At 37.2% G+C, this 123,271-nt stretch overlaps 6 protein-coding genes and 2 pseudogenes across 7 annotated transcripts; 7 read left to right on the top strand and 1 right to left on the bottom strand.

The window, feature by feature from the left end:
• Positions 1–4,046: 4,046 nt before the first annotated feature.
• Positions 4,047–8,005, bottom strand: LOC142640000 (uncharacterized). The gene is made up of 3 exons (XM_075814115.1): positions 6,800–8,005; positions 6,341–6,439; positions 4,047–5,501 (listed from the first exon to the last, which is right to left on the bottom strand). The coding sequence occupies exons 1-3, from the start codon at positions 8,003–8,005 to the stop codon at positions 4,047–4,049; spliced, it is 2,760 nt and encodes a 919-aa protein (XP_075670230.1).
• A 3,807-nt stretch (positions 8,006–11,812) lies between these two features.
• Positions 11,813–16,778, top strand: LOC142641207 (uncharacterized). The gene is made up of 5 exons (XM_075815610.1): positions 11,813–12,540; positions 13,074–13,191; positions 14,192–14,306; positions 14,726–15,775; positions 16,182–16,778. Exons 1-5 carry the CDS (start codon positions 12,342–12,344, stop codon positions 16,437–16,439), a joined length of 1,740 nt encoding a protein of 579 aa, XP_075671725.1. The 5' UTR covers positions 11,813–12,341; the 3' UTR covers positions 16,440–16,778.
• Positions 16,779–22,251: 5,473 nt separating this feature from the next.
• LOC142639298 (clathrin light chain 2-like) lies at positions 22,252–26,273 on the top strand. The gene is made up of 3 exons (XM_075813500.1): positions 22,252–22,740; positions 23,082–23,235; positions 25,686–26,273. Exons 1-3 carry the CDS (start codon positions 22,340–22,342, stop codon positions 26,049–26,051), a joined length of 921 nt encoding a protein of 306 aa, XP_075669615.1. The 5' UTR covers positions 22,252–22,339; the 3' UTR covers positions 26,052–26,273.
• A 6,777-nt stretch (positions 26,274–33,050) lies between these two features.
• LOC142639998 (uncharacterized) lies at positions 33,051–36,297 on the top strand. Its single transcript, XM_075814114.1, has 5 exons — positions 33,051–33,712; positions 33,833–34,019; positions 34,096–34,718; positions 35,043–35,408; positions 35,658–36,297. The coding sequence occupies exons 1-5, from the start codon at positions 33,051–33,053 to the stop codon at positions 36,295–36,297; spliced, it is 2,478 nt and encodes an 825-aa protein (XP_075670229.1).
• Positions 36,298–59,090: 22,793 nt separating this feature from the next.
• Positions 59,091–67,739, top strand: LOC142637865 (uncharacterized; annotated as a pseudogene).
• Positions 67,740–70,280: 2,541 nt separating this feature from the next.
• LOC142639117 (uncharacterized) lies at positions 70,281–87,980 on the top strand. 2 transcript variants are annotated; one of them, XM_075813219.1, is made up of 3 exons: positions 70,281–72,975; positions 75,908–76,384; positions 87,873–87,980. In XM_075813219.1, the coding sequence occupies exons 1-2, from the start codon at positions 70,281–70,283 to the stop codon at positions 76,381–76,383; spliced, it is 3,171 nt and encodes a 1,056-aa protein (XP_075669334.1). In that variant the 3' UTR covers position 76,384; positions 87,873–87,980. The 2 variants fall into 2 exon arrangements, with proteins under 2 accessions (XP_075669334.1, XP_075669335.1); XM_075813220.1 differs by lacking the exon at positions 87,873–87,980 and having other exon boundaries at positions 75,908–76,519.
• Positions 83,297–98,793, top strand: LOC142639997 (putative LRR receptor-like serine/threonine-protein kinase At3g47570; annotated as a pseudogene).
• A 906-nt stretch (positions 98,794–99,699) lies between these two features.
• On the top strand, positions 99,700–102,829 carry LOC142639996 (uncharacterized). The gene is made up of 3 exons (XM_075814113.1): positions 99,700–100,716; positions 101,850–102,197; positions 102,293–102,829. Exons 1-3 carry the CDS (start codon positions 99,700–99,702, stop codon positions 102,827–102,829), a joined length of 1,902 nt encoding a protein of 633 aa, XP_075670228.1.
• Positions 102,830–123,271: the final 20,442 nt, after the last annotated feature.

Below are 123,271 nucleotides of genomic sequence, written 5' to 3'. Positions count from 1 at the left end.
TGCCAAGACAAGAGTAGTGGCATATCTTAAACTTTTAGTGCAATTTACAGGGCATGTCCGCATGTGCTTTTCTTGTTGTGCAATATTTTCAGTCATGGACGTGTCATTGACTCGTTATATTGTGAGAGTCACATGAAATGGTCATAAACGGGTCCTATTGATAAGAAGAAATGATGGGGTCATCCACTCAAGTTAGTTAGAATGAATCAATTAGCTGTATCATTTTTTTAGAATAGGTTATTTGACGGTTTAACTAAACCATGTGCTATGGTTGGAATTTTTAGTCAAAATCTTTTATCAATTTTAATGTAAACCTATCACTAAATTTTTTTTTTTGTCTACTAATATCAACCTATAATAACTCGTCACTTAGTATTTATTCTAAAAATGTTGTGGTCATAGCATTTTTTTTATGTGAATTCAAGTCATTCAAGAATGGTGGAATAATAATTTTGAATTTTTATGCATTCACAATAAAAACTTTGATGTGTGAGATGAATTTTAAAGTTTTCCTTAAATAAACCTAAAAAGAATACTCATTTACCCTAAGATTAGTTGATTACTCATGTCATCCTAATTTGAAGCAAGTTCAAAAGATCAATCATAATAAAAGTTTTCATTAGTGTTCGTATGTATCAGTGTATCACCATAAAGTGACCAGTTTAACATAAATAGGCAGATGGTTAGAAATGCCCGTCATCAAATATTACAATAATGTCAATGTATCTTTTTTGCCCACATCTAAGAGGTAAAGCTATAATTTCAAGATTGAGGGAGACAAAGTAATAACAAGTATTTCCTCCAAAAAAAAAAAAAAAAAGTAATAACAAGTACAACAAATTAACCAATTTATGGAGGACACATAAGAAATAATAAAAGTTTGAGGGACCATCCATATATTTATTACAAATTTTAACCAAACATAAACGTAAACATTGAGTTCTTTATAAGCTAAGAGCTAATGGGGCCACGCCTGACGCCCCCTAGCCTCAATGTTAGGAATGTCAATTTAAATATATGATTCATGAATACCTCTAAGTTAAACTCGGCCTAGATATATTCAAAAACTAATATATATATATAACTTAGATATAACTTTTTAATGTTGTATATTAGGTTTCTTAGTTATTTATTTATTTATTTTTTATTATTTTTTAAGGGGGAGGTTTCTTAGTTAAATGCAAACATATTATTGACTTGACCAATAAAATACAAACAATATTATATGCTCAGAACACAATTTAAATCAATATAGCTATGCATTTGAATTTAATTGAGGGACTAATGGTCTGCATTTAAGTAAACGTATTTACCACCGCTCACTTTGGGTGCGGTGGTCACCCCACAAGTATAAATGCTTGTGGGGTGTGGAAAAAATGGTCGGGATTCAAGTCTCCAGAAGTGAGCTTCACACACATATATACTTAGATTAGGCTAGAGTATAAATTATATCTTGTATACGTATTTAATATATATATATATATATATACACACACATAAGCAATGTTACACCACCCAATAACTTGTTATTAAATTAATATTTTAAAAATCCAACTGTTGAATTACATGTTCTATATGTTCTTAACATGCATGACAATTTTCATTTCAATCAGATGTTACTTACAATTTGATCCATAAACTTATCTTTTATGTATTATTTTAAATTACAAAAACTTGAATTTTAATAATTGATTGATGATATGACTATTAATCTTTAATCACCTTGAAATTTGGCAAGTATGGGGAATATACGAAGATAATATAATCTAATAGTGGATTTGTCAATATTCGCATCAAATTAAAAAATATTGAGTGGTATAACTTGAAACCAACCCATATATATATATCTAGAGAGAGAGAGAGAGAGAGAGGAATGCTTATGATTATTAATTGTTGCATACGTGAATTTAATTTTTTTAGATTAAAGCAGAACAATTTTTTACAAATTATGCAAAATGTAGCTTGCTCAATATAAATGAGTAGCTAAGGCTCTTGTAGCTAAATTGATATATCTCCATGCACAGAGTATTTGAGGGGTTTAGGGAGAAAATGATTTGAGTTGTTGGATTTAGCAGTATGTTGTAATCATCTCTCAATATATATATATATATATATATAGAGAGAGAGAGAGAGAGAGAGAGAGAGAGAGAGAGAGAGAGAGAGAGATGAGTATATGAGTATATTCAATGTAGCTTACTAAACTACATGGAATGTAGATGAGTATTCTTCGGATGGTAATTGAGCACAGGCTCCGAATTTTCTTATAGTTCAAAAAGAAATCTAGTAGTTTGGGTTGCTAATCTTGTAAGCAGGGTCTTTGTGATTTGGTCTGAGTGCATGGCTGAGTCCGAGTGCAAGTAGCAATTTGTCTTTACACAAATTGTTGACTGGATGTAGAAGATAAAAAGATCAATCAAACTAAATATTTGGTACAATATATATGGTAAAGGCAGTGGAAAAGATTACTTTTAGAATTAGATTGTCTGGAATCACTGAATTTAGCCAAGTCGAATTTAAAATTCTGCTAGCAATTTTTTAGACGGGTTAAACATTTAACTGTACTTTTTTTTGGGGGGGGGGGGGGGGGGGGGGGGGCATTAAAGGTCAAGTATCTCGAAATGTCTTCATGTTTTCGACTTTTCGTCATGTTCAGGTTCGGGTTCAACTGTGTCATCAAAAGGCATGGTACTTCTACCAATCAACATCATTTCTAAAAAAAAACATCATTTCCATACGTGCCCATCAATAGGCATAAAAATACCATCCAACTTCGTATTCTTTACACTTCAACCACTGCTGATCCAAAACCTGCAAAAGCAACTTTTGTGGCTCACCAGTCGCCACCATCCATGCTTCTCGTTCTTTGGTGAATAGTTGATAACGTTGCATCCTCTTTTCTGGATGGGAAATATAAAACTGGAAAAGCTAAATAAAATTGAGAGAATTTCATTGATTGAAATCTTATACAAGAGAATGAATTGAATGAATTAAATACAACACTAGCTACTCTGTTTATATACACAGTGAACAGTAATTAACTCTACAATTGGCACCAAAAACGGTTATTCAAATATTCTAGAATATGTACACGTGGCAGCCTTGTGTAACTGATCCCTGGATTTATAGAATTGACTCCCTCAATATTCCTGGATGAAAAACTCGTGATGTGGTATTACCTCAAGTAATTCCAAGATTGCTGTGTCAATCATGTCCCTTGATGCTAGCGCTGTGGTCTGTGTAGTGCTCACCACATCAACAAATGCTGCCTCACCAACGCACCTTGCATCAGCAACTGCTGCACTGACTGCTGCTCTTGTGGCTTAGCTAGTGCATCCCTTATCAGCTACTGCTGCACCATCAGCAACCTGTGTGACTTGAGGCAAGCAGCATTGCCTATCAGTTTTAACACTCCCCCTCAAGAGCATAGCTCTTGCTTCTTGTTCTGCTGAATCTACATAGGGATACTCTATTTGAGAAGAAAAAATATTTATAACACCTAGCCTCTTGATCAACCTGGAAAAACTGTCCACTCCTAAGGCTTTGGTGAACACATCTGCCAATTGATTTTTAGTTGAAACATAGAAGGTTTTAAGTGCTCCTTCAAAAATCTTATTCCTCACAATATGACAGTCAGCTTCTATGTGCTTGGACCTCTCATGAAACACCGGATTGGCTGCTATATGAAGTGCTGCCTGGTTATCACAGTACATTAACACAGGCTTATCATGTTTAACATGTAAATCTTGTAACAAATGCAAAATCCAAGTCAGCTCACAGGTGGTTGTAGCCATTGCTCTATACTCTACCTCAGCACTGGATCTAGACACAATACTTTGCTTCTTAGACCTCCATGACACTAAGGCATCACCAAGAAATACACAATAACCTGTTAAGGACTTTCTTGTATCAGGACACCCTGCCCAATCCGCATCACAATATGCCTTAAGGTGCAGGTCAGATTTAGTAGGGAAGAAAACACCTTGTCCAGGTGTCCCTTTTAGGTATTGTAGTATTCTAGTGGCTGCTTTCATGTGTGGTGCTCTTGGCTAAGCCAAGAATTGGGTAAGTCTATGGACTGCATATGTGATGTCTAGCCTGCTCAAGGTCAAGTACATGAGCTTTCCAATGAGTCTTCTATATTGGCTCGAATTGGAAAGTAAAACTCCACTGCCTTTAGACAACTTCAGCTTCTGTTCCATTGGTGTGTGAATTGGTTTGCATCCTGTCATACCAGCTTCCTCAAGAACCTCTAAGACATACTTCCTTTGGGATAAGCTAATCTCAGTCTTATTTCTTGCAATTTCTAAACCCAAAAAATATTTGAGTGATCCCAAATCCTTGATCCCAAACTTCTGATCTAAGACAGATTTTAGTGAGACAACACAAGCATGATCATTGCCAGTGATTACCATATCATCAACATAGACAAGTAAAGCAGTGAATGAAGACCCTTTGCTGTGCACAAATAAAGAGTGATCAGCCTGAGATTGGACAAAACCAAGCTCCTTTATAGTGGCTGACAACTTTGTGTACCATTGTCTGGAGGCTTGTCTCAAACCATAGAGAGACTTAATTAATTTACACACCTTAGGAGCAGCTGAAGGAGCAACTAAAGAGGCAGAAATACTCTCCCCCTTACTGTGAAAACCAGGTGGTAAAGTCATATAGACTTCTTCATCTAAGTCTCCATGCAAGAATGCATTGTCGATGTCCAATTGGTGTAGTGGCCACTGCCTAGCAGCAGCAAGAGCAAGTAAGACTCTCACTGAAACAATTTTAGCAACAGGGGAAAAAGTTTCCAAGAAATCAAGCCCTTCTCTTTGAGTATACCCCTTAGCAACTAGCCTGGCCTTAAATCTCTCCACACTACCATCTGGATTGAGTTTAACTCTGTAAACCCACTTGCAGCCAATGAGAGACTTACCAGGAGGCAAGGTAGTCACATCCCAAGTGTGGTTTTGCTCAAGGGCTTGAATTTCTTTGTCCATAGCAGCCCTCCAAAGTGGATCTTGGACTGCTTGAGAAAAACTAATAGGTTCTTTGGGACTAGAACTCACTGCTAGCAAATAGGAATGATAGCAAGGTTCCAAATGAGAATAAGTGAGACATTGAGCAAGATCATAAGGGGCACCAGCTGCAATAGTAGTACGAGCATAGTCCTGCAGATAAGCAGGAGACCTGACATCCCTGGTGGACTTCCTAAGAGGCACTGGAGGCACTGAAACAACTGGTGGAGATGAAATAGGTACCTGTTCAGAAGGAGAGATCTGGATAGGACTAAAAGAAGTAGGAAGATGAGAAGGAACATCAATAGGAGCAAGCTGAACAGAAACAGGATTATCATCAAAACACAAGGGGGTAGAATCAGAAATGCAAATAGGTGAAACAAAATTATCATTACCAGTAGAGCAAGAAGCTTCCACAATAGAAGGAAGAAAAGGATCTGTAAGGTTAGGTGAAACATAAACAAAAGGGAAAGAATTTTCATGAAAATCACATCCCTAGAGATGAAGACCTTGTTAGAAGACAAATCAAGAACCTTATACCCTTTTACCCCAAAAGGATATCCCAAGAAAGCACACTTGACAGCCCTAGGTGCAAATTTAGACCTGTGATTTGAAAGGGTGGAAGCAAAGCATAGACATCCAAACACTTTTAAGTGGGCATAGCTAGGTGGATGACCAAATAATACTTCAAAAGGTATTTGATTTGAAATAGTAGTGGAGGGGATTCTGTTGATTAAATAAACTGCTGCAAGAATGGCATGACCCCACAAATGCAAAGGTAGATGTGACTGAAACATGAGAGCCCTTGCTACATTAAAGATGTGTTGGTGTTTCCTCTCAATTACTGCATTTTGTTGAGGGGTTTCAACACAGCTCAAATGATGCAAGATACCTTTCTTAGCAAAGAACTCTCTCATGAGAAACTCAGTCCCATTATCTGACCTTAAAATTTTTATTTTCTTAGAAAATTGAGTTTCCACCATAGTGCAAAATTGTTCCAAAACTGATTGTGTTTGAGATTTATGCTTTAACAAATAAACCCAAGTGCACCTAGAGTAGTCATCAACAATAGTTAAGAAATGTTTGCAATGGTCAATAGTAGGAATTGAGAAGGGTCCCCACAAATCACAATGAATCAACTCAAAGCAAGATTGAGACAAATGAGAACTTTTATTGAAAGGTAAGCGTTTTTGTTTAGCAAGTGGACAAATGGCACAATTAAAGTTCTCAACAGAAATGAAACTAGGTACATCATGTTGTTTTATTGAAGCTAGTTTGGCATTGGACAGATGACCCAATCTGGAGTGCCAGATTTGAGCTTGAGAGTTGTGTACGGAAGCTGTAATGATAGGTGTAGAAATAATGGTTTTGTCCAGCAAGTAGAGCCCATTGAATTCTTTACCCATACCAAGTGTGCTCCAATGAGCAAGGTCCTGGATAAAACATAAGGATCCAAAGAAAATAAGGCAACAAGCAGTGGTCTTGACAAGTTGACTGACAGAAATAAGATTGAAACTAAATGATGGGACATAGAGGACATTATGAAGGGTAAGATTTTCTGAGATTTTGACAATGCCAATATGAGTAACAGTAGCTACTTCACCATTGGGCAAATTGACATATGTGTTTAAGGTAGCAGTGACAGTGGTGAAACATGTAATGGAATGGACCATATGGTCGCGGGCCCCGTGTCCGTGACCCAATCGCGGGCACTTAGGACCTCTTTGTTAACTATTTTAGCAGAAAAATGGAATGCTTCAAGGAAGGAGTGAAATTAAGCAATGAATCGATACCCGACATGGTATCAACAAGGCCGGAATTTGCATTTTCGAAGATATAAGGGATGTGGAAGGTACACCAGTTGCAGTAGGCACACCAGGAGCTCCAGAAAGAATGCTAGAGACAGCAGCACTTGTACTGACATTTGCAACATGGTGGGAAGTACCTTGATCAGCCCCTGAATTGAAGAGAGCAAGTAATTGCTCGCACTGTGCCTTAGAAATAGGACACTGAGCAGCTGTATTAGAAGAAACTTCAACAGCTTGGCCTTGGGAATAAGACACTTGATTAGCATTGAAATTAGGCTTGCCTTTGTGCTTGTAACTTGGTGGATAGCCATGAAGCTTATAGCACTTGTCCACGGTGTGACCAAGCATGTTACAATGAGTGCACAAGGGCCTTTCCTTCTTAAAACCACCTCTATTACCTGCATTCCCTTTGGTGTTGACATACATTGCCATTGAATCAGGTTTAGGTGTGAAGGCAGCACCATGACCAATGCCTTTGTGAGATTCCTCTTGCAGAACTAGAGCATACACTTTGCTCATTGAGGGAAATGGCTCAAGCATTAGAATATGACTCCTCACAGTCTCAAAACTCTCATTGAGCCCCATTAAGAACCTCATAACGTAAGATTTCTCATGTGCAATGCTCAGAATCTTCATTGCTCCACAAGTACAGGTTGGCAGTGGTTCATAATGAATCAATTGATCCCAAAGCTTCTTGAATTTAGAGTAATACTCAGTTACTGATAATTGTCCCTGAGTTATCTGTGAGATTTCTTGTTGAAGATTATAAACCTTTGGTCCATTTCCTTGAGAGAACACACGCTGCAATTTAAGCCACATCTCCCTCGCAGTCTCACAGTACATGATGCTGCTTGAAACATCAACATGCATAGAGTTGATCAACCAAGAAAGCACCATTGTATTACAACTTTCCCAATCTTCGTACAAAGGTGAATCAATTTCAAGTTTACCAATCTTGCCATTCACAAATCCTATCTTTTTCTTGGCTGTTAGTGCTAGAACCATAGCTCTAGACCAAGATTGATAGTTCTTCATTCCCAATAAAGGCTGAGTGACCAAGATATTACCTGGATTCTCACTTGCACTAAGGAAGAATTGATTTGGAGAGTTAATCTCTGTGTTAGGTTGAGGAACATGTTGTGTGGATTGATTGTGCATATGAATAGAGTCATTTCCTTCAACAGAAGCCATTGAAGCTACACACGAGTTTGAATGAAAACTCTACTGAAATTTGAAAGAAACACAAGAATTCTTCGAAAAATAGTATGAATAAGAACAAATCAAGACACTGAGGATCGAAGAAATTCTCAAGGTAATTTCTGTTTGATAAGCAAGAAAATTTCGAACAAAATGACACAACTAGCAGATGCTAGTGGCTCTGATACCATATAAAACTGGAAAAGCTAAATAAAATTGAGAGAATTTCATTGATTGAAATCTTATACAAGAGAATGAATTGAATGAATTAAATACAACACTAGCTACTCTGTTTATATACACAGTGAACAGTAACTAACTCTACAATTGGCACCAAAAACGGTTATTCAAATATTCTAGAATATGTACACGTGGCAGCCTTGTGTAACTGATCCCTGGATTTATGGAATTGACTCCCTCAATATTCCTGGATGAAAAACTCGTGATGTGGTATTGCCTCAAGTAATTCCGTGATTGCCGTGTCAATCATGTCCCTCGATGCTAGCCCCGTGGTCCGTGTAGTGCTCACCACATCAAGAATGCCGCCTCACCAACGCACCTTGCATCAAAGAATCGCCGCACCGACCGCCGCTTGTGGCTTGGCTAGTGCATCCCTTATCAGCTACTGCTGCACCATTAGCTACCTGTGTGACTTGAGGCAAGCAGCATTGCCTATCAGTTTTAACAGGAAAAAATAAATTATGGGGTCAGTTTTTATTATTCTAATGAGATCAAAGATGATTGGAGGCAGTGGCGAAGCTAGGATTTTAGTCTAGAGGGGGCAAAATCAAAAGACGATATTAAAAGTGAAATTTATCTAAAAAACATTAATCAACAATAATAAAAAAATAAATAAGTAATTGTAAGCAAATATGAATATATTTCATATTATTAAAATAAATAAACAAAAACAACCAGTTTATAGCTACTAAACAATTTACAAACTGATGGAGTAAAAATATGATTAGTGTTATTTAAAAAATATAATGAATAAATGTTTGAAATTATTTTTTGTGATTGGTGACATGCCAATTTGTAAGACATAAGTAGTAAAATTTGTAATATTCCTAGCATCATTCAAAGATAAAATGCTGTGGAAAATATCATAAATAATAAAAATGGTGTAAATAATGATATAAAATAAAAAATAAAAAATAAAAAAATAGTGAAATAGGGTGGTTTGGTCACTTTCAAGTTTCAACAAGTAGAAGTCTTTTTTTTTTCCCCCTCCATGTGACTATTAATACAAAAAAAAATTAGGAGTCGGGGGTGCAGGTGCCCCCCCTCGCCCCCCTCTGGCTCCGCCAGTGATTGGAGGTATTTTATTTTCCTAGTAAGATGATTTCGAGTTGGACATTAATGAAGTAATTAAATGTGAAAAAGAAATGGGAAGAATGGTTTTGTTTTTTTTTGGCAGATATTGAGAGAGGGCAAACCATAAACTCGAGGGCAAACTTATGGTATTTTTATAGAACATTGAAGATTAAAATCTCCTCTCACCAATTATCAAATTGTCCTAAAAGAAAAAAAAAGTGTTTGAGGACTTTAATATAATATATGTAATAATGTATGATTATCAATAAATAAATAAATAAATATATATATAATTAAATTACAAATAAGAAATAAGTTTTGTTAATTGGTGTCCTTGTGAACCTTACCTGCTACAATAAAAATCTATAATCTGATTTGTGCATTTCTTATGGGGAGTCAAGGCACAATTAAAGTCTGTATTTTATTAGTTATTATATTATTATTTTCCAATACAAACCCTTCTGAGTCTCCTTATAAACGAAGGTAAAACCAAAAAAAGATTTTGTAAGAGCCAATAAGTAAAATTTTATGTATCTTATATTTAATAAAAATTGTAAGATGGAGGAGAGATTTTTTAAAAACCAGACTGCCATGGCCCTCCCTTCATCGCCGTGCTCCACCCCGGTGAGCTCATGTGATTCCAATGTGCACAAAGGCTAGACATGGATCGGTTAGTGTTAACAAGTGCACAAGAGCATATGCATCCTTTAGTACAAAGCCATTAGTGTTAAAGACTGCACAAAAGCATTCTTTAGCGGGAAAGCAGTATAGTTAAGGAAAGCAAACCAGTAAACACTTAGGAGCTTCACTCCTTAATCAAACCGGCTGTGTAATTTCTTATAAATAATTGTAAGATATAATAAACTCGATCGGTAAAATCTCTTTTTCCTAATTCCAATAATCTTTGTAGATGATGAACATTGGTATCATTTTGCATGTTTTACGCGTCAATAAATCGTGCAACAAGAAACAAACTCATTGACTCAATCGTTGGAACCGATGCTCAATAGGAATGGATTGGATGAGTTTTACCATTTGGCTTGTTTGAGGTGATAATAAACTGGCTGAGGACACAATGTATTGAAGTTCCCTCCACTCTTGCACATTAAAATGCAAGTTCCCATTGTATAAACCGCGCCTAAAATACAAAACAAAGGTTCGAATTTAGGAATCTAAATAAAATATTTAATTTTTTGTAACCACCTCTCACATGCATTTCTTGTTTTTTTTAATAACTATTTTTTTCAGATTGATTTAAATATCCTTTTAATATAGTGCTTTACACGTGAAGAATTTAAATGTTATACAACTAATAAAAAAAATTGTTGATTTCTAATACCACTCATGCTTAACTAAGAAATGTATCATTATCTACCTTAATCACCTTATATGATACAACCTATTAAGGAGATGACCTATTATAAAGAATCCAAATTTTAGAAGCGTTTTACATTGCATCGACAAGATTGATATTTCAAAAACAAGAACCGTTGTTGCACTGAAAAGGTTGCAACAAAAGAGGTAGGAAAGTTGAAGTCAGCAATGACAGCTTTTTTGTCAACATGGCCGATGGTTGTTGTTGATAAGAAATATGAAAAAGGAAAGATGAATTATTTGAGTTATTCAAGATGAGTTCTTATTTAGGTTGTTAGTGATGAGATTTAACCATCTCTACTTTAGTAGTCAGTCTAAAATTTGGATAGTCAGCCTAAAATTTGAGTGGCTGATCTATATAGATTTAAGAGGATTTATAATAGGCGTGACTTGTAACAATGGTAGGCTTATGTGATTGATTTTAGATCAAAGGAAAGGGGTTGAAAGGGAAATATCAATACGGTTTGGTAGGCCTTTATAAATCTCTTGCTTACTACTACACCACCAAGGTTAGTTTTGTATGCCACCGAGGGGGGGGGGGGGGGGGGGGTGTTTTGGAACCACCATTGTCGTTGCCATTGGAGGCTGATGGTTGGTTTGATGCGATCATGGTTGATGTGATCCATGATGAATAGCCCTACCTATTAAGACATCACTTAATTTAATGGTTTAAGCTTAAATATATTAATCTATCAATTTAATTTAGTTATTTTTCTTAAAGCCTTCCTCTCACACCTACAAGGGCCACAACCCTTGTAACACATCATTCAAATATTTAAGAGCTTATTTGGTTAGAGATTTTTAATATTATTATTTAAGTGTTGTAAAAATACATATAGGTTAAAAAGTGTTATTAAAAAACATGCTTCAGTATTTAAACGTTGAGAGCTGTTATTTAAACATGGAAGGGTATAAATTAGAGTTATAGAAGAAACCAAGGGCAAAACTGCAATGTCTCCGTTTCAAAATTCAAAAAAAGTTTTAAGAAATAATAATAGTTCAGGGCGTTATTGTAATTACACCCCCACCTAATAGCCCAACCTGAAAACGTAGGCTTTAAGTGATGGAAACCACGAGAGCTGTAAGGTCCACCTCCCCATTTCGGACCCCAATACTCACATATTTACCATTTAATGCCACTCCATTTCTCTCTCTCTACTGTGAAGTCTCCGATCTCTCTCTCTCTCTAGCTCTTCCTCTTCAGCTCTGTTCAACTTTTGGCAGTTCCTTCAAGCTCAATCTCTCTACTTCTCCTCTAAAGCTTCAACTTCGCTCTGCAACAATGGCGGTTTTCTTGAGCTGAAGCCAGTATACTATATACTCCACTCTTTTTGTCTCTCTCTTGAGCTTCTACAAGTCTGTGGCTTTATATGAGGTCAAAGTTCTAGTTTGGAGAAATCCGAGCTGAATGCACTAATTTACGCTTCGATTTCAGATCTAATTCGTGCTGGTTTTTGTTTGGAGGAAGTTCATGATGACTCAAAACGGTGCGTTTGGTGAAGAAATCGTTGGCAGTGGTTGGAGAAGTGAGTGAGAAGCTAAGCTATGGTTTTTTTTTTAGGTTAGTGGCTTAGGGCTTCTGTTTACTACTATTTTTGATCTGTGATTATTGGAGAGTCGTGGAGCTAGGGTTTTTTTGGCGATGAATCGGAGTTTTAGGGCACACGAGTCGCAAATGCAAGCGGCGATGAGACAGAGGCAACAGCAATTGGGAGGTCTTAGGGTTTCGGTGATGAAGGAGAAGGAAGAAGAGCTCGCATTGTTCCTTGAGATGAAGAAGCGCGAGAAGGAACGGAATGATCTTCTTCTAAATGGCTCGGAGGAGTTCGATGCGCCATTAGGTAATGATTTCTTCGAAATTTGTTCCATTTTTCCCTTTTGATGTAGTGCAATGTAGTGTTGGTGTTCTCACTTCAATGTTATTTGCTTTTGTTATGTCTGATAGAATATAGAAATTGCAAGAAGGTTGATTTTGCTTGTGAATATAATTTTTATTTATTCGAATAATAGAATTTCAAACAAGATTAGTGTTTAATTTTTATAAGTTCATAAACAAAAAGTCATTAATTTTGTAGTCTTGGTTGGTAAAGAATAAGTTAATCAAGAATCTAGTGAATAAGCTCGAGCTTGTTTGACTAGAAAATGAACTAAGCTTGAACGTGTAATCTAGCTCGGCAATGAGCTCGAGTTTGGCTTGCGTAATTGTGTTTGAAATAAAATTTAATGGACCAATCTTGAACTTGTAATACTTGGCTCATTTTATAAGCCCTAATGGCTCTCCACTAAATTGTATGGAAATTTTCTGATTTTAGATTATGCAATTGGTCTAGATGATTGCTATTGCGTATCTAATTTGGTGTTCTTTGTATTGTAGGATCAAAACCCGGAACTTCTCCTATATTTAATATTTCATCATCGACACCGGCACCAACACGCAAGACGGGTGCTGATGATTTCCTCAATTCTGAAAATGATAAAAATGACTATGACTGGTAATGTGGTTGTGTTCTTTTAGATTCATATAGTAAGCATTACTAATTTTACTAGGGTTTATTTTTTCCATTGTGGGCTATAGCTGCCATTAGCTGAGATGGAATTCTAGAGAATTAGGGAGATACTATAACTTTTGCGCTTGCAAATTAGACATAAATTCATTTATGACTAGTTTGCATCCTCCATGACTATGACTGGTAATGTGTTTGTGTTCTTTTAGATTCGTATAGTAAGCATTACTAATTTTACTAGGGTTTCTGTTTTCTCTTGTGGCTTATAGCTGTCATTAGCCAGGATAGAATTATAGAGAATTAGGGAGATATTAAACTCTTGCGCTTGCAAATTAGACATAGATTTCTCTATGAGTAGGTTGCATCCTCCCATTTGTTATCTCAGGCTTCTAAGCAATTTCCCTTGGTCTTTCTTTTAGTTTTGAGTTTTGGGAGAATATAACATCTATTATGGGATGCAGTTCCAAATAGTGGAAAACAATGAAGAAAGAAATTTTTTTAAAATTAGTTATTAATACATGTGTAGTCAATGGAAGTGGGCAGGCTGTAGATGTGACAAAAAGACATTTTCAGGTGTTTCTAAATTCTATTATCACAATAAAGGCATTCTTTTCATCCTTAAAAGAATCAGTGTCTTTTTCCCTTTTCTTGTTATAAACTTTAGCAATGTTGTATGATGATCTTTCTAAGAACTTGAGAGGGATTTTCCTTCCTAACTTTAAATCTGCATCCATATATTATCATTGGATTTCCTATTGAGCGAAAGGTTTCAGTTTTTGTTGCAACACTTTCAAATTCTTAGATTCATTAGTAATTAAATGGAAAGTGCTTTTCATGGTTACAGATAATGGAGCAGTGTGACTGTGTTTGTCTCTGCTCCTTCTATGTGTGTGGTTTTATTTGATTTAGGTTTGTTTATACAGATTTGTAACGAGTTGCATATGGAGTTGTTTAAGTTGGAATTTATTGATTTTTCTTCTGTTTTCAGGCTTCTAACGCCTCCTGGTACCCCTCTATTTCCTTCTTTGGAGATGGAATCACAAAAGACTGTAATGAGTCAGCTTGGTACCCCAAAGGCTCGCCCCACTGCCCTGAAATCTAGGGTGAGCAGTCATAAATTTTCTAAAGTTTCTGTTACTCTTTTATACTCAGTAAATGAAGGCTACTTGTGGATCAGAATGTCACATGTACATTCTACCAAATATTCAAATTATTCGAACCCGTTAATACTTTCATGTCTCACAGGGTGGTCTCAGGAATGCTTAAATTGAAACTTAACATTGTACTAACACATCTAAGGTTTACGACTATTAACCGATCTTAAGACCTTGTCTGCTATTGAAGTTGAAAAATTGTTGTAGTTTCACTTAGATATGATGATGCTTCTTCTATATTTATGTCAGTGATTTGAATTTCATGGCCGCGAGGCAACATACTGTTTAGGATTTTCCGTTTTCGAGATAACATTATGCTTGAATTCATGAAGTCAATTTGCCAAGTCATTCCTTCATTGTCTATGTAGTTGGCAAACCCACAGCTAGAGCCTACTACAAGGAGCAACTTAGTATCTAAACAAGCAACCTCCTCCCCTGGTTTGAACACTTCAAGTGCTGGGATTCGCAGGCCTTCATCATCAGGGGGTCCAGGATCAAGACCTGCAACACCAACTGGGCGGCCCACATTGACCACGACGTCTAAACCTTCAAGATCCTCCACACCTACGTCCAGGGCTTCATTACCTTCAACTAGGCCCTCAGTTTCAGCAACAAAGCCCACAGTCTCAGCAGCAAGGCCCACAGTTACGGCAACTAAGCCCACAATTTCTGCAACTAAGCCTACAGTTCCTGCAGCTAAGCCCACAGTACCTGCGAGATCCTCTACACCATCGCGGTCTACAGCAAGATCTTCAACTCCAACTGCAAGACCCACTTTACCTTCATCCAAGCCAGCATCAAGAGCAGCAACACCAACTCGTAGACCGTCTACACCATCAAGTGCACCGACAGTATCCGCTCTTCCAATTAAGTCATCTTCTTCAATTTCAAAGTCCATTCCAACGACATCAAGAAATCCTGCACCATCACGTGGAACTTCCCCAACGGTGAAGTCCAGACCATGGAAACCGTCAGAGATGCCTGGTTTCTCACTTGATGCTCCACCGAACTTAAGGACATCAGTACCTGAAAGGCCACTGTCAGCCACTAGGGGTAGGCCTGGGGCACCTAGCTCTCGATCGTCCTCCATTGAGCCTAGTTCTAATGGAAGACCAAGACGGCAATCATGCTCTCCTTCAAGAGGAAGGGCTTTGAATGGCATTCTTCATGCCAGTGGGAGTTCTGTTCCAGCAGTGAATCGTGGGCATTCTAAAGTTAATGACAATGTGAGCCCTGTCTTAATTGGAACGAAAATGGTTGAAAGGGTAATAAACATGCGTAAACTGGCACCACCAAGGCAAGATGACAAACATTCTCCTCATGGTAATCTCTCAGGGAAGTCATCCTCATCCCCAGACAGCTCGGGCTTTGGAAGAACACTCTCAAAGAAGTCTCTAGATATGGCTATAAGGCATATGGTATGTATGTCTTTCCGTATTATAGGAAGTTGCATTTGTACCATATCAGATTGGATTCTTTGGTGCTATATTGCAAAAATGTCCATCTTATACCTTTGTTTATTAGATAATCTATTAATGTTGCTAAGGCATATGGTATGTTTGTCTTTCCGTATTATAGGAAGTTGCATTTGTTCCAGATCAGATTGGATTCTTTGGTGCTATATTACAAAAATTTGCATCTTACACCTTTGTTTATTAGATAATCTATTAATGTTACTATGGCATAGCATGCTCATCCCCCTTTTTTGTGTACATTCATGCTAACTGGTGCTATATTTAGTATTTACTCTACTTTGTATCCTCAGAATTTTTTTCCTTTTCATTTTCAAAGTCATTTTTCTGATATGAGTTTCCCCTTGAGCAGGATATCAGACGAAGCATTCCAAATAATTTACGGCCATTAATGACAAATATTCCAGCATCCTCTATGTACAGTGTGAGGTCTGGGCCTGGACGAAGCAGAGCTATTAGTGTTTCAGACTCTCCTCTTGCCACGAGCAGCAATGCTAGTTCTGAAGTTAGTGTGAACAATAATGGCCTATGTTTAGAAGGGAGTGAAGTAGAAGATGATATCAGCAGTGAGAGAGGTGGTCGATCACCTGCTAGTATGCGTGGCAGGTGATAGTTCTGAGTGCACTCTCCTGAGATATAAACTGCATTCTCATCTCCTTATATTCCCATTTTGAATTTGAATCATCCTGACTGCTAAAGAGGAACCGAATTCCCTGAAAGAACTGACAGAGTCATGCTTCTATGATTAATGTAAAGTTATTCAAATTGTTGGGATTTAAGCCTATGTAATTCATGATTGTTGTTAAATTAGGGTAAGTAGTTTTGTACTGGACAGCCTCTCTTGCCCATTTTTCTACACGGTTATGGGTTGTGGTACTTCCTTTGGAAAGTTGGACCCTTGTCACTGAAAACTAGAAATCAAATTACCTCTCCCCCATTCTTGCTTCTATACTTTGCTGAGAAAACATTCAAGGTAAACGAAGCAGCACGCTCATATGTGGGGTGTGTCTGTGTATTTTTGGGCCAGTGGTAAGAGGATTCTAATCCATCAAATTGCGCACCTATTTTTGGGAGTGTAGCCCATGATCTGATAAAAAAATTTCATTGCACTTGTATGTGTTTCAATTTTTTAAAAAAACTAGTTTGCATTATTAACCAATAATAATGAAAAGAACAGAATAATAATGAAAAAAAGACTTCTGATACTTTCATGGTTTGCGTTGTTATTAGCCAATGATAATAAGAAGAATTCCTAGTTTGCATGGAATTTTAAAGCTCAAAGTCTCTGATTGACGAATAAGAAATTTGAAACTCAATTCTCGCTTATATTAAAAATCGATTGGTATCTTGGTTTAATGATAAAAATTATCATTAAAAATGGATGTTATTGGTTAAAACTCTCTTTCTCAAAAAAAAAAAGAAAAAAAAAGTCCTTTCAGACTGGTATAAGTTATAAAACTACTGAAGACAGCATTCTAGTATGACACCAAAGCGCATGCGGATGGCAAAAGAAGCTGGGCTATCATAATCCATGACCATACCTAATGCTTTGGGTTTGCACTGAATTTGTAAACTACTTTCAATTTTGGTAATCTGTGTTCACTTATATACTCCCCCTCTTGAAGCTCCATGAAGATCTTCAATATCGTTCTCATCACATAAGGCACATGCAGTACTACTTCAAATTAGTTTGCATAAATCAATAGAAAATTTACTAGTGTTGAACTCTTTGAAAATCGGGGCAAGATTTTTTAATTATTTGTTATGAATGAGTATTCTTATTCAAACACAAGTAAGCCTAAATAGTGTGCGTTTTTATTTAAACTACTTTCAAATTTGGTAATTTGTGTTCACTTATATACTCCCCCTCTTGAAGCTCCATGAAGATCTTCAATATCGTTCCCATCACATGAGGCACATGTAGTACTACTTCAAATTAGTTTGCATCTTTTCTTTGCAGATGATTTGGTTCTCTTTGCTAAAACTGATATGAAAAATTGCATGAGTATGCTGGATGCCCTTGAGGGGTTTTGTGGTATTTCTGGCCAAAGGATCAGCAAAGGGAAATCTAGAGTTTATTTTTCCCCTAATGTGGATGGCAACAAGAGGGATGAACTTAGTGAGGTGCTGGGTATTCGATCAACACCCAAGTTGGGTAAATACCTTGGTTTTCCTCTGAAACAACCCGGATCCAGCAGTAGGGATTTTGATTTTGTTGTGGAAAGAGTGCAATCTAAACTAGCAGGTTGGAAGGGGCACCTCTTGTCCTTTGCGGGTAAGGTTGTTCTTGCCCACTCTGTTCTTTCCACAGTTCTGGCATATGTGATGCAAAGTACTCTTTTGCCTAACCGGACCTTGGAAGCTCTTGATAGAGTGACCAAGAACTTCATTTGGGGGTCCACTCCAGACAAAAGTAAAGTCCACATGGTTAGTTGTGAGAAGGTAACCAAGCCTAAGGAAGAGGGAGGACTTGGACTTCAAGCTGCCAAGCAAAAAAACTTATCTTTGTTGGCTAAGTTGAATTGGAGGTTTAATATGGAAAAGGAGAAGGATTGGGTGAAGGTGCTGTGCTTAAAGTACAGCAACCTGAGGAAGAGTGGGTCAAATGTTTGGGCTGAATTGAAGCGTGGCAATAATATCTTTAGGCAAGGTGTTAAATGGAAGCTGGGTGCGAATAGCTCTCTCAATTTCTGGCATGACAAGTGGTTGACAGGGGGGAGTGTTAGAAGTTTGATTGAAGGCCTTCTTAGAAGAAGTGAAGAGTTGTTAGCGGTGAATGACATGAGAGATGGAGGGAGGTGGGATTTTACTCGATGCTCCTTTGATCTACCTGACAAGCTGATTCGCAGCATAAAGGCTGTCCCTATTCCTTAAACCATCAGGGAGAGGATCGGATGGTATGGGCTTCGTCTTCATCAGGTGAGTTTGAGCAAAAGAATGCCTATGGCATTGCTAGAGGTGACTGTGAGCATGCTACGGCCTTCGAGGGGAAATGGATTTGGAAAATGGACTCGATGCCAAAAATCAAAATGTTTTTTTTGAAGTGTTTTTTACTTAGTATCCCTGTGGCAGAGGTGCTTCAGGAAAGGGGCATTATTTAGGATGCCCAGTGCCGGGTTTGTAAGAATGAGAAGGAATCCATCCTTCATGTGTTAAGGGACTGCACCTTTGCTAAACTTACTTGGGAAAAGCTTGGAATTTCTAATTCTGATCAAGGATTTTTCAGCGGCAATGTGGGGGATTGGTTAGAGAGAAACATGAGTATTAATACATTCAAGTTTGCTTCTATCCCTTGGCATATTTTATTTCCTTTTGCAGTATGGAGATTGTGGCTGCATAGGAATGATTTGGCATTTAAAGAGAAGCAGCCCAACCTGAAGCTGTACAGTAGCGTGATTCATGCAGCACAGGAGTATATGTATCGCATGAGCAAGGCAGACAGAAGGGTCACTAAAAGGCTGATTCGGGTTAGGTGGTCTAGGCCATGTGAAGGCTGGTATAAACTGAATACAGATGGGCCAGTTTTAGGGAATCCTAGAAGGGTGAGCGGTGGTGGGCTGATCCGTGATTCTAAGGGAGGATGGATTAAAGGTTTTACTCGCAACATTGGTATCTCTTCCAGTGTTGAAGCAGAGCTATGGGCCCTAAGGGATGGTCTATCTCTATGCATTTCTCTCAATCTTATGGCTATAGAGCTAGAAGTTGATGCTGAAGTTGTTTTGGGATGGATGGCGAATGAGGTTAGCTTTAATCTTAATCACTCCCCCCTTATTATGGATTGCAAGTCTCTCATTCGCCAAGTTCCTCAAGTAAGGATTATGCACTGCTTCCGTGAAACGAATAGGTGTGCCGATGCGCTAGCCCGAAAAGGTCTAATTATTCAGCAAGATTTTGTTGTTTATGATAGTACGACTATGGGCATTGCTATGCTTTTGTATTATGACCAAATTGACATGTATTATGAGAGGATTCGTCCTCAAACAGTTGATTTTTTTGGCTAGTGCTTAATATTATTCCCTTATTTACCAAAAAAAAACTCTTTGAAAACCTGGGCAAGATTTTTTAATTATTTTTTATGAATGCGTAATCTTATTCAAACACAAATAAGCCTAAATAGTGTGCGTTTTTATTTAACTTTTTTTTTTTTTTATAACTTTTCTTTTTCTCCCTTGATGTACATTTATATTTCTATCCACTTTCAACATCCAAACACTGAATACGAAGATATAAGAAATAGCTACAGCTGCAAGCAAAGCCTACGTTAGCAAATGCATCATGTGTATTTTTTTAATATAAAAAAAATGCATGTATATTTGGATGAGTTTATCTTTATTGTCTTATTTTACTCAAAACAAGTTGGGCAAAAATAACTAATAAGCTATATATATATATATTAACAAGGTTGGCTTAACAATATGGGCAAATGAGCCAGTCGGCTAAGGCCCCCGATTGGAAGAAGACCCCCTTTATTAAGGGCTTTTCACTTAGCAAAAAAATAGTAGAACTGTCCAAAAAATTTTAAACAACAAAAATAATTATATATATATTTAAAAAAAAAAGAATAATACTAGTTACACAACAAAAATTACACCTCTTTAGAACTTATTGACTTATTGTTATCCGCTCAATGCTTATCCTAATCTATATAGCTTTTAACTCTTTTTACACCTTATAGTTATATGTACAGAAGCAAAAAAAAAAAAAAAAAATCTTTATGAGTTAGTTTTGGCTTCCCCAGCATGTATTGTACCAAAGTAAAATCAATTTTTTTATTTATTTAATTAGGTAGTTTTTTTAAGTTTCTAGTTTTTACACGTTATGTTACCTGTGTACTAATCCTTATAGCAAAATCAGATATGCTTCTAGGTTGGATGAGATTACTGTAAAATGTAAAAGATCTCTTTGCATTTATCACATAATCTTAATTATTAAATTTACATCTAAATTTTAATAATAATAATAATAATAATAATAATTGTGAGGATAAATAGGCTGAGCAGGAGTATTGGGCTGTGGGTTGTGCTCGAGGACATGTAGGAGCCCGAGGATGGTCGAAAGGAAAGGTTTGATAAGCTGCGTGATCGATAAGTTGAGGATAAGAGAAGAAAATAACAGCCATGCAATAGTTTTCGAGGAGCCGAGCCTCCTCGGAATGTATTTTGAAAGGATGGAGCCCAACTATCCCGAAAATTCTATACAAAAGGGAACTGTTCTTCTGAGGATAAACATCAAGGAAAGTAGCCAACAACAAATGAGGAAATATCTTGGGAGAAGGCTACTACTGCTACATTAAATGTTCTACACCAAACCATCTAGCTGCATTTATGTGGAGATGACACATGAACGGTGATATCTTAGTTTACAGCTATTTACAAAGCTTCTAGGAGGTTTTTGATAGGACAAGCATTCAAGAGATCACTTATATGATCAATAAGTGAAAGGCTGGGATGAAGGATGGAATGACTATATAAGGGAAAGGCCCCCATGAAAAATGGGGCAGGTAATCTGAGAAGGAAGAAAAAAAAGAAAGAACATCTTGTACTTAGATAAACTTGAGTGAAGATAAGAACATTTCATCCTTAGACCTGACCGAGAAGTGTTATTTCTATTAAATTGTGTTTTCTTGTCTTCTTGGCACGAATCCAGTCATTTAAGGCCCATACTTAATTTGCTTAGACGTTTTTTTGTAAAATCTATTCTCTAACAAATATATTGTTTTGGGCTTGTTGGGCCATCATCTATTATTGGTGGGTTGAGGGTCTAATTCTAGTTCTTGCAGCAGCAGCAACAACAATAATAATAAAATATTATTTAATTAAAATTTAAATATTTTCTCATTTTTTAAAAAATATAAAAAAGGCCCCTATAGTTGTCACCTTAGTCCCTGAAATATTTATATAAAAAATAAAAAATAAGTTTCAACAACTCTGTTTCTCCCCTTATTAGGGTTGAGTAATAAAATATTTATTCAAAAAAAAAAAAAAAAAAAAAAACTTCACCCACAAACCACAAATACCTTATTACGCGAGGTGTTATCTTATTATTCTTAGGTAACAAGTTTATATATGATCTACGTGTATAAAATCTCATAAATAAAAGTGTTGCGTATTGTTATATAGGCTTGTCAATCTATGTTAAGGACAAAATATAGGCACAGTAACTTAAGTACTGTTCCTTATGTGCTTTTCTTAAAATTTAGTTATATGGATATTTAACTAAAAAATACACTTTCACTTAATGAGAAAAAAATTCATATAACAGAATTTTAAAACAGTAACCTAAAGAACACTAAGTACTATATTTAAGTCTTACTCATGCTCTTGTATTTAGATACTGGGCTAGTTGAAAAGTAACCTAGTTGGGCCTAGCCACACAACGAATCATGCCTACTAAATAGTCCTTGTATTTAGGCCCACCAAGACACAGACGCATACAATTCTCTTCTCTCTCTCTCTATCTTAAGAGCATTTCACACAGTTTACGTGTCCGTACACAACCAGCCAGCCAGCCATGTCATCGTTTCCCGACTCGTTTACTCAACCCGGCGACGACTCGGTCCCCTCAACCGGGTCGACTCGACCGTTCGACGACGATGGTTACCAAGGTTACGACCCTCGTCTCCCCTCCCAGCGATTCGACTCGTTCGCCGCAACTCATTTCGCCGACTCTGACTCACTCAAGGATTCGGCCACCGATTCACCGATCTTCCACAACAACAATAACAACAACAACGACAACTCTTTCTCCGCCGGCGATGACGCGTTCGCGTCGCAGCCAGTCTCGGAGATCTACGCCGATGAAGCGATCGGTGAGGACTTCGATGGAGGGTTTCCTGGATCGGACGGTCCGATTTTGCCCCCTCCGACGGAGATGGAGCCTGAGGAAGGCTTCGCTCTCAGGGAATGGAGGAGGTACGCTTTCGAATTTCACTTAAATTTGCGATCTATTTGGTTGCCGAGAAAATTAGGAAAAATTGTCCTATTTTTCGTTTCCATCCTATAATGACTGACTCACTTTACCAAAACAATTGGCTTTGTTAGGTTAAATTCGAATTGCGATTGAAAATTTAAGATTTCAGGTTTTTGTTAAGCCAAATTTGTGGAAATTGTATCATTTATGGATTAAGCGCTTTTAATTATTTATATATTGTCTTCGATGTAATGTTTGGTTTGCTTATTGAATTTGATAGAGTTGTATGTTGTGAAGTAGTTGAGTGGGATTTAATGTTTTGCATTGAATTTGTGGCGAGCAGAGAGAATGCGATCCTGCTAGAGGAGAAGGAGAAGAGGGAGAAGGAGTTGTTGAGCCAGATAATTGACGAAGCCGATGAATACAAAGTTGATTTCTACAGGAGGAGGAAGATTACTTGTGAACACAACATAGTCACTAATATGGAGAAGGAGAAGGTAAAGAGTGTGCATATATATATATATACATATATATATTTGGTTGTTGTGGTTAATAATTAGATTCTATGTTGTTCTGTATTTAATCTGTTACCTTGTTCTAGAATCACAAGATTACATCACTGTATCGTTACTTTGATCTTGAAGGTTAAGTAGTTGTTGATTGGGTATTGGAAGAGTGTTGAATATGTTTTACTTTTTAAAGTATTTTGAGGAAAATAGAATTGTAGTGTAGTTAGTGGAATTAGAATATGATGGTTTCAGGGATTATTTGGATGATTTATTCAGTTTTGGAGGATGTAATGAGGGTTTTTTTTAGGAATACATTTGCCGGTTACTTCTGCCAGATTGACGCGAGCTAGATATGAGAGCTTACAGAATCTCAATGGAGATAAATTGCTGACTCTGCATTGATTTGTAAAATAAGAGTATTTTTATTAGATTAAATGATGCACCTTTAAAAGGTTTTAACAAAATATAGATTTTTTGATTAGCTGCAGAATACCAGATAAAAATGTACTTACTGGTATTTAGTATGAACAAATATATTAAGTAGTATGTTGTGGAATTTTTTTATTATGCTGCCTCCTCTATGGAGGTATTTTCGTGGTCTTAAAATGTGGTTGTGGCTTTTATCATGCTGCTTTGAAATTCCAATTTAGTTTGAAATATAATCCATTGCCATGAAATACAGCTGATCATGGTTTTAGAGAGCATGTGTCGGATCTCTGTTACCCTTGCTTTAACTTTGTTATATATATATATATGCGTGTGTGTGTGTTCAGGCCTGCAAAAAAATTACACTTCTAGCACCAGATTTATGTCATTATTTGAATTTTTTCTGCTGGCAAAGCTTCTGGCACATGGTTGAAATGCTCCTATTACACAAAATTTTCCCTTTTTTTTTTTCTCTTCTTTTTTATTTATTTATTATTTCATATTATATATATGATAAGAATTTCCTTCCAAAGTCAGGAATGGCGAGATGGGAAACTAAAGACAACAATCTTCCTTTTTTATTTTTATTAGTCTCGTACATGCTAGTCTGCCTCAAAGGGCTGTCAGCAATAGAAGGAGTCTTTCATATAAGTCCTTGAGGCAAGACACATTGGTCATTTAGTCACTCACTCCCACTTGAAAGGGTATCTCATGTCAGTTATTCTGGAAGTAGATCAGAAGTGGCTTTTCTAGATTTAACTGCACTCATGAACTTAGAAGGGAAGCAAATTATATGATTAATTATGGTAATTAAAATCAGGATCTTACTTTTGATCGGAATTGAATCATAAGATCGGATCAAGGATTGTAAAATTTTATGGAATATAAAAATTAGTTTTGAGTAGTAGACATATTTTAAGAAATCATATCCAAAGCTTAGGAAATACATTTTTACCACAAACTATTGCCATCAAATAAATAGGGTTGTAGGCTTATAGTTCAAAAGGTAGAGCCTTCATCTATACCTAGAAATCGACATAACTATTAAAAAAATAATATTATTGCTTGAGATGGTTTGGTCATGTGTAGAGGAGAGAGCTTAATGCACTAGTAAGAAAGTGTGAATTAATTCAAGTTAAGGGAGCAAAAAAAAAAAAAAAAAAAAAAAGGTAGGGGAAAATAAAAACTAACATTATTAGTAGTTAAAATGGACATGTCAATTAAGTAATAGAGGTTATGAGTTTGGATGGAATAGGATGGAGGAATAGAATACATGTGGCTGTTAAGGCTTAAGGCTTTTTTGTAGCCAACCCCAAAAAAATTGGCAAGGCTTTTGTTGTTGTTGTTGTATTATTAATTTCAACCAAGTTCAGATGTCAAATTCTCATTCTACTAAAATTTATGAATAATAATAAGCTTGTTGCGAATTCCAATCCTATCACATTTTTACTTGAAAACCAAAGAGATAGATAGCAATATAATATTATTATCCCGATGTTTAATTGACATTGTCTCCTGATTTTATGATTCAGATCATGATCTCAATCTGATCCTATAACTTTATGATTTTTAAACAACATGAATTGTATAAGGGATTTCAGACCGTGTATCCTGGTTTTTACAACCTTGTGATTAATGTGAAAGGAAGCAAACTACTTTTGAAAGACAGACTGAAGCATCTACATTTGAGATTGTTCCTCCAGTGGATGTCTCTAGGGTAGTAGTAGTCCTTTTTCTGGAATCTTTACCCTTGTAATTTTTTCATTATGGGTCACCTATTATGTGGCCTGTGAACCTGCAATATCCTTGTTATATTTGTCAGTATTTCTTTTAAAAAAGGTTCTGTAGAATTTTTTAAATGGTAATTGAGCTAGTTTTGTTTGGCTAATTATTAAGGGCAAGATTTGTACGTTTCAGAAAAATCTGATCTTAATATCTTAAATTTTAAACTTAATATCCTGCTTTTTCCTGAATTGCATCTTTTTGGACTCAGTTATTTTCTTTTCTGTCAGATATTTCTGGCCAACCAAGAGAAGTTCCATGCTGAGGCTGATAAGAATTACTGGAAGGCCATTGCAGAGTTAGTACCTAATGAAGTTCCTGCTATAGAAAAGAAAAGAGGGAAGAAAGATCAGGAGAAGAAGCCTTCTGTTGCCATTGTCCAAGGTCCAAAGCCTGGAAAGCCAACTGACCTTTCAAGGATGCGGCACATAATCTTGAAACTAAAGCACAACACACCTCCTCACCTGAAGGCTTCACCAGAATCACCACCCGCACCAGCCCCCGCAAAAGATGCTAAAACCAGCTGTACGGCTGTTGCAACTGAGGCTAAGGCTGCAGCTGTTGTGGCTTCTCCCGAGGCTGTTGCTGCAGCTTGATATTTTTCTGTTGTGTCGGTCTTCAATAGTCAGGATATTTCACTGCAAGAGAAAGATAATACTTTGTTAATTGTTAGATTATGTTAAGTTTAGACCTTCGAACATCATTCACGGGCTCTATTTGAGTTTGTGAGGATATTGTCGTGTTTTTCCATGTATGAACTCAAATCAATTGGACGGGCTTGTGAGCCCGAGATTATCACATTTTACTTTTTGTTTCAAGCCCACTACTGTGATTTTCAGGTTTGGTGCATGTGCAAAAGCTTGTATGACTCGGTTTTCTTTGTATGAACTCAAATCAATTGGATGGGGCTTGTGAGCCGAAATTATAACGTTTTTCTTTTGGTTTCAAGTCCACTACTGTATTTAACCAGTTCCACCAAGAACACCTTTAAGCTAATCCAATTCACAACCAAAAAAAGTTTGCCTTTTTTTTTTTTTTTCCCCTCTCCGTACTACTATGGTACCGTCTCCCCTTTTCCCTCTAACCTGAGCTAGTCTCTCCTTTTCCCCTACCCTGTCCTCTACCCCACCGTCTCCTACCCCATTTCACTACTCACTTTCCAGTCTTTTCTTTTCTTTTACCCACTCACCAACCCAGGAAAATACACAAACAAAATTTTGCAGGCCTACCCAAACATCTCTACCTTCAATGGAGGTGTCCGAACTCATTACTCGTACGGGAAAAGTGTTCATGCCAAGATATTAGAGTAGAGCTCCCCCCAAACCAAGACCTTACCAACCACACAAACCTCATTCTAGCAGCAAAACTCATCATAGATAAACCCATCAGTCTGAACTTCGTCAAAGATGTTACCAACAAGGTATGGAAGCCAGTCTTCCCAATGGAGGTCAAAACACTGGGCAAAAATGTGTTCATGTTCATGTTTCAGCATGAAGTTGATCTTCATAAGGTCTTTGTCAAGAAGCCATGGTCCATTAGAGGTGGACACCTAGCACTAAAGAAATGGAGTCCAGAGCTAACATGGCAGGAGGTGGACTCACGACAACATCAATTTGGATACAAAATCCATGGGCTACCACCTCTCTGGAAAATGGAAGAGAATCTAAGGAAAATAGGCTTAAAAATTGGTGCGGTCATTGAAGTGGATCTTATCGGTGACAGCGGCGACACGTAAAGAAGAGTCATCAGAGTTAGAGTTGAGGTGGACATTGAGTCTCCTTTGATACCAGTTGTATTCCTCCCCAGGCCGAGTAAAAGGGATTTGTGGATTGGAGTTAAGTATGAAAAAGTGGTAGACATTTGCTATTGTTAGAAATTATTGTATTGCTCAACTAAAGAATATACATGTGTGCCTTTATATATGAGGCGAGGCATAGGAGTGCAGTACAAGTAAAAGTGTAGTACAAGAATGTGTGCTATACAAGTAATCTAGTTGGGCCTAAAGACCACAACACTATACATGTTAACTGCCTCCCTCAAACTCAAGGTGGATGTGAGACTAACTTAAGGTTGTCAACCAAAGTACGAAGGCGTCCCTTAGGATGTGACTTGGTGAAGATATCTGCAAGTTGATCTGTAGAGGAGACTGAGATTAGCTTGAGAGCACCATAGACAAGATGATAACAGATAAAATGACAATTGATCTCGATATGTTTAGTCCGTTCATGGAAGACATCATTGTGAGCAATATGAATGACACTTTTATTGTCACAATAAAGAGGAGTAGTAGAGGGTGTAGACACACCTAAGTCTTTGAGAAGCCATTGTAGCCAAAGGACCTCAGATGTGGTATCAGCAAGGGCACGATATTCTGCTTCAGTACTGGAACGGGCCACATGAGTTTGTTTTTTACTTCGCCAAGAAATCAAAGAAGAACCAAGAAGAAAGCAATAACCAGTGGTGGACCTGCGATCAGTGGGATCTCTTGCCCAATTAGCATCAGAAAATGCACGGAGAATAAGAGAAGACTGAGCAGAGTAGAAAAGACCATGGAAGAGAGTGCCCTTTAGGTACCAAAGAATGCGCAGAACAACAGCATAGTGAGTCGATCGTGGAGTAGACAGATACTGGCTCACCTGGTGAACAGTATAAGAAATGTTTAGATGAGTAATAGTGAGATAAACTAGGTTGCCAACTAAGCGTCTGTAAAGAGAGGGATTGGACAATGGTTTCCCCCCTGAGGGAGTCAGATGCGCATTAAACTCAACTGGAGTGTCAACAATCTTGCTATCAGTGAGTCCAACTCGAGACAAGAGTTCAAAGGTATACTTGGCTTGAGTAATGTAAAGTCCATCTGTAGAATGAGTGATTTCAAGACCCAAGAAGTAGCTGAGACATCCAAGATCTTTCATCTCAAACTGCTGACTGAGAAAATTCTTGAATTCTTGAATGCCACTGAGGTCATCACCAGTTATGATCATATCATCCACATACAGGAGAAGTAAAATAGTGCATTTGTCAGTGCGACGAAGAAATAAGGCAGAATCATGATGACTGGCCATGTAACCCAAGCGAGGGCTGGTAGAACTGAATTTGACAAACCAAGCTCATGGAGCTTGTTTAAGGCCATAAAGGGCCCGTCGAAGGTGACGAACCTTGTTTGATTCAACAGAGAGACCAGGAGGAGGTTGCATGTAAACTTTTTCACCTAAATCCCCATTAAGGAATGCATTTTTGACATCCATCTGGAAAAGGTCCCATTTACTGGCAACAGCAACAGCTAAGAGGGCACGAACAGATGAGATACAAGCAACCGGAGCAAATGTCTCTTCATAATCAATCCCATATTCTTGTGTAAAACCTTTGGCAACAAGATAAGCTTTGTAGCGCTCAATGGACCCATCAGAGTGAGTCTTAATCTTGTAGACCCACTTATAACCAACCACAGATTTTCTAGAGGGGAGAGTGACCAAGTCCCAAGTATGGTTTTAAGATAATGCATCAAGTTTCTCTTTCATTGCAATCTGCCATAAAAGGCCAGTGGAAGCCTCACGATAGGTGTGAGGCTCGTGTAGTGTAGCAAGGGCAGTGTAACAACGATAGTCAAGTAAATGTGTAGGAATGGATCTTACCCGAGTTGAGTGACAAGGTGGAATGTCTTGTGCAAGATCTTCAGGCAGAGTAGGAGCAGGGGACCCAAGCTCAAGGTTGGGTAGCTCGTCTTCGACTTGTTTATCTTCCATCTGTTCATTAAAGGGGGAACTAGGAAAAGGATCAAGGATATTTGGTAGTTGGACAGAGAAGTCTACAGGAGAGTCAGGAGCAGCTACAGAAGGAATATGTGCCTCATCTGAAAATAGATCTAAGACAGAAGAGGAAGATAGAGAAGCACGGAAATGAGAGAGCTCGACAAAGAGGCGATGTTCCCAAAAGACAACATTGCGGGAGATACGAAGACAATGAGAAACAAGATCATAACACCGATACCCCTTTTAAGTTTCGCCAAAGCCAAGAAAACAACAAAGCCTTGACCTAGGCTCAAGTTTGTTATGCTTATGCAGCTGAAGAAGAACGAAACAAGTAGAACCGAAGGAGCGAATGTGGTGATAGTCTAGAGGTGACCTAAAAAGGCGCTCATATGGAGTTTAATTTTGAATGACACGATTGGGAATGTGATTAATAGCATGAATAGCATGAAGAGTAGTTTCGCCCCAAAAAGGAGCAGGAACTTTGGCAGAGAGAAGGAGAGCACAAACAGTGTCAAGAATATGACGAAGTTTTCCTTCATCTCTACCATTTTGCTGAAAGGTACCTGGACAAGTTAGTTGATGAATAGTGTCATAGGAATGCAAAACAGCTTAGAAAGCATATTGAGTGTACTTAAGAGCATTATCAGATCGAAATTTTTTGATACGTTTGGAAAATTGAGTTTCAACTATTTTTGCAAAATTAGAATATACTTGTAATAATTTAGAACGATGTTTCATATTAAAAATCCAGCTATAACGAGAGTATTCATTAACAAAGACAACAAAATATCGAGATCCATCAATACTAGAGACAGAGGAATGTCCCCAAACATCAGAATGAATAAGGTCAAAGATATCAATGGATATTGATTCACTAGTATTGAAAGGCAAAACTGGTTGTTTTCCTAACTAACATGAAACACAATCAAAATTTTCTGTAAACACTGAATCTAACAGACTTCTAGAATCCAATTGTTGTACCCAAGAAGAAGATGCGTGACCAAGTCGAGTATGCCAAAGTGCAAGGGAAGGAATAGAAGATACTACAGCAGCTGCGGCAACAGAAACAGGAGCAACAAGTGGAAGATGAAGGTTGTCCACTGGAAACATACACCTAACTCTGGGACCGGTCCCAAGCTCCTGTCCCATCCTTGGACCCTGCACAATACACCCAGAATAATCAAATATAATGCGATAACCAAACTCAGCTAATTGGCCCACAGAAAACAAATTGTAAGAAAGGCCAGGAACATTAAAGACCCCATGAATTGAGAGGTTGGAGGTCGAAACAGAACCTATATTATGACCAAACATTGTGGAACCATTTGCTGTGCGAATATTAAGAGGGTGTGGTGCAGGTTTAAGTTCAGAAAATAAGGACGAGTGAGGTGTTATGTGATTGCAACAAGCAGAATCCATAAGCCAAGAGGAAGGAGACATACCAGATAAAGCTGAGAGAGAAGAGGAATAAGATGCATTACCAACCATACAAATGACATTGACGATGATGTTTTTAAGGTCAGCTGTGGATATGGTGAAAGTGCATCTTGAAGACTTAGACTGTGCAGAGACGGTAGCCATTGGTTGGACACTCTCAGTGTTAGTAACAGTAGCAGCAGAAATTGAAACAGCTGATTTGTTGCGATGATAGCAAGTCTCAATATTGTGGTCAAAACGTTTGCAAAAATGCTTTATGGATTGTCGGTGACGATTATTGCAACAAGAAGAAGACATGTCCTTATTCTTCATTTAGAAGCAAAATATGCAAAAATGGATTGCAAAAATGAAATCTATGTGAAAAACTGGGTAAGAAGCACCTAGACTGCAAAAAGTCAACTCTAGTCAAAGTTAATGGTCAACTCTGATCAAAGTCAACCTTGAAAGTCAACGGTCAACACTGTCAGGTCAACCGTCAATAGCGATGGTCAACGGATGACGTCAGAAGGCTGATTGGGAGATGACGTTAACAGATGACAAGACGCTGACGTCAGCTAGGGCTGACGTGGCAGAGATGTTTGGCGTGTGTGGTGTGTGACGCGCATGGAGCGCGTGAGGCAGCAAACTGGCGTGTGAGGCGTGTGAACTCGGTGCAATCTATACGGGTGGCGCGTGGGGGTGCGTGAGATATCTGATGAAGCCGATTCTTTTCTGAAAATGTAGATCAGAGAAAAATGATTCCGATGGTGGTGGCAGCAACTAGATCAGAGCAACCTTGGTGGCGCGTGAAGTGTGTGGAAGATTTCACCGAAAATTTGACTGGGCGTGGCGGCGCGTGGATGGTCAGATGATGATGTTTCCGGCGGCGTTGTGTAGAGTGATTGAAAAGCTACACGATGATATGTCTTATGTCTTAATCGGAGGTCCTATGTGGAAGATCTGACGGAGGCAGTGATCTTGGTGGCGATGATCAAGCTTCTGGCGGTGAGGATTCAACCTTGGGCACCTTTGACGGCGATGGAGCAGTCAGGAGAGGGCACGGAGAAGGTTTATTGACCGAAGAAGTCGAGGCAGCGGAAAATACCAACAAAGACAAGACTGTAAGACATAAGAAAGTTAGAGCAATGGCTCTGATACCATGTTAGAAATACTGAATAATTGTATTGTATTTCTCAACTAAAGAATATACATGTGTGCCTTTATATATGAGGCATTGGAGTGCATTACAAGTAAAAGTGTAGTACAAGAATGTGTGCTATACAAGTAATCTAGTTGGGCCTAAAGTCCATAACACTATACATGTTAACAGCTATCAATGTGGTATAATCGGGCATGAGCAAAAAAACTGCAAATCGGAGCTCTATCAACTTAGTAATCCAACTGGTAATCGTTTAAAGGCGACTAGACTGTGGTTAAGGGCAGCTAATGATGCTCAGCCAGAGGGAATATTCGAGGTTGTGAACGAAAGTACTGTCGATTCTAGTGGCAATAGCAAGCCATGGCAAGAACCTCCGATGAAGCAATACTGTGGTCCCTATGTAACGGACAACGCATGTCCAACTAGAAAAAATCCAGTAACCAAACGATGCCACGACATTCCTAAATTTACGGGAAAGGACGAGATAAGGAATATCGTCAATACAGATGAGTGGGAAGGCACGTAGGTGGTGCCAGATAAATGCCAGTTGTCCTCTTCAAAGCCAGACCACAATGCCAGCACATTCTTTCGTGAGCTTATCCTATTAACACCGGTTGAGATTGGATTGGACCCAAGCCTTCCTAATGCTGAGATTAGTGCGGGTCAGTCAAGTTGTCACACTAGCACATTAGTATCGAGCCCACCATATTGTTGCATGGGCCGAAACCAAATAATTCAAAAGCCCACATTTCATTGTCACCAACCAAGCCTAAACTCGTAAAATTACACAAAAAACCCAACCTTCCCCATTCCTAATGACCTATATTTACAATCCACCGTAATCCCAGCTTCCACCTCGGCGACTCATACCCAACTCCCTCAATCTCAAATTTCCTCTATAGCTCAAATCAACACTCTGAAAAGGAAGATTAACCAGCTAGAACTTGATCACTTCTCTAAGAGACTAAGGAATGCAGCACTTGGCCTTGAACCAGTGTATATTGATCCAGCCACGGTCACTCTCATCCCACGGTCAGCCACGGTCACTCTCATCCCACTCATGTCCATATCTCTGATTAGTCTGATTATGTTGTTTCTTCTTCAAACTCTATGGCCGAGGAGGCGGGCCTTATCATGCCCCTAACTTCTCTGATTCCATACTAGACTGGCTCCTAGTTGGGTTCTATGGTCCACCATACTACACTAAGAAGAAAAAGGTGTGGGGAAATTTGTTTGCACTTTTAGAAGCTCACCAAGGCCCTTGGGTATGTATGGGAGACTTCAACTGCATTCTGAATGAAGATGAACAAATTGGGGGTTCTAAAGGTAGCTCCTCTACCTCAAATTGCCTCAAAGAGCTAATGTTCAATCTCAATTCTGTTGAACTTGGATATTCCGAGAATAAGTTCACTTGGGCCAAAGGTAAATGGTGTAATGCAGAAATTAAAAGAAGGCTTGATAGAGGAGTGGCCAGCATTTCCTGGAGGCTGGCTGACCCAAAAGCAACAGTTTCACACCTTAGTGCGATCAATTCAGACCATGCTCCAATTTTGTTGAATACTTGCCCAACTGATAGTTTTGCTCACAAACCATTCCGGTTTGAGGCGGTATGGCTTAGAGAAGAAGGATGTAAATCAGTGATTGAAAGTGCATGGAACAAAGGAGCTCACGGGTTAGATTTTGTTAAGTTGTATAAAAAACAAGCTGCTACTAGGGATGCACTCTGCAAATGGAACAAAGAGGTTATTGGCCGCTGTCAGGACATAATTAATAATCTGCTCCAAAAAATCAAAGAAATACAAATTAGACACCCAAGCCCGGTGAATGAACTAGCAGAACAATCCTCGCAAGCAGAGCTATTCGAGTGGTTGATTAGAAGTGAAATCCTTTGGCGTCAAAAATCAAGGGAATTATGGCTCAAGCTTGGAGATAAGTATTCCAAGTTCTTCCATCTATCCACGGTCATTTGAAGAAGGAACAACAATGTTGATGCCATAAAAAAAGAAGATGGAACTTGGATTCATGATTCTAACCAAATAAAAAGGTTATTCAGGAACAATTTTGTTGACCTGTTCAAAGAAGAAGATATTGACTTCCTTGAGCACCTTGAACACCTCATCCTCCCTTGCATCACTGAAGAAGAGAATGAAATGCTAGAAAGACTTCCATCCCCAGAGGAGATTAAAGACACCCTATTCCAGATGCAGGATTTAAAGGCCATAGGGCCTGATGGTTTTCCAGTACTGTTTTATAAACAACTCTGGCCTACTGTGGGTAATGATATAATCAAGGCAGTCACATCCTTCATCTATATAGGTTCCATGCCAACTAGAAGCTTGGACATGCAAGGTAGTCTATAAAATCATCTCCAAGCTTCTAGTTGCAAAGTTGCAGCCTCTGCTGGAAAAAACGATCTCACCTACTCAATCGGCATTCATCCAAGATAGATGGATTGCTAAGAATCAAATTATTGTTCAAGAGATAATGCACAACTTTAAAACAAGAAAAATAAAGCTTGGTTTGATGGCAATCAAACTTGACCTCCAAAAGGCATATGATAGGGTTAACTGGAAGTTCATTCAAGCTGTATTGCTACATTTTGGCTTCAATGAAGTTTTCACCAAATGGACTATAGCTTGCATCTCCTCTGTTTCTTTTGAGGTGTTGGTGAATGGGGGTAAATCTGAATCCTTTAAGCCGAGTAGAGGGTTGAGGCAAGTAGACCCACTGTCCCCTTACTTGTTCATCTTGGGCCAAGAAATTCTATCAAGGCTGTTAGATCATGAATTAAACTTGAAAAATGTTAGCGGCATCAAAACAAGTATCAGGGGACCAACTATCACTCACGTCATGTATGTCGAAGACATTGTTTTGTTCTCAAAGGCTGCTAGGAGAGATGCAGCCACTCTAATGAAAACTCTGGATAAATATTGCAAATGGTTAGGTCAAGCTATCAACATGGGCAAGTCTGGGGTCTATTTTTCCAAGCACACACAAGGCTAGACCTGAAGAACAGTAAAGAGCATTCTCCAAATGAAAAACCTAAAAAAAGATGCAGTATACTTGGGAGCACCATTATTCTTATCCAGCTCCCCATGTAAGGATTTTACTTTCCTCATAAATAAGCTTGAGTCTAAACTTTTGGGATGGAGAAGCAAGTGTTTATCATGAGCAGGGAGGAGAACCCTCATCAACTTAGTGGCATAGACATTACCCAATTATGCTATGTCAACCTTTAGTATCCTTAACAAGGTTTGTGATAGGTTGGATTCTTTAACCAGAAGGATTTGGTGGAAACCAAGTCAGAGGGAGGGCAGATTTATAGCGTGGAGTGCCTGGGATAAACTCTGTTATTCAAGAAGTCATGATGGACTAGGATTCAAAAAAGCCAAGGAGATGAATGATGCACTGTTGGCCAAATTGGCCTGGATGATAGCGTTTAAAAGGGATAGTACTTGTATGAGGATTCTTAGACTAAAGTACAAGGTAAGTGAGGACTGGTTGCGGGCAGAAGCACCAAAGAATGCATCTCCTATCTGGAAAGCAGTTGAGAAAGCAAAGTCTATTGTATCAAAAGGTGCATGCTACCTTGTTGGAAATGGAAAATATGTTGGTATATGGATTGATCTGTGGGTGCCATGGATTTAGGGGTTCACACCAGCCCTAAAAACTGCATCCACACCATGAGTAGCGACCAAGGTATCCCAATTAATCGACCTTGACTTGCGAAAGTGGAAATCACCTTTAATCCTTGAATTATTTGATTTGAGTTCTGCCAAAGCTATCCTCTCCATCCATTTATAGACAAGACCCCACCCTGATAGGCTCATATGGATACTGAACCCCAAAGGATGCTTCACTATAAATTCTGCTTACAGAAAAATATCCCAACTACCATCCCAAGCAACTAATCTAGAGGTGGATTGGAAAAAGCTATGGAAGATGAAAAGACTAGAAAGGATTAAAATGTTTCTTTGGAGAGTTACTGTCAATGCGTTGCCCATAAAGGAAAATTTAAGTAGCCGTTTGGAGGTGGAAGATCCTTGTTGTGTACTATGTAATCAGGAGGCAGAAGCATTTGTTCATCTCTTCTTCCATTGTCCAGTGGCAAGGGCATTATGGTTTTCCATATGCTGGGGTTTCAAGGATGATGAAGCACAACTGACAACGACAGTGGACATTATCAATCTGATTCTCAACTCTCCTGAACCACTTTGGCAAGTGCATGATAAATGGTTAGTATCCTTGTATTTCACTTACACTATGGAAGAAATCTGGTATACTAGAAACATGGTATGTAACCATATAGGGAAGGCAGACCTTCAGTCCTCAATTCTCAGAGTACATGCCAAAATCCAAGAATGCGCTGTCATTTTCCCCAAACCAGTACCTCACTCAGCCCCGGTGTTTCATCCTCAAACTTGGTCTAAACCTCTATTGGGCACAATCAAGATCAACTTTGATGCGGCTATCTCCAATTCAAAAGTTGCCTTAGCTGTCATGGCTAGAGATTATTGAGGTGTTGTTATAAAGGTCTGGGCTAAAGTTACATCCAAACGGTCTCCTATCCAAGTTAAAGCTGAAGCATTACTTTGGGCAGTTTAGCTGGCTAGCCGAGAAAGATGGTTTTCTGTCACTTTTGAAGGTGACTGTAAGGTACGCTTAGATGGGGTCCTGAAACATAAGGGCAGTCTAGATTGGGTTATTGAGAGTTTGATTTCTGATATTATTTTCATTGTTGAGTCATTTCCTACTTGTTCTTTTGCTTGGGTCAACAAGTCTTGTAACAATGCCGCCCATGTAGCTACAAAGTTTGCAATTGAGTCTAATATGTCTTGTTTTTTCATTTCGGGCAATCTTCCTCCTAGTATAATAGATGCATGTAAGAAAGATGCCCCTTTTTGTTTCTCAGTTTCTTAGTTATTATATATCAAAGTTTATCAAAAAAAAAAAAAGTCCACTACTGTATTTTTTAGGTTTGGTGCATGTGCAAAGCTTGTATGTTTGAGTTGACAAGTAAATTGGAGATCTTATGACGTTTTTATGAGGTCTCTCGCTCACACTAGGGGTCTGTTTGGTATTCACTTATTTTGCTGAAACTGAAAACTTTTTATTGAAAGTAGTATAGATAAGGTAAAAGTTAGTTGAAATAGTATGGTGGGACCCATGAATAGTTTCAAAAAGTGCACAGGGGTCCAAAAATAGTAGCAAAAATAAGCTGAATAGTAAAATAAACTGATCTTTTAAAGTTTAAACTAGAGCCAAACGCACACTAGGTATGGGTTTTATGTGTGTGAATTTCACATGTTGTGAGAGGGTGGTCTCATGGGATTCTCGCATCCACTATGGACGTGCGCTTGTGATCATTTGCTGGCTTTGTTTTATGTAGTCTCCTCCTTACATTTTAAATCATCAACTGCCCAAAGGCCATTGGTTTTGCTTTATGTAGTCTCTGCCTTACATTCTAAGTTTTCAACTTACCAAAGTCCGAGTCATTTTTCTTTGGAACTGATTGCAACTTTTGCTTTATGTAGTCTTTTCCTTACATTTTAAGTTTTCAACTGCCCGAAGTCTGGGTCAGTTTTAGTGATGGAAATAAAAGTCCGACCCGTGAATACCCGGTCTGGCCTAACCCTAATGGGTCGGATTTTACCCATCACAATAAATAATAGGGTCGGGTTCGGGTTTTTGTCATACCCAACCCGGACCTGACCCGTTTAAGTGTAAATTACCCAAAACTCCTTATATATATATAAACTAAAAAGAAAAACCCTACCTGACTACTTCCTCTCATATTCCACACTCAGCCTTCACAGCCTCACTTTCCTTTCCCTCTCTCCCTTTCTCACTCACGGGCTCACCCTCTTCTCCCTCTCTCACTCACGGACTCAACCTCAAGCTCTGACCTCTATCACTGCCGCCATCACACGATCTCACTGCCAGCCTTAAGCTCTGTCATCATTAGTCTCAAGCTCTGTCACTGCTAGTCTCAAGATCGTCACAGGTCTGTTTCTCTCTTTCTTTGTCTTCTCTGAGCTCCAATCTGTCTTCTCCAAGTATAGCTTAGCCAAGATCTGCCACCTCTGCTAAGATCTTTTTTTTTTTTTTTTAGGTTCGTTACTTGTGCTTGAAAGGGGTATTATTGTGTATATTCATTTGTGAGATTTATTTTGTAGATTTTTGAATTTGATGTAATGGTCTTGGATTTGGATTTGGGGGATTTATTTTGTATATATTTGAACTTGTGGCAAATCTTGTTGTAAGCAAGGATTTTATTTATTTATTTATATTTATTTTTATGTATTTGGGTTATGTATATAGGATTTATGTATGGGTTTGTGATTTTTATGTATTATATCTTGTAATTTCTGTATATGAGTTTGTGATTTCTGTATTTGGGTTTGTGATTTTGAAAGGAAAAATGAGAAATCTAAAAGTAAATTATTGTAGATTTATGTGAAATTAGAAATATAAAATTATTTTAGAAATCTAAAATAATTATTGTAAATTAAATTAGTGTAGAGATCTGAGATTTATTAAATTAATTATGGAATTTTTATTAAAAAAAAAATAGAGCCATGGTTTAGGCCCTGAGGACTTAGGATTGGGCCCTAAAGTGGACGGGGCCCGCAGGGCCCATGGGGCCTGACGGGGCGGGTTTGGATCTGCGAAAAAAAATCCGTTTATTAACCGGGTCGAGTCCGGGTAATGGATACAGGCCTATGGGTCGGGTTCGGGTATAAAACAACCCGGCCCGAACCCGATCCGTTGCCAATCCTAGTCATTTTTCTTTTGAATTGATTGCAACTTACTGACTATTGTGAACTCTATTTTGGTGATGTCAGTTTCATTAATTTAAAGTTTTCTTATGAGGATAATATGAGTGGTCTAGTTACTCAATTTTGTTATCCGGAAAACATGTTTATATCAAATCATATCATACCTATTTCTTACTTATTACGAGTGAAAATGAAATCAAAACCACATTGGGCTTTTCTGTCAACTCTTGACAAGTCCAAAGTTACCATTAATTATATTTAATACCACTATATAAATATAATTACTCTCTAGGCCTTATTAATAAATTATATCCCAAGACTTTAATGATATCATTTAACCACTCCATGAAATATCCATAATGAACAAAGTCATGATGAACTGTCACTTTGTAAACAACTATTTTATACTTGAGTACCCGGTTTAATCTTTTAGTTATTCACATTTATTGAAATCCAATTTCAATAAATATAAACTTTAGTAACTCCTTACTAAAGTGGGCGCTCTGAATAACCAATTCTCATTAAATTTATCTCAAGGGGATATTTCGTGTCTTTATAAAAAAAGATTATGTATTCCATCTTGAGAATATGTGTTCTTTCAACACTATGTGTGGTTACCCAACATACTGAGATTTTGACTTTCAATATTAGATTTCACTATTGATATATCAAAGTAACTTACATTTCATGATCGGGTACACTATCCTCTCAGAATTGAGAGTCTATGAAATTAGAAGTCGTGAGCTTAATCATTTAGATGACAATTGTTGATTGAATAATTAATCTCACAGTGGTCCAGTTCAATATGTCTTAACACTTAAGACACATCAATACATCAACTAGAAGTCTTCACTTCCATGATCAAGACAAACCATCTTAATTGATGTGTTATAGTCTTTGTAGATGAAACACCCAATTTCATTACCGATTACGAACTACGTTTTAAGTTTACAAGGAACTTGTGATTTATATCTTCTGTGACTAAATTACATAAATTACATACAATGCATCTCATGGACTATGATAATGTTTCATTAGTTCATTTGCAAATAGTCTCATATAATTAACAATTTAATTATTTATGGCATGTTTATAAATTGAATTTTAGGGCATAAACCTTAACATCTTTAAGGAGAGAGTTCTTAATTAATGATCTCAATAGTTCCACACTCTAATTTGGATGCTTGGACCGTTTTAGCAACTCCACATTGGATGCCTGGACCAAATAATTTCCACCATGTTTGTAGATATGGAAAACGGGTTGGGATGGGTCAAAAATAGGTTAGAAACATATTGAGTCAATTGGGTTACAAGTTGAGTCGGGTCGACCCATATTTTATATATATATATATATATATATATATATAAACATGTACTTGGTAAGTCTTGCAGCAAATTATTTAGTGTGAAATGAATTACTATGGATTTCTTAAGTTAAGAGAGAGCTTATAGATCTTGGGCATGTATCCGAAAGAGGCCAACATTGCTATAACAATTTTGTTTCTGTTTTTTAAATCAATGTAGTCATAAATAGGGGTGTCAATATTCGACCCAACCTGCGAACACGACAAGAACTCGACACGGGTTTTTTCGGGTTAGGGTTGGGCCTTAATGGATTTGGGTCATAAATGAGTTGACCTGAAAGCGACACGATAAGAAATGTGTCATAAGTGGATCAACCCGCGTAATCCGCAATAGACACGTTTGACAAGCCAATTTATTTGTGTTAATCCAAAATGACCTACTTAACACAACCCATTTAACTTGTATAACAAATAAATATTTATTTTATTTTAGATTTGTCAAATACCTTTTGTATCCAACATATATTTTAAATTTAAAAAGAAAAGTGAGTAATTACAAAAATTTACAAGACATATAATTGGAAATTGAAACTTTACAAACCCTAGAACTACTAATACTTTTTTTTTTTTTTTTGGCATAGAACTTGCACAAATGAAATTGGATGAGCTTGTGGAAGATGTTATAAATTTGGACATCAACAAAGAATCTATGGATGATAATCATGGTCATAGTCAGGATTAGTCTACTGTTTGCTCAAATTCTTTCAATATTGATACTTAGCATTTGGCGAGTTCCAATGATATTATATTTTTGTTGAATTATGTTATTTTATTTTTGTTAAACTTTGTTATTTTGAATTTGGGTTGAAGTGTATACACTTTTTTTGGAGTGTAAAGAACTTTTTTCTAAATGAATGTTATATTTTTGTTGAACTATATTATTTTGAATGTGGATTGAAGACTTGAAGTGTATGCACTGCTTTTTGGGATGAAAAAAAAAAATTTCTAGATGGATGTTATATTTAATATTATGCAGGTTGAAATGGATTATGTTATATTCGTGTCAATCCAACATGACTCGTTTATTAAGCATGTGAAATGGGTTTAGTCAGGTCAACCCATCTTATTAACAGATTGGGTTAGGGTTGAAGGATCATGACACGATTATTAAATGAGTCGGATTAAGGTTAAGTCATTTAGTCGAATACCCCTATCTCGACACGACACGAACCCGACATGCTAACTTGAATTGACACCTCGTAAACCACAAAAATAAAATCCAATAAAAGAACAAAAATATATATCTTTATAAGAAGATCAATAAACTGCAAATTCCTGCAATTTTAAAAAATACAAATAATTTCTGCAACTCCCAATAAAAAAAGACTGCAATATGATTTTTTATATTAAAAAATTGACTTAGTAAACAAATTAGTTTAATTATAGAAAAATAATTAGTGGACAGAACAAAAGAAGGTGAAAACCAAATAAATATTTTGCAAAGTTTTAATAATAAAATAAACTGCACTGTGTTGCTGAAAAGCAAACAAAAAAAAATCTTATTATTTTTTTAAAGAAAATGTTTTAAAAACAGGGCCACAGGTTAGCTGAATTGAGTCAGATCAACTTGAGAAAAACGGTTCGGGTCATAAATTAAGTTGTTTTTTTATTGGGGTTAAAATTTTGGCTTCGGGTCTGACTTCTAAGTCCAATTTTGTCACGTCTTCGTGTTTGACACTTCACAAGGTATTGAATTTTCCTGTCCAGCCGCGTTACCTTTTCCCAGTGATTGAACTTTGGGCCATGATAAACCCCCTCATGTTTAAATTAGAAATAAATTTAGAAACACCAATAGAAATATGTAAATAAATTTCATGAGCCATTAACAAAAACACAGCTATACAATAACACCAAAATTACGTGAAATCTCTTTCAATGTAAAGGAAAAAATCATGGGACAACTTGGGCAAATCATCTATATGAAATAGAAATTACAACAACGAAGTTAATATTCAAATTTAAGTTCACAATAAATTAAAAGATATAATAAATTAAAATATATAACAATAATCTCAAAAGAGTAAATATAACTTCACTCTAATGCAAAATCTTCATTTTGAATACTTCAGCTCACGCAGCACTTATTAAATTCTCCAAGAAAAAACCTTAATATTTTCACTCACAGCTTTCTCTTCAGCTTATGATTTTTCTCTCCTTCAGTGCGTGTCCCTACACGCACAAAGTCATGAAGGATGACTTTATCTTAAAAAAAAAAAAAAAGATAAAGTAAAGGATGACTTTGGAGGCTTTGATTTTTAGGATGAAGAAAAGCTCATCAAATTGGAAATTTGTTAAGTAGTAGTTTTCTCTCCTTCAGCGTGTCCCTACACACACGGAGTCAATGCCGACTCTATACGTAAAGCAACTATGCTGCCGCCTAAAAAGTAAAATATTAGTCGATAAATAAAATAATATTTTTTTATCACATAAAAAATAAGAAATTTTTTTTTTTACATTCACAATCTTTTTTACAATATTTTCAAAATAAATCTTAAGAGATAGGTTGTTACAGAGTATTATTGATTATAAAAAATTAATTTCAGTGATAAGTTCAAATTAAAACTAGTAACAAATTAACACTTAAGATTTGTTATGAAAATATTATGAATGTAGCACTTTTAAAAAAAGAGTAATAAAAAAAATTCATAACATTTTTCACAAGTTAAGTCGAAAAACTTTTACTAGTTTTTATCTAAGTCTATCGCTAATATCACTTTTTACTTACCGCTATCAAATTATCGATTCATCACATCAACAGGTGTGAAAAATTTTATCAAATTTTTTATCTTTAGACTTTCAAAAAGAAAAGTCATCACTAATTAATAATAATTTTACATCTAAAATAAAATAATTAATTTAAGCAATATTTAAAATTTTAAAAATTATATTTAAATATATAAAATGCCTCTTTATGTTTCAAATACATTAAGCCGCCCTGCATGATGACTTTACCCCAAAAAAGAAAAAGAAAAAAAGAGAGTAAAGGATGACTTTGGAGACTTTGATTTTTAGGATGAAGACAAGCTCATTAAATTGGAAATACCTACACGCACAGAGTCATGAAGGATGACTTTATTAAAAAAACAAAAAGATAGAGTAAAGGATGACTTTGGAGACTTCGATTTTTAGGATGAAGACAAGCTCATTAAATTGGAAATTATTGAGTAGTAGTTTTTCTCTCCTTCAGTGTGTCCCTCTACACGCACAAAGTCATGCCCAATAAAGTAAAGGATGACTTTATCTAAAAAAAGAGAAGATAAAGGGTGACTTTGGAGACTTTTATTTTTAGGATAAAGACAAGTTCATCAAATTGGAAAGAATAAGTCTTGCCCACAGGCCCACATGTAGCCCTATAAATCTCGCCTGTGACGAGTTGTGTTCGGTAAAAAGTGGTAGTAAATTTAGGTGAGAACATCCTTTCATTAATTTGTGGTATTTATTGTATCATTTTATATGACATTAGAGTGATTTAACTGTGACAAGTTATGATTGATGAAAAAATAGTGATGAGTCCATATGAAGACACTATTTCATCAACTATAACTCACCGTATGAACAAGTTGTTGTATTTACTGTGCCATGGGCACTAGAAGTACTCAATTGGAAATTTATCGAATAGTACGGAAGCATTGCTCCCGGACTATACTCCTCAGTCTACTCCATTAAATGAGCATGTCCTATGCGGAAATACTTAGCTGGTACTCTCACAATTAAAAGAAGTGGCCCCACGCATGGGTCTCACTCACCATGGATATATGCTGTACTGGGTCACCTACGCCTAAGAAATTTTCCACGTGTTTGACACTGGTTGTCGGTTGTTGGATTTTTAATGCACCATGCAATTACCCATGTGTGAAAGAGAAGTAAAAAAAGTGAAGAAATAAAAAAATAACAGTGAAAAGGTAAAAAGAAAACAAATTAAATTTTTTATCCAATTGTTGGAATTAAAGGTAAAATTATTAACTTTCAATTTAAGTCATTTAATAATTACCCATGTGTGAAAGAGAAGTAAAAAAAGTAACAGTGAAAAGGCAAAAAGAAAACAAATTAAATTTTTTATCCAATTGTTGGAATTAAAAGTAAAATTTTTAACTTTCAATTTAAGTCATTTAATAATTATTAACCGTTAACTAGTGTGGTGTATGGTAAAATTTTTCTTAAAGTTAATATATATTTATATACAATATAATTATAATTTATCTATTATTAAGTTAAAAAGCAAAACGGTTGCTCAAAAGATACTTCTTGTAAGTGCACAATTGCACCTGGACCCAAGAACAGATATGGGCTCAGGCCCAATGAGCCTTAAACAATAAAAATTTGTAGAGAGTGGGCTTGAAACCCAGGTTAGAAGTGAGTGAAGATTAAATGACAAACTAAAGATTGGCGGTATTTGGAAACAGCAAGGAGTAACGTAAATAGGTCTCCTCGGACGTAAGCTGAGAGCTGTTCTTATATTATCTCTCTCTCTTTGTCTTTTTTTCTTGTTAGGTTACAAAAAGTCCTCCTTCTTTCTGTTCTAGGTCCTCCCTTAAATACTCTTTTTTTTTTTTTTAATACTTTCTACACGTGCTGCCCCAACTCCTCCCTTAGCCTAGATATTTCTTTTCTTAGTGCCTTTGAACAGTAACTAGAAGTTTCCCTTTCACTGTTCAAGTGTCACCTCCCCATTAATGCGGCCAGGGTGGTAGGTGCAGGGTCTTTAATGTGGAGGTAGCAGCCTTTATCTTTGACATTTCTTCAACACCGGTGCTTCTGGGGTATTCTAGGGTTTCCCCCTTTTAACCATTGGCCTTAACTGTGCCATCCCCTAACCTTTACTATGAAATCCCGAGTTCTTCGGTGCTCACCCGAGGGTAAGCTCACCCTCGGCTGGGTCCTCGGATCCTCGGCGCATGGGCCGACCCATAGTATTAACAACTTCTAAACCCAGGGTCAGGTCGGCCCTCCTTAACACGGCCCAAAAGGCCCATGTTCCCATCAGGATCTTTTTACCCCCCCACAATAGCCCCTCAAAACTCTAATTTTCAACGTCCGAGGAGAAAAATAGGGTTTTGATCTGACGAGAACCTGCTCTACACACTTTATAAGTGATGGCACGTGTGGAAATCGTTTCGCGTCCCAGAAGATGACACTTGGCGGTTTTATTTTCGAAAACGCGCGCATTTATTACTGTAAGTTACTCTTTGTCTCCCACGTTCAACGGTGAGATGGGCATCCAACGGTTCTCATTACTCCACAAAATTTTAGGCGGGACAGACATAATTTCGAGGCCGCCTTTTCGCACGTCGTGACGCTTCGGGAACCCGCGCCTTCATTTAATTCCTCAGGGGGTAATCCCATCAAGACATCAGTCATCATACCTTACCTTGCAGAAAACCGTGGAGATTTGCACACCTTCAACCTTGTAAGTTCTTGCTCCTATTCTTAACCTCTTCTCCTCGATATTTGTCCTCGGCTACCAATACAAACACTCTCCCTTTTAAAGTTTAGTCTATCGTCTTTCTGTAATGGGAAAATTTAAGTGTCTAGTTGATACCGCCGCTGGGATGGAAGGCTTTAGAGCTAAATACCATATTCCCAGTGACGTAGGGCTAGAATACTGCCCGGCAACAGCCGTGGCCGGTTCTAGGAAAGAGGGAGAGGTTATCATCCCTATGATAGCCTTCATAGAGGGTGGGATGACCCTTCCAATGAAACCCGTAATGAGGGAGTACCTTCGCAACCACCGGTTGTGCCCCGACCAATGCCTTCCAAACGTTTTTAGAGTTCTAGGTAGTGTAGATGCTCTAAACGAGCAGATGGGTTTAAACCTCACATGGCACGATGTCGTGTTCCTATATGAGTCCCACAAACTCTCTAAGGTAGGTTATTACATGAAATCTCGGTCCAGCACCGTTAGGCTAATCTCCTGTCTGCCCAAATCAAACAAAGGCATGAAGGACGACTACTTGATCGTGTACGAGGCGGCACGATGGCTTCCACTGCCCAGTTCAGTGGGGGGATCCAGGTGCGACGCCGTTAGGATTAATCTCCCCACAACACAACCTCTCCTAACACACACACAAAAACGCGTATTTGTATTTACTTAAACTTGTTAAATATTTGTGTGAATCTAATCAGGTTTGTTTGTTTTGACGTCTTTTTTGCGAGATAAGCGGCACGTGCGTCCTCGTCCGAGTCACCGTAACGTTGCCGATCTAAACCGAGTACTTCGCTCCGAGGTGTTCGTCGGCGAAGACTTACAACTCCGGGCTGCTCACCTCATTCTCGGATACACTCCCCTTTCCAAAGACTTCCAAGAGATAGAGGACGCCATTATTGCAGGCGACCGAAGACGGAAGAGGATCAACGTAGCTCGGCGCCATTTTTTAGACGACCGTGACCTCCCGGACACTCCTAACACTATTTTGTACAACCGGCCGATAGCAGCAGTCCCCCTCGCCGTGCACTCACAAACAACTGTCATTCCAGAAGAGCAGGTGTCTTCTTCACACACACTTGACGACGAGATAGATCAATTCCATCTCGAAGACACCGAGAGACCTCGCGGGAACCAGTTTGTGGTACTTTCCAACGAGGAAGAAGAAGCCACCGAAGCCTCTGGAATTGCTGGGTTTGTGGCTGCCCTTCCCGAGGACGACGTAGAAGAAGACATGGGACGAATGGAGGGTCTCCTCACCAACAGGGCTGCCAAAGTTGCAGCGAAAAAGAAAACGAGGACGTCTCAAGTTCCCCCAGCTTTACCTCCTCCTCCTCCTCCTGCTGAGCCAAAACTGCCAGCCGAGGATCCCAAGAAGAAGTGGAAGGGGGATGATGAGGGGACGATTACTAAAGACCCCAAGAAACCACGCCAACAACTCCCACCGGCCCAGCAGCAGAAGCTGGACAAGGGCAAGGGTAGAGCCCGTTCAGCTGAACTTGGGGAAATCAGGGATGAGGCTGTAGTGCGCCGAGCACCGACCACCTGGTCCCCCGATCTAAGGCTGGACGGCGCTCCCATCTCCTGCCAGTCCAGTATAAGGGCGGTTCAACAAGGCCATGCTCACCACCTGGCCGAGGTCCTGGAACGCCCTCTTCTGCTGCCCAAGGATATGGAGACCTTGGAAAAAATGGGCCAGCCACAACTATTCCTCTCCCTAAAAAGAGACTTAGCGCTGGTAAGTGTTTCTCCTTTTAACAATATTTATAAGTAAGTTTGTTTTCATTATTCCTAACTCCATCATACTTTGTTGCAGGCTATTCAGGAGGTCTTTGTAGCTGAAAAATTTATTGAAGACACTCGAAAAGTAGCCAGAACTGAGCTCGAAATAAGGTTGGAGACTGAGAAGTCCTTGGGCATAGCCCTTGCCGAGAATGAGAAGCTGACCTCGGAGGTAGCGGAGCTGAGGAGAGAGAAAAATGGGGTCGAGTCAAACTTGAAGACTATGAAGACCCAGATAGAAGGACAACGCAAGCTCCTTCGTGAAAGAGATGAAGAGCTCTCCCAAGCTCAAAGGGAGTGCTCGGATCTGAAGGAGCAACTGGCGCTGATGAAGGAAGAAGCCAGCTCCTTCCAACTCTCTCTTCAAGCCGCAAGCGGGCAAGTTTCGATGAAGGGGTAGCAACCACCGAGGAGCGGTGACAGAGGAGTTCGCGGCTTTATGCCGCGAATACCGTCAAAAGTATGGGGGAAGCTTTAAACGCAGCAGGAGTTCCCCAATCTTCGGATTTGAGGAAGTCCGAGAACGTTTGGCTTCCCCTAGATATACAGGAGATTGAAGAGGCTCCTGTTGCTGCTCCTACCCCTGAGACGACTCTTCCTGCTTTACCTCCGATGATCCCACAGCAAATTTCCGATCCTACAGAACCTTCTGGTTCCAACAAAGAGAAGGAAGGAGGAGGGGATGCAGAGAAGGATTTAAGCCAGACAATGGAACCCATCGTCCTTTCAACGAAGACAGTGGATAAAGGAAAACAGGTTATGACTCCTTTTGAGCTGGAGTTGAGAAAGACCGAGGGCACTAGCACCTCTCAGCAAGATCCTCCTCCAACAGCTTAGGACTTAGCTTAGGGCTTCTCTTTTTCCCTTTTTTTTTTTTTGAATTATATGTAATGCATACTCAATTGATTAATGAAGAACGATTTCGTTTACTTTTCACTTGGATTGTCTCTGTTTCTACTTTACTTTTTTTTTGTACTTATCACAAAAGTTTCCCATTAAGTCACATCAAAAGTTTCTCAGAGTATAAAAATCTAACTCCAAGGATGGCACAATCATAACTTCCACATAGTCATGCGTGTATTACTAAAGATTTAATACAAGGTGAGATAGTTAATACGTTTGAACAATGCCTTGATTAAAAAGGAAAGAGGACTTCATATAATGATTAAGCCCTTACTATGCATAACACTGTTTCTAGTAGGATGTAAGATCCGAGGACCATTCCTTATACAAAATTGCTTAACACTTGAAGATATGAAACTTAAGATCCGAGTTAATAAACAGTAAAGTATTAACATCCAGACACAATCAAAAGTTAAGTTTAGTCAAAGTCATCGTCCGAAGATAAATCTTAAGCAATCTTTCGTTTAATTCTTCAAAATTGTAACTGTAAATGATAAAACATTAATTTCCACAAGATTTATGGTCCGAGGACTGCACTTAACCAAGTTTCTGTTTGATTCTTTAAAACAATAACTTCAAACGTTAATTTTCCCAAAGTAGGAGGTCCGAAGACCCGGCATAACTAAGGTTCTGTTTAACAAATGATAAGACATCAATTTCCACAAGGTTTGTGGTCCGAGGACTACACTTGACCAAGTTTCTGTTTGATTCTTTAAAACAGTAACTTCAAATGTTAATTTTCCCAAAGTAGGAGGTCCGAAGACCCGGCATAACTAAGGTTCTGTTTAACAAATGATAAGACATCAATTTCCACAAGGTTTGTGGTCCGAGGACTACACTTAACCAAGTTTCTGTTTGACTCTTTAAAACAGTAACTTCAAATGTTAATTTTCCCAAAGTAGGAGGTCCGAAGACCCGGCATAACTAAGGTTCTGTTTAACAAATGATAAGACATCAATTTCCACAAGGTTTGTGGTCCGAGGACTACACTTAACCAAGTTTCGTTTGATTCTTTAAAACAGAACTTCAAATGTTAATTTTCCCAAAGTAGGAGGTCCGAAGACCCGGCATAACTAAGGTTCTGTTTAACAAATGATAAGACATCAATTTCCACAAGGTTTGTGGTCCGAGGACTACACTTAACCAAGTTTCGTTTGATTCTTTAAAACAAGAACTTCAAATGTTAATTTTCCCAAAGTAGGAGGTCCGAAGACCCGCATAACTAAGGTTCTGTTTAACAAATGATAAGACATCAATTTCCACAAGGTTTGTGGTCCGAGGACTACACTTAACCAAGTTTCTTTTTGATTTTTTATAACACGAACTTCAAATGTTAATTTTCCCAAAGTAGGAGGTCCGAAGACCCGGCATAACTAAGGTTCTGTTTAACAAATGATAAGACATCAATTTCCACAAGGTTTGTGGTCCGAGGACTACACTTAACCAAGTTTCTGTTTGATTCTTTAAAACAGTAACTTCAAATGTTAATTTTCCCAAAGTAGGAGGTCCGAAGACCCGGCATAACTAAGGTTCTGTTTAACAAATGATAAGACATCAATTTCCACAAGGTTTGTAGTCCGAGGACTACACTTAACCAAGTTTCTGTTTGATTCTTAAAAATTGTAACTTCAAATATGAGAGCTAGCCATAACTTTGAAACATTAATTGACAAAAGCTTATTTGATTAATAATAATACCTTCTAAGATTATTTACATTCCATGGACGTGGTACAACTCGTTCATCCAGGCTCAACTAGCCTATACGACCCTATGCCCGCTATTGAAACAATGCGGTAAGAGGGCCTTCCCGATTAGGTCCTAGCTTACCCCATGCTGGGTTCTTAGAAGTTCCTACAACTTTCCTTAATACAAGATCACCAGGCGCAAGTGGCCTTAGCTTCACGTGGGCATCATGTCCTTGTTTTAGCTTCGCCGATAATAAGCCATTTGGACCATAGCCGCCTCACGCCGTTCTTCAAGTAAATCAAGATCTCTTTCTAGAAGTTCCTTGTTATTCTCTCTGGACTAAAAGAACTTGTCTTTAGAGTAGGAAATCCAGACTCCAATGGTATCACCGCCTCGGCTCCATAAGTCATAGAGAATGGCGTTTCTCCGGTGGACTGCGCGGAGCTGGTCCGATACGTCCACAGATACGAGGGAGCTCTTCTACCCATCCGCCTTTCGCATCATCCAACCTCTTCTTGAGCCCGTTGACTATGACCTTGTTAACGGCCTCGGCCTGTCCATTTCCTCGAGGATAAGCCGGGGTAGAGTATCTATTTGTGATGCCCATGTCACCACGCATCGCCTAAAGGCGTTGTCAAATTGAACGCCATTGTCCGAAATAAGAGTATGTGGTATACCAAATCTAGTAACAATATTCTTCCGGATAAACTTTGGAATCAACATCTCGGATATTGGCTAAGTGGCTCGCTTCGACCCATTTAGTGAAGTAGTCGTCCCTACGAGCGACCATCTTTTTTTGTTTCCGCAGCTCTCGGAATGGCCCTACAATGTCCAAGCCCCATTGCGCGAAAGGCCAAGGGTTGGAGAGGGGGTTAAGAACCCTCCAGGTTGGTGGATATTAGGGGCGAATCTCCTCGACATTGATCACATTTTCTAGCATAGTCCTCGAGCCTCCTCTCGCATATTAGGCCACCAATAACCCCGAGTTAGGGCTCTATGGGCTAAGGACCTTCCCCATGTGACTCCCACAAATTCCTTCATGCAATTCCTCCAACAATGATTCTCGTTGATTCAGGGTGTACACACAACAAATACGGTCCGAAAAGGATCGTTTGTATAACTTCTGGTCCCTCGGACAACCGAAACGCGGCGTCTTTCGACGTACCTTTTGCTTCGACCTTGTCTTCGTGAAGGATGTCATTTTTAAGAAAAGATATGATCGAATCCATCCGGCTAGGACCAGCCTTATTAGATGGATACGAGGTGCATCAGCGAGTTACAAGAGAAGGTTCTACCGCATCCTCAACGAGAATAACCCTTGGTAGACCTGAGCCGAGGATGTGGCCAATGTAGCCAAGGAATGCATGAGTGTTTCCACTCCTAGAGACATGAGCTAAGACAAAGGAGTCGAATTCCCGGCCTTGGCGACGTTTTAACTGGGCCAAATAATCCTGCATTGCTGGGTCCCTAGCCTCCATGGTCCCCATGACTTGGCCGACCACTAACGGAGAGTCCGAGAACACATGGATTTCCTTGCCACCCATCTTATGTACCATTTGCATGCCTACCAAGATCGCTTCATACTCAGCCTCATTATTAGTAGCCGAGAAGGCCAATCTCAAAGATTTTTCAAAGACAATCCCTTCGGGGGACATTAGAACAAGTCCAACCCTGCACTTTATGATTAGCAGCCCCATCCACATAAACTTTCCAAGCCGAGGCGATACGGGTACTGTGATCACACCAACCGATTGTTCACCCATGTGTGCTTCCTTTGAAGTTTCTTCTAACAATGGTTCGCAAACTCGCCACCAAACCGCCGAGGACCTCGCCCTTCACCGAAGTGCGAGGCTTGTATTTAACATCAAAGGCTCCTAAAATGGTTCCCCATTTTGCCACCTTGCCGAATAATCGGCACTACGCAACACGGCCTTGAGGAGGCAACCGGGTCAAAACAACCACGGTATGAGACCGAAAATAGTGAGGAAGTTTGCGCGTGGCGTGGACTCGCCGGAAGCGCTTTTTCCAAGGGCAAATAGCGCACCTCGGCCTCGTTCAAGGACTTACTAACGTAGTAAATTGGTCTCTCGCACTCCATTTTCATTCCTTATAAGGACTAAACTCACCGCATGAATGCCACGGCCAAATAAGCGAATAAAACCTCGTCCACCTCGTGACGAGATAAGATGGGCGGGCGAGAAAGATATTGCTTAAGCCGTTGGAAAGCCGACTCACAATCTTCGGTCCATTGAAACCCTTTCCACTTGTTCAACAACCGAAAGAAAGGACGGCACCGGTCATTGACTGAGAAATAAATCTATTCAACAAGAAGAATCATTCCGGTCAATTTTTGAATCTCTTTTGGGTTCCGAGGCGAGACCGCAAATTCTCGAATAGCCTTAACCTGCACCGGGTTCACCTCTATGCCCCTATGAGTGATCATATATCCTAGGAACTTTCCAGATCCCACGCCAAAAGAACACTTGGAGGCGTTAAGGCGCAACTTATACTTCCTCAAAGATCCGAAAGGTGTCGGCCAAATCATGTGCGAAGGTACCGTCTTACTCTTTACCACCATATCATCCACGTATACTTCTATGTTTTTCCCCCAAATTGCTGTTCAAACATTCGGGTCATCATTCTTTGATAAGTAGCAGATTTTTTAACCCAAATGGCATGACCTTATAATGATAGTTCCCGGTTGGTGTAATGAAAGCAGTCTTCTCTCCCGATCTTCTAACGCCAAGGGAATTTGATGGTAACCCCGGAAGGCATCCAAAAACTCATCCGAGGATGTCGACGTAGCATCTACCGCCTTGATCAATCCGTGGCATTGGGAACGAATCTTTAGGACAGCCTTGTTCGCATCGGAAAGTCCACACATACTCTCCACTTGCCGTTCTTCTTCTTAACGACAACAAGTATGAGCCAACCATTCAGGGGTAGAAAACTTCTTTGATAGCTCCCGCCATTTTGAGTTTAAGAACCTCTTCCTTCACAAAATTTCCCTCGAATGTTCTCGGGAAGATCGCCGAGGTGGCTGCCTCCTCGGAACAATGGCCGGATTGACATTTAAATGATGACAAATAAAGTTCGGATCTCTACACTGAGCCTCATAGGGGTTCCATGCAAAGACATCTAAATTATCCTTCAGAAATTCCAACAACTCCATCTTTCTTGGTATGGCAAAAGTATGCCAACTTGGAAGAACCTCTCCGGATCATCCGCTATTACAAACTTCTCTAACTCCTCCTCGCAGACGGCCTCATCTTTCCGTCATCGCTCCAGTGCCTCCGGAGCCGTTAATTGCTATGACTCCTGGATGGGCAAGGTTGATGACTCCATTTCTCGACGAAGCACCGCAGCCGATATGCATTGCCTAGCAACTACCCGTCGCCGAGGATTTCCTCAACATGCTCCCCCGAGGGGAATTTTACTTTAACATGTAAGGTGGAAGAAACGCTCCCAAAGCGTGTAGCCATGGCCCGGCGAGGATGGCCGTATATGGAGAGTACGCGTCAACCACAATGAAATCTACCTCAATCGTTTCGTGCCTGGATTGAACGGGTAGACGGATTTGTCCCTTCGGCACAACGACCCTTCCTTCAAAGCTTATAAGTGGAGAATCATAAGGAGTTAAATCTTCCAACTCCAACCTCAGTCCTTTAAATAGATCAGGGTACATGATATCTGCACCGCTGCCTTGGTCTATCATCACCCTTCTCACATCATAATTCCCTATCCCTGAGGGTAACCACAAAGAGCATCGTCATGGGGGTGGATAGTCCCTACTTTATCCTCCTCGGAGAAACCCAAGACAGTAAAGTGCTCTTTAATCTCTTCGGCCTGCTACCTACATCCTCGGCCTGCGGATGAGAAACTGCCATAATCCTAGTGGGACCTGAACCGGTCCTACCAGGTGCAGCGAAGATAACATTAATTGTTCCCAATGCTGGCCGAGATGAACTGTTCCTCTGGTTGTTTGAACCAACTTGACTTACTTGCCCAGTGGGCTGACACAAGTGCTGCTTTAACTTTCCCTCACCGACGAGCTGCTCCAGATGGTTCCACAGGGTCCGACAGTTCTCAGTAGTATGGCCCACATCCTGATGGTACTGACAGAAAAGGTTTTGATTTCTTCTCGCAGGGTCCCCTGCCATCTTGCCGGGCCATCTGAAAAAGGGCTCTTTACGAACTTTTTCTAATAACTGATGCACTGGTTCTCGGAACACGCATTTACGGCTGGGTGCTGCCGAGCCGGATTGTCCGAAGTAATCCCTCCTCGGCTTGTTGTTGTGATATCTGTCCGACCTGAAATCCCTTCTCTCCTGCGGGATAACCTTCTCCTTTCCTTTTCCTTGCTGCTGGTCTTCCTTTACCCTTTTATATTCATCAATACGATCCATAAGACGGCGTACGCTGCGGACAGGCTTTTTCGTCAAAGACTTTCTTAGGTCGTGATCAGTAGGGAGGCCTACCTTAAAGGTATTAAGCGCCACCTCATCAAAGTCGCCATCTATTTCATTAAACATCTCCCGATTCTCGGAGTATGCTTTCAGTGTCTCCCCTTCCTTCATGACCATGGATAGCAACGAATCCAATGGCCGAGGGACTCTGCTACACGTGATGAAGCGCGAAGCAAATGCCCTAGTTAACTCCCCAAACGAGCCCACAGACCCCGATTTGAGACTGTTAAACCATCTCATAGCCACAGGTCCCAAGCTGGAGGGGAAGACTTTACACATCAAAGTCTCGTTATGCGAGTGCACTGCCATCCTTTGGTTGAAGTGACTCACGTGTTCCACCGGATCAGTCCGGCCATTATAAATGGTAAAGGTGGGCTGGGTGAACCTCTTGGGAAGCCTCCCCCTCTCAATCCTCCGTGAAAACGGAGATTTAGAGAGTTGGTGCAACGCTCTACTCATGGTATCGTTGCCCAAGCCCCTAGAACGAAGCTTCTTACGTCTGCGAGTTGATTGGTCGTCCTCCTCGCCGGAGGATGTTGCGCTAGTGGGGGAATATGACCTTGAACTGTAGCCAACTCCCCTATCCTTCTCTGAGGAAGAACTAGATGAGGACGGGGAAACCTTACGTTTAGCACGGCGTAACTTCCTCTTTAAACGATTAATTTCCTTCTGCATGGATTTAGAGCCCTCATCGTGGGTAGTGCTACCCCCTCCTTGAGTATGGCTAGCCCCTGGGTAATCTGTATGGACGCTTCCCTCACGATCCCTAAGATGTTCAAGACGTTCGAAATGATCTTCCGGTTGTGATCCTTGTGACTCTGCATGGTGAGAGCCTAAGCCTGCCATAATATCCCTACTACTTCTAGACTAGGTTCCCACAGACGGCGCCAATTGTAAGTGCACAATTGCACCTGGACCCAAGAACAGATATGGGCTCAGGCCCAATGAGCCTTAAACAATAAAAATTTGTAGAGAGTGGGCTTGAAACCCAGGTTAGAAGTGAGTGAAGATTAAATGACAAACTAAAGATTGGCGGTATTTGGAAACAGCAAGGAGTAACGTAAATAGGTCTCCTCGGACGTAAGCCGAGAGCTGTTCTTATATTATCTCTCTCTCTTTGTCTTTTTTTCTTGTTAGGTTACAAAAAGTCCTCCTTCTTTCTGTTCTAGGTCCTCCCTTAAATACTCTCTTTTTTTTTTTAATACTTTCTACACGTGCTGCCCCAACTCCTCCCTTAGCCTAGATATTTCTTTTCTTAGTGCCTTTGAACAGTAACTAGAAGTTTCCCTTTCACTGTTCAAGTGTCACCTCCCCATTAATGCGGCCAGGGTGGTAGGTGCAGGGTCTTTAATGTGGAGGTAGCAGCCTTTATCTTTGACATTTCTTCAACACCGGTGCTTCTGGGGCATTCTAGGGTTTCCCCCTTTTAACCATTGGCCTTAACTGTGCCATCCCCTAACCTTTACTATGAAATCCCGAGTTCTTCGGTGCTCACCCGAGGGTAAGCTCACCCTCGGCTGGGTCCTCGGATCCTCGGCGCATGGGCCGACCCATAGTATTAACAACTTCTAAACCCAGGGTCAGGTCGGCCCTCCTTAACACGGCCCAAAAGGCCCATGTCCCCATCAGGATCTTTTTACCCCCCCACACTTCTCAAAAAAAACTCAAAAGATAAGTGAGAGAAAATGTTCATTCTTAATCAACCTGTGCCTAGAAAAGTTTATGCAACATCAAAGTAATTTAGAAATTAACAATTATTTTCCCAAACAAAAATTTCTTGAAATCCAAATTTTTTCATCCTATATCCTTAAAAATATATTACCAGCTTAAAAATTTTATAAATCAAGGCAAAAAAAATGAAACAAACATTTTAGAACCCAAAACCCAACAGGAACATGATTCAAACCCAAAAAGAAAAAAAAAAAAACACATCAAAATCCAAACTTTCTCTCCTTAATATCTAAAATATAGAAAATGTATCTTAAAAATTTATAACAAACCAAAATTAAATTGATAATTTATATATATAAAATTAAAGCCAAAGTTGAGAGAAAATCTAATTAGATTCTTAATTGGATTCTAATTGTTGTCTAATTTTGTGCCAAGGGTCCTAAGTAAGTTTTTTTTTTTTTTTTAATTTTTGTTATAGGTGAGTTAATGTTGGGAAAAAGACGAAGAATCTAATATAATTAAACCATCAAAAACCCAATAAACCAAAAAAAAAAAAGTAAACTCATGTATATAAAAAAAACTAAAATAAAAAAATAAAAGAGAGAGAGAGAGAGAGAGAGAGTAAAACCCATTTATGACTTAAAAATTATGTAACTCTTATATTATGTATAACTAGTATGTAACCCATGCTACTGTACGAGAATAGATATAATTTAATAAAATAATGGAAATAAATATATTGCATTTTATTATTTAAGTGATACTATTGGTTTTTATTTATTTATTAATCATGAGTTTAGTCATGTTTAAAAGATTTAGCTTATTCATGTTTAATAAAACTTAGCATTGTGTAATTTTTTAACAAATATTTTTATCATACAAAATTTTAAGGGATAATTACACTTTGCCCACATGTGGTTTGCCTCTAATTCTATGTGCTTTCCCGTGGTTTAAGTTTTGACACTTTGCTCACCTGTGGTTCCCACCATTTATGCTCCGTAACCCACCTTTGTTAAAATTAAGGGTAAATAGATATTTTTGCTCAAGTTTTATGTCTCTCTCCTCCCAAAACAAAAAATAGCACAAAAATTCAAGAGAAAGAAGATCAAAAAGTGGTATTTGTCTTGAACATGAAGAACATACCCAAAAAAAAAAAAACCCAGATCAACCTACAAGATCACTGACTTAATGAAACATCTTCGAAAAATCATTAAGCTGTAAGATTAGAACCCAATTTTCATGGAGGGAAAAAGCACTAACCGGTCAGACTCTTCTCAAAGCCTTAACCAACACTGGTCTCATCGACCCTGCCTCTCACAGGCTCGAAGACATCGATGCTTGCTTAGCTAAGTGTGAGGTCAACATCACTCAAAAATGGCTCGACATGCTCCCACCTCGCACCTACGATGAGGAGTACATCTTGAAGAGAAGCTCGCGTGCACGTGTTATGAACATGCATTCTTGTCTTGCTTGTTAGGTTGTTCTCACCCCTGAGCTTCAAGGTATGATTGTGGCTGTCCTTGAACCAAAGCCTTGGGATATTCCTTAAGGGGAAAAAAGGTTGAAACTCAGATTTGGTTCTTGCTGTTTTCCGTTTTTTCAATTCAATAATTTAGAACAAATGACTAAGACTTTGGAATTTCCATCTGGGTTTTTTGTATTTTTGGTTAATCTTACACCTTAATGATTTTTCGAAGATGTTTCATTAAGTCAGTGATCTTGTAGGTTGATCTGGGTTTTTTTTTTTTTTTGGGTATGTTCTTCATGTTCAAGACAAATACCACTTTTTAATCTTTTTTCTCTTGAATTTTTGTGCTATTTTTTGTTTTGGGAGGAGAGAGACATAAAACTTGAGCAAAAATACCTATTTACCCTTAATTTTAACAGAGGTGGGTTATGGAGCATAAACGGTGGGAACCACAGGTGGGCAAAGTGTCAAAACTTAAACCAGAGGTAGGCACATAGAATTAGAGGCAAACCATAGGTGGGTAAAGTGTAATTATCCCAAATTCTAATGAAAGAATGCTACATAGACATATATATTCAAGGTTGATTCATACACGATACATATAGCTATGATTAAGTTGCTTTATCACAAACCATTTTTAGCAAAATATTTTAATCAATTAAATGTGAATCTCATAACGTGCATCTCATAACAATATATAACAACAAAATAACGTGAATCTCATAATTTTTTTTAATCAATTATAAAATCAGGAAAGAGGCAAAAAGTAAAAAAAAAAACAAGTAGAAACACTTAAGAGGGTGTCTGGTGCACTATTTTAAACAATAATTTTTAGTTTTTAAACAATATATACATTTTTTCATACATTTTTTCACTTATATATATTTATACATATATTTTCAAATAATAATTTTCAGTTTTTAAGTACATGTATTAAACACCCTCTAAGGCTGGGAATTACAAATTTATTATTGAAAGAGATTCGGGATTTGTTTGGAATACGCTTATTTTATTGAAATTGAAAATTTTCGCTGAAACTAATAGTACTATAGATAAAAGTAAAAGTTAACTGAAATAGTATAGTGAGACCTATAAATGGTACCGAAAAAGTGCAGTGAGGCCTATGAATAGTAACAAAAATAAGCTGAATAGTAACAAAAATAAGCTAAATAGTAAAATAAATTAACTTTTTAATTTGAAGCCAAATTCACACTAGAATATTTTGTTTTGGCAAATGCGTTACAAGATTTATCCCCTCCTCCCCTCCTTTGTAACTTCTGTTGCCTATGGTTTAAAGGTTGTCATTTGTGAGTTCGGTCATGTTGATATCTCTTATGTAAAATATTAGGGTCCGTTTGGATAGAACTTATTGCTGAAAACTGAAAGCTAAAAACACTGTAGCAAAATAATTTTTAAATGTGTAAATAGTGCTATGGGACCCATTTTTAATATTTTTTCCCTAAATAAAGTGCTTGTGGGTCCCATAAACAATGCGTGAACCGTACAAATTAGTGACTTTGTCTCCCACACAGTGCTGAACAGTACCAGTTTCTGTTTATGAACAGTAACCGTAACAGTGAAAAAGTTGTCGTGCAAAAAAAAAAAAAAAACGTGAAACTCAAAACATGTATCCAAACATATCCTAAATCAAAGAAAATCCTTGTTTCATTTAACAAGCTCTACACCAATATATTACAATAGCTTTTCAGACTTTATAAAGTTTCTCAGTCTTTTCATCAAACATAAAAAAGCAACACTAAGGTGCCCATTTATCTTAATAAAAGTTTGATATTGTCATTTGTCACAAGTGATTTTGACAAAAAGTTGAACACTCTTAGCTGTATGGTGGATTTTGTTTCAATATAAACGCATATGCCGTGGTCCCAAGGTGTTAAGCAGCCACCATTTCACCTGGTAGCCTGACACCAAATATTTCACACGCTTCCTTCTTCTCCAAAGCAAATGACGATTCACCAAACCAATTTGAGTGCATCGTCTTGTTCTATATACCTTCATGTGATTCTACTCTTTTCCATATGCCTACTCTGCTTGCAACCCAACTTTACTGCCACTGCTCCAACAAACAGGACTGATCGTTTGGCTTTGCTCAAATTTAAAGAATCTGTACCTCATGATCCGTATAACATATTGAACTCATGGAATGACTATGCACTTCTGTAACTGGCTTGGGATCAAATGTAGCCGTCGACACCAAAGAGTCACAGTCTTAGACCTACAAGGCTACAAGTTACGTGGATCTTTATCACCTTACATAGGCAACCTTAGCTTTCTTAGGTCCATTATCCTCACAAATAACAGCTTCTATGGTCAAATTCCACGAGAAATTGGTCGTTTGTTCTGACTGCAACAGCTTTATCTTGACAATAACACGTTGGAAGGGGAAATACCATCCAACTTGTCCAATTGCTCCAATCTCATATTCATATATCTTGATGTGAATAAGCTTACTGGAAAAATTCCAGCAGAGCTAGGCTCTTTGATGAAGTTGGAACATCTTAGGCTTCCCATAAACAATTTGGCAGGAGGAATCCCATCTTCTCTTGGAAATCTTTCGTTGCTCAATAGTTTCAATGTAGAGTACAATAATTTGGTGGGAAATGTTCCAGGTGCCATTGGCCAATTAAAACGCTTAAGACTATTCGCAATTGCGATCAATAAATTGTTAGGTACAATCCCTTCCTCTCTTTACAATGTGTCATCCCTCGAAATCTTTTCAGTTGTATACTCAACCAACTTAATGGCACACTTCCAGCCAACATAGGCCTCATTCTTCCTAACCTCCAAAATATTTTCTTCGGTGGAAATGAGTTCTCTGGGACAATCCCTACTTCATTATGCAATGCAACTCAACTTGAACTAATTGATTTAAGTGGGAATAAATTTCTAGGACCAGTTCCAACTAAATTGGGTAATTTGTTGAATCTTTCCTGGTTAGATTTGAGTGATAATTATCTAGGAAGGGGCTTCCCTTTCTTGACATCATTGACAAACTGTAGCCAACTTAATATGTTGGATTTATCTAGAAATCAATTTGGAGGCGTCCTGCCCAATTCTCTGTCCAACTTTTCAACCCAACTCACAGAAATCTATCTTGGAGGCAATGAAATATCTGGAACTATTCCTGCATCATTAGGGAATTTCATTAATTTATATATCTTCGGCTTAAATGATAATCACTTCACAAGTGTCATCCCACTAGCTTTGGGAGGTTTCAGAAGATGCAAGCATTAGGTTTAAGTGGAAACAGATTGTTTGGAGAAATGCCAACCATCATAGGCAACCTTACTTGGTTGTTCCAACTCGATTTAGAAGAAAACAGATTCGAAGGAACCATACCTCTTAGTATAGTAAATTGCCAAAATTTGCAACTCTTGGACATTTCACAAAATAACCTCAATGGATCCATACCCCAACAGCTTATTGGTCCTTCTTCCCTTCCATTACTACTCCTCAATTTATCTCACAACTCATTTAGTGGAAAACTACCATTTGAAGTAGGTAATCTGAAAATTATTATTGGACTTGATGTCTCTAACAATAACCTGTTTGGTGAAATTCCTACATCCATAGGAAATTGTTTGATGTTGGAAAACCTTTACCTGCAAGGCAATTCATTTGAAGGAGCCATTTCATCATCTATGGCTTCTTTGAAAGGTCTTCGGCATCTAGATCTTTCACAAAATAACCTATCAGGACCCATTCCAGAGGGTTTAGAGAAGCTTTCTTTTTTAGAAAATTTGAGTATTTCATTCAATAACTTTGAGGGTGAGGTGCCAATTGAAGGGGTTTTCAAAAACACAAATGTGATATCATTGATTGGAAATACTAAATTTTGTGGTGGTATAACAAAATTGCAGTTGCCAAAATGCAGTGAGAAAATCATGAAACCAAGAAAGTCCGATAGCTTCAAACTTGTAGTTGCAATTATTTCCGTTGTTCTATTTTTCTCTCTGTTTTCATCCTTTATTGTTATTTATTGGATGAAAAAATCAAAAAGGAAATTTGTTTCTATGGTTTCAACAATAGAGCTCCTCCCAAATGTTTCATATAGAGAACTCTATCAAGCGACTAGTGGATTTTCTCTGAATAATTTAATTGGATTTGACAGTTTTGGTTCTGTATATAAATGACTTCTTTATCCTGAAGAAAAATCAATTGTTGTAAAGGTCCTTAACCTTCAACACAAGGGTGCTTTCAAGAGTTTCATGGCTGAATGTAATGTCTTAAGAAATATCCAGCATGGGAATCTTATTAAGATATTAACTTGTTGCTCTAGCATGGATTACAGTGGGAATCAATTCATAGCTCTAGTCTTTGAATTCAACAAATGGGAGCTTAGATATTTGGCTGCATCACAGGATAGATAGCAAAATTCAAACAAGGAACTTAGACCTTCTTCAAAGACTAAATGTTGCAATTGATGTGGCTTCTGCAATAGATTATCATCACTATTCTACGCAACCAATCATTCATCGTGATTTAAAGCCAAGTAATGTTCTTCTTGACAATGACATGGTTGCTCATGTAAGTGATTTTGGTTTAGCGAGACTCCTCTCAATCACCAATGATTCTTCTGGAAAGCAAAGTAGTACAATTGGAATAAAGGGATCGATTGGTTACACTGCTCCAGGTAACATCTTTCCAATTCTTCTAGCTAAAACCTTAAACGTTTTTACGTATCTTGTTTTATTTTTGGCAATTGCGTTACTACCATAAAGAGAGGATACTGAAATTCTCTCTCTCTCTCAACTTGCACACATAGAAGCGCACCTAGCATTAAACATGATTTTAGCCTTGATAATTTTGATTACTAGAGACATTGCTGACTATCCATTGACTAAGTATCATCGTTTTTGAGGCATTTATTTCCCTAACACCATATGTTTGTGAATCTGTGATGACTAGTGATGACTAAGGAATTGGTACTTGATTGTAGGACTCGTTGGAACTCCACATATTTGATGCTTTCAACTGCATTAATTTATAAAGATGTATTTCCCCGTTTACTGTGTTGTGAGCCTCAGTATCAGTCTGCTCCAACTAATAGGGATTGGGAGGTAGCACAAATTGTTTGTGAGAAGTTGGGATACTTTCATAAAGTTACTGAGTTGCTTTCTGGTACTGCCTACCCTACGGCTAATCATTATTTTCCTTCGGTCTTCCGGTTGAAGATAGAATTAAATCAGTGGCTTTCAAGTGAAGATGAGTTGGTTAAGAAAATGGCAACAAAGATGTTAGCTAAGTTTGATAAATATTGGAGTGACGTTCATGACATCATGAGTTTGGCTATTGTTTTAGATCCAAGATATAAATTGATGTTATTGACATTTTATTTTAATAAAATGTACGGTAGTAAGGCTAATGAAGAAATTGACAAGGTTAAGAATCTTCTTTTTGAGTTATTTGCGGAGTATGACATTGAAAACATTGATAGAGCAGTCATTTTTTCTCAAGCTTCATCTTCTACATCTACATCAAGTGCTGCACATGAACATGATGATACAATGAGGGATTATGATTTGTTTGTTAGTAATGCGACTACTAACATAGGCCAAAGGAGTAGTGAGAAAGTGTCACCTAGAACTGAACAATTTGATGTTTTGGGTTGGTGGAAGCAAAATGGTAGTAAGTATCCTACCTTGGAACGCATTGCAAGGGATATTTTGGCTATTCCTATGACAACAGTTGCCTCAGAGTCGGCTTTTAGCACTAGCGGGAGATTGTTGAGTCCACACCGTAGCCGTCTTCATCATGATACCTTAGAAGCATTGATGTGTCGGCAAAGTTGGTTATGGAGCGAACTTAAAGGTGTACATGCTACCATTCAAACTGTTCTTGATGATTATGAAGTAAATGAAGTGGAGGAAAGTCATGTCATGGAGCTTTCGGACTAATGGACAGGTATTATTTTCCTTGATTTTGGTCTATGTTTATATATATATATTCTACTGTGATGAGAGTGAGCATTGTAAGTGTTTATTTGTCTTTTTTTAGCACTTGTGTTTTTCGTTCTTACTTTAAACAACTTTGGTGATATGGATTCTCATTGAATTTTTTTGTACAAGGGTTTGTTGATTACAAAGCATAATCATGAGGCACGTATGTATTTTTTTGGAGTTAGTAGAATTACTCAGTTTATGGATCAATTTCTATTATAGGCTAAAAATTTTGTGTGCAAATCTAAAGCAATCATGACTGGTCAGGTCATGATAGCTTAAGTTTATTGATTTATTTGGCTTCAAAAGGATAAAGTGGATAACTAATGAGAATGAGGATTAATTTGATTTGGAGTTTAATGAATATTTATATATATAATACAAGGGATTGAAGATTATACTAAAAAAAAGGATCTCTTGTGTTCTTGACAGTGCTTTTGCATTGAGAATCGTCCACATGCATGGGATGGTTTACAATGTGATGTTTAAGGTGGTGGTGTCTTTTCATCATTGCCTTTTAGTGAGTGAGTATATGATGTAAAATAATTTACCCGATTCAATCATTGCCTTTAGAAGTTCCTCCAACTTGCATATGTATACCCAGTTCTGCCAAAGTCTATCTTGCACTGAATGTGATACAGCCATGGAATAAGAGTCAAGTTGCTGTTGTGATTTCCAGTTTTGGCAGCTTAAGAGATTTTCATTTGTTGGGCCATTGTGCAATGTTGGGTTGAAGCTAGTTGGCCTAGGCCTTTATGCTTCTAAAGCTTACATAAATATATCTTAAGGTTAAAACAGTTTTTAAATTGAGTCATGAGTCAATGAGTCTTGGATTTCAAATTTTGGATTTAGACATGCACTGTAAAGGAACGTAGCACCTTTTTTTGCTACCAGGTTTTTGTTTTTACTTGCGTTTTTGCTTTAACACCAAAAACAAAATGCAGAAAACGTTTCAGGTGAAACAAATATAGCCTGAATTGCAGAGGAAAGCAGTGACTTTTGCAGTAAAGAAGCAGGCAAATACATAATAATTGGATCAAGATATGCATATAGGTGAATCCTACACAAGATGAATTCTGATGCTTTATTTCTTGATAGCAGAGATGGGACGGTAGATGGGGACTCGAACGTGAATCAAAAGCTGGAGAACTTTAGTGGAGATGCATTCTGCAAGTGTGGAGAACTTTTGTTTGCATCGTTTTAGCTAGATGCTACTCAATGTAATTTCTTATGTAAGCTTTCTATGGTTTCTGCAGTAACTATTGAATCCCAGCTGAAAGGGTAAATATAAAGTCTGCTCTTGTTTTTGGGTAGTGTAGGCTTATGTTTATTTGGAAGCACTTCATAATATATATATATATATATATATATATATATTTTCTTCAAGTGGCTTGATTGGTTTTGTCAAGAGAATTAGTGGATGGAACTTGCAGTTAATTTTATATATAATTTCATTATAAATGCAAAATTATAGTTGTCCAGATAAGAAAAGATGAATTGGGCGATGGAGCATGAGAACAATGGCGACATTTCACAGCAGCCAAAGATGAAGCACAAGGGGAAGCACGACAAGCCGAAGCCATGGGATGATGACCCCAACATTGATCGCTGGAAGATCGATAATTTTTTATTGATTAGTTTTTTCTTTTTTAAGATAAAGTTATTGGTTAGTTTTTAAGTTAAAATAATTCGGGTAAGATTCGGGTAAGTTTCGGGTATGGATATTATTAAAAAAAAAAAAAGGTTTCGGGTTTCGGGTAGGGTATGGATATCCATGGATAATAATTTGGGTAAGATTCAGGTATGGATATTAATGGATATTGATATTCGGGTATCCATGGGTAAAATTTTCGGGTAGGGTATGGATCGGGTATACCCATACCCTACCCATGGCCATCCCTAATTGCCTGACATCAAATATTTCACTAGCTATCTTCTTCTCCAAACCAAATGACACTTCACCAAACCAATTTGTGTGCATCATCTTGTTCTATATACCTTCCATGTGTTTCTTCTCTTTTCCATATGCCTACTTTGCTTGCAACCCACCTGATGAAGGAAAATTTTGTCAGTCGTTATGAGTTCGTCCAGATAGGGCCGGTCACACTCTTGTGTCATGACGGAAGCAAGAGCTCATTCAAATGGTCACCGGTGTGGTGCCTGCCACAACGTCTCCGATGCCAAAGTTAGTGCGGAAGAAGGTTTATAACAATAAAAACAAAATAACTCAGTATATCTTGTGACTATGTATATACCTCGTATTGGCGTTGTGAGGGCTTTATCTATCCCTCTGGATTCTAGTCGTTGTGGATGGTACTGTGTATCCATCGAGAATTACAAAAATCGGTTTTTCAGATATGATTTTCGGCCCATGTTTATGTATTTGTGTAGGGATTCTTTTCTCACAACCCTAGAGATATATAAATCTTATTTTAAACGCCGTCATACAAAAGAATACAAGGAGAACACATGCAAAATGTAACCAATGCCTTATTCTCTCTAAAAGAAGCTACTGTGTCTTTTGCGCTTAGGGTTTTGTAACCAAGTGCTTCTTGATCTTCATTGTTGATGAAGTGAAGAACTTTGTAGCTAACAATCATTTTCAAGTTGGTGAAGTTAGTCACGTACTGGAAGCCGTGCATCATTGGTTAGTCACGTATTGGGATCCGTGTAAAAAGAGTGGCGTTTATATATTGAAGAGTTCAGAGGTTCTGTAATGAAGAGTTTAGAAGTTCTGAAGCGGTAGAAGGTTTCTGTTATAAGTTCATTTACCAGGATTGTAGAGTCTAGGGACAAAGGTTTTGTACTAAATCAGAAACTTCTCTTTATTATAATGAATTGCTTTTCGGGAAGGTTTCCCCCTAGGTTTTTTATTGTGAAACTAGTTTGTTTCATTGGTTTTCCTAGGTTATCATATCTTATCTTATTTATTTTTCCGCTGTGCATTATTGACATGATATTGATGTCAGTTTTTTTTTTAACAAGGTTTATTCATAATAAATCTAATTAATAACTTGGGTTTAAAACTTGTTAATTCTATTAACCGCGGTCTAAATTTTCCAACATAAAGAATTAAATATAGCATATAAAAATATAATATTATTATATTACATAGCATGATTTGGATAATTTGGTATTTATTATTATTTTTTGTTTGTTAAATTGTTTTTTTGTTCTATTTAATTGTTAACTTTTATCCTATTGCGTTATAAAGAATTAAATATAGCATATAAAAATATAATATTATTCTATTACACATCATGATTTGGATAATTTGGTATTTATTTTGTTCCACCAATCATTCATTGTAATTTAAAGCCAAACAATATTCTTCTTGATAATGATATGGTAGCTCATGTAAGTGATTTTGGCTTAGCGAGGCTCCTCTCAACTACGGACGATTCTTCTCAAAAACAAACTAGCACAATTGGAATAAAAGGATCTATGGGCTATGTTGCTCTAGGTAACGTCTTTTTGATTGTCTAAATCCTAAATTATCCTAACAGATATAGTAAATAAATTGTTTGAAACATGTTGTATGTTATTTTAGTAATTACCTTACTATCAAAATAAGATTATCTCTCACAATATGCAAGCAACATATATTATCTCTCACAACATGCAAGCAACATATAATTTAATTTCTACATAAAAAATTCAAAGTAAGAAAAGCTTTAAATATGATTTAAGCCTTGATAATCATAAATTTGATTAGTTGACGGATATTACTGGCTATCCATTCAATTAGCTTGCTTTTTTTAAAGCATTTATTTCCTCAACACTATGTACATCAAATATGGTATAGATGCCCTCAAAATAGATCTATGCTACAATTTTGTGCATATCTAAACCATAGATATTGCCTCCTTGCACTAGGCTAGGCCATAAAGTATTATTCTGAAGTAGAAACTCTCTCTCTCTCTCTTCTTTTTTGAAATTTTGAAATTATGGCTTCTCTCATTGTGATTTTCCTTGAATTCAATTTAATTTCAATTTTTTGTTAAACAAGATCTAAAAAATCTCCTAACATAACATAATGTGTAAACGGTATGATATGGGTGGTGAGGGTTCAACGGAGGGTGACACGTATAACTATGGAATATTTCTGCTAGAGATGTTCTTGGGGAAGAGACCCACTGATGAAATGTTTAAAGATTGTCTCAATCTTCATAATTTTGTTAAGATGGCATTGCTAGAAAGACTTGTTCAGAATGTAGAACTAATCCTTCTCCAAAGAGAAGTTAAAGAAATGCCAACAACAACAGTGGTAGCTAGAGAAGATAATAATGAAAATGAAATTGAAGCAGATGAAGAAACTCATGTTATTGTGAACCAGTGCCAATTGGATGCTAATGTGCATGAGTGCTTAGTCTTAGTCCTTGAAATTGGTCTGGCTTGTTCAGCGGAGTCCCCAAAAGAAAGAATGAATATAGAGGAAGTTACCAGGGAATTGCATTTATAAAAAATACTTTTCTTGGCTCCAAGATCCGAAGAGGCGAGCAGCGAGCTTAGCTAGTAGAATTCATGTTGACGTATTGCTATATTTCAAATTTGAATTTGCTCAAGTAAAGTTGCACATGACAATTATTTCATAAACTAATTACTAGCCATTATGTCTTCTTTCTTTGTCACAATTATATTCCACAAACACAAACATGAAATATTTTTAAAACTTTTTTTGATAGATTTCTATTCTCACTTTTTTTTTGGTTTGTTTTTTGTGTGTGTGTGTGGTTATTTAGACCCAAGACCCTATTGGATAAGGTACTTTAATTTTCATTTGTTTTTTAATGGTCTCGTAAAAAATGTGTTCTTGTTTCTGGTATCATGACATTTAGTAGAACATAACTCCTTTTTACTTGAATTCTAGGAGCAATAAACTACATGAAGAGATCAGTGGAATCTCCTTGTTATCTTTGTTGAGTAAAGACTTGACATTTGTATTTGTACTCGACATGTGCTCTCATGCGCGCTTGTCTCCTTTGGGAAACAATCAGTTGGTGGCCTCTTTTGGTTCTTATTCATGTATGCAAAATATGATGCGCTCTATGCATGAATTTTTGTGTTGTACTTGTAAGTGCATAATTTGTACCCGGACCTAAAAACAAGTGATGGACTTAGGCCCAAAGAGCCTTATATAATGAAATTTGTAGAGTATGAGTTTAAAACCTAGGTTTGGGAAGTTGGAAGTTGATCAACAGGCTAGAATTCTGCAGTCTATGTAAGTGATAGATGAATGTGATAGGAAAAACCTCATCGGACGTAAGCCGAAGACAATTTATATAGCCTTTCTTTCTCTAAGCAAAAGATTACAATTTTTAGTTTAAAAAAAAAAAAAATCTCCCTCTTCTTTCCTCTCTTGTCTTTTTATATACTTCTTCTTCTTCCCTGTTTTATCCACGTGTAACACAAATCTTCCTCCTAGATACTTGTCCCATCTACCACCTTCTTAAAGTCTTCAAATAATAGCTGGAAGGCTAAATTCCACTGTTCAGAGGTCATTTCTCCATTAATGCAGCCGGGAAGGTAGATGCAGGGCCTTTAATGCGGTGGTAGCAGTTTTTTCCTCAGATATTTCTCACACGTTCCTACTTCTAAAGGGTGCTTGGATCACACCTTTACCCTACAGATCTTCCAAAATTTTGCCTCTAAACCGTTTAGCAAGTCCTCGGACCATTATAGTGCGGACTGACCTGTGGGCCTAGAGACCCTGATTGAACAAACTTGTACCAACTAATCAAGCCTAAAGCCCAAACGTTTATTTAAGAACTTTTACCCCCCACAATACTCGTGTATAATCTATGCAATTTCTAAAAACCTGATGTCTCGAAAAATATTTTTATTTGAATGTTTGAATAATAGATGATCCAACTCTCTCTCTCTCTCTTGCTAAATAAAAAAATGGGGTCTCTGGAGTTGACTCATCGACCCCATGCTACATGATAATAAGGGTAATATCACGTGTACCACTAGGGCAACGACTCCTTTTAGTCACATCTGTATTCTTCCTATTTCATCTTGTTCAAATGGCTTATTACGGCAATCTCCCTGAGGCTGAGGTTTATAGAAACGACAATGACTTCTTTTAGTTGTTTAAATCGTATTTTGCTAGAGTTGCTATGTTTTTGTATGCTAACTTGCAATAACATAAGCAAAAGTGTTCTTAATTTGCTCGTTAACTTATTGATGAAATCCTTCTTTTTCCCTTTAGTTGTCCAATTTATCCGATTTACACAAGAATTAAGAAAGTTTAAAAGACGATTTTCCTTTAAACTAGTTTGGAAGAAAGTTTTTCCAACTCACAACATGACAACTTTTAAAATATCCACATGTATTTATAGTTGTTTAAATGATTTAATGAATAACAAATTAAAAATCTTTGGATGGGCTCTTTAACGGGAGAGTTCATAATTATTGATCTTAATAGTTTCACATTTGAATTTGGATGCTTGGACAGTTTTAGCAGCTCCGCACTGGATGTTTGGGACCAGATAATTTCCATCGTATTTGACACTTCACAAGATATCAAATTTTCCTGCCCTGTTTGCCAAGTTGCCTTTTCCACCTTGAATGAATTTGGACCATGATAATTTTCCACCGTGTTTGACACTGCAAACCTCGGTGCTTGTCACTTCGTTTTTTGCCTTTTTCCACATCCAATGTATGGATCAAGATAATTTTACACCATGTTTGACGTTTACGTGAGATATTCAAGTTTCAGGGTGATGTTACATGCTTACAGCTACTTTCTGTTTACACACTGAATTTCTCAAAAAAAATCTTTTGAGAAATTTGATGTAGATGATTGATTAAATCAGGAAGAGAAAAAGGAAAAATAAAATAAGTAGAAAGAATGGAAGACTTAAGGTCAAGTCTCCTCATATCATTTCTATCTTAATAAACGATTGATATTGCCACAAATGGTTTTGACATAAAAGTCGAACACTCCACTTGGTTGCCTGACACCAAATATTTCACTAGCTTCCCTGATTTTCCAAACCAAATGATGCTTCACCAAACCAATTTTTACGCATTTCGTTTAATGAACCTTCGTGTGATTCTTCTCTTCTCCACAAGCAGTCTCCTCTGTTTGCAACCCTCCATTACTGCCACTACTCTAACAAACGAGACTGATCGTTTGGCTTTGCTCAAATTCAAAGAATCTGTAGATCATGATCCATATAACATTTTGAGCTCATGGAATGACTCTATGCACTTTTGCAACTGGCATGGAATCACTTGCGGCCGTCGGCACCAAAGAGTCACAGCCTTGGACCTACAGAGCCATGGCTTACGTGGATCCATATCACCTTATATTGGAAACCTCAGCTTTCTTGGGTTCATCAACCTCCAAAGTAACAGCTTCTTTGGCAAAATTCCACAAGAAGTCAGTCATTTGTTCCGACTGCAACAACTCTCTCTTAACAATAACACGTTAGAGGGGGGAATACCAACCATCTTGTCCAACTGCTCCAATCTCTGGTTCATACAACTTGGTGATAATAAGCTTAAAGGGAAGATTCCTGTGGAGCTAGGCTCTTTAACGAAACTGGAACTGCTTTGGCTTCCTGGAAACAATTTGGAAGGAGAGATCCCATCTTCTCTAGGAAATCTTTCAATGCTCTCACATTTTGATGTTGAGGTTAATAATTTGGTGGGAAATATTCCAAATTCCATAGGCCAATTACAAGGCTTATTTGCATTCACAATTTTGAGTAATAAATTGTCAGGTACGATCCCTTCCTCTCTTTACAATGTGTCATCTCTCCAACTCATTTCGGTTTCAGATAACCAACTTAGTGGCACACTTCCAGCCAACATAGGCCTCACTCTTCCTGATCTCCGATTTCTCTATTTTGGTACAAATGAGTTCTCTGGGCCACTCCCTACTTCATTATGCAATGCAACTCAACTTCAATCTATTGATTTAAGTGAGAACAATTTTCTAGGACCAGTTTCAAATAATTTGGGTAATTTGTTGGATCTTAATTGGCTAAGTTTGGGTAACAATTTTCTAAGATGGGATTTCCGTTTCTTAACATCTTTAAGAAACTGTAGTAAACTTAGCGCGTTGGATTTAAGTCATAATCAATTTGGAGGTGTTCTGTCCGATTCTGTATCCAACTTGTCAACCCAACTCACTACATTATATTTAGGAGGCAATGAAATATCTGGAACTATTCCTGCATCATTAAAGAATCTCGTCAATTTATATATCTTGGGCATGGGAAATAATCATTTCACAGGTGTCATTCCTACTAGTTTTGGGGGGTTTCGAAAGATGCAACTATTGGAATTAGGTGGCAACAGATTGTCTGGAGAAATACCAACCTTCATAGGCAACCTTACTCGGTTGTTCCAACTCGACCTACAAGAAAATAGATTTGAGGGAACCGTACCTCCAAGTATAGTAAACTGCCAAAATTTGCAACTCTTGGACATCTCACAAAATAACCTTAACGGATCCATACCCCAGCAGCTTATTGGTCCTTCTGCCCTTCAACTACTACACCTCAATTTATCTCACAACTCATTCACTAGCACACTACCTTTTGAAGTAGGCAATCTGAAACATATTATCGAACTGGATATATCTAACAATAATTTTTCTGGTGAAATTCCTGCATCTATAGGAAATTGTTCGACGTTGGAACTCTTATACCTTGAAGGGAATTCTTTTGAAGGAGCCATACCATCATCTATGGCTTCTTTGAAAAGTATTCAACGACTAGATTTTTCTCAAAATAACCTATCAGGATCCATTCCAAAGGGTTTAGAGAAGCTTCCTCTTTTAGAAAAATTGAATCTTTCATTCAATAATTTTGAGGGTGAGGTACCTACTGAAGGTGTTTTCGGAAACACAAGTGTGATATTATTGATTGGTAATGCTAAACTCTGTGGTGGTATACCGAAATTGCAGTTGCCAAAATGCCCTATAAATGCCATGAAACCAAGAAAGTCCATTGGATTCAAAATAGCAATTGCAATTATTTCCGTTGTTCTATTTTTCTTTTTGTTTTCATCCATTTTTGTTCTTTATTGGATAAAAAGATCAAGAAAGAAACCATCTTCTATGGTTTCAACAAAAGACCTTCTACCAAATGTTTCTTACAAAGAACTCTACCAAGCAACTAGTGGATTTTCTCCAAATAATTTAATTGGATCCGGCAGTTTTGGCTCTGTATATAAAGGAGCTCTTGATCCGGAAGAAAGGATAGTTGCTATAAAGGTCCTTAACCTTCAACACAAGGGAGCTTCCAAAAGTTTCATGGCTGAATGCAATGCATTACGAAATATTCGGCATCGGAATCTTGTTAAGATATTAACATGTTGCTCTAGCATGGATTACAGTGGGAATCAATTCAAAGCTCTAGTCTTTGAATTCATGACAAATGGGAGCTTAGATATTTGGCTGCATCCAGAGCTTGCCAATGAAAATCAATCAAGGAACTTGAGCCTTCTTCAAAGACTAAATATTGCAATTGATGTGGCTTTTGCAATGGATTATCTTCACAACCATTCTATGCAACCAATAATTCATTGTGACTTGAAGCCAAGCAATGTTCTTCTTGATAATGACATGGTTGCTCATGTAAGCGATTTTGGTTTAGCAAGACTCCTCCCAATTACTGATGATTCTTCTAGAAAGCAAACTAGTACAATTGGGATAAAGGGATCAATTGGTTATGCTGCTCCAGGTAACATCTTTCCAATTCTTCTACCTAAACTCCCACAACATCTTTACAAATATATTTTTTTTCTATTTTTTGAAATTACCTTATTATTAGGAGAGAATACTAAAATTCTCTCTTTCCCTCTCTCTCAACTTGCACACATAGAAGCTCACCTAGCCACTTAATTTACAACTAGCTGAAATCCCGCGCGATGCGCGGTGCATTTTGAAATATTTTGTAAAAAAAAAAATCTTTTAACCCCTTGCGTTCATTAATACAATTATTGTTAGTCATGTTTAATTTACAGCGTTTTAATAGTAGAACTAAATTCAAACCAAACCCTAGTTCCTAACCATAATCAAATCCTATTAAAGCTCAATATTAAAATTAAAAATTCTATTGAGTGTATTTAGTGCCAAATCTGTGAAATTTAGATTTGGCAACATTCTTTATATTCGGTTGCCCCTTTAAAGCTTTCAAATATGAAATTCCTCAGTTTCTTATAGCTGGAAAACATGAACGGAATTTACATTCTTTAATGTGTTATTGTGTCATTGTCTGAATGGTCCACTTTCTACGAAGATTGCATAGATTTCATCTCCTGCACATGTAAACTCGGACCTTTTAATTCACCTGCTTCCCCAAAGAACATTACGAAACACATACACTAACATGAGGACTACTACACCGATGCTTAACTACATCCAAATAACACTCAAAATTGATTAAGAATGAAAACATTAATATCCAAATGTTTTATGGAATCAAAAGCATATCATTAATTAACAACAAAGAATGAACATTGACAAAGAGCAAGTTAAATTCAAAAGAGAAAGAAGACTAAATTAAAATGCACACGAAAGATGAAATTTGTGCTGTGTTATATCTAACATAATATATAGTTAAACCAAAAATTCCCTATAGGGCCTTTGAGCACTGTAGCACCAATAGGTGGTTAATGCCTAGCTGTAGTTGAAATGAGATTTTAATCGTGGATAGTCATTATTCAACCCCATATTGTTTCAGTTACGTGAATGAAAGTTGGAAAGTAAGAAAAGGATATATACTAATAGTTATGATAAGATGCTCTAGATTTTAACCTTTGCATATGATGATTATTGTCACTGAAAAATAAAAATAAACCTAGTTGATTACTGAAATTAAAAATAACATCCCAAAGAAAATAACGGGAAAAATAAAATTGACCTCAAAGGGACATTCCAATTATGATGATATGTTTGTGGTATTTGCAAAGGTGTGGAGAGAGAGCAATTGGATACGATTGGATTCCTTGCCATTGCCCTTGTCATAGGATTTCATAAACCACTTCTTTTTATTTGCATGTAATAATTCCAACAAAACACCCAACACGTCAAAATTGCAAACTCTAATATTGAATTGATAACAACACAATTAAAACCTAACCCTCTGTTGCAAACTCTAATATAAGATTGATATCAACAAAAATTAATTTAGTTTATATTAGTTAAAGCACAGTATTTGTGTTTCCTCTTACTTAGCCAAGAACACAATCACTTTTCTAGAATAAAATTTCAAAAGGAGAAAAAGAATAAAATTTCAAACCCTTACGCACCATGTTTGAACTTTACAGATTCTAGAATGCAAAACCGTGATTTTGCCATAGGATTTACTCATATCAAGCACAATCTGTCCAACAATACATCAAGAATTTGAGTTATAAAAATGTGATTGCTGAAAAACGTGTAGCTAAAGATTTTAGAAAGAAGAAGGAAAAAAAAAAAAGAGAGAGAGAAACATTAAAAGAAAAGAAGAGAAGTGATTGTAAAAGGAGACTCATGGCTAGAAGGAAGTGTACTAATTAATATATATAACTTAGATAATTGCAAGAGGCGGGCAGCTGAAGGGTTAGATGTAGAAGAGCTGAATTAATGGTATTTTTTTCTTCTTTCTTTATTAAACAATTAAGGGTATACTTGAAAGTTTAAAAGTTATTTTAGTCAATTGAGAATTGAGAGAGAGGAGTGATGAGGAGTAATAAGTAATAGATGAGGTGTAACTTGAACAAAAAAAAAAATTGGATGGCTATCAAAGAAGGCGCCACATGGCAGAACCTCATGCTTTCCCGCATGAGGTCTCTGCTTTTATATATATATTGATTTTCTTTTAATTGAAGTATTTAAAGCAAACCAAAGCATTAAACATGTTTTAAGCCTTGATAAATTTGCTTTATTAGTTGAGACATTGCTGACTATCTTTTGACTAAGTATCTTTGTTTTTTAGGCATTGATTTCCCCAACACTATATGTTTGTGATTAGTGACTAATGATTGCTTGTCAGTTTGTCATAGCAAATATGGTAGAGCTGGTCTCAAAACAGATCTGTGCTATAATTTTGTGACATTAACTCATGTCCTGAAAAACTTGTCAACAGACATTATTCAAGTAACGACTAGTAATAGGAACCATGATTTTTGTTGAACATGGGGCAGCCAAGGCATTAGTACCTAAAATGTTCATACCAATGGCAAATACAATTTGATTAGACTATCCTATTCCTAACTATTAACCACATTTTCTGTCCTACACAAAATTAACAAATATTGCCTCCTGGATATAAATCTGATGTAGATTGTGATACTGATATAGAAGGAAGTGAATCTGTTTTTTAAATAGATTTGTTCCACATGAAGAAGTTTACAAACTTTTTGATGGGTATATAAAGTAACAGATATACCAAAAAATATATAATAAAGAGAATTTATGAACATGTCAAACTAGAACATGCACACATGCACGCACCTATTGCCACTACTTTTAACTTGAAATTTTGACATGATGGCTTCTGTCTTCATGTTCTTCTTTAGGTTCAACATTTTTTTTGCTATTGTACCTAATCAAATTTGTAATTGCATTAAATTCCAAATATCATTGTAAACAACTGCAAAATTTCCTTACATATCATAATTAAATTGTAGAGTATGGAATGGGTGGTAAGGCATCAATAGAGGGGGACGTCTATAGCTATGGTATATTATTACTGGAGATGTTCATAGGAAGAAGACCCACTGATGACATATTTAAAGATGGTCTCAATCTTCACAATTTTGCTAAGATGGCACTACCTGAAAATCTGGTTCAAATTGTGAGCCCAATCCTTCTTCCAAGAGAAGTTGATGAAGCTCCAACAGCAATAGTGGCAACCACAGAAGATAATAATGGCAATGGAATGCAAGTAGATGAAGAAGCTCAAGGTATTTCGAACTTTTGCCAAATGGATCCCAATGTGCATAAGTGCTTAGCATCAATCCTTGAAACTGGACTTGCCTGTTCAATGGAGTCACCAAAAGAAAGAATGAAGATGAAGGAAGTTACCAGAGAACTACATTTGATCAAAAGTGCTTTTCTTGGTTCTAATATCAACAGAGGTGGATTTAGGAGAATCCAACTTTAAGGTACTTCCAAATATTTTAAATTTAAATTTGGCTAAATAATAAAATCATCAATGACAATTTTCTTCTAAAATGATTGAAGACTGTCCTAAGAGTTATAGATTTGCCACTGAGTTTTATTTCTTTTGTTTCCTATTAATTTTGCATAAATGGAATCATGGCCGTCTTTTATTATTTTGATAAATGATATATCTTAATTGTATAAATAGTTAGATTTTTCGATTCTTACTAACAATCAAATGTTAGACTAGAATTTTCTCATTTTTAGACCCAAAATCTTACAAAAGGTTCTTTCATATTCAATTTTTTTAATGCTCTCATGCATATGCAATAGTTGTTCTTGTTTCTACTTTCATGGTTTTACTTTATAGTAAGGGGAATAATAAATATAACGAACTTTGTACTTTGACTGCAAAGCATGAAACTATCAGAAGAGATCACTGAAACCTCTTTCATGTCCCTGTTGAGCATATATAGGTGTGCTAGTTCAATCTCCTTTGTCAAAATGTTCGTGGAATGATTTCCTTATATTTTCTTCTTTGGGATATGGCGGTCCTACTTGTGTATGCATATTGCCACTTTTTTATAGTACAAGCATATTGAACACTTCTACTACAGGCTCTAGAGTATAGTCAATAGTTTGTATGTATTCAGAAAAAAGGAAAAAGAAAAACTATGGTGTGTACATATTTTGTTTGCTATTGATAATCAATCCAATTGCTGAAAGCCCTTTTGTATTGGGAATATCAACGACGATGCTTTTATTTGAATGTTTATTAAATACATGACATGTATCTATAAGTTTCTCCAAAAATAGAGTTTTTTTAATGATTTAAAATAAATAAATAAAAAATCTCTAAAAAGGGATCTAATTATAATGGGGAAGAGAGATATGAACTATGATGGGGAAGAGAGGTCTTAAAATCTTTGAAGGGTTTATCTATTTATTTTTGTGTAATGTGTTGTTTATCAAGCTATGTTACAGCACAATTCACATATTATACTATCGTTTTAAAAGATTGTTACGTGCTTTGGAAATGAAGATTGAGTGAAAATAGGTTCAACTTCAAACAGAGGAATTGAAAATGAAGAATAAGATGTGTCAAGTAACAAATGGAACTATTAGGTTCTAAGTACTTAGGAACTAATGTATTAGAATTCTAATATGTATTGTTGGCAAACCATGATCAAAACAGGTGTCTAGTTGTGTTTTAGACTTGCTCAAAGTATGTGATTTATGAAAAGTTAGAATCGAGTTAATTGCAGAAGTTACTATGCATTTCTACCTGACTCGATTGATCGAGAATTAGACTCGACCGATCGAAAGTTGTGCAGATTGTTTATCTGCAGATTTTCCAACTCAGCCCTAAGCCCTATAACGTGTAGGGTTTTATGTTTTGTCCTAGGTATAAAAGGCAAACCCTAGCCACATTTTTGAGGTTGCTCATATTGTTGTTTGTGTGAATCTCTTGTGAGATCTGAGAGGTGCTTGCCTTCACACAAGCTTGGGATTATCAAGAAGGAGATTTCTTCGAGAGCTTGATGATCGTTCAGTTGCTGCTATAAGAGCTTAAAGATACACAAGCGGGGGTGCTCGTACTTGCTGGAGAATCCAAGAAAGAAGGAGTCCGTGGTCTTGGAGCTTGCATGTGGTCGTGTCAGTAAGTTTTACTAGTGGGTAGCAATAGGATGTTAGTGGTCTAAGTCGCTATTGTACACTTTGATTCTTTCATAGTGGATTCAGGTTTACCTTGAGGATAGCTAGGTTAAATCCTCCTCAGGTTTTTTACCGGTTTGGTTTTCCTGGTTCATCATATCTTTGTGTTTTTATATTCCGCACTTTGCATTGATATGATTATATGATTGTGTTAACCTAGATCTGGAATTTGGATTAAGTAATAACTTGGCTTGTTAACTAGGTTAATCCAATTGTGTTTAAGGGGTCTAAATAAAATCTACAAGTGGTATCAGAGCGGGTAGCTCTTGTGTGTAGATCTTTTGATCTCTGAGCTGATCCTTGACCCCTGTTGTCATGGAACACAGACACTCTCTTATTATTCTTCTTTACTTTGATGGGAATAATTATGCTTACTACAAAATAATGATGAAAGCTTTCCTGAAATCCATTGATGAGAGAGTTTGGAACTCCGTTGAATACGGATGGGAGAAGCCCATTACTTCTGTAAGTGAGTGGAAAACTTCTTAGAAAGAAGCAGCAGCCTTCAATAGCAAAGCTATGAATGCTATCTTTAATGCTGTTTCTATGGAGGAATTTAAGAGAATCTCTAATGTTGAGGTTGCTCACACTGCTTGGAATATCCTACAAACTATGCGTGAAGGCACAAAGGCAGTTAAGATCAATAAGTTGCAACAATTAACAACTAGATTTGAAAGCATTAGGATGTCTGAGGATGAATCTTTTGATGAATTCTATGCTAAGTTAAATGACATTGTTAATTCTGCTTACAACTTAGGTGAAATCTATGATCAACCTAAAATTGTTAGGAAGATTCTTAGATCTTTGACTGAAGATTTTAGACCCAAAGTGACTGCCATCACTGAAAGCAAGGATGTGGACTCCATTCCTGTTGATGAACTTGTAGGATCTCTTCAGTTCTATGAGTTGGACCTACCCAAAACTAGCAAATCCAAATCAATGGCTCTTAAGTCTATTGATGATGTTGAGGTTGGTGGATTTGATGATGATCTCTCTACTACATAGATTGCTTACCTTGCCAAGAACTTTAGAAATTTTCTTAGAAATAGCAATAGAAGGGCAAGAGGTAAAAACATTGATGAACCTAGAAATTTTAGGAAGAATGATCCCACTAAGGTTAACAAAATTGAAAAATCTAGAGAAAAAGTCAGTCAATCTTCTAAAAATTCTATGGGTCCTCAATGTTTTGGTTGCCAAGGGTATGGTCATGTGAAATCTGAATGTCCAACATTCTTGAGGTCTAAGGGTAAGGCTATGGCTGTAACCTTTAATGATGATGAAGTTTTTGATGATGAGTCTGGTTGTGACGAGGATGTAAACTTCAGTGCTTTCACTGCTACTGTTGTAGTTAATGAAAGTGTGATTGTTGAAGAGAACCCTTCTGATGGGGAACTCTCTGAGGATGCAGATCTTCAAGAAGCCTATAATAAACTTTGCAAAGTTGTTGCAAAGGATGCTATGAATGTTGAATTAGGCTTAAAGAAAATTGTATCTCTTGAGCTTGATAAGAAAAATTTGCTTGTGAATTTGTTTGATGCTATTGAACTTTTGAATAATGTGAAGACTAAGAATATGTTTTTGCTTGATAAAGTTAAATCTTTGGAACATGAACTATCTGTTGCTAGAGAACAAACGAATAGGTCTGCTAATTCCAAACTTGATCAGATGTTGAGTGTTCAAAAGTCTCCTTTTGACAAAACTGGGTTAGGTTTTATAGAGAGTATCAATGTGTCTGCACCAAATTTCACAATCTTTGTTCCTTCATCTTCTTCTGAATCCCCTGTGCGTGAGGTTGTCAAACCCATAGAAGTTTCTCCTCCTAAGAAGATTATGGTTGATCTGAAAGAGTCTGAACCTAAGGAGTCTACCCTTCCTAGGAACAGGACACATGAGAAGTCTACTTGGGTGTGTCATTTTTGTGGAAAGTCTGGGCACATTCGTCCAAACTGTTACAAGCTTCAAGCTGCTAAGAGAGCAAATAAACCAAAAGTACCTGTGCCTTAAGCACATGATCCTATGGTACTTATTAGTGAGTTGATAAAGACTCTAAACCTTTATTCCAATTCTGGAGTTGGAAATCATTCTAATATGAATAAGAACTCCAATACTCAAGGTGCATCTAAAAGACTTTGGATGCAAAAGGCTCAATCTAAGTGAGTCTTTCTGACATGGTCCTTGTGCATTCATTGCTCCATTCTTTGTGACCAATTGTTTTTGCTGCTTTCTTTTGCTTTTGTTCTCTTTGTTTTCTAGGATTTGCATTGCATAACATTCATGCATTTCATTCTAGGATGTTTTTGATAATTTTCATTTAAAAAAAAAGGGAAGCAAATATGTTTTTGCATTTATTTTCTTGGTTTTTGACAACAAGGTTGGTCAATTTATTTTCATATACCATGTACGTGTACTCTGTTTAGCTTGGATGGGCTTATTTCTTGCATTTTACTAGTTAAAGCTTTGTAGTGCATGTTGTGTGGGAAGATGTTTGTAGTTTTTGACTACTTTGTCGTGATCTTGAAGTCACAAGTCTTTAACTGACGGACTTGATCCTTTTGAGAAAGGTATAAATAACTATCTCACCACTGTTCATTAGCCAATCATGAATACCTTAGTGCATATCGTAAGATTTTGTGCTCGAGAAAGTGTAGCACATGCACAAAAAGAACATATGGTGTAGCCTCGGGTTAATTGCTTAAAATTAGTGTGTACATTATTGGACTTAATGCAAAAATTAAATACATAAAATTGGTGTGTACATTATCCCGGCTTTTATTTTATAAGTTTCTGAAAATCTGAAAATCTGTGTGTACATTATAAGGCAAACTTAAGAAACTTACATGATTGCAAGCTCATAATCTAGGAGATGTGAGAGTTATATGATGTACCTTTAGGTGACAGTCTCTTTTGCATTCTTTGTGATGTATTTTGAAGACTTTGTGGTTGATTTTTACTTACATATCACTTCACATGTTTTCTCAAGCTTTTGCTAGTTGCACACACTACACAAGTTACTCTTTGTTAAACCTTGTACATGTTATTGTGTGTGTTTTTGGTCGGACCAACCAAGTTTGAAAGTGCCTTGAGAATTTTGCAAAATCATTTTGATGCTTGAGAATTCAAGGAAAATGTTTGGAAAATCTATATTTTTGGAAAACTGAGTTCAAAACTTATGTTTTTGAAAAGCATTTCATCTCATACTCATGCATTCTTTTCATTAAATTCAATGCTTTGAGGAGTTTATGCACAAATTTGTTTTATTTTTCAAAAACTGAGTTTTCTAGAATTTCGACCGGTCGAACATGTTCTTCGATCGATTGAAATTGCGATTAATTTTTTGGTCAGCCACTGTCTGTTTCGATCGGTGCTCGATTGGTCTTCGATCAATCGAAGCATTTTTGACCGATCAAATCTGTTTTTCGATCGATCGAAAATTGTATGGAGTTTTTTTTTTTAAAAAAGGTTTTTCTTTTCACTGTTCATTCACTTTTTAAAAAAGTTTCTCGCCTTTTCTCTCTCCATACGAACCGGTCAAGCCTTCCAACCAATTTTTTGTCATTTTCCTCCATTCTTTTTGCAAGGTTTTTCTCTCCAAAGGCCGATAAGACCTTTATACCCTTCCTTTTGCATTTTATTTCAAGTTTCATGCATAAATTCATGCATTTTAAGGGATATTTTCGGACTAAGCAAATTTTGGGATTTTTGATGATTCAAGCCTTATTTTCTGAAATTGATTAATGGGTTTTTGTCCTATAATGCTATATTCATGATGCATAATATTTAATTTGGTCAATTTGGTGTTTTATGGAGAATTGAAATTTCTAGGGCTTGTTTTGTTCTGAATTGGGGATTTTGTTTAATTTAGGTTGGATTGATGAAATTGGCTTGTTTGTTTGATGTAATTGATCATTGTAAATTGTTTTCTATCTTGTGTGATGATCAATTGGTCAATTGAGTAAAATTTCTACAAGTGGTTTTTGAAAAATTTAGAGTTGTTTTGTTTAAAACTCTATGCTCAAGCCAATTTTGTGATTCTAAACTTAAATTAGAACGTGTTGTAATTGCATTAGAGCATGCATCATTACATTTATTTGTTCATGCATCATTTAGTTTTTTTGTGTGCTACCTTGCAGTCTGCCCTTGAGTTTTTGTGTTTTTTCTCTTGTGTCTCTGTTTATCACTCTAGCATCATGCCTAGGAAGACTAGAGCCAATAGGTCATCCACCTCTACTTTTGATCCTTCTTTTAAGAGTGATAAGTTCTTGAGTGAGAAGCATCAAGAGACTTTTGAGACCCTGAACACTAAGAGGAAAATTTGGGCTAAGCGTAGGGTTCTATTAGATGAGCTTGATCCTTCCATTAGGGCAAACTTTGAGCATCGAGGCTGGTTACCTCTTTTGGATTTTGATGCTCCTCCTCCTGCCATCTTGATTAGAGAGTTCTACTTGAACCTCTCTATTCACCCTTATGATTCCGACACTCTTGTGAGGAGTTGGATTCGTGGTGATGAGTATACCATTACTCCTTCGGTAGTGGCTAATGCTCTCGGGGTGCTTCTTGTTCAGCATCCTGTTTACCCCTATGATGTGTCTCCTCCCCTAGAAGACATCATGTCTTACATCATCGGTACTTCTATTCGGTGGGGTTTTAATCCTTGGATCACTTCTGCTGTGCTCACTGAGTCTACCTATCTTATTTTTAGGATAGCGTGTCATTCCCTGTGGCCTATTTCGCATCTGCACACCATTCCTTTGGAGCGATGTGTATTTTTGTATGCTTTGGTTACGGATGCTCCTATTAGTTTTCCTCACCTGTTTCTTCGTTCTTTGAATGAAGTGTATAGGAGTTCATCTACTGCTCATGCTCTTTTTCATCCTATTTTCATTCATAGGATTTTGTTGTTTTTAGGGTTGTCCGACTTCCCCGTGTCTGAGCTCGTCCATGTTATTGCTCACATAGGTGCCACTTTCCTTAGGCAGAGGGCTGCTCAGATGAGAGAGCACTCTAAACGCCCACGAGCTAAGTCTTTTGGTACCGTTCCCCCCTCTTCTTCTATAGGTGTTCCTTCTGGTGAGGAGTCTGCTGATCCTGTTGGCGATGCTACTGCTGATGTTCCTCTGCCATCAACTTCGGATGACTTTGACATTCATCATACGTTGGAGTCTGTCATGACCGTTTAGGCGGCTTATGGTCAAATTTTAATGGACATTCTGGATGAGACCCGTGCTTTGCGAGCAGACTTGGCGCTTCTTCGCCGTTCGCCGTTCGCCGCCTCCTTTTGGTGATGGTTTTTGATTTGTTGTTTGGCATTCTGTCACAAAAAGGGGGAGTAGAGTAGATTGTATATCTTAGGGGGAGTTTGAGTTTTGGTTATTGGAGTTTTTGGGACTTTGTTCTTTGAGAGCCTGTGGAGATTAGATTGTATCTAGGTGTTTCACTGTGTATGTTTTGTTTTTGGCTCTTGGTGTATTCTAGATAGGGGGAGTTATTTTGTTTCTTGTTTCACTGCTTATAGACTTACTTATGATTATATGTTATTCATTGATATCATTGCTATTTGTCTATATTTTGTGTTTTGTGAAATCAAGAATGTTATGATTATTTACTTGTATTTTCCACACATACGTTTATGCGTTTTGTTTAGTGTTTTAGGAAATATACATGTTGATTCAATTAAGCTGCTGTCTACACTTGCAACTGATGGATAGTAGTTAGGATTGGATTTGTTTTGATGGGCATATTTTTGTAAAGGGCTTTTCTTTGTAAACTCTGAGCTTTTAGTTGTGTTTTGTCACGGATTGCTAAAGGGGGAGTTTGTTAGGTTCTAAGTACTTAGGAACTAATGTATTAGAACTCTAATATGTATTGTTGGCAAACCATGATCAAAACAGGTGTCTAGTTGTGTTTTAGACTTGCTCAAAGTATGTGATTTATGTAAAGTTGGAATCGAGTTAATTGCAGAAGTTACTGTGCATTTCTGCTTGATTCGATCGATCGAGAATTAGACTCGACGGATCGAAAGTTGTGCAGATTGTTTTTCTGCAAATTTTCCAACTCAACCCTAAGCCCATATAACGTGTAAGGTTTTATGTTTTGTCCTAGGTATAAAAGGCAAACTCTAGCCACGTTTTTGACGTTGCTCATATTGTTGTTTGTGTGAATCTCTTGTGAGATCTGAGAGGTGCTTGCCTTCACACAAGCTTGAGATTATCAAGAAGGAGATTTCTTTGAGCGCTTTGTGATCGTTCAATTGCTACCATAAGAGCTTAAAGATACATAAGCGGGGGTGCTCTTACTTGCTAGAGAATCCAAGAAAGAAGGAGTCTGTGGTCTCGAAGCTTGCACGTGGTTGTGTTAGAAAGTTCTACTGGTAGGTAGCAATAGGATGTTAGTGGTATAAGTCGCTATTGTATACTTCGATTCTTTCATAGTGGATTCAGGTTTACCTTGAGGATAGCCAGGTTAAATCCTCCCCAGGTTTTTTACCGGTTTGGTTTTCCTGGGTCATCATATATTTGTGTTTTTATATTCCGCACTTTGCATTGATATGGTTATATGATTGTGTTAACCTAGATCTGGAATTTGGACTAAGTAATAACTTGGCTTATTAACTAGGTTAATCTAATTGTGTGTTTAAGGGGTCTAAATAAACTCTACATGAATCAACCAACCATTATCATCTTTTATAGGAGCGCATGATGAAGTTTTCATCTTCAACATGCATACTATGAATTTGACAGGTCAATATTAATTACGCCAATCTTAATCCAGTTAAACAAAATAAAGATTTAATCTTCTTATCAAATCATACGAAAAGGAGAATAGGAAAAAAAAAAAAAGAAGAAGAAGAAGAAACTTTGGAATAGGGTCGTAATTTACCTAATCTGGATGAATAATCTAGCGTGTTTAGCATCAAAACAACATACAATAACAACCACGTTTGTTTTCTCTTTTTTTTTTTTTTTTGGTTCAGCTTCTACTTTCTCACAAATTTACTACTATAATTTATCATTAACAAATCAGTTAAAGTATCATAATTGCTTTTTGGTGTGTGGAGGAATGTGAGAAACAGCATTTTAAGTCTTACATGAGAACAGTGAGTTCAGTAGCAAAAAAATCATATAATTACATGAAAAAAAAATATTGTGGTTAGAGAAAATTTCAAAAGAAGTATTACAGTTGAGTTCATACCATAACTGACCCCTGCTAAAAGTCTCATTTTTGCTCAACATAATTCTCTATATCTCTCTTTGCCTTGCACCATTATTTCACCATCTGCTTGATACCAATAAAGCTTCACTACACCAAGTTTCGTGTGATATGGCTTACATACCTTCATGCTATTCTTCTCTTTTCTATAAGCCTACTACACTTGCAAAAGACCAATATTGTTTCTGATCCAACAAATGAGACTGATCGGTTGGCTTTGCTTAAGTTCACTGATAGCCAATGATCCACATAAAATCTTGAGCTCTTGGAATGATTCTATCCACTTCTGCAACTGGCAAGGAGTTACATGCAGCCACCAGCATCAAAGAGTCACAGCCTTGAACCTACAAGGCTATACTTTGCATGGATCCATATGGACCATATCACCTTATGTTGGAAATTTTAGCTTTCTCAAGTTGGTCAACCTCCGTGACAATAACTTATAGGTAACCTCACTCAATTGGTCAAACTTTACTTATGGCAGAACAATTTGGAAGGAAGCATTCCCTCCAGTTTTGGAAACTGCAAATACTTGCAGTACTTAAACATTTCAGAAAATAGCCTTAGTGGAGCCAAACCCAAAAGCAGTCTTCCCCAATTACTAGTACTCAACTTATCACAGAACTCATTAACCAGCACCCTACCTGTGGAAGTGTGGAAGTAGGCATTTTCAAATATATCAATCAATTGGACGTCTCTAAAAACAAATTGTCTAGTGAGATTCCTAGAGCCATTTCAGATTGCTTGAGCTTGGAGTACCTTTACCTGCAAGGTAATTTATTTCAAGGCACCTTACCTCCATCTTTGGCTTCTTTGAGAGGCCCTCAGTTCTTAGATCTTTCACAAAACAACATGTCAGGGCGAATTCCTAAAGATCTACAAAAACTCTCCCTTTTACAACATTTGAATCTTTCTTTTAATAATCTGGAGGGGGGGTATTAACAGAAGGCATCTTCAGAAATGCAAGTATCATATCAGTGAATGGAAATAAAAAGCTTTGTGTGGGTATCCCAGAACTGCAGATGCAAGCATGCGATGTCATAGTTACGAAAGATGGATGTCACTCCCCGAACCCAACTATAAAGATAGGCATGTGACAACTGCCGTACGCTTATAAAATAAGCACCCTATAAGTGTGCAAGGCCTTCTTAGCAACTAAAATTTATCCGCAAAAATTAAATCAAATAAATCCAAAATACCTCAACAATTTATTTATGAATAGATCTCCAATAATTTAATAGGAACAAAATCCAAACCTTATGTACATAATGCCAATTGGCCAATAAATATAAAACTATTAGAAGACCATCCAATCCCAAAATCATTGAGCTTCTTTTCCTACTCACAACACAACATCAAAACTCCCAAACTTGCTATTCTTCACAATCTGAAACTGGAGGGGAAAAATGGGTGAGTTGACAACTCAATAAGTAACCAAAATCCTAATAAGTTCCATCGCGCAATAGCTCTGTAAAGTATAAGATGTAATATGTGTTTTCAAAAATTATAATATACTATGTGTTTTCAAAATAACTGAAGAAGTTTCATAGTCTTAAAATAATAAGTTGCACGTAGATCACATACTTTAATCATATATCATAGATGGTTTAGAAAATAGTCAATTTTTCATATATCAAAAGCTATAATTTACAATAGGTTCCAAAAACACATAAACAATTTAGTGACTCAAAATAGTTTAAATACTCAACATTTCCAAAATCACATATGCAGTTTTAAGGACTCAAAACAGTTCAATATTCAAACGTAATACGTATTCTTAACAATCTTATGACTATGGTCATGCTATATCCCCATGACTGGGCATCAGAGTACCAATGGATAACCCTCATTGGCTAAGTATTAAAGTACCAATGAATAACCCAAACCAGAATAACCTCTATTAGTTTGGGTATCTAAATACCAATAAATAACCCCCTTTAGCTGGGTATTAGAATACCAATGAATAACCGCCACTGGCTAGATATCAGAGTATCAATGAATAATCCCAATTGGTTTAGGTATCAGAGTACTAATGAATGACTCCCATTGGCTGGGTATCAAAATCAATTTATAGTTAGATTGTCCATAATCATACATATCAAATCATAGTTCAAACCAAAAATATATCTCGTTCAAATACATACATATATATATATATATATATATATATATATAATCATATATTCAGTATTTAAATATATATGTGATATTTCTATATTCTTTACTTTTAAATCAATATAGCCAAAAAAAAAACAATTAAATAAAATAAATCTTATATTCAATGCTCATATGTATTTGTGGAAATTCTTTATTCTTTACTTTGAATCAATATAGCTAAAAACAATTAAATAAAATACATCATATATTTAGTAATCAGATATATTTGTGATATTTTTTTTTTCTGGTGTTACAATGGAAAATCCCAAGCTTTCAAATTTAGAGTTATAATTGTTTGTAGGATTTTTTTCATCATTTTTTCTTCACTATTTCTTTTTCTCTATTGCAGGAAAAAAAAAAATCATCTTCTACACTCTCAGTTACTGACCTCATTTCAAAATTTTCATACAGGAGGCTCTATCGGGTGACAGGTGGATTCTCTCTTGACAATCTAATTGGATGTGGTAGTTTTGGCCCTATATATAGAGGAATAGGAAATCTTGATCAAGAAGAAATGATAGTTGCTGTAAAGGTCTTGAACCTTCAACGGAAAGGAGCTTCCAAGAGTTTCATTGCTGAATGCAATGTGTTAAGAAATATTTGGCATCAGAATCTTGTTAAAACCTTAACTTGTTGCTCCTGCATAGACTACAATGGTAATGAATTCAAAGCTCTAGTGTTTGATTTCATGGCGAATGGAAGCTTAGAGAAGTGGTGGCATCCATATATAGACAATGAAAATCAATCAACAAATTTGAACCTTATTCAAAGACTAAATATTGCAATTGATGTTGCTTCTGCATTACATTATCTTCATGAACACTGTAAAAGACCAATCATTCACTGTGATTTAAAGTCAAGCAATGTTCTTCTTGACAATGACATGATTGCTCACATTAGTGACTTTGGCTTGGCAAGGCTCCTTCCTTTCCTCAACCAATGATGTCTCAAAGTCAAACTAGCACGTTTGGACTAAAAGGTTCAATTGGTTACGCTGCTCCAAGTAAATAACTACTTAACTCCTCAATATTTTAAATCATGATTTTGATCAAGTTGACCAGCATGTCTAACAGTCTTCTAACTAAGATTTACATATTCATTTTAGCATTATCGATTTATTCCCTGGGGCCTCTCTATGATTATTCTAATAGCATGCCAATCAGGTTTATGAAATATGTAGATTACCAAAACATAGAATTGTGCAGACCCTGCATAAAAATGGTGCAGCCAACTTTTTAGTAGAGAGAATTGGTCTCTCTGTAGCCTGGAAATATTGGTTCCAGCTAGGACTTTAAGGCTTGGGTACAGATTAGTAGGAATTGCAAGGGAGGATTTGACAACTTTTTTTCCCCTAGGTGAAGACACCAAGGGATTGAATCGGTAGTTTACTCATATTAGGGTGGAGGTGCCAGTGCCACTAGGTCAACAGGCCATTGGCAATTGACCACTATTAAAGAAGTCACAAATCATTAACAAATTACAACCAATAAAAAAGAGTCTTAAATATGAGAAAACAATGGCACGTCTCTTTCATTTGGGAATAGTACATGAGATTAGAAGCTAAATCCGAAAATGCAAACCGAAAAAAGTATTTAAGATCAAAGAATAGCCTTTTGTTACACAAGAAAATGAATATTGGTCAAGAGGGGACAAACAAGTAGAGATGAAGAAAGATTCACACCAATAATCCCAAGATAAAAGAATGCTTAGATTGGAGGCGAAGCCATTGAAGTTGTAAACTTTTTGACCAAATGCAGGATGGACTGACGATTGAAAACTTCATGGTTCAACAAGAAAATTTTATTTTTTTAGCAAGTTAAAAGTTTGCCCCGTTCTTCCATTTTCACTGGTAGCCTTTTGTGCCTTCACTTTTTCAAATTTGTATTTAATTTCAAAATTTTCAATTTATCTATTTCAAGAAGCTTTATTGATGTATAGACGGTATAGCTGGTATTGAACAGATTCCTAAATAGCTAATTTGGTTGTCATCCAATAATATCCAGGCCTATTACTTTCTGTAGCCATACATGCGGCCAGGGCTTGTTGGGAGGCCTTTATCTACTACTTAATTACAAATAAGTAAAGAAAATATGATGATCAAATGATCCTAATAATTAACTTATATTTTCCATTGTAAGATGCAATTATGATGTTGCTCCCTTCTCTCATGCAATTTGGCGTAGTTTTTACAAGTCCGATTGTTGACGAAAATTGTTAACAATGATTGTTAGATTATGTTTAACAAAGTTGTCAAATTATGTTTAACAAACATCGTCAACTTATGTTTAACAATTCATCAAACATAATTTCACTCATAGGCCTTTGGGCCAGTGTGGCCGATACCGTACCGGTACAGGCCGGTACATACTGTACCGGCCAGTGCATCGGTACCGGTACACTTCTATATTGTACCGGAAAAAATACCGGCCGTACCGGCCGCGTACCGGCCATACCGGCTAATTTTGGGCAATACCGGCCGGTACCAGGCGTACCGGCCGGTACAGAAAAAAGCTTTTTTTTTTTTTAGTTTTGTAATTTTTGAATTTTTGTAAAGGCATAATGGTAACTTATTTACATTAACTTCTTAGTATTATTTGTTTTCTTAGTATGCAATGAACAACTAAGCTTTCTATTTTTTATATTGTGTTTTTTTTTTTCTTTTATTTGATACTAAAGTCTAAAACTATGAATAATTTGTTCTGAATTGAGGTAATGTTTTATAATAAAATTTTATATTTACTATAATATAAGTGAAATATTATATGTTTATAAACATGGTTCTTAAGATTTGTGTGTGTGTGTGTGTGTGTGTGTGTGTATAAAATAGCGGTAAACCCGAAACGGTACACCGGTATTGACCGGTATCCGAAATATATCGTACCGGTGGCCAAACCGGTACAGCCTCCGGTACGGTATTGACTTCCTTGCTTTGGGCGTATGAGTTTTATTGATGTGAGTAGTGCTCATTCAAGATAATGTATCTCTTAATTACAACCCTTTATTTCAAGGGAAAACCCTTTGATTCCAACCACGTTATCTTTGTACATGAGTTTATCTATTTTTATGTTTGAGGGGATATGTGTTTTTATTTATTTGTAGCTGCACCTAATAATTTGTTTAGGTTGCCTACATACCCTTGGCGGGGATCAAGCCACTTCGTAGTTCTTAATTTGAGATCTTAAATTTAAAGTCTCAAATATGGCTTTGTCCAATTTTAAGTGATGGACCTTTGAGTCAATACTTGGTGTTTAATTAAGCATTGACATATTTTTTTGAATTTGGGTGAGATAATTGATTTTAATCTCAAGGGTAAGTTATGGACCATAATTTTATGGAAATTGAACCAAGGATTCTATTCTTTGAGAAATTAAATGTCCAAGCAATTTTTCTTTTCTTTCATTTGCTTCTTTGTAGGAATTTGATTGAAATTCCCAAATTTAATTAAGGGAAAGAAAAACTCATTTGAAGCAATTTAATCATTGTGAACATATTTGGAATTGGAGATTTTCCTTAAATCAATTTTTATGGTCATTTTATTTTAGGAATTATTAACTCTAATTTTGATTAAGGAATTAATAATCCCAAAGAATTTGTCATGATTAATATGATGAAGTCAAGGACTCCACTAAATAAAATTAGAGTAAGGACTCCATAATTTAAAAGAGTCAAGGACTCCATTGATGGGGTAGAGTCAAGGACTCCATTGATGGGTAGAGTCAAGGACTCCATTAATGGGGTAGAGTCAAGACTCCATTATTTTTGTAGAGTCAAAAACTCCATTGACGAAGTAGAGTCAAGGACTCCAATTAAAGTGGTAGAGTCAAGGACTCCATTAGTTTAATAGAGTCAAGGGCTCCATTAATGGGGTAGAGTTAAGGACTCCATTGATGGGGTAGAATCAAGGACTCCAATTAAAGAAGACATTACACCACAATTTTGAGAGAATTTTTATTTGGTAATGTACAAATAAGAGTTACGAGTCAAGGACTCGTATTTAAAGCTTCATGGATGGAGTTAGGAACTCCTCATAAAACTCGATCCTATTTGCATTACCAAGCAAAAATTCATATTTGAGAAAGAGATAGAGAGATTTAGAGAAAGAAAGGGATTGACGAAATCCCACATACAAACCTATACTATTTATTTTTTCTTTGCTTGATGTTTCTCTCTGCCTGTGCCTCTCTTTTTTTCTCTTCTCTCTATGCCTTTTGCTGTGTAATTGCTTACTTTTTGTGAATTTGCCTTTTTTTTTTTTTAGCGTGTCTCCTCTCTTTTTTTTTTTTACGTGTTCCTCTCAAATTTATAGAGGATCTTCGAAGCAGTTTTCTTCTATTTTTTCTCTTAACTGATCACTTCATGGGCCAAAACTGCAAAGAAAGTGCTACACTAGCTTTCGGTATAGTTGTGGCTAAATTTCAGGTGCAATGCTTTTTTTTTGGGAACTGCTTGAGTGGTGTGTGTGGCAGGAAGTTGTCCAGCCACACGTCCCACTTTCATCTTATCATTATCACTTCTTCTTTTTTTTTTTTTAAATAGGGATGTGACATTACAATGTGGCGGTACTACCATAAGCAACTCCACTCACGTGATGTGAGTGTGCGTTGTTGTGATATATATATATATATATATTAACATCTTCCTTTATTATTTTTTTTGCACCATTTGTTTTTAATTACTTTTGTTAATTTTGAAGGGCATTTGTCTTGTGAGCTTGTCCATAATTTATATTTTTTGATAAATCTTGCTTGGACATTATTGTTTTTTTTAAGTAACCATTTTTTTTTTGGTTGAAAATTTAATATTTCAACAGTGCCCTTGAGTGTCATGCGAGAACGATGATGATTCTTGCGTGACACTCATATATTTTTTTTTTGGGTGTGATTTGGAACCTCCATTGAATTCGAAGTCCCAAGTGGCATATTCATTTGGCTTCTTGATTTTTTTTTTTTGATTCTTTGTTTGAACATTGATTTGCACTTTATACTTAAGCAAATTTCTTGCATGCATAAGATTGATCACTTATTTGGTGGGAAAAGTTTTTTTTTTTTTTTGAGATGTGACTGAACTTAGTAAATGATACTAAGCTGCCTACGTACCCGAAAGGGGATCAAGTCAACACGTAGTTCAAGGGGATAGATTTTTTTTTTTGGTGCGCCCTAACTTTTGCCTAGGCCGTCTTATAAAAAGGTTTTCAACCTAGCGGGCTTTTTTTTTTTTGTGCCCTAACTTTTTGCCTAGGCCGCCTTATAAAAAGGTTTTCAACCTAGCGGGCTTTTTTTTTTTTTTTTTTTGTTAGAGTTGTTTAATGAACTTCTCATTTACACAAGGGTAAACACATTGTTCCTCACCCTTCTTCCTCAGTATCCTTGTTTTGGGATGGATGCATAAGGATGGTCGTTGCTTAAAATTTGGCATCAAGATAATTCGCCTCTTCTCCCACAAAAGGGTTAGGATCAGTGTACACCATTTTCACATTTCCATCTTCAGTGCAAAGTTTAAAGCATTGATGAAGTGTAGAACTGATTATGCCATAAGTGTGTACCCAAGGGCGTCCCAACAACACATTGTAGGAAGTATCGACATCAATTACGTGGAAAAGAGCTTCAGAATACAATTCTCCTATTTCCACCTTTAATGAGATGCTTCCCATGGCTCTTTGTCCAACTTGGTTGAAGCTTTGAATGGTCAAGTTGGATGAGGACAATTGTTTGGAATTCATGCCCATTACTTTGAATGTCTTCTAAGGGAGAAGATTTACAGTTGATCCGTAATCCAATAGGATTCTTGATAACCATTCATCTCCAATTGTGCCCTTGACATATAAAAAAATTGATTCTGAAATTTTTTCCCAAGCTGGAGGTCCTCATCACTAAACATTATGCATGCCGAACATGAAACACATAGTCTAGGTGACAAGGTTGTGAGGAATTGCCTTCCTTCCCTTTAGAAGCATCATCTTTTGCATTTTGGTTTAATTTTTTCTTTTGTGGTAATGACAAGTGTTGGCTTGAAAGCAAAGTCACTTCATCTACCTCTCGTTCATTGTGATCAATTGAAACCATGCAACATTGCACAAATTCCTCTTTCATCTCATCCTCGGAATGATTTTGAAGAAATCCCTTAGGAAGATATTCAACTAAAGTTATTGGCATTCTCTCAGATTGAATATATTTTTCTTCCTCTAAACTCATGCTTTTCTCTTGAGTGTTCTTCTTTTTCTTCTTGTTTTTCTTGGAATCCTTCCTTCCATGGATTTTGATTCCTGACTTCTCAAAGGGTATAATGATTGGTAATGGTCTTTTAGCCATTTTCTTGGATTTCTTACCAATATATGTTTGCCATTCTTCTTCATTTCCATCTTTAGAGGAATTTTCCCAAAAGTCTAATTTTGCTTCAGTCATAAGCTCATACAAATTTGGGAGACTGCTTGACTCGGCCTTGACATTAAGAGTCTTTTTGATCTTTCCAACATTATTTGGTTTTGCCCCCAGTGGGCAAGGCAAAGTGGACTTTGGTTCCTCCTCAAGCAAGGAAATGCAAATTGATGCAACAGTTGGTGCTCGAGAGGAACTATCTACCTTGATTTCACCATCATTTATCATTTTCTAAATTATATTCTTCAAGATATAGCATTCTGATAGAGGATGGCTAATGATTCGATGGTAGCGACAATATTTAGGGTCATCTATCTTATCAACTTCAAAAGGTCTTTTAGGCTCAGGGAGTTGTATTGCTTTTTCTTTCATCAACTCATTAAAAATCCCTTCCACATCATCATCATGGAATGAGTATTTTGTTTTCTTTTTTTCTTCAAGAGTGAGCTTTTTTGAGCCTTCCTTACCTTTTCCATTTTGCCTTCCATTATTGATAAAGGTAGCCATTACTTCTCCATTATTTTGGGGCTTTTTCCCTTATGTATCTTTTTCTTCTAAATTACACCCCCTTTGCGTGGTACTCTTTTGTTGGGCAATTTGTCTTTCAACATTGCTTGCTTTAGATACCAATGCATCAAAACTCTGAGGTTCTACAGTCCCTATGAACGTGGCAATCTCTGGTAAGAGATTGTTTGAACACATTTGTATTGTAGATTGTTCAGTCAACTTTTCAGAACATTGGAGATTTAGGCTTCTCCATCTTGTAATGAAGTCATTGACACTTTCATTTGACTTTTGTCAAGCATCGGCTAAATCAATGATTAACACCTTTTTCTTTGAACTTACAAATTGGGCAAGAAAAGCCCTTTGTAAATCATCCCACGTATGGATTGACCCTGGTTGTAATTGGGTGTACCAAGTAAATGTGGAACCCTTGAGAGATTGCACGAACTGTATTATCAACAAGGCATTTGTCAAAGCAAATTCTCCACAAGCCGAATAGAAATGTGTCAAATGTTCTTGAGGGGAATCGGTCAAACCATCAAATTTCTCAAAGTTTGGTTTTTGATAACTGGTTGGGAATGGAACAGTATCATAATGAGCTGGATAAGGCTTTCAACACCCACGAACGGGTAAATCAATAGATGCCTGAAATTCTTTGATTCCCTCAGCTATGAGTGTCTTTAATTCATCTAGTGTTATAGAACTAGATGATGTGTGCCCTTCTTCGGCTGTAGGCACATGGGTTCGAGCAGATGTACTTGCTTGAGATGCTGCTTGGGCTGCCAAGGATTCTATTTCGGCATCTTTTTCAATGAGTTTCCTTTGCAACTCTTCAAGTTGCTCTTCTAAATTTATGGTGCTAGTTACTAGAACCAGCATGTCTTCAGAGTCACTTTCATCTGAGATCTTTAACACTTTGCCAAATTGGTTTATTAGAATTTCTGGAAAGTCTTCTTCTTGAAAAATAGACTCTGAATCTCCATATAGTGGACTATGAAAATCACTTTGTGTTTCCATAGTATCGGAAGAAGTGGTGGAGATTGATGAATCGTCGATGATGGATTGGGACATAAGGCGAGCCCTAGAGCGTGTGATAGGACCTGAGTAAAGCCTTGGTGGCTTATTAACCTCTTCACAAATATTTGTCACATTTTTGTGCTTTGAACTTGTCCCTAATCCAAAATTTTCTTCTTTTGCCAACAAATAGCCTGAGAAGAATGCCTATTTTTGAACCTCCAAGTTTGACTTGGCCCTTTTCGATTGTTCAGCACAAAGAGCCATTAGCAGAAAGTGATCAAATAATTCAGAAATTTGGCTTTCTTCTCTCCTTACCCTTTTTCTAGGACCTTGCTTGGTTGGTGGCAATGCATCAATGTCCATGGCTACTTCTTTCCCTTTGAAAACAAGATCACACTTGGGTGAAGCTGATTAAAAAATGCAAGGTCGCATTATCTTTGGTTGAGAAGTCACCTTTTGCTTTAGTGATGACGCATTCTTTGAAGCCTTGGTAGGTTTCTTGGAAACCTTAAGCTTCGGGGTTTCAAGAGGACTTGCTTCCCTTTCTTCAATTGAAGTCATCATTACCGACTCAGTTATCCCCAACGTGATTAGGATGGAGCCAATCATAATTTGGATAGGGAGAGGCATTGGGGCTGTACCCATATTGTCAGAGTCATTCACATTTGGACCCTTGGTTTGGGATTTCTTAGCTTTAGCGCTATTCCTTGCCCTTCTATTCTTTGAGGTCTTTGAAATTGACGAAAATTGGATGTTAGCGATGCATTCATCATTTGATACTTCAAGTTTGATGGAAGGGCGACCAAGGGCAATTGTCATGCGACAACCACTTGCTCCTCGTGCTGTTGCAGGAAGCTTATGGAAGTAAACAGTAACTTGGGGAGCCATCAGTAGAGCTATGCACAATGCAAAAGTAGAACGTATTAAATCAAATGTATAAGTAACATAGTTGGAGATGAAAAGGAGAATGGGTCCCACTGGGCGTGCCAAAAATCATGTTGACGAAAATTGTTAACAATGATTGTTAGATTATGTTTAACAAACGTTGTCAAATTATGTTTAACAAACATCGTCAACTTATGTTTAACAAACGTCGTCAACTTATGTTTTAGAATTCATTAAACATAATTTCACTCATAGGCCTTTGGGCGTATCAGTTTTATTGATGTAAGTTGTGCCCATTCAAGATAATGTATCTCTTAATTACAACCCTTTATTTCAAGGGAAAACCCTTTGATTCCAACCACGTTATCTTTGTACATGAGTTTATCTATTTTTATGTTTGAGGGGATATGTGTTTTTATTTATTTGTGGCTGCACCTAATAATTTGTTTAGGTTGCCTACGTACCCTTGGCGGGGATCAAGCCACTTCGTAGTTCTTAATTTGAGATCTTAAATTTAAAGTCTCAAATATGGCTTTGTCCAATTTTAAGTGATGGACCTTTGAGTCAATACTTGGTGTTTAATTAAGCATTGACATATTTTTTTGAATTTGGGTGAGATAATTGATTTTAATCTCAAGGGTAAGTTATGGACCATAATTTTATGGAAATTGAACCAAGGATTCTATTCTTTGAGAAATTAAATGTCCAAGCAATTTTTCTTTTCTTTCATTTGCTTCTTTGTAGGAATTTGATTGAAATTCCCAAATTTAATTAAGGGAAAGAAAAACTCATTTGAAGCAATTTAATCATTGTGAACATATTTGGAATTGGAGATTTTCCTTAAATCAATTTTTATGGTCATTTTATTTTAGGAATTATTAACTCTAATTTTGATTAAGGAATTAATAATCCCAAAGAATTTGTCATGATTAATATGATGAAGTCAAGGACTCCACTAAATAAAATTAGAATAAAGACTCCAAAAATTTAAAAGAGTCAAGGACTCCATTGATGGGGTAGAGTCAAGGACTCCATTATTTTTGTAGAGTCAAGGACTAGAGTCAAGGACTCCAATTAAATTGGTAGGGTCTAGGACTCCATTAGTTTAATAGAGTCAAGGGTTCCATTAATGGGGTAGAGTCAAAGACTCCATTGATGGGGTAGAGTCAAGGACTCCAACTAAAGAAGACATTTACACCACAATTTTGAGAGAATTTTTATTTGGTAATGTACAAATAAGAGTTACGAGTCAAGGACTCGTATTTAAAGCTTCATGGATGGAGTTAGGAACTCCTCATGAAACTCGATCCTATTTGCATTACCAAGCAAAAATTCATATTTGAGAAAGAGATAGAGAGATTTAGAGAAAGAAAGGGATTGATGAAATCCCACATACAAACCTATACTATTTATTTTTTCTCTGCTTGATGTTTCTCTCTGCCTGTGCCTCTCTTTTTTTCTCTTCTCTCTATGCCTTTTGCTGTGTAATTGCTCTCTTTTTGTGAATCTACCTTTCTTTCTTTTTTAGCGTGTCTCCTCTTTTTTTTTTTTTTTTTTTACGTGTTCCTCTTAAATTTATAGAGGATCTTCGAAGCAGTTTTCTTCTATTTTTTCTCTTAACTGATCACTTCACGGGCCAAAACTGCAAAGAAAGTGCTGCACTAGCTTTTGGTATAGCTGTGGCTAAATTTCAGGTGCAATGCTTTTTTTTTGGGAACTGCTTGAGTGGTGCGTGTGGCAGGAAGTTGTCCAGCCACACGTCCCACTTTCATCTTATCATTATCTCTTTTTTTTTTTATATTAAAAATAGGGATGTGACATTACAATGTGGCAGTACTACCATAAACAACTCCACTCACGTGATGTGAGTGTGGGTTGTTGTTTTTAATTACAACTACCATATATATATTAACATCTTCCTTTATTGTTATTTTTTTGCACCATTTGTTTTTAATTACTTTTGTTAATTTTGAAGGGCATTTGTCTTGCGAGCTTGTCCAAAATTTATATTTTTTGATAAATCTTGCTTGGACATTATTGTTTTTTTTAAGTAACCATTTTTTTTTTGGGTTGAAAATTTAATATTTCAACACCGACTTTAGAATGCAGATTCTATATCACATATTTTAAAATATTAAACAAAACATTTAAACTCTAAATATTGCATCTCACATCGTAAAAAGCAAGTATTAAGCTGCTATAAGAAATTTCCCTCACATTAACTAAGCATGTGAAACATATAAATTGCAGAATACGGAATGGGTGGTGAGACGTCAAGGCAGCGTGATGTCTACAGCTATGGAATACAAGCGTTGGAGATGTTCACAGGACAGAGACCCACTGACAAAATGTTTAAAGATAGTTTCGACCACCATAACTTTGTTAGGATGGCATTGCCAGAAAGACTTGTGCAGATTGTGGACCCAAACCTTTCCACAAGAGAAGTAGATGAAACAGAAACAGAAATAGAAGAAGACTACCATGACAATTATGATCACAGTGATCCGAAGGCAGAGGAAGGAAGAAACCACATTGAGAACCTACCTAGATGAATGCTAATATGCACAAGTGCTTATTTTCAGTTTTCAAGATCGGCCTTGCTTGTTCATTGGAATCACCATGTCAAGATACCAAAAAGATTGATAGAAGCAAGGATAAAGTAGTGAAAAAGAGAACTAAAGAGCAAAACGACATTACTGATTGTACAGTTGTATAAACGACATGTAGCTTAGATTTGTGTATATTTATTTAGTAATAGGCACGTGTAGTAGTTAGTTAGTTAGTTAATCTGGTTGGTTAGTTAGTTAATTTGTTATTATTGGAGGGCCTCTAGTTGTATATATATATGGCTTCTCTTTGTATTGATTCATTAAGGAAAAATACAGATTTCTCTTCCAGAAATTTCTCTATTTTTCTCTGTTTTTCTGATATGGTATTAGAGCAATTGTTCGCTTCCGCTTAGATTTTTCGACACGATTTACCTTTGAAACCTAGGGATTTCTCTTCTTCGAAGCAATCAAAACGTAGGGTTTCATCTTCTTCGAAGCAAAATTGTTTTGCTTCCAACTTAGATTTTCAACAAGTTTTTCTTTGCTTTCGAAAGCTAGGGTTTTTTTTTTTTTTTTTTTTCCTTCGAAGCTTCATCCATGGCTTCCTCTGATCAAGCATCTGCAAGTGTTACCATTGATGAATCTCATCCATTCTTTCTTCATCACGCAAAAAGTCTTGGTGCAATTCTCATTTCTCAACCACTGATTGGAGGAGAGAATAATTCCACATGGGCACAATCAATGGAACGAGCTCTCAGAATCAAAACCAAGTTTTGGTTGATTGATGGCTCTGTTTCTTTGACCCCAGCAATGGAGAAAATTTCCCTATTTGTTCAAAGCTAGGCACGATGCAATGACATTGTGGTCTCTTGGATCATTAATTGCGTTTTCCCTAAAATTGCAACAAGCATGGTGTATCGCAAAACTGCCAAGGAGGTTTGGAAGAAGCTTCCAACCATGTTTTCTCAAGGGAATGGTCCAAGAATCTATCAATTGCAAAAGGATCTTGCTAGTTTTTCTCAAGGTGAGCTCTTTGTGAGTGATTACTTCACAAGTCTTTCAATTTTATGGGATGAAATACAGAATTATGAGCCACTGCCTCTTTGTTCATGTGAGAAGTGTGTATGTCATGTGAATGAGAGGATTTCTAACCTTCATCACAAAGAAGCCATCATGCAGCTTCTGATGGGTCTCAATGACTATTTTTCTCACATCCGAGGTCAAATTCTGTTAATGGATCCTATTCCATTTGTGGACAAGGTATATTCCTTGTTGATTAAAGATGAAAAGCAAAGGTCAATTGGACAAGGCAGCAGCAATGGGCCTTTTGTTGAATCCACAGCACTTGCAGCAGCAAAGGCAATGATTCATGGTTCCAAGTCATTTAAGAGAGGAAAGGAGAGGCCTACTTGTAGTCACTGTGGATTGCTTGGTCACACTGTTGAGAAGTGTTACAAAATCCATGGATATCCTCCTGGATACAAGATCAAGGCACGGGCAAATCAAGTTTTGTCTTTTGATTTCGTTCAAGAATCAGCTACTGCTACCACACCATCACCTTTTCCTTTTACCTTGGAGCAATGCCAGAAGTTGCTTGCTATGATTGGAGGGTCTAATGCTCAGACCAACCCCATTGCCATGGCTAGCAATGTTTCTCTTAATCAAGCTTCAACATCTCAGTCTACACCATTGGCAGGTAATCTCAAGCACTCCAATTTTTCTGCTAAGCTTGTGAATAGGACTGCTTTTGATAATAGTACTTGGGTTATGGACACTGGAGCTAGTGATCACATTATTTGTTCTATTTCTTTCTTTCAAACTTACACTACTGTTGCTAATTGTGTTGTTGAGTTACCAAATGATGAATCAACACATGTCACTCATATTGGCACTGTTAAACTTTCCAATTTTCTCATTCTTGAGCATGTACTTTGTGTTCCATCTTTCTCATTCAATCTTCTATTTGTCAGTCAACTCACACATAGTTTGCCTCTTTGTCTTGTGTTCTTGTCTCAATTTTGCTTCATTCAAGACCTTTCTTGTTGGAGGACGACTAGAGTGGGTGAAGTCCAAAACGGTCTGTATTTGCTACAGAAATCCAATTCTAGGACTGTCCCCTCCCTTCTCTGTCTGATCTTGCTTCCACCAACAAGAACCTCAAGTCAGCCCCTTTCAGCTTCTATTTCAAATAAAGATTTGTCAATCTTGTGGCATTTTAGATTGGGACATCCTTCGTTTCATAAACTGTCAGTTTTAAAAGATGTATTACCTTCTATCTCTACTAAATGTACTACTGTGTGTATTATCTGTCCATTGGCTAAGCAAAAGAGGTTATCTTTTCCTTCTCTTAATAATATGTGTGCTGAGCCATTTTCCTTGATTCATGTGGATGTTTGGGGTCCATATTTTGTATGCACACATGATGGTTTAAAATTTTTCCTTATCATTGTTGATGATGCCACAAGGTCTACTTGGGTTTACCTTATGAAGGCTAAATCTAATGTTAAACACCTCTTAATATCCTTCTATAACATGATTTTAACTCAATTTAACATTGGTATTAAGGCAATCAGATCAGATAATGCCCCTGAGTTTTCTTTGCTTGATTTTTATGGTGATCATGGCATTATACATCAAAAGAGTTGTGCTTATACACCCCAACAAAATTCTATGGTTGAAAGAAAGCATCAACATCTTTTGAATGTAGCTAGATCCCTTAAACTTCAATATAATATTCCTTCTGCTTATTGGGGTGATTGTCTTTTAACAGCAACTTATCTCATTAACAAGTTGCCTACATCTTTGTTAAATAATAGGTCCCCTTTGAACTTCTTTTTCATAAGCAACCCTCTTTTAATCATCTAAGAGTTTTTGGTTGTCTATGTTTTGTTTCTACCCCTTCTATTCATAGGTTGAAGTTTGAATCTAGAGCTACTCCTTGTGTTTTTCTAGGTTATCCTTTCAATGTGAAGGGTTACAAAGTCCTTAATCTTCATTCTAGAAAAATTTCTATCTCTCGAGATGTTGTTTTCCATGAGTTTGTCTTCCCTTTTTCTCAGTCATCTCACTCTTCGTTATCACCTCCTTTGTCTGTTCCTTTGTCTAATTCTATTACTCCAAGCCTTGACTCTTCTTATTCTCCACTTTCTATTCCAATTTCCACAGACACCACACTTCTTGATGCCCATCACCATACTTCCTCCACTGCAGACCTCCCTACTGCTGATTCAGGTTCCATTTTGATTGGTTCTTTGCCAATCCCTTTGCCTTCTGATATTTCCCTTGATCAACCTATTGCACATCTAGCTCAAGCCATTCCTATTCCTTCTGTCCAGCATGTTGACCAACCTAATCAGACCCCTACATCTGTCACTGATCATGTTGTTCAACTTCCTTCCATTCCTACTGTTTCTGCCCCTCCTATTCCTTCCATTCCTACTCTTCGAAAATCCACTAGAATTAGTCATAAACCTGCCTATTTACAGGCTTATCAATGTAACAGGTGTCTCAGGTTCCTCCCAATCCTCTCTCCTCTAGTACTGCCTTTCCTTTGTCTGCCCATTTGTCATCTCATAGATTGTTTTCTAGACATTCCCACTTCTGTAATGTGATTTCCTCCATTATGGAGCCCAAATTCTATCGTCAAGCAGTTCAAGATCCCAAGTGTAGAGAAGCTATGGCCACTACGATTTCTGCCCTTGAAGCTAACAACACTTGGTCTCTTACTACTCTTCCACCTCATAAAAGAACCATTGGCTGCAAATGGGTGTATAAGGTGAAGTATAGGTCTGATGGGTTTGTGGAACGATATAAAGCCAGATTGGTGGCTAAGGGATACACCCAAAAGGAAGGTCTTGACTATCTTGAGACTTTTTCCCCTGTTGCAAAGTTAGTTTCTGTCAAATGTCTTCTTGCAGTGGCTGCTGTGCAAGGTTGGTACCTTTATGAACTTGATGTCAACAATGCCTTCCTCCATGGTGATTTGAAGGATGAGGTCTATATGGATTTACCATCGGCTTCCACAGCAAGGGAGGGCTAGTATGTAAGCTGACTAAGTCTCTATATGGACTTAAGTAAGCATCAAGACAATGGTTTGCAAAATTTTCCAATGCCTTACTTCTTTTAGGCTTTACATAGTCCAAGGCTGATTACTCTTTGTTCACTAAGAAGAATTCTACTTCTTTTATTGCTCTATTGGTGTATGTTGATGATATCTTAATTGCTAGTGATAATAAGCATGCAGTGGATGAATTGAAAGTTTTACTAGATTAGCAATTCAAGTTAAAGGACTTAGGAGATCTAAAGTTCTTCTTGGGTCTTGAGGTGGCCAGGACTATAGATGGCAACAATTTGTGCCAAAGGAAGTACACACTTGAAGTGTTAAGTGATGCTGGTATGACAGGTTGCAAGCCAGCCAAAATACCAATGGATTAGAATCTCAAACTTAGCAAGTATGAAGGGAAGGAATTGAAAGATCCTAGTTCATACAGAAGATTAGTAGGAAGGTTATTGTACCTAACTATAACTAGGCCTAATATAACATTTGCAGTACACAAATTAAGCCAATTCATGGCACATCCTAGAGAACCACACTTACATGCAGCTAACAAATTCCTACAATATCTCAAGGGCATACCAGGGCAAGGTTTGTTTTTCTCAAGCAAGTCTGATTTACATTTGAAGGCTTTTGCAGATGCGGATTGGGCCTCCTGTCCTGATACTAGAAGGTCAGTAACTGGGTTCTGTGTTTTCCTTGGTGACTCCCTGGTTTCATGGAAGTCTAAAAAGCAACAAACAGTATCTCAGTCTTCAGCAGAATTAGAGTATAGGTCAATGGCAGTAACTGTATGTGAGATCATTTGGCTGCTGTATTTGCTCAATGACATTTAGATCAAACATTCCAAAGCAGCTTTATTGTTTTGTGACAGTCAGGCAGCCCTTCACATAGCTGGGAATCCTGTTTTCCACGAAAGAACAAAGCACATTGAGATAGATTGCCATCTTGTAAGAGATAAGGTGTTGGAAGGGTACATCAGGTTGCTTCATGTTCAAACCAATTCACAAATTGCAGATTTATTAACAAAGGCCTTGAATGCTCAACAATTCTTTTTACTGGTATCCAAGTTGAACATGGTCAATATACATGCCCCTCTTCCACTTTAGGGGGGGGGGGGTGTCAAGATACCAAAAAGATTGATAGAAGCAAGGATAAAGCAGTGAAGAAAAGCACTAAAGAGCAAAACGACATTACTGATTGTACAGTTGTATAAACAGCATGTAGCTTAGATCTGTGTATAGTTATTTAGTAATAGGCACGTGTAGTAGTTAGTTAGTTAGTTAGTTAATTTGGTTGGTTAGTTAGTTAATCTGTTATTATTGGAGGGCCTTTGGTTGTATTTATATACGGTTTCTCTTTGTATTGATTCATTAAGCAAAAATATAGATTTCTATTCCAGAAATTTCTCTATTTTTCTCTATTTTTCTGATACACCACAAGAAAGAATAAATATGGAGAATGTCACCAGGGAGCTACACCATATCAAAAATGCTTTTCTTGGTATAGGGATTTATGGATAATGAACAAGGTACTATAGCATGTTTCCATACAGTCATACAAAAGTTTAGTCAATAACAGATAACCCGTAGAGTGACTAAATTTCACACATTTTAGTTTTCAGATGAATCTTTCAAACCTCAAACACAAAACTCTCTTAGGTACCTGATCTGCTAGTACAAGTAGATTTTCTAGTGCTTTTATTAGGATAGAAAGATTAAACCAAGTCTAAGCACTTAGGATTTTTTTGTCCTAATGTTGTTTTTGTTTCTTGTATCATGAAATATTCTTATAGTCTCAACATGGAAAACATAACTGACTACTATTTTTGTTGGATCATGGAACCTTTACATTGAAGTCTCATTGAATAAAACTTGAGCAAACCTAAAACAATGAGATTTTAGATTTTTTTTTTTTTTTTGGGATAGGAAAGGATGAGATTTGAGTTTAAGTTTGTTATGAAATTAAATACGTTGATGAAAGTGGGGGTTAATTGTTGTGTATATAGGTATATACATGGATAGGTTGTAATAATGATATTTGAGTTTGGAGAATATTGTTTCATAAATTGAAAATTCAAGTTATTAAATTTTCTAAGTGAAATTCGAAATTCAGTCTTTTCGATTGGTCAAAGCTTTTGCTCAACTGGAGTCTCTGTATAGTTCGATCGATACTTGATTCCTGTTCGATCTATTGAAAAGAGATTTCGATCGATGCTCGATTCCTCTTGATTGATTAAGACTCGTGAAACTAAATTTTCTGCAAAATTTTCTGATAATTTTTCTGAACGTTTGAAAATGTTTCAAGTCTTGTAAACGGTTTTTAAAAATATTTTAACTCTCCATACGTGTCTTTGGTGAAATATGACCCTATGGGTATAAATAGAGGTTTATCTTCATTTGAAACATATCATTTTCTCCCAAAAAAACACAAGGAATCTTGTGGTCATTCTCCAAAATTGTTATCAGTAAAACCCAACAACTTGGTTGTATCTTGAAGACAAGTTTGCAGAACCCTTTAGCAACAAGATTGTGGATAAAAATATTGTCTGGGGATAATAAGTTTGTGCCTCCAAATTATCTATTTTTGCTTTGTCTTTTGTATTAATCTTATTCTTCCATTATTACTTAGCGTATTATCCCTAACATTAATTGAGATGTTATTAGTGGATTCTAGTTAGCGCAGATGGTAAAGTCTCTAATGGTTATATAAGAGATTTGGGCTTCAATCCTCGCCTACACCAAAAACTGATTGGTATCTTGGTTTAATAATAAAGAGCTATTATTAGAAACGGACGTCCTAGGTTGAAACTCTCTCAAAATTTTTTTTGAGATATTATTAAGTGTGATAGAATGTATTTCTCATTAAATAAAATATTGACGTGACAATCTATTATTAGATGGGTCAAACAGGGTTTTACGCTCCATTTTTACTAAATTCAAACCATCTTTCTATGGCTCCATTGATCTACCTTTTCTAATTTTTTTTTTCCTTTGGGCCTTGGAATACAACTTTCGCTTCAAGTCTACACATTAATGGGCTTAGAGCTTTGGACTGGCCGATGCCCTTAATTGGTCCAACCCCACATGTCGGACAAAATACTAGGCCAGACCGAAGTCTCAAATAAGCCCATTGCTTGAACTTACATTTTATTAGCAACATTAACATCCGGAGAAAATGGCCCATTAGCCCTAACGGTTGAAGAATATAGTTAGTAAGCACTTGTTTGGAAGAATATGTAATACTAACATCTCGACTCTTATAGAGTCGATTTTCAGCCTATAAATCGACTCTTACATACTCGATTTACATGTTTTGATTAGATCTGATGTGGCGCTTTTCCACGTGGCGGCCACCTGGAAATCGACTCTTAGAGAGTCGATTTATATGGAAGAATTAAATACTATTATATGCTGCCAGCTGGATGAACGGGAACTCCAAGTAGAAATCGAGTCTCATAGACTCGGTTTTTATAAAGGAAAATCGAGTCTCAGAGAGTCGATTTTTAATGGTTGGTCCCCTTTCTGCCACGTGGTTAGAACAGCTTCTTTTTATCATACCATACCTATTTTCTGGGTTATGCCATTTGCCACACCTAAAAACCCAGCAGCTCTCTCTTCCTCTCTCACTCTCTCTCTCTCACTCTCATAGAAAACTTCAAATCAAACTCACCCTCCATTTACACATTCTCATGTCAAGTAAGGTTTTTAAACACTCTCTCTAGTTGTTAGTTTTTTTTTTTTGAATAGTTGTTAGTTATATAGATGTAATGTTAGGGTTTTTTTATGGGTAATTGTTAGTTACATATATGTAATGTTAGGTTTTTTATGGGTATGTATCATTACTTTTTTTGTTTGGTTTGTAATTTTTCTTTATATTTTTTATAGAATGATTTGAATATTTGTGCATTTAGTTTTTTTTTATTTTTAATTTGAGTATGATTAATGAATTTTTTTTTTGTTTAGAAACAAATGGTAATGATTGAGTATATATGTTAATGTGGGGTTTGTAGATGCATATGATGTAACAAGTTAATGTATATATGCTAGGCTTTTTTTTATTTTTTTTTATAAGAAGTAAAAAATATTTAAGATATATATTTGTATTGTTAGGCTTATATCATGGCTATTTTGTTGTTGTTTGGTTTAATATTTGTTATTATCTTTTTGTTAGAATGATTTGAAATTTTGTAGTGGGGGTAAGTGTTGTCTTTAGTTTTTTTATTTGTTTGAGTATGAAATAATAATGATTGAGTGTGTTTGTATGTGATGTGGAGTGAGTATATGCAAATGTGGGGTGTGTTGGATGTAAGAAGTTGTAATTTTCCTACTTTGAGTACATAAAAATGTTTTGTAATTGTGTTAAAATATGTCACTAACATATTACCCTTGACTAATAGGTTCACAATCTTTGAAGAATATTGACATAAATGTATACTACGGTGGTCCCCTTTTCAATCTTGAACAGATTGACGGATTCGCATTTCAAAGGCCGAGTATCGAATGCTATTACATGATGATACGTCGTAAGTTGAAGACATTAAATGATTTGAAGATGAAAATAATGAAAGAACTGAGTTTGAGCCCTACTTGTTATGACATAAATATTATTTATCGTTACCCACAAGAAGTCCTTCATGAGCGGATAAATTACAAGTACATGGCGATCAAAGAAGATAAACATGTAAAGGTCATGTTTAATAGAATCCATAAAATGCCCCAAGTAAATGCTGCTAAGTTGTACGTAAGTTCCGAGCCGCTCGCAGAAGTTGATGTCGAGGAGTTGCAGCAACAAACAACTACATCTTTGCAATTAGACGATGGATGCACTACAATGGGAGGTTACACATTCCCATCTCAAGATTATGCTGCCAATACTAGTGAAACACTTCAACCTCAAGAGACATATTTAGGGGTGGAGGACGAAGATCATTTTGTGAATAATGATGAAAATCTCGATGATATGGATGAGTAAGAAGAGAGGATTGAGCGAGGCGACTTTGAGAAGGATGTGGATGACCATGAACTTGCTTCCAATTTTGAAGAGGAAAATATGGAGTGCCATGATGAAGGTGATGCGGACGATGATATTGGTGTCCAGCATGTTACAAATACGACCACTGCCTACACACCTCCTGCCGAGTCATTCTCCGCAAATACTTGGGAAAATATGGTTGATCCTTCACGTCTTCAGATACCATTTGTTTCTACTTGGGAAGATGGGATGCATTTTAATAAAGGGTTGACTTTTGCAAATAAAGAGGCGGTGAAGCGTGCATTGATAATATACGCAGCAAAGGATAATAGAAATTTTATAATCCGGAGGTCGACCAAAACTAAATTGTGCGCCGCGTGCATTGACACCAACTGCAAGTGGTACGTTGGGGCATTCATGAAGGCTAAATTAAATGGTCTGTGGATGGTCACGTCTTATGTGGGTCCACACAGTTGTATACCCTTTGGCCTGCAAAGAGACGGTAAAATGATGGATTCTAATTTTTTTGCATCAGAAATTGTGGAGAAATTGCGACAAAATCACACTGCTCGTATTGAAGAGCTCCGGGGCCACATAGATACTAAGTATAATCATAAGCTCTCTTACTATAAGGTATGGGATGCAAAACAAAAGGCAATTGCTAAGATATTTGGAGATTGGGAGGAGTCTTACCAAAGGTTGCGAAAGTTGTTGTTGGCATACTTGGATTAGGATTCGGGTACCCAGTACACCTATTGGACCATACCTAGCCCCATAGATGGTACTACGTTACTACGCTATGTATTTTGGGCATTCGCTCCATGCATTGTTGCATTTAGATATTGCAGGCCAGTGATCAATATTGATGGGACTCATTTGTATGGTAAATATCGAGGGGTGTTGATGATTGCAATGGCAACGGCAACGGATGCTAACCAAAAGGTTTTGCCTCTCGCCTTTGCTGTTGTGGACAAGGAGTCAAGGGCTAGTTGGGGTGGTTTTTAGAGTGTCTTAGGAATTCGATAGGGCATGTGATACCTAACGAGGGCATTTGCATTATTTCTGACCGACATAAAGGTATCAAATGCGCCATTGCAGAGTGGCCTTTAGGTGATGATGGAAAGTTACAGGTACATCACCGATATTGCCTTCGACATGTTGCTAGCAAATTCAACACACACTTTGATGACCCGACTCTAAAGGCCTTGGCCTTGAAAGCTGGATATGTGACTCATGACGCTAAATTTAAGTCCATAATGCAAACTATTAAGGATGTCGAGATTAATGCACTGAGGAGGGTAGACCCTGATGATCCCCATCTTGAACGCTATATGCCATACACATATCTAATGAGTGAGGATGTGGAGAAATGGACCCAGTCACATGATAGTGGCAGACATTACGGGGCAATGACAACCAATATCTCTAAGTGCTTTAATAGGGTACTTAAAGGTGCCCGCGGTTTGCCCATTGCTGCAATGGTTGAGTTCACTTGGTGCAAACTTGTTGCATATTTCCATGATCGACATAAACAAATTACTTCTGATCGCTCTCAAGGTAAGGTGTGGAGTGATTATGCAATGGGGATCTATAACACAAATTTGCAGAAAACTTCAGGACACACTGTGCGGGAATTTAATCATGAAACTGGTGTATATCAAGTGGTTACCCCATACAACGACCATAGAGGTGGAGGGGGAAACCACAGTCATGAAGTGCGCGTATTTGCTAGAACATGTGGTTGTGGAAAGTGGCAAAACATTAAGATCCCTTGTTCACATGCAATTAAAGTTTTGCAACAATTGCATCTCAATGCGACCAGCTATATTGACCCATGTTACAGTTTGGAGAACGCCATTCACTTATATTCACATCAATTTGTGGTGCCAATGTCAGAGTCATTGTGGAGGGAAGTTCGCGGACCACGGTGGGTGCCTGACCCAAGTCTGTTGTGGGCCAAAGGTCGCCCTGTGAAGTCAAGAATAAGAAATGAAATGGATGGGTTACGGCGAAAACGGGGAAGCCGGAACCCAGATTCGGACTTGAGGGAGATTCAACCGAGGCAGCGATGCGGAGTGTGTCATGAAGAGGGGCATAACCGCAGAAGATGTCCTAATTCCCTTGGGGGTTCGACAAGCGGTTCCCGTGGGGCTTCGACAGGCAGTAGTGCTACAAACTAGGCAAGTGCCTTTGTTGTTTTGATATAATATGCTCAGAATCTTATTTGGTTTTTGTTCTTCGCATTTAGGAACTAACAACTACATTTTAATGTTTTTCAGGCGAGCGGAGGCTCGATTTTGGAATGGCATTGTACGTGGGAGTTGTAGTTATCTTCGGTATGGACAAGTGCTACGCGACCATGTTGTATCAGTATGGACAAGTGTTAGGCAACTATGTAGACTATGTTGTATCGACTTAGTTGTTATTTTGTTTATTACTGAATGTTGTTGTAATTAAAGCAGTAGCTATCCATTGTACTCGTTACATTAGTTGCGTTGTGCAGCTTTTTTGCCTATAATGCCAGCAATCGTACTACTTTGGCATTAGTAGCACTTACTTCGGCAAGTTCAACCACAGGGGCCTTGTTTGAAGCAATGATAGCTAGTTACACGGCCTTAAATTTGTATGGTCTGTACCTAAGAGGGCAACTATATTGCCCATGCCCAGTAACTATTTTAATCCAATTTCTTGCATTCAATGTACTCTTCAATTAATGTTTGTATACATTGCCCATGTGATGTGTTCTGGATCTGGTTTACAGTTGCAGGGGAAGGAAAAAAACATTTCTGCTATACTGCTGCAAGGAAAAAAAAAAAAACAAACCAGTGGAAATCGAGTAAATTAAATGCATCTCAATATTAAGTTCTCTTTTAGGTAAAAGATTACCTGCAGTTCACCTCTTGCCAGAGCTGGTTTCAATATGTTTGCAGCATCAATTGCTCCTTCTGCTGCTCTAGCTCCAATTAAACTGTGCACCTCATCAATAAACAATATTATGTCGTCACTTTGTTTGATTTCCTCCATTAACTTCTTTAATCATTCCTCAAACTCTCTTTGTGTATTTGTACCAGCAACTAGAAGACCCATGTCCAAGGTTATAACCTAAATCACACAAGAAAAACAAGGAAAATATGGTTACATTGTTTTTAAAATAAAGGGCTGATGAATCAAAAAGGTTAGCTTCTTGCTATGCATCAATGAATTTCAAATGAAATACCCATGTGAAATCCAAGCCCATATTCATTGATTCATAAAATGTTAAATGACAAAATTAATACACTTCAAATCATTTGCAAACTTTCTCTTGTACTGACTTATAAGTAGCCACATAAATTAAAAGGCAATACAAAGATAATCCAAAAACAAAACAAAGAGCCACTGTGTAAATCAATATGAAAAAGATAGAAATACTTGAGAATATCTGCATTAAATTCTTTTTGTATTGATAATTGATAAGCAATTAGCACGTAATAGACATTGAAAACAAAAAGAAAAACAAATGAAGAGATGGCAATGGAAGTAGGGTTCTTGGGTCTGGGTATAATGGGAAAGGCCATGGCCACCAATCTCTTACGAAAAGGCTTTAAGGTCACTGTTTGGAACAGAACCCTCTCTAAGGTAAAACTACTACTCTTCATTCATTCTACACACACACACACACACACACACACACACACACTTTGTACTATACATTTAAGGTGTAATGTCTACATACTGGAGTCATCTTCTAATACTTTGTACTCTAGGAGAAGCGTATGCAAGATGATAGACAATCCACTAAAATTGAAATGAAACTTAAATGTTTAAAGCAATGAAACTAGCTTCCTCTCGTCACCTGGATACACTACTTTGAAAGCTTTTAAAGAAAACATTCAATTATAATTTATAAGAAATATCAAAGAAATTATACCAGAATATTTCTTCCAATTTTTTATGATCCCTTAAAATCATTAGGAAGAAATTTATAAGTTTCCTTAATAGTTGTCACGTCTACAAGTAATGCCTCTTTTGGCAAAAACATTTGGCTTAAAGTTACATAGTCCTGTGACTGCAAATGACCTTTTTTTTTTTTTCAATCTTTCCACATGAATGTTCTTATGTGCGGGTATTGAAGGCAAGATGAGCATATTATGACTTTATTCTTAGTGTTGCTCCATTTAGGTTTATTCAGAACTATCACCTTTACTCTGGTTTTACAATACTCTGCTCGTAGCAACCGGTCCAATTTCTATTAAGAACTGCGCTCTTAAAGCCAGTGATGTAGGACAAAGAACTTCCTAACCAAATTTGATGCGCAGGATTTTCCCAGTTTCGAACATTAGATTTTTGGGGCTAATTTAGTAAAATCTAATACAATCTAATGTAGATATGCAAAAGGTTAGGTTTTAGCTTGCATTTTGGGGGAGTTGGTAAATTAGTGCGTGGCTGATATAATTTAAACAGAGGGCTGGAACACAGAAATCAGATAGTAAATAGAGAATAAGGAGAGGGAAGAGTCACTTAAGGCAAAAGAGAAATAGTTAAATCTAGCTTTACACTAGGTTTTTGAGCATTACAATTGAGAGCGATGCATCACATCCCACCAATAAACAATAAAAAGAATGAAATATTTTTCTTTATTCATTGTCAAAATGATAAGAGACCACTTTTCCTTTATTGTTGTACACATGAATTTTTTCTTTTTTACTGTTAATTGTATCATATCACTGTTTGTAAATGCAGGCATTGTATGAGGAAGCCATCCCATTTTTTGATGTCTTGGGAAAGAAATCATTCTTCCTAGGGCAGGTTGGAAATGGAGCAAAGATGGAACTTGTTGTCAACATGATAATGGGCAGGTAGTGGTTGTTTGTTTGCTCATCTGACCTAGAATAGAAATAGGAAAATGGATACTCCTTGCACAGACAATAGTCCAAATACTAAGTGTAGGTTTTGAGTCCAAATACTGAGTGTAGGTTTTGAATCAGGAGGGGATTAGACAAAGATGTTCAAGGATTAGAATATGACCCGGTCACAGTTCTTTTTGTTTGGTGATAAGTAGTTTTGCACACTTAGGTTTATTGTCTGTACTTTTTATTTGTTTTTTGGAAAAAAACAATTAATTTTTTAAACATGACTTGGCTGCAAAGCATACCAGCTTACAATATCCTATACGTAATTAACTTTAGATTTTAGGGCCTAAAGAAAAAGAAAAGGGGAAGTAAGCTTCTTGACTATTGGTAATCTTAGGAAGCGGCAGATTTTGACTTTGGATTGGTGTTGTATGTGTAAAAGAAATGGTGTTGTATGTGACACCCCCCCTTCTTTCAATATATTTTTATTACTTATCAAAAAAAAAAAGGACATGTTATTTTCCCCCCTTTTATGCCTTAAGGTAAAGCGGATGCTAAATATCATTTGTAATATGATTGTGAGCTCCTTTTGAATTTAAAAAAACAAAAAAAAAAAAGCTTCTTGAAATGTAAAAGAGTACCCTTGAAACATATCAGATTGTAGACACTGTTACCATATTTTTAGTAGAGCAAGAAGTTAGGCTAGAGTCAGTAGCACATACAAACTATCACTGTGATCCATAATCTGAGGCAGAAAGTATATAATCAATTGTCCAACCCACCCCCCACCCGCACCCACCCCTTTTTTCCTATCTTTTCAAAGTAGATCTAAGATATAGTTAAACATTAGTGAAATTTTAAATAAATAAATAAAGGAAATAAATAATGTTGAACTGCATAAGAAGTAATGGAGACAGATTGTACCACTGTTTACAAGAACTATCAGAGTTCCACAGCTAATAACCCAAAAGAATATCTTTGAGGAAGGATTTGATAAAGTGAAAGGGAAGTAAAAGTTGGTAATCTTGAGTTTATTACCATATCCTGGTAGTAGTCTAAAATAAAATTAGGGATAAAGTTTTCCTTCAAATTGGATAAGAGGAATCTCCTATAAGCTATAACCCACCATCCACATGTATTCTAATCACAAAACTCATTAAGTCATTTAAACCAATCACATAATTATTAAATATGCCATTTGATTAAAGCAAACACAAATGATCATTTGAATTGCCAAGTATTAGGTTGAACAAATTTTCTCCCAAATAAGTTTTGAGAAAAATTCTTTCATAAAGTTAGCCAACTTTTCCATTAAATATTGAGTGCTAAGAGGAAAATGTCACCAAATGGCTATCCTAGCAAACAACTATAGATATGTTCTTCCGACTTCCAAGTGGGGTACATAGGTACAATTGGAAACTCTAAAGTTCACAATTTTTAATACCAACATATGGATTTGGATTCAATTCAACATCATTTTTGGACCAATGCAATAAAAAATTTCAAGTATACTCATACCCCAAAGCAAAGCGTATAAGTGAGAGATTGAGGAACCCAATAAACTATTTTTTACAATCTGTCAATCTTCCTCATTTGTTTTCACATATACACAAAAATGTCTCTATGAGAGTATGTGAGTGAAACAATAATCTCTATGAATTTAGAATAGAAAGATATTAAAAACTGAAAATTTTGTATTTTTTAAATCAACAGCAGGGAACAAACATTTTTCCAAAGAGATTTTTCCCAATTCTCAAATTAAGCTATATGAATAGATAAGTAATCATTTTCTACAACCTTCCTCAATTGTTTCACATATATACAAAAAATGTCAATATGAGTTTGTGAACAAACAATAATCTCTACGAATTTAGAACAGAATGATATTATAAATTGAAAAGTTGTATTATAGGAATCAATAATAAGGACAACTATAATCTTTTTTTTTTTCAAGAGATTTTGCCCAGTACTCAAATTAAGCTATGTAGATAGATAAGTAATCATTTTCTACAATTTTCCTCATTTGCTTTCACATATGCCTCTATGAGGATGTCATAAATTGAAAAGTTGTTTTATATGAATCAAGAGGTGGGGAAATTTTTTTCTTTAAAAGAGCCTTTGCCCAGTTCTCAAATTTAAGCTATATAAAATTATAAATAGAAAAGCAATCATTTTCTACAATTTTCATCATCTGTTTACACATACAAGTGTGTGTGTGTGTGTGTGTGTGTGTGTGTGAAACATTAATCTCTATGAATTGTGTGTGTAGGAAATAATAACCTCTATGAATTTATAACAGAAGAATATCATAAACTGAAAAGTTGTGTTTATATGAATCAATAGTTGGGAAAAACATAATCTTTTTCTAAGTGAGCTTTTGCCCAGTTCTCAAATTAAGCAATTCTCATAAATAAATGGATAGGTAATCAGAATTCAGAAACCCTTTTGCAGAGGAATAAAATACCTGCATTCAAAAGGGTCGCATTTGTTTTGCACTGAGCTTTGAGAAGAAAGATGATGAAGGCAGTCTCTCAGTATTAAACGTGAAAAAGACATTCATGATCATTTACACCTAATATGTCAATAAAGAGCTCGGAAGAAATTGTCATGAAGCAACACATGATAAAAGACATTCATGATCTTTTGAGAGGCTTGGATTCAAGAGAGAGGCAAGCATTGTTCCTACGGTATGGTCTCAAGGACAGCCAGCCTAAATCACTTGAGGAATCTGGGAGGCTTCTTTGTGTGACCAAGGAGTGGATGCAGAAAATTGAAAAGAAGGCTCTAACAAAGCTAAGGGATGAAGATATCTGCAGAAATTTAAGCCATTATTTGGATTTGTAGTTTCAGCTTGATTTCAAAAGCTCCAATATTGTCTGCCTTTTAAGTTGAGTCTGGAGTTAATTTAAACTTTCTTAGGCTAGATGAATTGTTATACAAACCCAACAGACCTAGGGTCTTGACGAGATCTAAAACTGCACACAAATTATGAGTGGCCTTTGTAAGTTCTTAACCCAGGAATGTGCAAATCATCATTCCATGATGATCCATGAATGCATTTTTCCATCAACCTTTTTATTGTATCATATTTGAAGGTGCACATGTTCCACATTGACTAGTCTTCCAATGACAATGTCAATCATACAATAATTGTGAACAGAAATTTGTGAACAACATATTACTCTCTATTCGACAATCAGTTCAATCATGATTTTCGAACAAAAACCACTAACCCACATAAAAAAATCACACACTTAAGAAAAACATACCTGACAACTGAGTGAGAGTGGAGAGAGTGCTTGAGAGTGGAGACTATGGCAGGCCGAATGATAGCTCAGGGGGCGAGTCAGAGGGTGGAGAGCCGTGACAGGGTGGAGAGCCATGAGAGCTGCGAGTGAGAAGGTGGAGAGCGGCGCGAGAGGGAGAGTGAGTGACAGAGAGTGAAGAGGCGCGAGAGGGAGAGTGAGTGACAGAGAGTGAAGAGCCGCGACAGGTCTGCGACAGTGAGAGGGTGAGTGACAGAGAGTGGAGAGAGGCGCGAGAGAGAGGTCTGGTCTGTGCGAGAGGCTGGACTTGGGTTAATTTTGAAAAACCCCTATTAGAAATCGAGTCTCAAAAATTCGATTTCCAGGTGGATCAACTCACATGTACACGTCACATGTAAACCGAGTATTTAAGAGTCGATATATAAATCGACTCTTAGAAACTCGATTTCCAGGTGGCCGCCACGTGAAAAATCGCCACATCAGATGTGATCAGACCACGGAAATCGAGTATATAAGAGTCGATTTATAGCCTCAAAATCGACTCTCTAAGAGTCGAGATGTTAGTATTCTATATACTTCTAAACCAATGCCTACTAACTATATTTTTCCATAAATATGGCTAATTGCCCATTTTGTCCTTAACATCCAGTTCTTTAAAACATGCTAAAAATCAAAAGCAACTCTACGTGATTCATGATCTTAAATCAGATTAAGAGAATCCCAGTTGCTATTCTGCAATTCAAAAACTTTTCCATTACATCGCAACGTTATTGTCCAAGCATTGACCCACGTGACTCTTCCAAACTCTTAAGCAACTGCTCGAAATTCGGAAGGATTAATTACGAAACCACCAACAAACCCTAATATGACATCCAATATCAAATTAAACCAAAGCACGTGGCTATTACTAAGGCCAACTTCAAAAATTAATCGAATAATTTGTTGTTGCAGAGGATAATAAACAAATTAGCGTGGTTTTAAAAGCCTAAAACAAAACAAACACACCAACCCTAACAAATCAATTAGAGCCATCAAATTTCAAAACCCTAACACCACAAAATACGATTTTTTATATATATAAACAAAATACAAAAATTATAACATCGTACTTTGCCCTAAATAAATTGATTTCATAATAAAATTCTAAAAGCAACAAATCATTATTACCTCCATTCGCCACTTTCTCTCTCTCTTTCACTACCTCTGTGTCTCTCTCTCTCTTAGCAAAACAAAGTTGAGGTTTGAAGAGGTTGATGCCATTTGATAAAAGATTTCTAGTAACGTTGCTTAAATATTGTGAAAATACATCCAATTTATTTGGTGAAAATACATATAGATTTTGTGTGTGCGTCTTGAGGATTAGACAGAAAGAATTTATTTCAATCTATGAAATCTAACAATAAATAGGACCACAAGTTGTGTTTTCTCGACTAGAGTAGACGGCTAGGATGTATACCGTAAGGTGTTCATTAAAATTTTGAAAAAGAGGCCATATGATATCAATATAATAGTGGCCTCCTCAATGCATTCACATGATTCAATTAGTTTTTATTATAACATACAACTCATTAAAATAATACTAGTCTTATCATATATGCTCTGCACGTGTGATGGGGTTTTTTTTTTTGAGTTTAATGTAATTTTTCAATTTAAATTTATTTATTGTTAGTGAATTATACACGAAATTTTTTTTAGGAAACTAAAATTTAGGATTTGAAATAGAGTAAACTGGTGATGGGTTGTTATGGATGGGCAAAAATGTAATTTAAGTTGTAGATTCAAACTAGAACCAATAAAAACTTACCACTTATGATTTGTTGTGAAAATATTGTAAACGTAGCACTCTTCTATATTTAAGAGAGTGTGGTTATCAAAAAAAAAGAGTGCTAATTTTTAGGAAAAAGTTTCTCTTGGTAGTTTTTTTTTTTATTTTAAATTTGTTGAATTACAATTTTAACCCAATTTTTTATTTTTTAAGAATAACAATTATCTAATTAGATTAAAGGTATATTTTTGACATTTTTTAATACCATAATTAACTTTCCAAATCTTTTTAATATATAGAAATAAGATATAGAGATAAACTACTCAATTAAATAATATAAGGGTTTTTTATTTTTTTGTCATAAAAGTGGTGTCAATATTTTTTTATTATGGTTTATTCATAATTGCCCTAAAGGCACCCGTTAAGAACATTAGCATCCTGTACCTTCAAACTATTCTATTTTACCATCTCAAAAACTACTTTATCTATTATACCATACTATTTTACAATACATCCAACATCCCAACTTTTATATTCCTATACAAAACATTAAAATAATATATCTACACAATAATATATATAAACCACTATCTATGAAATCAACTATCCTTATTTTGTATCAAGAAAAAAAAAGTTCATTTCATCAGTAACATCTTCAACCTTCAAGACCACCTAAAATGCTGTACCGTTGTAATCTTCATCTTCATAGTCCATTTCATCATCATCAACATCTTCATCGATATTCAACACTTTATAGCTGCAACAGAATATTATATAATTGCCAATTTTAATTTAATAATATATGAGGAGCAACAGATGGGATTCTTTTCTAATGGTATGTCACACATGCACCCACTAGTTCTTAAATTCACGACCATACCTTCCACCTTGCTCTTGCAATGAAAGGAAATGTCATTTGAGAGCTCATTGGCAACTACAGATGGATGTTTAGATTTAAAAGACTCTAAAGTTCTACTTTCATCAATGAAACATTAAGATTTCGAGCAAAAAGATTTAGCACCAAAACACTTGGGCCATGTTTGGCAAATGATTAAAATTGTGTCAAATATGAGGCAAAAGTTATCTTGTTCTCGAACTTTTAAGCCATTGAAAAATGCTCTGATCATCTATAAAATTTCCGATCAAAATATGAGGTAAAAGTAATAGATAATCCTTCAAGTACATGGCATGATTGCATGAATAAAAAAATAATTTCAAAATTTTCAAATAAAATATATATTTATTTTGAGTGACAAATAATTACAATGAAAAATTATATATATATATATATATATATATGTAGGGGTATTGGGCCCAACAATTTATGAAGGGCGGCCCAACGAAGTCTTTTGGGCTAGAAACCCAAATCCGAAAACATCAAAATGATCATGGAGTATTTAAATGTCCCAAAACGTCCGAGGAGTAGATTTGTCCTCGGAATATTAAGCCGAGGACACACAGTATACGTGGAGGACAATAAAAAGAGCGGTGGAATATCTAAAGTAAAGCTGCTACCACCGCCCATACATTAAAAGCTCTGTAATTTATACGCTGACTGATAGAGAGAATGATGGGATCTGAGCATAGAGCTTGGAACTTGGTCCCTAACCCCAGCGGGCTTTAGGGAAGAATGGATGGGACAAGTATCCGGAAATCAGGATTGCAACCATAAAGTGGAAGATGTTGAAGAGAAGGAGAGATATATAAATAGAAGGGAAGGCATACGAAGAAAATGGAGGCTTTTTGAGAAAGAAAAAGTGTATGATAATCAATATTTGTATCCAAACTTGAGAAATACTATTAGAAACTATCCTCAGAAACAGTCCGAGGAGGAATTCTCAGTCTTACTCTTTGCAAACGATTCTTTGTTTTCTTCCATTGGGCCCAAAGCCCGTTCTTTTTGTAATTGTCTAAGCCATCCTTGAAATCTAGATTACAAACCCATCCTCTACAAATTCATTGTGAAGAAAGGCCTTTCAAGCCCATTTCCTCCCAGTCGTGGTTTGGGAATTTGAATTGTGTCCTTACAATTGGCGCCATCTGTGGGAATTTAGTTTTTAAGGAAGTTTAGGACATCATGGTAGGGTCAGAACCACCACGCAGTGCAGAGTCCGTGGGCTCCCAGCGTGAGGATCACTCCTTACATCCTAATCATGGAGAGAACTGAGAAGGAAGTGTACATACTACACACACCATCAGAAGTGCTAGTCATTCGTAAGGAGGAAGCAGAGTTCCTTATGAGAGAAATGCCAGGGCCATGCAGAAGGAGATTGACGGCCTAAAGAGGAGACTGTGTCACGAAAGGAGAAGGAGAACTCCTCCGGTCTCTGACCCCTCTTCGGAAGGATCCGAGGATGACAATTACGGGCAGAGATCCAAAAATCCCCCAGGTGAATATGTCTCCTCCGAGGAGGACAATCTACGTGGGAGGCGTGGCAGAGACTACCCCCTAGGGGCTTGGGAAATGACGCAATGGGCAGAGCATTACACCAAATCTCCAGGTCACCCTTCGCGCGCAGATTGGAAGAAGGGAGGTTGCCTCGGCGCTTCACACAACCGGCCTTCACTCTTTACAATGGTCGGATGGATCCTGTGGAGCACGTAAGCCATTTCAGTCAGAGAATGGCAGTGCATTCCAGGAATGAAACTTTGTTATGCAAGATTTTTCCTTCTAGCCTAGGGCCCGTAGCCATGAGATGGTTTGACGGCTTAAGGGCAGGCTCTATTGATTCTTTCAAAGAGCTTACTAGAGCATTCGGTTCTCGCTTTATCACGTGCAGTAGAGTTCCTCGTCCATTGGATTCTTTACTATCCATGGCCATGAAGGAAAGGAAAACCCTGAAAACGTATTCAGACAGGTATTGGGAAATGTTCAACGAAATTGATGGAGACTTTGACGATGTAGCAATAAGGACCTTCAAGGTCGGCCTACCAACGGAGCATGACTTGAGGAAATCCTTAACGAAGAAGCCTGTCAGAAGCGTATGTCGACTAATGGATCGCATCGACGAGTACAAAAGGGTTGAGGAAGATCAGCAGCAGGGAAAAGGCAAGGCGAAGGTTATCCCACAAGAAAGGAGGGATTTCAGGTCGAACAGATACAACAACAATAGGCCTGCGCGGGATTTTTCCAGGCAGGCTGGTCACATACCCCCACAAGTGGTCAACACCGTCTTCAGGGAGCCGGTGCAGCAGCTGTTGGAGAAAATAAGGCATGAGACTTTTTTCAGATGGCCAAATAAAATGGCAGTGGACCCTTTGAGACGCAACCGAAATCTCCATTGCCATTATCACCAGGAGAGAGGTCATACCACCGAGGATTGTCGCACTTTGTGGAATCATTTGGAACAATTGGTTAAGGAGGGAAAGCTGAAGCAGTTTCTGTACCAACCCAACGGGCGAGGAAGCCAATCAGGAGTGGCAAACCACGACGGTCCTTCATCCAGACCTCCTTTAGGTACTATCAATGTCATTTTTGCAGCACCTGGTAGGACTGGCTCAGCTCCTTTCAGGGTAATGTCAGTAGCTCGAACATTGGCCGAAGAGTCACGGGATCAGCCGAAGAGGATTAAGGCAAGTATCCTGCCAATCCTAAGTTTCTCTGAGGAGGACAAGATGGGGACCATCCAGCCTTATGATGATGCCTTAGTGGTAACCCTCAGAATAGGGAACTATGATGTAAAAAGGGTAATGGTTGATCAAGGCAGTGGCGCAGATATCATGTACCCTGACCTATTTAGAGGCTTGAAGTTAAGAGTTGAAGATCTTATGCCATATGACTCACCCTTGATAAGCTTCGAAAGGAGAGCTGTCGTTTCGAAAGGACAAATTAGACTGCCTATGCAATCAAGTCCGGAGGTGGTAGACGTAGATTTCATCGTGGCTGATGCTTATTCTCCCAATACGGCTATTGTGGCAAGACCTTGGCTGCATGCGTTAGGGGCTGTTTCCTCAACCTTGCATGTCAAAGTCAAATTTCATTCTGGAGACCAGGTGGTGGAGTTACTTGGGAGTCAGTCTGTGGCTCGACAGTGTGTCACGGCTGCAATTCTGCGTCAACCAGAACCAGAATCCTCGGCCTCGGCTAACGGAGAGGCATAGCAATCAAAGTCTCTTCCCACAGCCGGGGTAGATGAAGCGGTATGTGAAGAATTGGAGAAAATTCTCATAGACAATGATCCTGAGAAGTTCTTCCAGGTTGGAGTTCAATTGCCGCAGGAAGAGAAGACAGAACTGATTTTATTTTTAAAGAAAAATATGGATGTATTTGCTTGGAACGCGTATGAGGCCCCTAGGGTTGATCCGAACTTCATATGTCATCATTTAAAGGTCAATCCAACTGTAGTGTCGAGGAGGCAACCACCTCGGAGGTCCTCCAAAGAACATTCCGAAGCCGTAAAAGAGGAAGTGCTCAAACTCAAGGAGGCAGGAGCTATCAAAGAAGTGTTTTATCCTGAATGGTTAGCCCATATCATGGTGGTGAAAAAGAAGAATGGGAAGTGGAGAGTTTGTGTAGACTTCACAGATTTAAACAAAGCTTGCCCGAAGGACTCATTCCCAATGCCTCAGATTGACCAATTAGTTGACGCTACTGTTGGACATCCTCGGATGAGTTTTCTCGATGCTTTCCAAGGTTACCACCAGATACCCTTAGCCGTTGAGGACCAGGAGAAGACTGCATTCATCACTCCTACAGGAAATTATCATTATAAGGTAATGCCCTTTGGTTTGAAAAACGCAGGGGCTACCTACTAAAGGATGATGACGAGAATTTTTGAGGCCCAGCTAGGAAAAACTATTGAGGTATACGTGGATGATATGGTGGTAAAGAGTAAAGAAGTTTCTGCACATCTGGAGGATCTGAGCAACACTTTTCAGAAGCTAAGAGAGTATAAATTGCGGCTCAATGCCTCTAAATGCTCTTTTGGTGTGGGATCGGGCAAGTTTCTAGGATATATGGTGACTCACCGGGGGATTGAAGTGAATCATGCTCAGGTTAAGGCAATAAACAGCTTACACCCACCTCGGAATCCTAAAGAAGTGCAAAGACTAACAGGTATGACTGCTGCTCTCAACCGATTTATATCTCGGTCTGCGGACAGATGCAGACCTTTCTTTCAATTATTGAATAAATGGAAGGGTTTTGAATAGACCGAGGAGTGCACAGTGGCTTTCTAGCAGCTAAAAGAATATCTCTCTCGACCGCCAGTTATGTCTCGACCAGAAGTTGATGAAATTCTGTTTGCATATATTGCGGTGGCTAACCATGCAGTTAGTTTGGTTCTTATCCGAGATGACAATAACATCTAGAGACCGATTTATTATGTAAGCAAATCTCTGCATGAGGCCGAGCTGAGTTATTTGCCACTGGAGAAAGCCATCTTGGCGGTGGTACATGCTACACGAAGACTTCCCCATTACTTCCAGTCTCATACAGTTGTTGTTCTTACACAACTCCCTTTTAAATTAATTCTGCGAAGTGCAGATTATATGGGAAGAATTGCCAAATGGGGAACTGTCCTAGGAGCTTTCGATATCAAGTATATGCCTCGCACCTCTATAAAGGGACAGGTCATCGCGGACCTTGTGG

This window comes from Castanea sativa, chromosome 6, assembly GCF_040712315.1.
Source record: "Castanea sativa cultivar Marrone di Chiusa Pesio chromosome 6, ASM4071231v1".
NCBI lineage: Eukaryota > Viridiplantae > Streptophyta > Magnoliopsida > Fagales > Fagaceae > Castanea > Castanea sativa.
Note: the sequence above shows the minus strand (reverse complement) of the source record. Positions and strands in the feature narration are given on the sequence as shown.

Coding starts and splice junctions, on each gene's coding strand:
- LOC142640000 (XM_075814115.1), bottom strand. CDS start 8,005: ATGGCTTCTGTTGAAGGAAATGACTCTATTCATATGCACAATCAATCC. Junction 6,440..6,799: donor CCTTGTTGATACCATGTCGG/GTATCGATTCAT, acceptor TGTTTTATCCAG/GACCTTGCTCATTGGAGCAC. Junction 5,502..6,340: donor CACCTATCATTACAGCTTCC/GTACACAACTCT, acceptor CTTCATCTCTAG/GGATGTGATTTTCATGAAAA.
- LOC142641207 (XM_075815610.1), top strand. CDS start 12,342: ATGAATCGGAGTTTTAGGGCACACGAGTCGCAAATGCAAGCGGCGATG. Junction 12,541..13,073: donor GGAGTTCGATGCGCCATTAG/GTAATGATTTCT, acceptor TTTGTATTGTAG/GATCAAAACCCGGAACTTCT. Junction 13,192..14,191: donor GATAAAAATGACTATGACTG/GTAATGTGGTTG, acceptor TTCTGTTTTCAG/GCTTCTAACGCCTCCTGGTA.
- LOC142639298 (XM_075813500.1), top strand. CDS start 22,340: ATGTCATCGTTTCCCGACTCGTTTACTCAACCCGGCGACGACTCGGTC. Junction 22,741..23,081: donor GCTCTCAGGGAATGGAGGAG/GTACGCTTTCGA, acceptor TGTGGCGAGCAG/AGAGAATGCGATCCTGCTAG. Junction 23,236..25,685: donor CTAATATGGAGAAGGAGAAG/GTAAAGAGTGTG, acceptor CTTTTCTGTCAG/ATATTTCTGGCCAACCAAGA.
- LOC142639998 (XM_075814114.1), top strand. CDS start 33,051: ATGGGAGACTTCAACTGCATTCTGAATGAAGATGAACAAATTGGGGGT. Junction 33,713..33,832: donor TGGCTCAAGCTTGGAGATAA/GTATTCCAAGTT, acceptor AAGGTTATTCAG/GAACAATTTTGTTGACCTGT. Junction 35,409..35,657: donor GTTGGTATATGGATTGATCT/GTGGGTGCCATG, acceptor TTCTGCTTACAG/AAAAATATCCCAACTACCAT.
- LOC142639117 (XM_075813219.1), top strand. CDS start 70,281: ATGATGCTTCACCAAACCAATTTTTACGCATTTCGTTTAATGAACCTT. Junction 72,976..75,907: donor AATTGGTTATGCTGCTCCAG/GTAACATCTTTC, acceptor ATTAAATTGTAG/AGTATGGAATGGGTGGTAAG.
- LOC142639996 (XM_075814113.1), top strand. CDS start 99,700: ATGGTGTATCGCAAAACTGCCAAGGAGGTTTGGAAGAAGCTTCCAACC. Junction 100,717..101,849: donor ATTTTCTCATTCTTGAGCAT/GTACTTTGTGTT, acceptor CCTTTTTCTCAG/TCATCTCACTCTTCGTTATC. Junction 102,198..102,292: donor AACTTCCTTCCATTCCTACT/GTTTCTGCCCCT, acceptor TCAATGTAACAG/GTGTCTCAGGTTCCTCCCAA.